Source organism: Callospermophilus lateralis, chromosome 16, assembly GCF_048772815.1.
Source record: "Callospermophilus lateralis isolate mCalLat2 chromosome 16, mCalLat2.hap1, whole genome shotgun sequence".
NCBI classification, from domain to species: Eukaryota; Metazoa; Chordata; class Mammalia; order Rodentia; family Sciuridae; genus Callospermophilus; species Callospermophilus lateralis.
Window position 1 is genome coordinate 16,445,178 of NC_135320.1, and position 144,179 is coordinate 16,589,356.

Here is a 144,179-nt window from a genome sequence, read left to right on the forward strand (position 1 = left end):
GAGGATCCAAGTTTGAGGCCAGCTTCAGCAACTGAGTGAGGCCCTAAGCAACTTACAAGACCCTGTCTCAAAATAAAAAATAAATGGGCTGGGGATGTGGCTCAGTGGTTAAGCAACCCTGGGTTGAATCCTGGGTACCAAAACATATAACCATCGAACAAAAACAAAACAAAGCAAAATAAAACAAAAGAATTCTGAAAAATATTAATATGAACAATGTCATAAGAAACCAAAGGGATGTGTAAGCTTAAGACTTTAGGGGCAAGTATGGATAGAAATAAATACAGCCAGACATTTATGGGGAAATGAACTATATAAATGGGTCTCAATAAACTAGACATAGCTACTAGAAGACTATATATATATATATAATTTTTTTTTGGTACTGAGAATTGAACCCAGGACTGCTTAACCACTGAGCCACATCCCCATCCCTTTTTAATTGTTCTCTTATTTTGAGACAGGGTCTAAGTTGCTTAAAACCTTGTCAAATTGCTGAGTCTGGCTTTGAACCTGTAATTCTCCTGTCTCTAACTCCCACGTCACTGGGAAGAAAGATTTTTTAATAGTATATAACATTTTTTTTCCCGTATTCTGGAGACTGAACTCAGGGATGCTTTACCAATGAGCAAAATCAGCCCCAACTGCATCCCTCGCACTGCCTGCAACCTTATTATTATTATTTTTAATTTCAAGACAGGGTCTTGCTAAGTTTCTTAGGCTGGCCTTAAAATTGTGGTCCTCTTTCCTCAATCTCCCAAGTTGCTGGAATTACAGGTGCCCAGTTAAAGTATACAACTTTTATATAAATAGAAATAAACCAGTGATTCAGGAGGCTGAGGAAAGAGGATTGCGAGTAAAAAGTGAGGCACTAAGCAACTCAGTGAGATCCTGTCTCTAAATAAAATACAAAATAGGTCTGGGGATATGGCTCAGTGGTCGAGTGCCCCTAAATTCAATCCCTGGTGTACCCCCCCCCGCCACACATACACACAAAAGAGGAAGCAGGATATAATTTTGCCAATATCAGGTGAGAGGATTAAGGAAAAATAACAATATTTATAGTAAATTCTTTAGAAGCATTCATCAATATAATTTCTACAAAGATAGTTAAAAGTCAGAGAAGGTAAAAATGGAGAAATCAAAAAAGCTATGCCAGGCAAATATAAACTGAAAGAAAGCAAGTATAGTAATTAAATATTAAATAATATATTTAAACACTTAAAGCAAAATATATTTTTAAACTCAAAAATATCTTACAAAGTGAATGTTGAATAGATTAAAGGGCAAATGTATCAAGAATATGTACAAATCATGAACACAGATTCATCTAATAATGTCTAAAAATACATAGAGCAATGTTAGGCAGAATTGTAATGAGATATGTGTAAATCCTTTTCATGAACTTAGGTGCATCAATCTTCTATATTAATTGATTTTTTACTGTCTAGCTTTAAGAATCTTTGCTTTTTCCAGGAAAAAAAAATGTTTTCTTCTAAAAGTTTTCTTTTGCCTTTCATTTTTAGTCCTATGGTCCATTTCATATACATTTGTATGTTATTCAAATAAATTTTGTGGATATTTAAAGTGCCTAGGTTCTTTTATTTTCTATCCAATACCTTTTTATTAAAAAGAACATCCTTTTCCTACTGAACTGCAGTTTCTTTTGCAGTAAATCAGGTGACCATACATACACGGATCTATTTGTAGACTGTTTTCCATTTTACCTTGTAAGCACAAACCAGGATTGGATTTGAAAGTCCAGAGACAGTAATTTCCTAAGATGCTATTTTTAGGTTGCTGCAAGAATTGTTTTGTCTTAATAGAGTTCTTTTGATTCTTTTCCCTGACTTAACTTTCCATCTCTTTATTAGGACAAAGATGGCCATGAGCTTGAGGACAGGCACTGGCAGTGGCATGGGGAATGACTACTGATGTTTCCTTTTTGTGTGACAAAAATGTTCAGGAATTGTGCTGATGGTTGTGCACCTCGGTGAACATACTAAGAACTATTGGATTATGTGCTTTTATAAATGGGTGAATCATGTGATATGTAATCTCAATAAAGCTGTTTAAAAATATTCAAAGTTACCATTTAATTAGGAAAGCACATTTTTAACTCTTGTGAAGGAAAACAGCTACAAGAAGAAATATTTACGTACACTTTGTGCGGTTCTCTTGAACCAAACGAATTGAGAAAAAATAAATAAATTTCATTTAAATATTAAGTCCCAGCTTCTCTGAAGCATTCAGTGGAACTATTACATCTAATTCAATTCTCTACAAGTAGCTGGTCACTGAACATTTAATACCTTCTGAAAATTCCAAGGCCCATCTCAGAATACACCTGGTTCTCATAAAGACAAACACATCAAGCAGTGTATGCAGCCACAGAAGTGAACTTAGGGTTTGCTCTTCTCTTCTTCCAGGATTCACTCTTGTATTCTCAAAATGTCAGGACCCCTTCTAATTTAACAAACATGATGAATGATAGCTGATAAAATGACAACTGTTTGATTCAGGTAAGAAAGTTTCTGTTAAGAAAACAGAGTAAGTGAACATTGTTCTACAGAAGCCAATTTGGGCTAATTATAAATCTGGAAAAATCTATGATTTGTTTACATTGATTATATATGCAAGGTAAAGACCAAAAAGTCTTTAGAGTGCCCCTGGTTGGGTTCAGTCCTCAGTACTGAAGGAGGCAAGGGGAAAGACTGGAAATTGAAATGTTTTATTTGTAAATACTTATCTTTGAAAACTGAACACAATCTTAATCCCAAGGAAAAACACAGGGAAGAGAGTGGAGATGCTTTTGAGTGCCTCTTTGTATCCTTAAGTACATGCATGTCATCTGTCACACATATCTGAAGGTGCTATGATTCAACTTTTGTGGAGTTAGGTGGTGGGGTAAGGTATACTGTTCCTAAAACTATTTTTAAACTGAATAAGAACAATATTGATCAGGAAGCCTAGGAAGAATACCCTGTAACTTCAATTAGTGTTTTAGAAGCATATAGAAACTTTTAGGAATCTTTTTAGAGACATGTAAAGATTCCTCCCCCTACCCCCAATACTGGGGATCTAACCCAAGGCCTCATGAATACTAGACAAGCACTTTACCACTGGCTACTTCCCCAGCTTCACTTTTTAATATGCATACAATTTTTACTTACTTTTTCTCACTGTGATCATCAAGGATTATTTCTGGAAGAAAACTCAGGTTAAAAAAGCTACATAAGTTAACCAGTCATTCCCTTTGTAGTCCATATTTCAACCTAGTTCTAGAAACTAAATGTTCTGTTCTCTGTCAGAATGTTACATTGTATCATACCTACATTTGTAGGTAGCAAGAGCTACATAAAACCTTGAGATTTTCCAGAGGAAATAAGTTCTGAATATACCTAAACTTTTAAAAAGAGAATTACCAAACAAGTAATGATAGCTATGTTCAACTCAAGTATTTTTAAGACTTATTATGGATATTGATGATGTGAGGCTATTGATAAACTTGGATGAGGATATCTACTGAAATCCTCTCAAGGACAGAAAAACTACAAGTGTGGGCCACAGACAGCTCCAATGCTGTCCTCAGAGTGCACAGCCAACTGATTTTCTAAGCTTCAAGTAGGAACAATGCTGTGGCTTACTTCTGGTTAACTGGTTACTTTTGGTTCCCATATTTCCTCAAGTGCAAGTATTTCCTTAGAGTAAAAGGTTTATTTCTTACCAAGTACACAGACTAGATTAAGATACAATGACAAAGATCATCAATGCAAACTCAGTTTCTTGGGTATTATCTTTAAAAACGTAGAGTATTTTTCATAGAAGTGACCTAGAAAGCAGAACAGAGGAGGTAGGATGTGATAGTGCATGAGCAGCACCGAGAAGTGTCAACACATCAGGTGATATACTGCAGTTGGACCACTACCTAATTCTTGCTCTGATTGCCAGCTAAGGCAACTTTTTGGTAATTCTGCTTTCCAACAAGGAGAAAGAATTCACTTATATCTCTTGGCAACTATATTATTTGCCACAAATGAATATCTCAGGGACTTGTTCCAGAAACATACCCTCTGTGATGTGGTCTGCATTTATGCAACACCATGGGAAAGTGAGTACTGCTAATTCATGAAACATATTTTAGGGAACAGTTTGAAGATATTTAGAAACCACAGTAGAACTGATATAAAAAAGGGAAGTGAACAGTATTTCAAATAATGACAATTTACATATGCTCTGAAAGCAGAGACATTTTTCCTTTTGGCATGCCAATTATATCCACAAGCCTCTATGATTTCAAGTAGGAATTGTTAGTTCATGGTGTGAGATTTCTGCTACCTCAATTTTAACAGTAAATGATCAGGTTGGTAATAAAAATTCAAATTCTACTGTTTGAAAAGCTCCTTTGTTTTTTTTTTTTTTTTTTTTTTTTTTTTTTTTGGTGGTGCTAGAAATCAAACCCAGGGCCTTGTACATGCAAGATAAGCACTCTACTAACTGACCTATATCCCAAGCCCACCTTCCCCATAAGTTTTAAGCATAAGTGCTCCTGGTCACCAATTACTGTGGAAGTCCACTGAGAAATATGAGATTCCAAAGTTGTAAAGTTATTGCTGTCTGCTACACCCTCCCTACAGAATTATCGAGGCAGGGATGATACCCCTACAGAGTACCTTTTCTTTTCTTTTGGCAGTACTGGGGACTGAACTCAGAGGTGTTCTACCACTGAGCTACAACTCCAGGCCCTTGTTAAATTTATTTTGAATGCACACTTCGTACACCAATTTTTACAAATGGGGAAAATATATCAAGAAAATATGAGTCATGGTCTTGCTAATTTGCAGGATATTCTTGAACTTGTGATATTCCTGCTTCAGGCTCCCAATTAAATGGAATTACAGGCATGAACCAGTGTTCCTAGTATCATTTTTGACTGCTCTTATTATTTAACAGATGATATTATTTGTAAGGCATCTCATATTTTAAATTATGCACAATTGCTTTTAGTGCTGATTATTTAGTAAGAGCTTTCTGTGAGGATTCTTTGACATTGTCAGTTGCTTGCCAAGGCTTCCTTGTATACTTTGACCTTACAGGCTAAATTTAAAGAATATTTATGAAAATGTATTGCTTTTACAAAGGATCTAATTATGTGGATGGTGGCATGAAGACAGAAAGAAAAATGTAATAGGTTTCTGTGAGCAAATGAACAGCCTGCTTTAAAGGTTATATGACATCTCCAGATGCCATACTTCTCAAACAGGTTGGGTGCAGACATAACTTCTAATATATGATGGCAGAAACTGCTGAGAATGTAGACATGGCTTATGCCTATAAGACTTTACACTTTTTGAGGAGTGAAGTTTAAGAACCCCTTTAAGAAACTAAGCATTCATGTTAGAAGCCTGAACTGGTTAAGGAAACACTGGCAGAACAGAATTCCAGAGAGATTACAAGTGACACCTACATTAACTTCTCAGTAATATTGCTACTATGAATGTTCAAGGAATTAAAAATTAAGACATTTCTAAAGCAGTGTAAAGGAAATTACAACATCAATTTGGAATTACACTGTCAGAATTCTTTGCCACTAGGTTTCACAAACCTGAACAAATAATTCTAAAACTGAACGTTTGTAAAAATAGCTAAAAGTGTTGGGAATTCCTAAAACTATCAACACTAAATGTTAGTTTAATATAGTTGGAAGGATTCCTGTTTCTGACAGGCCTAGCACCTAACCCTGAACGAAAAGAAAAGGTTGCCATCCATTAAAATGGTTTAAGAGCCGGGTGTGGTGGTGCACATCTGTAATCCCAGTGGCTCAGAGGCTGAGGCAGGATGATTCCAAGTTCAAAGCCAGTTTTAGCAACTTAATGAGACCTCTCTGAATATAAAAAATAAAAAGGGCTAGGGCTGGGGATGTGCTCCATAGTTAAGCACCTCTCGGTTTAATCCCCGGTTAAAAAAAAAAAAAAGTAGTATTTCATCCTAGGCAGACCTAGGGTGTATTCCTTAAAATAAATAAACAAACAGAATACTAGGTTTCATTGTGGCATACTAGTACATGCAAGTAACGTATTTAGATCATACTGAATCTCATTTCCCCCCCTTATGTTCCCCTCCCTCTTCTCCAATAGTCTTCCTAGTATTCTTACACATCTATTATTGCTTCTATTAAGGAGTACATGGAACACTAAACTTGCATTTTATCTTGAGGGTTGCTAACCTTTCCTTCTAACATTAGAACTGGTATTGCTTCTAAGCTTTATTTTAAATTGGGAATGAAACAAATAGGTAGAGCTTACTCAAATGGTTTCCAAGTCTGAGACACCTAAAAAGTATGTAAACCAAATAGCTTAAAGCTTACCATTCAGTCTCATTACCACTGTTAGGATTGTTTGAAAAAATTTCCATCTTACCATAAAGATTATAAATTATTCAAAATTTCTAAAAAATTTTTGACTAAGGACAACTTGTTTATGTCCTAAGAGTATGACACAAGAGCTATTAGTGGACAGAAGCAATTTTAACTGCTTCCTAGTAATCACTAATAACTGTCAAGATAAATTTGTGAAAATTTGATTTTCATTATCAAGTTTGGTTGACATTAGACATCCTTACACCAAATACTTTTTTTCTTTTAATCCCTGAGAACATCTATAAACCTGTATCTAAATCTTAAAGGATAATAGTTATTTTAGACCTTCATAAAGAAATGTGATAGTTTAAAAAAATGCCATCATATTCCCAGAATTTGAATCTGGCTTTTCTCTGTGATTTATTTTCACCAAAGCAAGGCAGAAGTGCTATGATTCCCAACCCCCTGATTTCTGTTGTCACTTTTTAGAATGCCCTTGCCATTGCATAAGAGTTTTTTGGTGGTACTAGAGATTAAGCCCAGGGGTGTTTTACCACTGAGCCACAATTTAGCAAAAATATGGGAGTCGAGACTGGTTGGTTGGATTGGGTCTCTCCATCAAACATATGGAATTGAATCGGGCCCCTAAAACAAAAACAACCTTGGAAAAGAACAAAGATGGAGGACTGTTACTCCCAGATTAATCATTATGAACAGATTTTAAAATTTATTACTAAACTCTAGTAATTAGGCACAGTACTGTCTTCAGGTGGCATTGAAATTACTGAATATTTGCATGCAAAAGAATATGGACCTGTACCTCAAACCATATTAAAAAGAATTTACTCAAAAGGAACAAGCTGAATGTGTGCATGTCACCCTGGTACATTCCTGTAATCACAGCTAGTTGGAGGGCAAGGGAGAAAGATCACAAGCTCAGTGCTAGACTACCTAGTATGACCCCATCTCTCAAAACAAAAGTGTCGCAGAAACTCCCAGAAAGACTGAAATACCAATTAAATAAAAAATAGGAGATAACACAAGAAATTCTAAAAGCTTGCACTTTTAACAAAATACCAATTAAATAAAAAATAGGAGATAACACAAGAAATTCTAAAAGCTTGCACTTTTAACAGAATTCTGAGTTTAAGAACAACAACAACAACAAAAAAGAAAACATGAAATAAAAATAAATTCCCTTTGTGTTACAGGATATGCATCCCTGGATAAAAAGATTTCACTGATCACCTAGAAGGTATGATTAGGGTTGGGAACTACAATGTGCTATCATGCAATTTCCTAGTACAGGGACTAAAAAGAAACTCCTAGAAATTGCTGGGGAGAAAAGAGGAGGGGTAGAAAACAGTATGTCAAACCATACAAATGGAATGGCATCAGATTTCTCAATAACCTGGATGACAGAAGACAATGGAGTGACAACAGAGAAATACCTGCAAAAAACTATATCCTGCTAATCAACCAATCAAGTAAAAGCCTATTGTAATTATAGATTCAGAAAATTCTTTTTACTGATTCTTTCCTAAGATAAGAGAGACCCCATGAAATTGTGTCTAACAAAAATTTAAGAAGGTCCTAAAATATAGGAAGCTACAAAGTGTTGGAAGTAGCTAGTATTTTTCTAAAATGAAGTTCTTAGAGAAAAATGTGAGTTGATAAAATGAGAAAGCATTTGAAAGTATTAAAGTTACAATAATTATAACAGCACAAGAAGGAAAAAGCAGAAAACTTCAAATAAAATTCATAAGCTGTACAAGAAAGGAAATGTATTCATAGTTTGGTATTTTGCAAGGAACATTCATCATAATGTCATTCTTAGTAAACTAACTAGAAAAATAACACACCATATACAAAAGGTAAAAGTGCAGAGAATTGAGGCTGATAGAATAAAATTCTCATTATCATGTAAGAGAGTAAATTAAAATATAAACTGTCTTATAGTAGTATAGCCATGTAATTTAGCATACCATATAAAAGTGGTCCCCCCAAACAAAATTACACTTTGGAAGCAAAACTAAGAAATAGGTTTTTTTCTGGTATATACATATGTATGTTTATATGTATACATATATATATATGTATATAGTTATATGTGCATGTTTTTACATGTACATTTTATACCTTGACAATTTTTTTCACATCAATAATATAAGTCTATATGCTTTTTGTCCACTATATTTAGAATACAATCTATATAATATACATACGCTTGAAAGTTTATTTGAAGTCAATGTGATTTAACATCAGTCATTTAATAAAGCTACACTTGGTGTATTAAGAATTATAGTGCAAAGAAATAAATTAAAAAAATATATAACCTCCCCCCCCAAAAAAAAACCAAAAAATAAAGCTACACTTGTATTTGAGACCAATTAGTGACTGTATTGTATAAATAGCCTACATGTTCTGAGTACTTAGTATATGCCTGAAACTGATCAAATTATTTAACATTTATAATTCTCATTGAATATGCAAAATGAACTCATGAAGTAGGTCCAATTATTACTTCCTTTTAAACATGAGACAAATGAGATTACAAAATTTATGCAACTCTGATTACACTACAATGCCTGTAATCCTAGTGACTTGAGAGGCTGAGGCAGGAGGATTGGAAGTTCAAGGCCAACACAAGTGACTCAGTGGGATGAATAAAATAAATTACATTTGAAACTCAGAGCCAGGCGTTTGGATGTCGAAGCTCAAGGGGTTGCTTTTAATTTCCCAAAACTAACAACTCAATTCATGAATTAGATTCCTGTCTTACTCTTTTTAAACTAGTAAAATCATTTCAGCTTTTTTTTTTTTTTGCAGGGGGGGTATATATAAACATTGATATTATGTAAAACAGGACATTAGAAAAACAAGTAACTTCTTTTCCTATCTTAATGCCTTTAATTTCTTTTGTCTAATTGCTCTGGCCAGTATTTCGAGAACAATATTGAATAGAAGTGGTGAGAGAGGGCATCCCTGTCTTGTTCCAGATTTTAGAGGGAATGCCTTCAGTTTTTCTCCATTTAGAATGATGCTAGCCTGAGGCTTAGCATATATAGCTTTTACAATGTTGAGGTAAGTTCCTGTTATCCCTAGTTTTTCTAGTGTTTTGAACATAAAGGGATGCTGTACTTTGTCGAATGCTTTTTCTGCGTCTATCGAGATGATCATATGGTTCTTATCTTTAGGTCTATTGATGTGGTGAATAACGTTTATTGATTTCCATATATTGAACCAGCCTTGCATCCCAGGGATGAATCCTACTTGATCATGGTGCACGATCTTTTTGATATATCTTTGTATCCAATTTGCCAGAATTTTATTGAGGATTTTTGCATCTAAATTCATTAGGGATATTGGTCTGTAATTTTCTTTCTTTGAGGTGTCTTTATTTGGTTTGGATCAGGGTGATATTGGCCTCATAGAATGAATTTGGAAGTTCTCCCTCTTTTTCTATCTCCTGAAATAGATTGTGGAGTATTGGTATTAGTTCTTCTTTAAAGTTCTTGTAAAACTCTGCTGTATATCCATCCGGTCCTGGGCTTTTCTTGGTTGGTAGTCTTTTGATGGCTTCTTCTATTTCCTCACTTGATATTGGTCTGTTTAGGTTGTTTATCCTGACTCAATCTGGGTAGTTCATATGTCTTAAGGAATTTATCGATGCCTTCACTATCTTCTATTTTATTAGAGTATAGGGTTTCAAAACAATTTCTAATTATCTTCTGTATTTCTGAATTGTCTGTTGTGATGTTGCCGTTTTCATCCCGTAAGCTAGTAATTTGGGTTCTCTCTCTTCTTTGTTAACGTGGCTAGTGGTCTATCAATCTTATTTATTTTTTCAAAGAACCAACTTTTAGTTTTTGTCAATTTTTTCAATTGTTTCTTTTGTTTCGATTTCATTGATTTTAGCTCTAATTTTAATTATTTCTTGCCTTCTACTATATTTGCTGCTGATTTGTTCTTCTTTTTCTAAGGCTTCGAAGTGTAGTGTGAGGTCATTTCTGATGTGATTCTGCAATCTGTATACGGGGTAAAAATGGGAGTTCATAACCCACTTGAATCAAATGTATGAAATATGATATGTCAAGAGCTTTGTAATGTTTTGAACAACCAATAAAAAAAAAAAAAGAAAAACAAGTAACAACATCCAACAATAATGGTATTGGAGGTTGAACCCTGAGGAGCTTAACAACTGAACCACATTTCCAGTCCTTTTTCAGGATCTAGATGAAGTGGTTAGGGCCTCACTAAGTTGCCGAGACTGGCTTTGAACTCATGATCCTCCTGCCTCAACCTCCCAAGCTGCTGGGATAACAGCTATGCACCATGACGCCTGGCAAAAGTATTACAATGACCTATTTTTACAGCATACCACAATGCTGCAGCACAATGGCGCACGTAAAAGAGGCCTACCTAGCAGATTCCAACCAAACCTGCTTCCAAACAAAAACCACTGTATACAAAGTAAATTTATTGCTTTAGTATTCTTCGCATAAAGATGTCATGGAAGGACTGAATAGAAACGTATGAAATCATTTGTTCATTTATTCATTAATATGTTGTCAAATTCAGTTTTCTATACACTATGATGTTTATTCCATTTTTTGTACTATTAGATATACATACTTAAAAAAATATTTAACTTAAAAATTAAATATTTTCTGAAAAAGAATCATTTTGTTACTGTTCTCTAGCAACAAACCTGAAACAACTCTCATTCAACTCAACTAACTCATTTAAATACCTTTACTCAATGGCAACTCCTCTGAAGGTCTAGTTTACACAGTTCTAGTCTACATAACACTGTTTTACCCTGTTACACAGTAAAGAACATTTTCATAATAAACATTTTCTCTTTGATATAATACAGAACAATTTTTCACACTTCCCAACAATCACTCAATATATTAAAAATGTATCCTTCTTTAAAAGGCACACACATTTACAGGTTCAAATCTTTATTGTTTTAAAATTGTACAGGTCTTTTACAATATGATATTTTGTTATTTAAATGACCTCTAAATGGTTAATGTACAATGAATATCTTTTTCTGAAACTCAACCATGAATTACGATTTCATCAATATGATTATTCCAAACAGTCCAAGACGTTGGGAAGGTTTGAGTGCTGCATTCAAAAATGTCAACGGCGCAGACCCCTCCCTTTAGAACCCAGATGACCTATCTGTTGAAAGTGCTTTTGAAGATTGCTGATTATTTACGGCTGATCTTAAAATCAGTCGAAATACAAAGTTCCTTTTTTGTTTTTGAAACATCAAAGGGCATTTAAAAAAATAAATGAAAGAATTTGCTTTAGTAATCTACTGAGGCAAACTCAAAATTATGATTATCTGCATGCAATAACACCCCTCTTTAAATAGTTTTTTAGAATTTATACATTTTATAAAGAATGTGTTAAAGAGTGCAAGTATTCTGATATTGATTTCACAAAAGGACAAATGCTGGTAATAATAACTAACATTTAACATCTAAGTTCAAGCTAATGTATATTTAACAGGCAATTAATATGGCTAATCATAAGCCACAATGCACAGGGTATGCCCTTTGAGAAAATGAACAGTTTGGTCCGCATTTCTAGAGTTATCTGGGTAAAAAACAAAAACCAAAACCATTTTAATTCAGCCAAGGGTTTTGATGAATTTATTGTTCCTAAAATGTAGCCAGTTAAAAAGTAAATGATGCACACCAATGAAGTATACTGTCATTATGACTTTTGTATCAAAAGATGACCTGCTGTTTCTGGAGTGATTAATGAGCACTGTAGGACAAATTAGAAATGACACAGAACGAAGTATTTCTTCCATAAGCTATACTTTCTTATTCCATGACACAGCTTTCACTCTGTAAAATTTTGTCCCCAAAGGAACTTTAAATCTGTTTTGTGCCTGCAAGGAAAAGAAAAAAGGAAATCACTTGAATAATTAAACCAAATTACACAAGTACCCCGACATGCCTAGCCATAGATCTATTTTTTAAGCCACCAAATACTTTACACTAGCTTTCCTCAATGGGAGTAGGGCATGAAAACAATTGAACATCAACTCCTATGTACAAACAGAATTCATGGTTGTCAACAGTTATACAATGAGTAGAAATAATATAGTGTAGAAGTAACATTAGTAATTTAATAGACACTATAGTAGTTTTCCTTTATAGGTTGGTAAGATTGTTGGTGGTTCTACCTTTACCTAAAGACCAATAAAATAAATACTTCTAAAATTGTTGTCTTAAGCTAAATCTAATTAAATTCAAGCTCTACTTGAAGTAAGTTAAAAGGTCAAGGACAGCACCATCAATAAATTTCTATATAAATAAAATTCCTAGTTTTATATTTTAGAATATAGTTTTTACCTTTTTGGCTTGACAGTATTCCTTTTCCATTACTTTTCCAAGTACCCAGGGTCTTCTAGATGCACCTGAAGCTAATGAATCAAATTGTTATTCTCTTTTTGAAAGTACAGTTATAATTATTCATGAAAATAGAAATGCCAGAATCAAAAGCCTAATGAAATTTGCATGACTAAAAGAATATGTAAGGTTTGAAAAGTACTGAAATCACTAAATGGTTAATAATTGATAAAACTGAATTCATGTTTCTTTTCAACCAGTGACACATAGCTTTTTCAACTCATTTCCTAAATGAACATTCATGGCACATCAAATCACATAACTCACATAGTTTGGGGAACTGATAAATCTTAAGTATGAATAACGAACAAATAAATCTAAGAACTCTAGGCTAACTCAACACTGCCACCTATCAAAAGAACAAAGATGATCGGATCTTTGATCTTTCTAAGATCAAAGCAAAGAACTGCTTTTGAGGAGTACTAATTTTAATGGCATTGGCAGAAAGGGCAGAAACTACACCTTTCTCACACCTATAGTCACAATGTCTGACACAGCAGTGTGACTATAGTTTTTGCTCAATAAACAACTGTTAAAAAACAAACTGAGTCTAGAAGGGTAGTTCTTGTATAAGGGGATAAGTCTAGAAGGGTATTTCTTGTATAAGGGGCTAAGTCTAGAAGGGTAGTTCTTGTGTAAGGGGAGACTGAAAATGGTGACAGGATGAGAAAGGTATTCCTCATTTAGATAATGCCAGAGAATCTAATTAATTTAATTCATTTCAAAAGTAGCTGTCACAGTAAAGTTGACTTTAAAGGTATTCAGACAATAAAATATTTTATTTATGTTAAAGTCCTGTGATCCCCATCAGAGGACATAACTGTTACTTATTCCATGAAAATAATTTGGCAACATATGCCTGAAAGATATCCTAAATAAATCATGAGAAATTGAACTATAAGGGTTCTATCACATGATAAGATGATAAAGTATCTGGAGAGCCGAATATGGAAAATATTTTGAAGAGTAAAATAGTGCTTCACGGGGCTGGAGCTGTAGCTCAGTGGTAGAGCGCTTGCCTGGCACGTGTGAGGCACTGGGTTCGATTCTCAGCACCACATATAAATAAATAAAATCAAGGTCCAAAAAAAAAAAAAAATAGTGCTTCACAACTAATTCATAGTGTCATAGAAAAGAAACATCTAAAACTAAATCCCTTTGTGCCAGAAGAGTAATGAGTGCCACTATCACAGACGCAAAAATATTCTGGTAATCCATGCTCCCCTTCCACTCTTTTGCCAACCACATAGGGATAGTATGACACCAATTGGCATTCTCTGTCATGTATTTCTCAAAGGAAAAAGATAGGGGGGCTGGGAATATAGTTTAGTTGGTAGAGGGCTTGCCTTCCAGCACAAGGCCCTGGGTTCAATCCCCAGTACCACAAAAGAATGTCGGAGGGGTGGGCTCATTATGACTTAATGTTGTTAAATTGTTTTCTGAAAGCCTTGTGAGAGTCTTTATAATATGGTAGTGTAAATTTTAAAAAAATGTAGTGTTTCCTAAATTTAAACACAGAAATGTTTAATGGCAAAGAACCATCATGTAGTAATGTATGGTTCTGGGAATGAAACAAATGAATGTACACATTTTTGTGTATTTGCTTATTTGTATATTTAGAAATACACAATGCAAATGGAGCAAAAATGTTAATATGTGAAATCTGGACAAATGCATACATGTTTGGCTATAACAAATTTTAGCAAATTTAAAATCACTTTCAAATACGAGGTTTAAACAAATGAAAAAGAAAAGAATAACAACCAAAAATCCCACACACTATATATAAAGAAAAATCCAACAAAATCATTATTTCAAAGTGAAAAAAAAATAGAAAAATTGTAAGGTTATCTTCTCATTTTTCATGGTACGTGACTATTTTAAGAGTGTACTATCAATAGCCATGATGGAGATGTCGATATTGGCTTAGTCCAGTGACTCAATTCACAGGTCTCTCCAAAGAGAAATACCAATTTACATGGGTACATTTTTGTTTTCTTTTCTAAATAATGCTTCTTTGACTAAGTGTACCAAGTTATCTATTTTCTTCTTTTTGAGTTTCTTTTTTTTTTTTTTGAGACAGAGAGAGAGAGAGAGAGAGAGAGAGAGAGAGAGAGAGAGAGAGAGAATTTTTAATATTTATTTTTTTAGTTTTCGGCAGACACAACATCTTTGTGTGTGGTGCTGAGGATTGAACCTGGGCCGCATGCATGCCAGGCGAGCGAGCTACTGCTTAAGCCACACACACCCCCAGCCCCTTTTTGAGTTCTTTAAAGATCAAATAGATGATGGACATTATTGTTTAGAATATCTTAACAAAGCTTAATGCCCTCTCCCCTTTCAAAAGTATTAACTACTATAATAAAAAAACAAGATAGAAAAACAATCAAATGTAGCAAAAATGTTAATATAAGTAATATTTTTTGCCAAAAATTGGTAATGTCTTTGTAAACAAATGAACATGCATCAGCAATATAATTCTGCAATTACTAGACTATGAAATGTGTGAATCCTCATATATTCTGATACTCCACAAGCTATATTGTAAAAATCTGGATACAGCAATTTTATAAAAAAAAACAAATGAGGTAGAGTTCCTCTAAGTGACAATTTTTATATGATTATACAATAGGGGAAAAATCTTTTAAAATTTATTTCCTCTACTATATACTATTATTCCAGTCATGGATGTGACACTTACCACCCTCACCTGGTTTGAGATCCAGGGCAGGCAAAGACTCTGAATGCAGAAAATATAAAGTAGGACTAACAGTAAATAATACATAATTGTCATGACGTTCATCTAGGATGATGAGTACCAAATCTCCCACCTGAAAACTAAATAAAGGAAAGTAATTTTACTGTCCCAAAGAGAGAGTTACCATCAAGCCTCCTATTTTGAATATTTCAGTATATACAATTAGACCTCTGCATTTGGGGGATTTTTACATCCACTGCAAATTCAACCAATCATGAACCAAAAATATTTGGTGAAAAAACTGCACACCTATTCAACATATATGGACTTTTTTCCTTTTCATTATTCCACAAACATCACAGTACATTTTTTTTTACAAAGTATTTACATTGTACTAAGTATTATAAGCAATCTACAGATGACATTTACACATTCTTTTGTATTTTGCTCAGCTCCAAAAGGGAGGGCTGGTCATCTACAGATGTTTAAACCATGATGCCAGCAACTATCAAAGACAGAAAATTTCCTTAATAAGAAAATAAACGCTCGGACAGGAGTACAAAAACACTCATTCACAGTTTATCCACTCATAGAAGGATTTTCCCCCTAATTATTTATTATATACCAAAAAACAAATTCAAAGAGAGAGATCTATTATAGTCAGTGTCAAAGAACTGATCCAATTTCCAAATGTAGTAGTCTCAATTACAAATAAAAAGAAATTGAGCTAAGCCCAGGTACTAGTTATTTCAGTCAAAATAAGTCAAGGGATATTACTTGGCTTGAGATATAGTCTGAAGAAATGGAACAAGGAAACAGCAAAAAAGTAAGTACAACTGCCTGTGTGCTTATTATGCGTCTGTCCCTTTAAAGCTTTTATAGATTTGCTGTTCAGAAACATCAATGTATTTTTTTTTCCTTAATTATTTTTGGAACCAGGGAATGAATCCAGGGGTGCTTAATCACTGAGCAATATTGCCAGACCTTTTAAATTTAGTTTTACTTTTTGGGTACCGGGAATTGAACTTAGGGGCACTCGACCACTGAGCCACATCTCCATCCCTATTTTGTATTTTATTTAGAGACAGGGTCTCATTGAGTTGCTTAGCACCTCGCTTTTGCTGAGGCTGGCTTTCAACTCGCAATCCTCCTGCACCGGCCTCCTGAGCAGCTGGGATTACAGTTTTACACCAGCACACCTGGCTTAGAGTTCTTTTTATTTTTATAACTAAGGCTTCACTAAATTCCTTAGGGTCTCCCTAAGTTGTTGAGGCTCACCTCAAACTTGCTATCCTTCTGTCTCAGCCTCCCAAACCACTGGGATTATAGGTATATACTACCACATCTGGTATAACAGGTTTTTTGTACAGCTCATCTCTCTCTAATCTTCAAAAGATCATAAATAAACAATCCATTGATTTGATAAATAGTGGATAAAGTCAGTTACCATTCTGCTGTTTCAAATCACATGAAAAAAAAAACCTCAAATGAGACATGAAATGTCAGAAACACAAATATCTGACAACCAAAAATTTAGTAAACAGTTTAAATAAAGGGTCTTTAAAAATATTTAATTCAGTATTTCTGCATTTATCCTATCAGCTATAAAAGACAGGTCATTATACATGTGTTGCTACTAATGCACAGCTCCTTTCATATAGCTCAAGTAAAAGAACAATTATTGGGCTGGGCTCAGTGGCAGAGTGCTTGCCTAGCATGTATGAGGCACTGGGTTCAATCCTCAGCATAATATAAAAATGAATAAATCAAATAAAGGTGCTGTGTCCATAAACTATTTCTCTGACTTATCTAGGAAAATTGTTACATTATTCAACTGAAATATTTTATAGTACATTATGAATTTGTAGCATATCAATAAAAATAAAAATGAGGAAAATCAAGCCTTTCCAATATAAAATTAAAAGGACATATAGGAGATTTAAGAAGTGTAACCAGCTAAACTGCTAACTATAGCCAAACAGGCTTCAAGAATATTTGTGTGATTGAGGATACCATAATAGCAATAATTTGGGATGTAATTCTAATGGTTCCAGGATAACAATTTAGAAAAACCTCGATTTCTAATTTTCTTTTACTACCTTCAAGTACAAAGCATTTGGCTCAAAGAGCATGAACTGGAGTAACCATTAGGACTAAAATAAAATATAAATTTTTTTCACAGAAAAAAACAACCCATGAAATAAAAATAAAATACTTACTCTCTAATTGCTATCTTTTCAGAGTGCCGTGAAGATACTGAAGACATGCTCTGTGACATCTAAAAAAATAATAGTTTATGAACCCTTTATATTTACAGCATCAAATGTGTTCATTGCAAAAATGTTTTCAACATTAATCATATTTAAGTCTGTATCCCAGCTTGAAAGAATCCAAACTAGCACAGTACTCATATTCAAAAACACAATTATTTTATTAGTTTTATTAGGCAAATTTACCTTCATTTTTTAACTTATGTAGTTATTTTTACAAATTTGGTTGAATTAAAAAACTGATACTAGAGTCACATATTTTTTACATTGGAGAGAGACAGTTTTTAAGTTTTACAATTCTATCATGTTAGTTTTTATTTTTATTTATTTATTTTTTCTTCATCTTTTTTTTTAAATTAATTTTTATTGTTGGTTGTTCAAAACATTACATAGTTCTTGATATATCATATTTCACACTTTGATTCAAGTGGGATATGAACTCCCATTTTTACCCTGTATACAGATTGCAGAATCACATCAGTTGCACAACCATTGATTTACATATTGCCATTCTGGTGTCTGTTGTATTCTGCTGCCTTTCCTATCCTCTACTATCCCCCCTCCCCGCTCCCCTCCCCTCTTCTCTCTCTACCCCCTCTACTGTAATTCATTTCTCCCCCTTATATTTTTCCCCCTTTCCCCTCACTTCCTCTTGTATGTAATTTTGTATACCCCTGAGGGTCTCCTTCCATTTACATGCAATTTCCCTTCTCTCTCCCTTTCCCTCCCACCTCTCATCCCTGTTTAATGTTAATCTTCTTCTCATGCTCTTCGTCCCTACTCTGTTCTTAGTTACTCTCCTTATAGCATGTTAGTTTTTAAATATTTCATTTTTGAAAAATCAAAATCCAAAATTATCTTTAAAAATATCTTACTCAAAATACTTAAACACATTTCTGATTGAAATGGGATGGGATGAGGAGGAACACAACATTCTAAGAGCTAGGAATTTCTCACATTTTTTGAGTCCTGAGATGCCTCAGTTTTTATTTTTTATTTTTTTAAAACCCAGAGGCCGGTGGGGAGAGATTGGGTCTTGCTAAGTTGCTGAGGCTAATCTTGAACTTGTGATGCTCTATCTCAGCCTCCTACTTGCTGGGATTACAGAAGTGCACCACTGTGCAGAACCAGATGACTAGTTTAAATAATCAACAAACAATGAAACAAGCGGTAGCAACTCATTTTTTTTTCTTCTTCTGATGAAATAGAAATGGTACTTCCTAACTGATCTGCAGATGCCATTAACTCAGCTGGGACTGTCCCACTCTTTAATTCATTTATTACATCATCTTGTGATAACCTGGGGCTTGAGTTCCAAGGTTTGTGGGCCTAAAGGAATTGCAAAAATGCCTCTCTTTTCTAAGCAAAGCAGGCCCAAAGCATAACCACAAAAACTAATTTTGATGCTATCACAATGGTATAAGAAAGAAAGCAGATATTTCGTTGTAAGATATTTAAAAAGCTTAATTTTGAAAAGTAACTCAAAACTTTTCAAAGTACTAAACCTAAGCCTTAAACTGTTTCTATATCCTTATAAAAATCATAATTACTAGAATTTGAAAAAATGAAGCAAGTTCCTTATTAATACAAGTGACTGGCTGTAAAATGGGCAGCTGGAGTAACTGGTTAAAAACAACAACAAAAATCACAGGTTAGAGAATAGCCAAGTTAGGTCAAAAGACCATACAGAGAATTTTGTCTTTTAGACATTTGTATTTACAAGATTCATGAAAAGATATAATGTATGAAAATTATGCACATCCGGGAAAATGGCATGTTAATTTTCAACAGGTTTATGAGGCATAGCTCTAATTTTTTACTTGCTGATTGAAATAAGAATCATTACTAAGATCCCAAACACAAATATTCATGAAATTCTAAAAAATTAGTTTTCTTAAGAGTCAAATACTTCTATTTTCAATTTTTTCAAAGTTATCTTAGGAAGGTAGTTCACTTGGTCAGTTCTAATCTTAATTTTCACCAATACATATGTGCCTTTAAGCCATGAAAAAGTATGAATCCACAGTTACAACTCTGACCTATTACTCTGAATCAATAGTAATCACTGACCAACATGGTTCATCAAATACTAATAGTAAAGTAAAGCATACATTCTTCACATGGTATGTTTTTGTAATGAAATATAATGTAAATAATTTTAAAATGTTAAGATCAAATCTTCTAGGAAAAAACTTACCAATCTTTGATTTAATCGCTTATTTTCTTCTTCCTTCAACTGCAGTGTCTACAGGTAGAAAAAAAAGAGACCTGTGGTTTACCCTTATACCTATTTAAATATAAACAGAATGACTGTCAAAAATCTCTTTTATTCAAACAAATGTATGGTCCTGGTACAAAAAGTTTTAATTTTATTTAGCACTTTAATGCAAATGAGAACAATTTTAGATACATTTACATAAGCCAAACACTATTCAACTTTATATGTATTAGGCTTGGAGTCTGGAAATAGGTAGTAATTGAGACCTATTCTCCAAAGAATTTGCTTAAGGTCTCATGTAAGTGGAGGAAATTGCATTTATGTTATGTCTTTAATAACAAAAGCATAGAAGCTGTATTTGAACAAAGTTGTATGATTTTGACAATGGATTTTTACCGAACAAGCTTGTTGTAAGCAAAAGATATTGTTGAAGATCTTAAAGGATTGGCCAAATGTGTTCAATTTTGTATACAACTGGAAGAAAACCCCTATTGCCAATTTTCTCCTGTTCATTTCAATTAATCTTTATTGAAAACATATTTCATTATCTTTCTTTATATTTTTGCAGATTTACAAAAATTATTTTTGAAATAAATGTGTATAACTCATATTTATGTTATTTTGCTGAATTCTGCACTGATGAGTAAAACCGTTATTTCATATATTTATTTTATTAAAACTATCTTTTTCTTTTATACAGAAAAAATTCTTTGGAAAACTATGAAAATGAAAGGTCTGAAATACTGACAATTTTTAGCCAGTAGGATCACAAATGACAGGACTTCTAAAAAAGAGGTAGTCTATAACCTATATTTCAAAATAAAGTTATTTAAATGCTTTCCCAAAGTGGACACATTCAACATGGTATTTCATGAAGAGAATTTTTACTTACTCGTTCTAAGAGCATTATCCTCTGTTTTTCTTCAGACAGCATAGGGACATTTTCTCTGTAAGTAAAAGAGTAATTTGTTATTAGTTGTAGCCTTCTGAAATTCTGAACTTCACATTCTTCAATAAGGTTTTGGAAATGTAAATATAAATGCAGACCATGTTTCAATATTGTCTATTCTGTGTATTAGACCTAGATCTATAAATTTTTTGAAATTATAAGCAAAACTTGTTATATATATCTACGGGCAATGTCTTCAAATTTCTATTTTCCCCAGATAATAAGAACTGCTCTTTCTCCTACAAGAGTGAATTCACTTTTGAAATAAATGTACTTGAGGCTATATATTTTTCCCACACCATCACTTGTCACATTTATGTTTTTGAAACTTTAGTTTGGAATAATTCAATACTAAAAAGAAATATCCATGTCTAGCCATTAGGTATTCAAATTTCCAAACATAAAGACTTTTACCTTATTGTTTCTTGTGAGAGAAGTACCCTAAACTGTCAATTTTGAAAGTTCACATTCTATTTTTAAACTATTTTTGGTTTGTAGGAGTTTATCAAAGACAACATTTAATGGCAGGTGTGGTGGAGCACACCTGTAACCCAGCGGCTTGGGAGGCTGAGACAGGAGAGTCTCGAGTTCAAAGCCAGTCTCAGCAACAGCGAGGTGCTAAGCAACTCAGTGAGACCCTGTCTCTAAATAAAATACAAAATAGGGCTGGGGATGTGGCTCAGTGGTTGAGTGTCCCCAAGTTCAATCCCTGGTACTGAAAAGGAAAAAAAAAAAAACTTTTAATTAACAACTAACCACATTTTAGTGAAACCTAGTCTTTAAAATCTCGTCCTTAGGTGCATGGGGGCAGGAAAAATGGTGGGATGAGATGGACATCATTATCCTAGGTACATGTATGACTGCACAAATGGTATGACACTACATCGTGTACAACCATAGAAATGTAAAGTTGTGCTACAGTTGTGTACAATCAATCAAAATAATTCTGCTGTCATATATACCTAATTAAAATAAGTAAATTTTAAAAAAAGTATAGTAATCAGCCACCCAGTTATTCAACAGGAAATAATAAAATCTCTTCCTTAGCTTTTTAAAGCATCTGTTTTTAAATTCTAAAATTTGTTTCCTTATCACTTTTTTAGATATTTTTCTATCACATTATACTCACCTTTCTTGTATCATTTTGCTTTAGCTGCCTCTCTTACACACAGAATGTAGCTATCTTATATTTTTGCCCTGAGAGGTTTTTTTTTAATACGATTTATTTCTGTCATTCATATAGTCTATTACAAGTTCTCCTGACATGTTTATGCTTTGCATTTTTTAATTACACTTTATACGGATTGTGAGCCATCAGTAAAGTTAAAAATACTCCCTTTCCAAGTTTTATAACTTACAAAATGGCACTACAAACTTAAAAAGCCTTAAAATAACACTGTATAAGACCATACTTACTGAACAGACATCATGCTTGTCTCCATTGCTGAATCCACTCTTCCTTCATCTGTTGTTTCCATGGCTGACCTTTCAGTTTCACCTGGGAGTTCAGGGGCACAAGCTCCATAAAGTTCTGGGGCTGTTGTTACATACGCTGAAGGAACAAAACTGCTACTACGCAACTTACTGACTTCTTCTTCAAGCTTTTTCTTTTCCTCAAGCAAACGAGCTCGATCTTCAGAAAGTGACTCTATCAAATCTGAAAGACCCCCAAATTGAAATAAGCATTGAGAAAATACTTCACGTGAATTTTCATTAAAAAAAATCATATTACAAAACAGTACTAACCTTTATCCCGTTCTTGTTGCTGCATTGTAGTTTTTAACTTATCACTAAGATCATTTATTATGTTTTCTTTTCTCAATTTTTCTCTTGTTAAAACAGTATTAAAGTTGGTCTGAAATGATGAAATAATAGCTATTTAAATTATCTGCATACACTTAGCAACTACAACTAAGAAACTAAACTTGCAAATATTTTTTCTATAACATCTGTATATGAAAAAGAACACGTAATTCACTATGTTTATTTTAAAATAAAATACAATGTAATCTGGTAAAAAATATATTTTCTTGGCCACAATTTAATAACTTGAAAGTGAATTCAATTACTTCATTATTGTCCATGTATTTACAATTAAAGGAAAAGCACTAGCAAATGATTTTTATATTTTGGAGAAAGAACATGATCTATAATAAGAGTGTTGTTACAATTTTTTTTTTTTTTTTGCTCTGAGTAATCTTCCTGCCTCTGAATCTTTTGTCTTTAGCTAAGTCTTGATTATTATACAAACCTTTGAGAGCTAACTTTATTCGGTTTTTCTTAGTTGGATATTTGTAATAAGCATGGGATCTGTTTATTGGCTAGATTAATCACTACCCAACACTTTCACACTTTCTTACTACAATATTCATATATCCAAGTGCTTTGGTGGATCACATAGGTGGCAATTTAAACTGCAGAATTTCTTCTAAAAGGACTGAATTTATTAAGAATTTCATCTACAAAATTTCAAATGTTCTTGAAGCACAATAGAAATAGATGACTGATGAAATGATCTAAAATAATTCTTTTCATCTGCCTAGCCTTTCCAGTTTCAAAAATCTAAGAGCTTTTTGTTTCTTGAATCAACAAATAATGATAATAATGTTGGCAGCAATAGGAAAATTTAACAGGAAAATAACTTGGTATTTTTAGATGAAGACCTGGTATAAACTCATTAATTAATTTATAACCAGTAAGCACACATGAGCTGTCAGAAAGGAATACTTATAAAACAGCTTTGTATGAAACCATTTATGTTTTTATTATTTACATATAGAAAAGTAGTATATATTTATAAAAGCAGTTAAATGATTTTATTTTATGCACTTTTAAAAGAAAATCATTAGGTACCTTAGAATTCATCTCTCAATGCTATTTCATAAATATTTAAAGAAGTTTTAAAATATGAAGAAGTCAATTAGATGGCTGTCAATTTTATACTTCTGATTTTTATCAGTTAATTCATTTAATTCATTTTAGAAATCCGAAATTGTATATGTACTCACAAAACAACTTGGAGAATACAAGAGAAAGCTCAACTGCATTTAGAATGAATCATAAAGGAATCTATAAAGAATAAATTCTTAAAAACAGGAGTTGTCACTCAAGTAATAATTCTTAAATAGAACTACTGGTTACTCATCTCCCTGAATACTTACTTTCCTTGGCTTTGTCATGGGACATATTACTGTTTAAAATTTTTAAATACATGCCCTGTTCATAACACTTATCTTTATATTTCATATAAATGTAATGAAGACAGGGGCACATACTTGTTGTTCAGCAATCAAAGATGTTCGAACATTTTGCATTTCTTCATTTTTTCTTTTTTCTTGCTCTTCAAGTTGTTCTAGAAACTTAGCTTTTTCAACCTGAAGCTTTTCTTGAAGTTCAGCAACTAAGCTTGAAGAATCCTCTCTGGTAGAATCAATAGCAGGACTTAAAAATTAAATATAGTATTAATTTTAAAAAACTATGCAATCACAAATATAACAAATATCATATTGAGGCTATTATTGACCATAAATGAATATAGCAAGAAAGATATCTGTATGAACTCTCTGCCTTTATGACTAAAAAGTTAATAAAAACTAGTAAGAGTTTAATATTGTCTGCTAGTAACATGACTGATTATATCAGATAAATTCAGCATGCTCTATCACTTTTATTGGAATATGTGAAATTCTATGAATTTCAAGGTCATCTTCAAATTTTAGTAGTCCTACAACTCTAATTTATGTGACAACTGAAGAAAAATTAAACACACACCTCAAGATTTCTTTTGTTGAAAAGCTCTAATATCCATTATGTAGATTTTAGTTAATTTTTCTAGGTGATAAATACTACAAAACTAAAATGGAACTTTGTGTTTTCACAAAGCAAGCCTACACATTATTGAACTCATTCAGGTTTGTCAGAATCTCTTAGCAGTTGCCAAGATTCAGAGAAAAGGGAAAAAAACACATTTTAGTGATGATTTTCTGGTATATGTTAATTATTATTATTTACTTTTAACCTAATAATCCTTTTCTTAAAAAAAAATCTGTCCAAGAAATAACAAATACCTTCAAAAGTGTTAAAATATGCTACATCAAAACAAAGGTGCTGCTGTGTTGTTAATTCCCTAGCTACTTTCATTACTAGTAACTTATTGTTTTCAATGTGCATTCACTTGGTTTTAAATGGTATTTTAATATTTTCAGAATCATGGTACATTTTATGATCAATGTATTTAAAATGTTTGTTTTTCCCCATGTAATCTTCTATCTAGTTACACAACAGAAATGTATAATCAGTAATGTTAACAACTGATAAATCACATTGAAAATGGAGATTCTTTTATTCGTAGTTCCAAATTTTCACCAAATCTACTAACTTGAATAAACTTGACACTCAATTTTTGATCCTGAGGGACAGATTTAAATGGCCAAAGACAGAATATGTAATTTGAAATGATACCCATTTTCAAAGTATGAGACTTCTGAATGACAAATAGGCTGGAACAGAAATTCCAATTCCATAACACAATTAAAAAGACAAGGTAAAAGATTTGTTTTCAAAGTTTCTCCTTTGAGGTATGGGAGAGGGAAATATCCAAGTTAAAAATCTATGGCAGGGCTAAAACATTGGCAGGCTACATAAATGGAAATGTTAATGAGAAATTAGAATTTCAAAAAGGGCTAGTACTACTAATACTTAAGTGTTCCAGGTTAGAGTAGGCTTAAAAGAATCCTGTTCAGCTAATGTCTTGAAGAATTATCCCTACAGGTAGAAAATAAACTGGAAGTGTTGTAAGCACAAGGCAATAACAAAAGCTGAGCACTGTAAGAAATCAGACTGCAGAATTAGGAGGAAGACAGACCACAAACAGTAAACATTTGGAATTTCATTGTAAATGTAATGTAAAGGCATTAAATATTTTCATCTAGAAAGAAGGAGTGTGAATTTAAGTTTTTATTTGGGAGTGGGAGCAGGGACTGAAATCAGAAGTGTTTAACCATTGAGCCACAGCCCCAGCCTTTTTTTTTTTTTTTTTCTTTTCTTTTTAAAATATATTATTTAGAGACAGGGCCTCGATAAGTTGCTGAAGCTGGCTTTGAACTCAAGATCCATTAGGCTCCCAAGCTGCCAAGAGGAAGGTGTGCATCACTGTGCCCAGTGAATTAGGTTTTGAAAAGATTATACTATAAGGATGGATACTGGTAAGAAATCAGAGCAAAGCAAACAAGGCTGAAGGAGAGAAGGATGATATTAGGTTTATATTACAATGAAATGGTTTCGTTCAAATTGTGGGAGTATATGAATGGGGAGATGTAACAAGATGGGCACTACCTATAATTTCTAGGAATCTTGCATCTTTGAATTGCCTAGTGCATGCACTCTATTCCAGGGTCAATGCTGTGCTGAGATGACATAGGTAGAAGAAATGGCTCCATGCACAGAAACAATTGTCTTCTTTGAAGACCCCATATCACTCCCACTCCAACAAGAATAAGCCACACTAAATGATTAAAATAAGGTATATTATATGATTACTGGTAAGACAGCAAACTTTTGATTGTAAGAAATGCAAAGAAGGAGGGCTTAACATGTGGAGAATCAGTAATCATCCACTGCTGGGGCCTGGAATTTCTTATTGGTTCTTCAATCTGGCAAAAAGTATATCTCATGGAATACTGTTTCAAGCCTTCATTAGAAAATGTTCAAAATGACTGTCACCTAAGAATTCTTCCTTATTTTACATTACGCTAGGACCTAAATGGCCTGGCTTCAGGATGAATTAACTCTAGCAATGAACAGCTAAAAATTGTGGTCTTTACTAGCACCACGGCCTAGCTGTCTTTGGGGATCTAAGGAGGTGTATTTTGGGGCCAAGAAAGGCATGAAGAAAAGATTATATTACAATTTAGTTGTAAAAATATTTTGATTCAAATACCACAGAAATCTAAGAAATTTATCTTAAAAGTTCCACCGACATCAATATACACATAATTCTTTTTTAATACATATATCCCCTAAACAAACCTTGAAATTAAAATCAAGGAAGAATAAACATTTGTTATCAGGAAGTGTAATACCTTTACACAGAAATTGAGAGTGGGTTAGACAGTTCCACCCACTATCACTAATTAAATTCTAGCCAAAACTTCTGTTGTTGTATGCAAATATTTCTAGTAAGCAGAAAATGTGCGTTGAATATGAACTAGTCTAGATGTTTGAACACTCTCTTAACATGGATTACTGATTATTTTAAATTCAGGCCTAGTAAATTTATTTACTATTATTTACTGGGTTTCTAAAAACCTTTGAGATTAAACAATGAAATTAAGACAAATTAAAATACTCCCACCCATACTCACTGATATCCACATCACTATTTCCTGGAAGCAAGATGATAAGCTGTGTAGTAGGTAGACTTCCAGACACAGCAAATTAACCTCACATGCACTAATTTCTTTTTCCATAGGTATGTGAAAGCCCTTTCTCTTATAGTCTCAAAAAGAATGTAAACTATTGATTTAATATTGCCCAATCTGATTTTAACTTTACATTTCCTCAATCCCAAGTAGACTGGACAGCTACTCCATTACTGATCATTTGATATTTCCTCTTCAGACTACCTATTCATGTCCTCTGGCCATTTTTCTCATGAACTATATGTACCCTTTTCTTATTGACTTGTAGAAGATCTTTGACATAACAGGTAAAAAATACCCTTATTTCTTGCAAATGTTTTCTCCATGGAGGTTAGTTACTCTGTGTTGTTTCTGGCATATCTAGCAATCAAGTAGCAGAAGGCTTGGGAGAGGTGCTGGATTGTGTGTCTTCACATTAGCATCATTTTACTTTTCAATGGATATTAATGTAAAGGTTATGAAAAAGAAATCCAAAATGCAAAAAAAAAAAAAAAAATCCACTGAGAGTTTCATATTCCACAAAAACTAACGCTTAAGGAATTACCACTTACAGAATTTTAATTTAGTAATAAAAAATATCCACAATTTTATGAAACAGCTATATAAATATTCATCTTTTCTCAATTATACATCACTGTAAAGTTAGATTTTTTTTCCCCTTATATTTCAATCAAAGAATGCTGTAATGGAGCAGACGCTGAGGTAAATAGGAAAACCCATAAGTCAAACACCAAAGTGATTTGCAAATATGTAAAATGTCACTCTTCTCACTAACTTTCATTTAGAAAATAGTTCAAAAATCTTAATTTATGTTAACATGCTACTATACTACCTTTTAAATTTGTTTCGACTTTTAGTACAGAAAATTCTGATAGATACAACCCATATAAATAAAATCACTTTTGAGTTCTCAATTCTGTGACAGTAAAAGGACTCTAAGACCAAAGTTAAGAGAACTAATGCTTCTGGTTTTCGCATACTCGGTTGAGGCAGGATGATTACCAAGTTCCAGGTCACCCGGGAAACTTATTAAAACCTTGTATCAAAAACAAAATGGGGGGTGGAGGTATATATTTAAACAAAAGTAACACACAGAATATAACTGAGAGTGCATATGTCCTGCAAATTGTAAAATACCACCAGGTCCTTAAGAAAAAAAGTTTTCCAACCCCTGATCAAAAGGCAGGCATCTAAAGGCTGGATTGGTAGAAAGGATATATCATATGCACCTTGAAAGTCCAGAATATATTCCTTCACCAATATTTTGAGAAAAACAAGTATAAATGGCTCTACAATGGTGCTCTACAGGACAGGGATAAATTCTGACATTCAATGAATGGGAATGACAGGATTGTACTATGGCAGAGGCCAATGGGTGACACAAAACCATTATAAACATGATGAAGCTCCATCATTGTAGGCAGGAGAGCCAGAGCAGTAAGCAGAAAATCTGTCCCATAAAAGTTTTCCCAAGTGGTTTTGTCCCTTAGGCTTTAATAAAATGGGCTGTTTAAAAGCTCATTAAGACTGTTAAAAAAAAAAAAAAACCCACAACTGACTCTAGTACTCAAAAAATGCTAACATAAGAGAATCTTCTAGCTCACTCTCCAAGGTCTGAGCCAGTAATCAACTATCTGTGAGAGGGATCTGTGGCCTTTTCCAGATGACCAGAGAACTACTTTGGCTCATCCTAAAGCCACTCAGACCACCAGGAGGAGGACAATATTAATACTCAGGTATGAGAGTCTGGGCCCTGTGGGTCTCTACAGGTATACCATTATGTCTAGAATCTGTAGTGCAATAAAAATAAAAGTAATCTGGCATAATCCCTACGTTGGGAACATAAAGAAACCCTTTACTAAAGGAACCTCAAGTAATGAGGACTACTACTGGTATAAAAGTTCAAGTAAAATCTCTAAATTTCATGAGAAAGGGGAGATTTCTATCAAATTCTCACTTAACCTACACAGGTCCTAGCCAGAAGATAAATGGAGACTAGTAATGAATCATCATAAATTTAATCAGGGACTGACTCCAATTAGACTACTGTTTCAAATATGATCTCTTGGCTTGATCCAAACAAGGCCCCCACTACCTGAGACACCTAGCTATTCATCTGGTAACCTACACCTCTACTGTAGGTCAAAATCCTATCATTATAGGAACAGGTGTCAACATTTTGTTTTAATGAGGCAGACAATAAAAATATTACCCAAATGATCTCTACTATAATTACTCAAATATCAACAAAGGCAAACACAGGCAGCAGATAATCAATAGACATGGCTTATAGTTTAATAAAACTTAACTGGGGGAAATTTCAAAACTTCTTGGTATATGCCTGAAACCAATACATACATACTCACCCACGACAAAGTTAAATGTATAAATTAGGCACAGTAAAGGGAACAATAAGATAATTAAAACAATAAAAAGGAACATGAGTGGGGTCTCAAAATATCCTACTGTAGTGTACTCACCCTTCTTGTGATGAGTGATGATAATGTCTACATGATGAGATGATGTGAGGTAAATGCAGTAGCCACTGTAATATAGCACCAAGTTACTAGTGACTTTGTGATGAAACATCATAGAGCCTTAACAATGCTGGCTGACTACAGGTTAACAGGTTAAGTAAAGTCATGGATAAGGGGAGGGAATGGGACTACTACATTTACAAATTGTCTTTACATATTAAGGATGGCCTTGTAAGGTAGTTAGCAGTTTAGACATAAGTCTGATTGACATGAACAAATTCAATGCTTATACCCATTTATCTTGGAATATCACTAAAATGAATGTGAGAAAGATATTCTTATTAAAATATAATTCTTCTGGGGAAAAAACTGATGTTGTGAATCCTCAGGTCATCATACTGATCTAACACATTTGATAGTGATGTGCTGCTCAGAACTAGTACAAAGGAACTAGTGAATACCTGAACTATGGGGCTACACGCATGCCAAGTGGGCAATGAAGCCCATGAAAATTCAGTCAGGAAACACATTAAAATTTCTAAGTGTCCAGTGGTCCAGAGCATGTGATGTCACCTCTAACATGAAGGAACAAGACTGCTGCTGGGTGATCCTCTCTGAATCAGCATACAGCACATTTGTGCATGCTATTCTAAGCCATTTACCAATAATTTTAATACTGCCTATCTGTGTAGGGCCCAGAATCAAGATGCCCTGAAACAGTCCCAGATAAACATGCTAGCTTCTCTAATTTCACAATTCCTAGTAGATGTTTAATGTGTTTGTAGCAGAAATGGATGGTATATAGATTCTTTTAACAGTTATAGGACAAATCACAATTAAGACCCCTAGGATTTTGGCGCAGATAACTATTTTTCTTTCATAAAATAGCTTTAGGCTTGTACTGGGTCCTTGTAGATACTGGAAAACAATGGGCTAAGTTACCATGAGACATTAGCTGCCCAATATAAAGTACTGTATCTACCCTATCAAGCCATGAAGATAGATGTGCATAGCACCACTGCTTTAGTAAGCAGATACGACATATATAAAACCTAGGTCAAACAAGTTGTGAAGGCTATAAGAAAGGTACAGGAGCTTCAGTGTCCTGCTACATTGCCTCTTTTATATATAACTATAGCACGCACTCTGAAGGGGAAAAAATGGCAGGCATAACTCCTGATGATTCTGCAATGCTAATATTCTTTAAAAGTGCAGGACAAGCCTTGGTGCCACAATGATGGGTACGCCCTGAAGAACAGGACTGAAGGGAAATCTTCCCAGGAGAACAGTGATAATATCTATATCTGAAATTGCCATAAAGAGAAACGGCCAGGGGTACAGTTCTACAATGATTCACAGAGACCAGGTAAAAGGCTTACTTGGGAACTGCAGAAATGAAAAGAAAATGAACTATTTAGTGAAGAAATTTGTGGGAAAGGAATATGGATGGACCTCTTAAAATAGGAATAAAATGTGAAGATCTTTGAGTCCTCTTGATAACATTATACCCACTACAAGAAACCCATGTTACTAATCACATGATGAGGACAAATGTTTCAGTGGCTACCAATTAACTTCTTCCTCTACTCACATCTCTTGCACAGACCAATGAAAAATGTCCACAGAAGCAAACATAAGTTTATGCATGGACTCAGTACCATGGGATTGCCCACAACAAACAACAAAACAAATTCCCCATATGCCAATATTCCCTAGGGAGACAGTCAGGCAGCCACTTGACAGCAGGCTGATTATATAGGACCGCAGGCTGTTTTCAAAAGATTAGTTTCTCTCTGTACGGAATGAAATGCCATGCTTCTAATATTTATGTCAAAACTATAATTCCAGAACTTAATGATGCAGTTACTAGAATTGCTTCTGAATAAGGTAGTTTACCATAAAAGATATAGAGCCATGATCTCATGCTCACAGAAGTCATCAGTTTTGCCACATATGCCACTGTCTACAGCAATTTGACCTGTTAAAGCTGTAGACCAATCTACTCAAGATACACAGTACCAGCTGTGACATTTCACACTCCAAAGTTAATGTCCGATGTAGTCCACACTCTGTAACACATTCGATAGTGATGTGCTGCTCAGAACTAGTACAAACTCTGAACCAGAGACTACTATGAAATATCAATTTTCCCACAGTCAGAAAGAAGCGGTTAGAGAAACAGAAAGGAAAATTGTAACAATCCAGTGACAGATAAGGGAAAATTTATGATTCTGGGTCATGTTGACTTAGATAATTTAAAGAAATTAACTAGGAGATAAAACCAGGGTCCCAATGAACTGGAAGAAGCTTACACTATTACTTGTCCACCTAGGGCTCCTCATGATATTGAACATGCAAAAAAACAAACAAAAAAAAGGCTGTCATTTTGATGACTGATCTTCATGATCAATGGAAATAAGTTATTCCTATACAATGAAGGCAGAGAAGAATATTAATGGAATCCTGCGGCATTTTCTTTGGGTGTTTCTTGGCACTACCATGCACTGAAAAGAAAAATAATGGAAAAACTACAGCAACTTTGTTATAGAAGTATCATTAATGGCAGTGTCTTCAGAAACAAAGATTGGAATCATACTCTTAGGTAAAGAACTAAGATCAGAGGAGGCAATAGCTAAGGTAATAAGTGAAGTATTAATGGAAGGAAATAGCAAATACCTACTAAAGTTACAAAACTGTTTAAAAATTTATAGCCTACACATATTAATCCAATTTTAATCTTTAACCCTTCTCCCACTTACTAATTTGTGAAATCAGGTTTGATGATGGTAGTTAATTTTATATGTCAGCATTTAACTGACAAAATACCAGACCTGTGACAAAGCAGAAAAGGAAATAAACATTAAGTGTTCATCCTAAAAGGGCTACAGTGACATCAGTTGGAATCTTACCTTTTCAAGAGAAGGTAATGATATGTTACAAGGACATAAGGTACATCATGTCAAACAAACAAGTTACTGAAGTGTCTTTATTTGGAAGTTCAATACTGGGCAAAAGAGATATATACCTAACTGTTTACTTTAAATAGGGTATACAGTGCTGGATTTTGGTGTCCCCTCAGCACTGCCCTTATCCCTTCTGTAATCTTTTAACATGCTACAAAGCACAGATTGTACATTTCCCAGAATCCCCTGTACAGTTCAAGTTTGCCATGGGAAAAAACACCCGCATGGTTTGGAAGGTGGAAGAAAAGCCCAGACTCATTTTCCAGAGGTGATTGTAGTTGTACTTTCATAGAAGGTTCCTGGCAAGTAACAGAAATGCCCAATTTATGCTGAAAATTGAACTGGACCGCCTGTGCTTTGAAGAGATTCTTGAACATTGCATCAGACTGTTAATGAGGCAGAAAGAACCAACCATCAGTTTTGCTGAGTGCTTCAGTTTTTGTTTTCTTGATACTTCCCTTAGAGCTTGATAAAAAGACTCTCAAGAGTAAATTTCAGCCAGGCTCTTCTAGGCCCTCTAGGGTTCAACTGTGGTTGGCAACTGTTCTTGTCTGGTCTGTGTTGTCCAGTCGTAACAAGAAGCTTGGTAGTCAGTTTAGAGAGAACTCCTCACCCTTAAGATCTATTTTTCCTCAATATCTAATCAAATTCCTAATTCCCTCAGCATCCTAGGCTGCCTTCAGTAAGAATCCTGTTAGGTCAGTTTGGCCAGAATCCCCAACTCCTGATTCCTTCTTTATGAAACTGTGGATTGAACAAGAAGCCTTGCACATACAAGGTAAGCACTTTACGACTGTATCACACCCCCAAACTTTTAAAATTTTATTTTAACACAGCATCTCACTAAGTTGTTGGCTTCAAACTTCTAATTCTCCTGCCTTAGCTTCCATAGTAGCTGGGATTACAGGGTGACACCATTGAGCCTTGACCTGATGTTTTCTCTTAGTAATTGTCTATTCACTAATTCCCAACCTACTCCTTGGCTGTAAGCTTCAACTTGTCCATGTTGTATTCAGAACTGTATCCATTTCTATTCTGAGATCTCTTTTCCCCTACTGCAATAGGTCTGAAATATAATCTGTTCTTACCACTTTAATTTCTGTCTAGCTCTGGTTCTTTTGACAAGCTTTCCCTAGTACTGACTCCATTGGCTTTTTTGCCCCCAGCTCTGTTAACATTCATGCAAGCCCTAATTCCTTTGTTAATCCTTCTGATCTCCCTAGACTACATGAAGAGGTCCATTTTCAAACCAGAGGGGAGATTTAATTGTACAACACTAAAGAAGTATTACAAAGAAGTCAATTAGAGGTTGTTCAAAAAGTGCTAAGGCAAGAAACAGAGGTTAAAATATAAAATATATATCAATATATTTACCTTGAGAATCAATGATGGAACTAATTGTTACATTGATTATATTCTAAAAACTCTTTATTGGGCCACAAAATTCTACCACAAATTCTCAAAAATACCAAAAACCATCCTCTGTGATCACAGGGCAGTTACAGATAGTAATACTAAGAAGAATGTAAAAACAAAAAACCAACCCACAACTATGGCATCAAATCTGAAATTTCAAAACATTATCTTTCCAACCAGAGAGAAAATAACATTGTAATATATCAAGAAATAACAACAAAAACATATTCAGTCTATGATTTAGCCTTTGCTAGACAATTCTCAGACAAAATTAATATTCTAATACATACTAAACATAAAGGGAGCCAAAATAAATAAAATGAAGAATTTAGTAAAAACCGAAAATAAAAATAAATAAAAAATGGTAAGGGAAGAGAAGCTCCTCAAAACATTTTCAAATTTTTAAGAAAGCATCTCTGAAAAATCTGAAATACTACTTTATTTTTTTAAAGCCACTAATGGATTTATATAGTCTGTTATGTATAATATTTGGAAGAAACCTATTTTTAAACTATAAAATTTTACTTCATAAAAATATCCCAATTGCTACATTTTACCTATGGTAACAGGTAAATCAAGGTACTATGATTACATGCACAATATCCGAATCACCGGTATTTTAATTTTATAATTACAGACTAAACTTAATTCTTACCTTTGTGCTATTTGATTCTCAAGATGTTTAACTTTTTCTAATAACTCTTTCTCAACAACTTCTCTCTCCAATTTAAATTCTTTCAGAGCAGCCTGAATAGCTTCATCTTTTTCACAATTAAGCTTCTGAATTAACTGTTCTCTGTCTTGATCGTGGCTCATAACCAATCTCTCTTTGTCTTTCTCAAGGTTCTGGATAATAGCTTCATATTTCTCTTCTTGTTGGGTGATTTTTTCTTCTTTTTGTTTTTCAAGAGCATTCAATTCTGAGTCCAATTTACTCTGTAGTTCAACTATTTGTTCTTTTAAGTTTTTTTCTATTTCGAATGCTTGGTGATGCAAAGATGTTATTTTGGCTAATTCGGCTTTCAGAATATTACATTCTTCTTCGTGTCTACTAATTAACTCTGAAATGCACTGATCTTTTTCAATTGTCATTAAAGTTCTTAGCTCAGCTAAGCCCACCTGATAATTTTCATTATTATCTTGAATCTTTTGGTTTAATTTACTTATTTCTGTTCTCAAATTTTCTGTCTCTTGTTCAAGGAGAGATTTCAAGGTCTCCTTCTGCTGTGTTCTGCTTTCTTCCAGCAAAATTTTTATCTCATCAGTTTCTGCTTCCTTCAATGCAAGTTCAACCTCTAACTTGCATCTCATGTCTGACAAATCAGAAACCTTGACTTTTAATTCCTGCAGTTGCTGTTCTTTTTCCTGGATAATCATGGCATGAGACTCTTGTATCTGAACAATTCTTTGTTGATTTTCTTCTTTCAATTTCTCCAAAGAAACTTGGTGGTCTGTCATAACTTTCTCAAACTCTTGTGTATGCCTGACATGCAGTGTGTCCTCTAATTCTTTCAGATGACTTTGTTCTAAGCACTGAAGTTCTGTCCTCAATAACTGTATCTTCTCATCATTTTCAACATGGAGCTTTTTTAAGTCTTCCAAAACTACCTCTCGTGATTGTTTCAGCTCTCTGATTTCACAATTTTGTGTGTGCATTATATTTTCCATCTCCAACAACTTCTGATCCTTTTCATTCTGTAAGCAAATAACAGCTTCTTTTTCATGTTTAACCAAAGCAAATTCATTGTCTTTATTTTGTAAAACTTCCTCAAGGCATACTAGGTCTCCTTTCAATTTTTTAATTTTGTTTTCATTTTCTTCACTTTCCTTTATTAGTGCATTGAGCTTACCTTCATATTCACTTTTTAAAGACTGTAGTTCTTTTTGATGTTTTTCTTTTAGTGTTATTTCCAGGGAACATTTTACTTTTTCAATAATGTTTCTTATTTCCAAAGCTGTACATTTTAAAGAATTTGAGAAGTCACACTGTTCTTTTTGTACAAATGTTCGGAAGTGGCAAAGGTCTTCCTTGATGGTTTGTATACTGCAGTGAGAGTCCTGGGCAACAACTCTACATTTTTCCAGTTGAACATTCAGAGAAGCATGATCTCCAAAATCCTCTTTACCACATGTGTTTGTACCCTGCATACGTCTACTATCTATTGCATTGATAACTGATGAATAAAGTGATTCCACCATCATCTCTGGACTCTGAGGATCACTTATAGGATTAGGAGAAGATAAATTTTCTTCTATCACAAACTCATTCACGGCAGACATAAAATCTGATTCAGGACTCTCTGCCAATGAATCCAAGTCTAAAGAAACTTGGTGTATAGTCTGTTCTATGTTTGGATGGGGGATAGTTTCAAAATCAAATGTATGTGCATCAATGCTATCTGGAGATAATTCTTCCAAGGGACATACTGCAGGACATAAGGGGTCCTGAACAGCAAGTGGAGGAGGAGTTCTCGGTGAGGTAGTAGTTGCAATTCCTGTTGCACTTTCTATCCGTGGGGAAGAAGTAGACTGTGGGGATGCCTGACTCACAGATGCCTGGAAGACAAAGAGAAAGGCTTAAAGAGCTATAGCAACACAAACATTTACACTAAGAGAAGTATTTGAAAGAACTTCTTTTGCCTTTTGTTCATTCAGTAGATCTGTAATGGTCTGTGACATTTCATCCAAACTTTGTGCTGCCTTTACCAAATTATGTAGGGCAAGTACATGCTGGTGTAGAGGTTCAAAGTCACAAAGTAAAGGGACCCTGAAACAGAATGCAAGAAAATTAGAGTTCTGATTTCTTAACCAAATGATGGGTGACTGCATACAATTTATTTCACTGTCAAAAAAAAAAACTATAACATAATCATTCCTTTTTAATCAATACCAGGAGAATTGGCAGAACCCTGAGTTATTATCAGTAAAATGGTAAGTTACAAACCCCCTAATGTTATATGACAAGTCAGAGTAACAGCAAGAAAGAAATAAACTGCATGTGAGAGGCAAAACTTTCATCTATTTTATCTTCATTTTCTGAATGTTTATATTTTCTCCCAGAAATTTCCTACAGCAGTCATAAGAGAACCAAACTATCATAAAACATCTATTCTGGCACCTTCTTAAGAATACTGGTGCTATTTTCAACATTTCTAAATCAATGAAAACATTTTAAGTTTATAATTGAATTTAAAAATAGTAATGACATTTACCTGAGGAATGGCTGAACTTCTGAGGGACAAAATGATTGAAGAAACTGTAAATCTTTTAATGAAATATCTGGAAGTTCACAGTCAAACTTTCGAGGCTTCTGAGTCTGCATTAAAAAAAAAAAAATTCTTTTTATCAAAAGTGGTTTCTTAGTGTATTTGAACTCAATAACAAACTGACCAAAAAAAAAAAAAAAAAAAAAAAGTATACTCATATCCACAATGAAGAGGATAAAATAAAAATAAAAGACCACAGAAGACATGGCACATTACTTTTAGGAACCTTTAATAGACTTGGCATACATATTAGCAATCAACTGATAAGGCCTATTCTTCCCATTTGCCTTAAATGTCAGTTTACAAGAATGCTAATACTCCAACCAATATTTTTTTTTTGGTATTTATCTTTTTAGGTGTAGATGGATACAACACAATGCCTTTATTTTTATGTGGTGCTGAGGATCGAACCCGGGTCCCACCTGTGCTAGGTGAGTGCTCTACCGCTGAGCCACAATCCCAGCCCCTCCAGCCAATATTAAAGGAAACCACTCCTAGTCATAGGCTATTCTCTACGTTTTACTAGAGCTCTAGTATGATCATGAAAGACCAACCTAGCCCTCTATCTATTCTTATTTCCTCTTATAATGCCTTTCTGCTATAATATAGTTTAAAAGTATTCTGTGTAATACCGCCTTGCTATTCCCTTGACCTTTCTATCACAATCTCTTTATAAACTCATGGTCAATTTCAACTTAAAATCAAAACAAAACTGGAAAACCTACCATTTCTTTCTTTACAATATAGGTAAGAATGGAGTGTTTTAAAATAACTAGAATTGTTTTTCTGTCACTATTCAAACAAACTTAGGGATTTTAAGATGTTCTTTATTAAAAAGTATTTTGGGATCAGTGAGTATGGCAATGCCTTCCTATTATTTCATCTATTTGTAGATATTTTAAAATATATACATTTTAAAGCTGAGTGGTGTGGTGCATGCCTATACTCTCAGCTACTTGAGAGGCTGACCCAGAAGGACTGCAAGTTCAAGGTCAAAACAGTGAGACCCTGTCACAAAATAAAAGGGGCTGAGGATATATAGCCCAATGGTAAAGCACCTTGGGTTCATTCCCCAGTACCACAAGAAAGTTTTTAAAGCCACAGGTATGTGCACTATAGAAACATGCTTAAAGCTAAGGGGTTAACATGGGAGTGGTGGGACCTAGCATCTTACAAATTTCATTGTTCAATCCAAATGTTCTTTTGTTTCATATTAAAAAAAAAAAAAAAAAGACCTATTCAGGGCTTGGGTGGTGGCTCAGTGGTAGAGTGATTCCCTAGCATTTGTGAGGCACTGGGTTCGGTTCTCAGCACGGCATATAAATAAAGGTCTATTAACAACTAAAAAAAAGTACATTAAAAAAAAAAAGAAAAAAACCTATGGAACATGGGCTTGCTTAGTAATATACCAAACTAATTTTTCATGGGTTATTTTTCAGGAATTACTGAAGAGACAGTCCCTGTCCCCCATTCTGATTTGTCAAGGCACTAAAAGGGAGGAACTACAGGGGGAGGAAGTAGACATCAGAAAAGGCAAAAAAAAAAGGGGGGGGGAAGAGGAGGGGAATGGAAGGGCAGAAGAAAGAAGGAAGACAAGGGGAGGGAAGAAAAGGAAGGAGAGAAAAAGTAACAATAATAAACAAGATTATTCTATTCCTACTAATTCTAACAGTATAATATGAGGTATCCTCCTATGTGATGAAGACTCTTAATCAAAATTATAAATATATCCTAAAGCTTTATGCTGACTTTCAAAGCCAAATACAATTTTACAATGATTATAAAAAAAACTGTAACAATTTCTGTTTCTGATAAGTTAAGTGCTGCTACTTCTAGGAAAAAAAGATTTTAGAATGTACAACTGTACTCACGGTTAGAAAATAAATACATACACAAAAGGAAGGAGGCCAGGAGTCTAGTCCCCGAAACAGACGGTTTCTTAAAAAAGACTTCCCTGTAATAAAGAAATTATACAATATGCTTATTTTGGAGCATTAACTTAAGGTTTAAAAAAAAATCTAGTTTTTAAAATGGTAAATTAAAAACTAGGTAATACTTCAGATTTAAAACTTTACAATGGATTCAACTCTACAAATAAAGGAGAATAATTCTCTAGATTTCAATAATATCACCTACATACAGGTCAATGCTACAGATATTATCTATGAAATAAATTAAGACTTCCTTTTTCCTTTAAAAAAGTAAATAAAGTTGTGAATGAAGAACACTTACTAAATAATTTCCCAAAGGATTCCCTTTTAGACTTCTCAGCTTCATACAATCGCTTTCCATCTTTGACTAAAGCACCAGCCCACTGCAAGAGGAAAGCTAATGTCAATAACACTAATGCTTAAATAATATTAAATACAATTAAAAAGAAATCAAATTGCATACCTCCCTGTAGTGTTTAATGAACATTTTTCTCCTCACAACCTCAACAACAGCTAAGCAGTACATCTGAGGAACTGTACTAAGAGCTTCAACAATTTTGACTCTTTCTAACAGCTCTATTACAAGACGGAGCAAAGCTTGCAATTTCTCTCCATCTTGATCAGCATGTAGCATCACAAAGCAACACCACCTAGAGAATAAAATCCATTATTGTCAACAGCCACAAAAGTTTGCTAAAAATAATGTCTTTTTGGATGGGCTAAGGAAATCATGACAATGCACTATAAAAACAGACTACCCCAAGGCTAACCAATATTCAAAAACAGTGGTAGGGAAATACTACTTTTATCTCTGGGGAGAAATACATTTCAACTCAAAAGATCCTAAATTAGTTATGACAGAATCACTTACTTTAGTCTGACATGTAGATTATTTGCTAGTTCTTGTTTGGCAGTGGTACACTTCTGTTTAATATCCAACAGTTTTCTATGATTTTGCAACATAATCATCAACTGATTTGCATGACTCAGGCACAAATCAGGTAATACAGATGCATCCTTCAAGTTTTCAGCTCTCATCTGATTAGCTAAAAATCCCTTTGAGAAAAGATATTTTAAAGGGCATTTTAATTTTGTTTCAAGAATGGTGTGAACATTCAGTTAAGAGAAAAATCTCTATTAAATAAGAATTGCTCTAACTTCAAACAAAGTATTTGTTTTGGTGGTGCTAGGAATTGAACCCAGGACCTCATGAATGCCAGCAAATGCTTTACCACTAAGCTATATTCAGTCCTCAAACAGGATTTTAAAAATCTGGCATTTTTCTGAATGTAATAAATGCATTCATAACAATACTTAGAATTAAGAAATTTTTGCCCAGTTAAGTTTGTTGCATTTTTCAAATCAGAAGAAAACAAGAAGATCCAGAAGATGTAACTTATCTAAGACATACTTAACAGCTGAATTGAAATACAACCCGGGGGTGCTGGGGATGTGGCTCAAGCAGTGACGCGCTCGCCTGGCATGCATGGGGTGCTAGGTTCGATCCTCAGCACCACATACAAATAAAAAAATAAAGATGTTGTGTTCACCGAAAACTAAATAATAAGTATTAAAAAATTCTCTCTTTAAAAAAAGAAAAGAAAAGAAAGAAAGAAATACAACCAGTACAATAGACAAAGGATTATCCAGATACGATAAAATTCATTTTTTTCCTTTTGTTTAAACTGAGAATTGAATTCAAGGGCATTCTATCCCAGAGCTATATCCCAGCCTGTTTTTAACTTTTCTTTTAAGAAAGGATCCATCCAGGCACCATGGCACATGCCTGTAATCACAGCACCTTGAGAAGCTGAGACAGGAGGATAGTGAGTTCAAAGCAAATCTCAGTAATTTAGTGAGGCCCTAAGCAACTCGGTGAGACCCTGTCCCTAAATAAAAATATTAAAAAGGGTTGGAGATATGGCTCAGTGGGTAAGCATCTCTGGGTTTAATCTCTGGTAGAGAGAGAGAGAGAGAGAGAGAGAGAGAGAGAGAGAGAGAGAGAAAAAGGATGGATGGATGGACAGATGGATCTCACTAAGCTGCCCAGGCTGGTCTTGAACTTGCAAGCCTCCTGAGTAGTTGGGATTATAGATAGGTGTGCACCACCATGCCTGGCTCAGTTATGATAAAGTCTTATAAAAGCATTAACATAAAACAAAGTTTGCAAATGGCAATTCAAAGAAAATACATTGATAAAGGAAAATTACTTTTATTATTTACTGAAAATGCTAACTAATTTTGGTTTTGCCTCTTTGCAAGGCATTACACATCATGAATATTTAAAAGGCACAAACACCTTAGTCTAGACATTTTGAGACTGTGACTGAAAAAAAATATTAGAATATGGACATAAAAATAGATATTGGAATATTTAAACAATATCTGTAATAAGAAAAATTTACATAGCCCAAATGATCAAAGGAAGAATGGTTAAATAATCATGACTGATTCTAGGCAGGGTTAAAAATGAATGATCCAGGAGAAACAGTAAAAGATCAGGAATATAAAGTTTTCTGTCCGGTAACAGTAGGCTGTGACTTTATGTATACAAGATCTAGGAGAACAAAAGATCATAATATTCTTTGGTTTTTCTTTAAAAAATAATCAAGAACATGAAAAGGCAAGACTCAGCAATCAAAACTAATAAACAAAAAACATAAACAGACACAGGTAATGAAGTTAACAGATAAAAAATTTTTTTTAAATACTGTGTGCTAAAATGTGATCATAGAGATAATGGATAAGACAGATTATTTTCAAAGAAAATTTGAACAATATACACCTGTAGAACTGGAAAATGAACAACAAAAATAAGACATTAACAAATGGTTAACCAAAGGTAGTCATCATTCCAACAAAAACTTATAACTGGAATCACCGAAGGAAAAGGCAAAGTGAGTAAGGCAAAAAGCTAGAAAAGCTGACTAGGAAATTTCCTAAATGACATAAGTCATTAAGCCAAAGGCAGATTAAAGAAGCTCTGCAAGCCCAATGCAGGATCAATAAGAAAAAAGCCACACCTTATTACATCATTGCAAAACTGCTAAAAACCAAATCAAATGCTGAGAAAGTCCCTATAACAAATAGTTAAACATCCTAGAATTCCATACCAAGTGAAACTATCCTTCAGAAATTAAGGTGACTTAGCCATATGTGGTGGCATATCCCTATAATCCCAGCTGCACAGGAAGCTAAGACAGATCCCAAGTTCCAGGCTGGCGTTGGCAGCTTAGTGAGATCCTGTCTCCAAAACAACAAACAAGTAAGCAAACAAACTGGGGTTGTAGCTCTGAGGCACTATGCTTCTGGTCTCAATTCCAAATAACCCCATAACCCCAGTCCTGGCCTATCAGCAAAAGGTAATTTAAGAGAGATTTGAAAAGGACAAAATTAAATCTGACACTAAAAACTAGTAAAGGACAATCTAATTTCTATCATACTGTACTACATCAGTATGTAGTACAAGTTTTACATTGGGGGAAAAAAAAAGGAAAAAGCTAACATGGGGGATTTTTTAATCAAAGAGAATATCCAGAAAATACTAGCAGAGGAAAGTTAAGGTAGAAAAGCAAGCATTAGAATCTGATTACAAAATGCAACTATTTGGCTTGGGGCTGTGCTTGCCATAGTACTTGCTGTATTGGAGGACAGGCGGCCAAAAATGAAATATTAACCAATTCTTCAAGATTTCTTACTTTTGTTCTGTTCTTTTAAGAATTTCATTTCTTGCCCTTTTATTTATTTTTTGTTTCTTTTTTTTTTGGAGGGTGGGGGAGCCAGAGATATTCAAATGTTTATAATACAATGACTATTTTTATTATATTAAAAAATGTTGAACTTCTCCCTTTCCTCCAGCTGTGATAAGTACATTCATGGTTTATATTTCAACTTTCAACTAAAGTACACTAAACTCAATTTACTTAATCAAAGATAGCCATTAGAAATATGCCTTGTTGTGTATTACATTGAAACAACAATAATACATTACCAATACTCCACGAAAGTGAAAATATGGTGCTCACCAAATTGATTCTATACAGAAACTAACTACAAAATCTTTTTCCCTAAGAAGTCAGAAGTAGGTACCTGAGCGAGCTCTTTCTGTTCATTCACCAGCCGGCCACAGCTAGCAATCATCTGGTCCAGGGCATATAGCCGATCTTCAAGACCTTTAATGGCTTTCATATTCTGATTATCAAGTTTGGCAATTGTTTGATGGCATTCAACTATAAATGGGCGAATAATCTTTGGATCAAGCTAAAGGACAAGGAAACATATGAATAAAAATTTTCAGCAAAAAACTTTAAATACATTTCTATTTTGATGTATAACCTCAGAGAAATAAAAGCAATACAGAAAGATAAAAGAAGAACAAAGCACTGGAAATCTAAGTTATTTATTCACAGAAATTCAACAGAATACATATAATCCAAAACAAGTGATAAGGAATATACTATCATACTTAACTAAGAAAATACAGTTCTAAAAGTCACATATTTCAATTCAGTGCCATAGTTCAATCAATTCTTAATATCTATAAGAAAATTTATTATTAAGCTTTTACAAGTATGGCAGGATTCAGGTCTCAAAAACTCATTGCTTGGTCAATAATAACCCATTCCAACTTCTCTCCAATATATATTAATTTATTTAGTTAGTGTTACCTCTCCATCTTAGAAACAAAGTAAAACTTTATTCTTCTCTATCTCCTCAAGGATTTGGTTTGATATACTATACTTTTTTACTTTTTAATTTCTCCTGTTTTCTGGCTTAATTCTATAAATTTGATGGAATTCATGGAACCTTAAAAAAAAAATCTTCCCTGTTCCCTTTCCCCGGAAAGATTATTTTACTCTGGTTACCTTTTTGTCTGGATTTTCTATTAAAACTACTTGGTCGAAGATCATCAAAAGACACTGCTTCTTTTGAGGCTCTTATATATTCAGCATAGCAGGCAAACTTTTTTAAACTCTGCAAGTTTGGGAATATTTCCTCCGGTGGCTCCTTAACAGCATCTTTCATTAGTTACTTTTTCTCTGTCTAATCATTATATATGGGAGATCCATCTGGACACAGTCTTTACTCATTTTAACCCTTCTATGATTTTAACAATAAGCATAACTACTAATGAAGATAACTCCTACAGCTATTTTAATCTCAACCTGGTCCATAAATTCTCAGATGACTTCTGAATGCCTACTAATATCTACATGTGGACATTAACCATGTTAATTCTATTACTGACTTACCATAGTTTTCTTCCAATATAAACCACAGTAAGCCTTTTTCTGCCCATAAATAACATGCAATAAATGTAGAATATAGTTAATGCTTCAGTGATCCGATAGTAGTAAATCTTCCTAGGCCTGTCACCATTTCAAACTAAATTACCTATTACTTCAAAAAACAAAACAAACAAAAAGCCTAGGCTTTTCTACCTCTGACCTTTCTTAATATCACTTATATTAGCTCACTGTTTTACCCTATCTCTCCCTGTGGAAAGATCCTAGTCAAATATCAGCATCTCCTTCATGCTGTCTTCTGAGCTCTACAGTCAAAAGAACTGACTTCACAAGGCTCTGGGTTCAATTCCCAGCACAATCAAAAAAAAAAAAAAGACTGACTTTATTTTATGTATAGCATGACCTATATACAAAGAGCAGACAAAAGTAGTTAAACGAACAATTATTTCATTATTATCATTATCAGTAATGCAGAATATTAATAAGGGACTGAACGGTCAATGGTGGTACTAGGGATTGAACCCATGGACAATCTACCACTAAGCTATATCCCCACCCCTTTTTATTTTTATTTATTTATTTTTGTTTTTGAGACAAATTATCAAGATTAGTCTGGAGCTTGTAATACATCTGTCCTAGTCACCAAGACACCAAGATTATTTGTGTTTGCTATTGTAGCCAGCAAAGAGATATATTTCTAATAACACTAAAAAGTTAACAGAACCATTGTTAATTAATACTGCACATTCACTTCAAAATACTAGTATTTGTTCATGTTTTCTCAAACTTGTGGTAATAACATCTTTTATTACTACATATATTTCCATGCTGTGATATTAGGAAGACCAAAGACCAGTTATAGATTATTAGGGAGAGAAAAGAACTGAATGATTAAATGAAAATATGATTAAATTTGGTTCAAATTTCAATTTGGACCAAATTATAGCTACAGGTAAATTATAATACCAAAAACTTCAGGAAGATAAAGTAACTCAAAACCCAAGGTTCCTCATGTTTCTATACTTCATAATTCACCTGAAAGTACAATATAACTACATTCAGAAATATGTAAGAGATTTACAGTTTATATAAAATAATTTTATTCCACTTGTTCATAGGTAATGATAATGAAAATAGTCTTTGGTGTACATTTAAACCACAGAATCATATTAATAATTAGCTAGCAAACTTTCAATATTTAACACTATTGCTACATTACACTGATTTTTACTCTTGGACTCTTTGACATCTACATCATACACACTCAACATCACTGCCTTAAAAAAATTGTAAAAAATGAAAGTTACTCTACCCTCCTGATCCTCCCCTGTACTAGGATTTGAACACTGAACCTCAGCACCTACCTTTAAAATTTTTTAAAATTTGTCCTATTTAGTTATACATGACAGTAGAATGGCAATTGACACATACATAGAGTATGACTTATAATTAGGATCCTATTCTTGGGGTCATACATGATGCAAAGTTACCCTAGTTGTGTATTTAAATACAAGGCTAGAAAAATGTCTGATTAATTCTACTGTCCTTCCTATTCCTCCTCCCCTAATTCCCTTCACTTCCTTTTGTCTAATGCAATGAATTTCTATTCTGCCCCGCTCCCCCCCCGTCCCTTGTTGTGGTTTGCCATTCATATATCAGAAAGAACATTCAGACTTTGCTTTTCTGGGATTGCCTTTTTTTATTTAGCGTGATATTCTCCAGTTCCACTTACTGTCAAATTTATTTATTTTGAGAGAAGGTCCCACTTGGCTGAGCAGGTATTTGTGGTCAGATCTTCCTGCCTCAGCTTCAAGTATTATAGGTGTGGGATTATATGTGTGCACCACAGAATCTAGCCAAATAAGACAGTTTCCTACCCACTCTTATTCTTAACTATCCTGCCTTCAAATCTGCCTCCTCCATGAGGGCAAATAAACATATTCCCGAAGAGCTGGGCATGGTGGCGAAAGCCTACAATCCCAGAAACTCAGGACTCTGAGGCAGGAGGATCGCAAGTTCAAAGCCAGCCTCAGCAATTTAGTGATATGCTGTCTCAAAATAAAAAAAGTTGGGCGGGGGTGAGGTGGGGATGTGGCTCAGTGGTTAAGTGCAAGCATAAGATCACAAGTTTGCAGAAAGAAAGAGGAGACATTAATGTGGGCTGCTTACAAACAAGTTATGTTCACAATACTCCCAGGGATTACTTTTCCTTTTATGATATAATATGAAACAAAACATCTAACAGTCATTCTACTGACAACACAGTCTAAGATAACATGGATCTACAAAATAAAGGAACAATTATAAAATATTACTGATAGATGAAAATTGTGGGACAAATTAATAATTCACAAAACTTGCATCCATCAATACACATAAATATAAAACTGGAAATTCAAATTGTTAAGTGACTTACAATGGACGACAGGAGTAATAAATGAGTGCCAGAGCTGGGATGGGAGCCTCTGTGAATTCAAATTCTAAATTCCAAAACATCTATGTCTCAACTAATTTTCTAGGAAAGGTATATGAATTTGACAACTGAAAGTATACATCAAAAATACAGTTACAAATACTGTTGCAAATGGGATTGGTCTCTGAAACTGAAGGCAGAATTCGCTTTTAGAGGAAGAACTTTTTTTCCTAAAATTACTTCAGTAGCACAGTACTAGTGCTGCCATATATATCAAGTTAGTTACTTTTTTTGAACAACTACTTTAAAAATGTGTATAAAATGGAAGCATCTCCAGTGAAGTGAAATCCTATATTCAGATCCATCTAATAGGAAAACATCATTGATGATATCATGAAATTACTAAGAGAAAAATATTAAGTAAATAAAAACACCATGGCAAAATGCCTTTTTTATGCAATACAGATCAGATGTTGTATAAAATACAAGAGATTATCATACAAAATGGGTTTTCACTGATTGAGAACAAAAATTATTTTTATCCTAAAATGCATTTTCGATTGAAGAGTGGTACACTATAGCAAACTCATGTTAAATAATTTTACAGAAAACAAGTATAATTAAATGAAAATTTACTATTGCTTTCACAGTAGTAAACTTTCATTTAATTATACTTAAAATTATAATTATAAAATATCACAAAGACTTCAGTTTACAAGTAAGCACTAACCTGAGAAGTCAATAAGGTAATCACTTTTTTGTTTATAACAGTATAGCTAAACTTCCCATTTTCTGTAGATATCAGTAGATGTAACATTAAGAAGACTATCATTCCTTTTCTCATACAAAGTAAATAAAATCTATGACTACTAGATTTTGCACTGAAACATGGAAACTCAAAAGCCATTTTCAGGTTTTTCTCAGAGTCTATAGCATTGTTTTGACTTCTGGCACAGTTGTTTGTTTGTTTGTTTTAAATATATATTTCTTAGTTGTAGGTAGACACAATACCTTTATTTTATTTTTATGTAGTGCTGAGGTTTGTGCCAGAGCCTCACACGTGCTAGGTGAGTGCTCTACTACTGAGCCACAATCCAGCCCCCTGGCACAGTTTTAATTATTAAAGAAAGGAAGAAAAAAGACTTCCAATTATCCAGATCACAATCACATGGTTGAGTGGTGGGGATGTGGTTCAGTGATAGAGTGCTTGCCCAGCATCCCCAGCACCATAGAACCAACCAAACAAAACCACAAAACAAAGAAAAACAATCAAAGGTTGATTATCCATAACCATAAATAGAATATTTAGTTTACTAAAATGTCAATAGTTAGAGCAGGAACATTAAATTAGCCTGTCCTTTGTTCATTTATGGCAGTAATCAATGCCAAATGTATTACAATACTGGCTGGATCATCTAACATCTTTTTTTTAAAATACTATTTTTTTTTTAGTTGTAGATAAACACAATGCCTTTATTTATTTATTTTATGTGGTGCTGAGGATTAAACCCAGTGCCTCATACATGTGAGGCAAGTACTCCACCACTGAGCCAAAACCCTAGCCCTCATCTAACATCTTAACTGACTGAAATACCTACCCTACTGCATGTCATCAAGGAAACAGATACTGAAAAGAATTAGGAAATTTAGATGTTTAAGTCTTCCATTGTACTATGTCTTATTATTTCAATAAAAAATGCACGTGCTATTTTCTAGGCAACCTAGTCAATAGAATAAAATTACAAGTGAAATAATTTTTTATTTAACCTAGGAAAATCCAATCTAAGGCACACTGTTTCTACTACAATACCCATTCTTCCATTACATAATAAGTAATATAAAGTTAATTGATATACAAAATGTCAAGCTAACATTACTTACCCTGCTCATAGAATCAAAGCACTTCCTGACCAAAGATTCCACATCGTTAGGTCTATCTTGAACATTAATCCAGTCTAACAAAGAAACATTAAAAAAAGGCAGATCACCGTCTTTAGTATCTACTGAAGTTTCATCTTGCTGGACAGTACTTTGACAAGATTCCCTAATTTCTTTGCCACTTTCATCGTCTGTGGTATCTGGGGCTACATGTTCCACTGACTTGTGAAATGAGGTTAACAAGGATGTGTTAGTTGTTCTAGGCATATCAGGAGAAAGCACCAGTTCAGTGGATCTTTTCATCTCAGCCTTTTCTGAGCCTTCATTTTCATTTAAAGAATCCAGTCTTCCCAAACATTCCCTGTAACTATGTCTGGTTAGGCACTCCAACAGTGGAATCTTGGCCATTACTGAAACCGCAGTTCCTAAACTTAAAATACAAAAGATCTGTCAGTAAAACAATTAGATTGCTCTGATTAGCATATTTGAACAAAATCACATTTATTATCACACACAAATCTCACTAACCCTTACATTATACATAAACTAATTATAAGCAATCTGTCCACAATAAGAAGCCTAGCAGAGAGGTTATTATTAATGCTAATATTCCAATCTAAAGTAAAACTACACTGAGTATACTTCAAGTAGACATTTGGCTTTTATCAAACCTGAGGCCTACAAATTCAAATTTAGAGATTTACCAGAGCAGTCCCTCAGAGTACAATAGTTTGTCTTTAAGTAAATCAGAAATATTTAAAATACTGAAAGCACAAACAAAAATTAACAAACTTAATCTCAAATTAACTCTTGCGTCACACGCCCAACAGACAGAGAGATTAATGCTATGGAAAGGAATGGGGAAAATGAAATCTTGATAACTTCAAGAAACCATATGTAAAATAGTGCTGGTTCCTACACTAAATTGATAGTTAATACAATTCTCCAAAAATATAATTACTTGAAAAGGTTATTATATAAGCTTTTAAAAGATCTTCTAGTATCTTCTAGTATTAATTTATTCATTCTCCTTCCACGATTTTCTTTCATTTCAAGTTAAGGCTGAAACCTGTCTAAAAACATTCATACCACAAAACAGAGACACCTAAGAGAAGGTAAGGCGAGAGGTAGAAAGCAAGTAAGAGGAACATGCATGCTACTTGCCTCTAATTCAAGGTCAAGGCAATATAAAAACTACCAGACCAACAGTAAAAATATGAACACAAAATCTTGAAAATGTACATATATGCCCCTGAACACAAGTGTTATATGTTTCATTATTGCTCTAGTTTTACATTAATTATAGACCTTTTTTTTTAAAATAAAAAAATCATACTGTATGTGCTTCTATGCAAAAAACAAGAAGGCTATCTAAATGAGAGTCAAAATAATGGCTTCTGTCTTAACTCTACACCAAGATGTCAATACTTAAAAAGGAACTTAACTTTTTCCTGGCTCCTTCATTTTCTACTAACTTTTGCATTTCTATTAGATGAACTACATCTTGACTTTTTTTATATTGGAAAGAAGAAATGAGCAAAGATTCTCAGCTTCACAAATGATTTCAAAAGTATTTTAAGCTTTTTAATAATTAAAATAACTCAATAAAAATATGGGAGAGTCTATATAGAGTAAAGGAAAATAAACCATAAATTTTAAATTACAAATTTATAAACCTATAAATCTATAAAAACTATAATGTATAAAGCATTATCCAAAAAGATTCAAAACAGGCAGGCACAGTGGCACATGCCTGAAATTACAGAAGCTCAGGAGGTTGAGGCAGGAGGATCATAAGTTCAAGGCCAACCTCAGCAACTTAGTGAGGTTCTAAGCAATTTGGTGAGACCCTGTCACTAAATGAAATGTAAAAAGGGTTCAGGATGTGGCTCAGTGGTTAAGTGCCCCCTGGGTTTAATCCCAGGTACCAAAAAACCCTCAAAACAATGAACTTCAAATATATGGCATACAGAAAACATACAGTAGTTAAATCTACTGATAAATTCTCAAAGCATTTTACACATTTTATTATCCATTTAATGGTAAACATACTGAGTAAGTTTTAACTTGATGTCTTCTATGGATTGCAGATAATTTGAATAAATACTTTCAAATTTGAAAAGTAGCTTTTGGTATGAATTTGAACAGTCCTCCAGATTGGCCATGATTGCAGCCCAGCCTTGGTGTTGAAGATGTTCATCATGGACAAGACCTTCGCAAAAAGAACAAAGTTTCTTGGCAACTTCATACATTTCCTATAATGAAGAAGAAAAAGAACACAATAAAAAAAGGTAATGGTTCACATGCACATATTTGCATGTCTATGAACACAGTTTCATGAATACATAAGCACATTTTAAAGAATTGTTTTAAAAAGCTGTTTTATTGTGTTTCTGAGCAGATATCCTAAGGAAAGAATTCCAGAAGATGTTGCTTCTGGAAAATAAAACACTGGGGGTCCCCAATAATTTGATAACTAATGTGTATCATCTCTAACCTTACTGTCATCTTTAAAGATGCATACTTCTTAAAAATATATTATCAACTTCTAGAATAATGTAACATATTGCATAATTTAATGGGATTCCTGAAACTATTTTATGTAAATAGTACAATTAAAGAAGTCCTCTGTCCCTGAAGATTTTAGCTTACTAGGAAACAAAAGTGGTGTTTTTTCTAAGAAGCCTGGTGACTTCTGTAAGAAGATATAGAAAAGTCAAGAGACACAGACAAATGAAGACATTCTGAAGATGAGAGCATTTTACGTAAGAATTGAGGTATGAAAAGAATATGAACAAAAGCAAGGAAAGACGAATTTCAAAACTGGAAGAGAACATAGGGGCTAAGTCAAGAAAATAAACCCTCGTGGACAGGAACAAATAGTGTGGATGAAAAGAAAATGGAGACACCAAAAGGTGAAACATTTAGAAATACTAAGGGAAGAATAGAGTTGAACTTTCCTGAGAAAACAAAAACCTTCTGAAGAGTTCTTTAACAGTGAAAAGCATACATAAAGACTCAAACCTGGTATGGTATACAGCTATGATCCTAATCATTCTGGAGGCTGAGGGAAGAGGATCACTAATTCAAGTCTAGCCTCACTTAGAGAGATGCTCATCAAGAGATGCTTTCTCAAAAAAAAAAAAAAAAAAGGCTGGGGATGCTGCTCAGTTGTAAAGTGCCCCTGGTTCAATTCCCAGTACTCCACCCGCCCCAAAAGACTGACAACTTGGGAAAAGCTTAAAAAGTAGAATGGGAAACAGATAAAGAATGGATATAAAATGGTAACTTCAAATTGTCACAGGCAAATTGCTATAAATGTAACCACAGTTCACTTGTATCAAAATAGACCAAAAAAATAACAATAATAATAATAATAATAATCTCTTAGAGAGTTTAGGATGTCAATAAAATGCTTTTGTGTCATGTCAGATGCCTAGCATAGTTTATAAATAAATAAATGTGCACTGAACAATGTACAAAGCATATTCACAGCAAATTCAGTCACAGAAGTCCCAAATTCAAAACAATCTCACTATTGAACAGTAGTTAAATAACTGTGAGGTGTCATTATTTGTATAATAGAATACTAGACAGCAATAAATATATACTTAATAGTATGAATGAATCTCAGGAAGATAATGTTGAATAAAAGAAATCAGACATTAAAAAATGAAAAATTTATAGGATTCCGGCCTGTTGCATTGGTGATACCTCTAATCTCAGCTACTTGAGAAGTTTCAGCAGGAGGATCACAAGTTTGAGGCCAGCCTGGACTATTAGAGAAACCCAATCTCAAAAACTAGAAAGGGCCAACGATGTAACTCAGTTGCAAAACACCCTGGGTTCAATCTGTAGTACTGTATTACCTCCCCAAAATAAATTATTCCATTTCTATAAAGTCCAATAAGACGCAACAAATAGTTTAAAAGGAGAGATTTGTTAAATATTTTATATTTCATGTTTAATATATAATTTATTGTTTCTATTATTTTATTTTAAATTTTGCTAGATTAATTAAATTGTTATTTCTAGTTCTTCTATCTTCTTTTACAAACCTCAAGAGAATTAGGTCTTCCTACCACTCTGATCCTTTACTCTTCCTACATCCATGCCCAGATGAAATCCTTTTCTTATTTTGGTACTGGATTGAACTCAGCAGCGCTTAACCACTTAGCCATATCCTTAGGCTTTTTATTTTTCATTTTGAGACAGGGTCTTGCTAAGTTACTTCAAGGCTCATTAAACTGCTGTATAAGTTACTTCAAGGCTCATTAAACTGCTGTATTCAGCTTTGAACTTTCTGTCCTCCTGCCTCAGCCTCCTGAGTCACTGGGATTACGGGCATGAACCACTGTGCCTGGGACAAATGAAATCTTTAGAATGCTTCTTTACATGCAACTCTGTACCAACAAATGTTGTCAGGAGATAGTTTATGTCTGTGTTTTGTACTGCCACAACTCTTCCATTTCAATAATTCTTTTTATGAAGTATCTTGCTATTCCCATTATTGTGTGTCCTGTGGAAAGGCTTTCATTAGACACTGATTTTTGGTACAAGATATCTCAGGTTTATCTTCTATTTTCCCTGCCCCAGATGTGCAATCAACTTCTTGAAGGAGTGATCTGTTGTAATTAGGAAATTGTATTTAGAATATGTGGCACTTGTACCACATGAATCTCAGATAGATAAGAAAGTATTTTAGTAGCAATGCCCCTCTTACTTGTCTTTTCTGTTTAATTTTTTCAGTTTAAAAATATCATGAATTGAGAAATCATGCCAGTTCCTATTTAAGGACTTCTGGATACATGAATATATTTCTGCCATTTTATCTTTTCTTTATGTAATATTTTCTGGCTATTTCATGCCCTTGTTGACTTAAATTTTATTTGCTTTTTTCTCTAATCATTTGACAATTATATATCCACCCATATTTCATACTACATATTTTCTAGCAGAATGCTGTATCCATATTTTTCAACCAAATAAGTCTAACGAATGCTACTGTCTAGCTAGGTGTGGTGGTGCACGCCTGTAATCCCAGCACCTTGGGAGGCTGAGACAAGAGGATTCAGTTCAAAGCTAGCCTCAGCAATTTAGCAAAGCCCTGAGAAACTCAGTGAGACCCAGTCTCTAAATAAAATACAAAAAAGGGCTGGGGATGTGGTTCAGTGGTTCAGAGCTTAAATGCCCCTGAGTTCAATCCCCAATACCAAAGGGGGGAAAAAAAAACCAGGATTCTAATGTATAAATTCAGTTTAGAGAATAGTTTTGTTTTTTTTTAAACATACTCCCCAAAGTACTTTTGGACTCTTGTTTATTTGAACATATTTCAGAAAGATGAGATTATATCCCTTTTTTATTGTACACTGTGTGGAAATGAGGTCATTTCACAAATGCATATACTACATTACAACAAGTTTCTATCAGTTTTACTAACTAAAGCAAACATCTAGTAAATGTTACCAGTTTATATTTACAAAAGGTAGTATTGTTATTTCATTGGTTTTAAGGCATTTTTTCATATCTGAAAGCAAAATATGACTAACAGTTTGGAATAAATAACTTCACTGAAGGTAAATATCAAATTAAACAGGAAAATCAATGACTGGTAAATACTCTTTAGAAACTTGCAAGTAGCAGTATAAAAGATATATAATGGAAAGAATATCATTTCTCTGGACACTAAACATGAAAAGTGAAAAAAGAATTATAATTTTATCAGACTATGCTGACACATGCCTGTAATCCAGCAACTTGAGAGGCCGAGGCAAAAGGATCACAAGTCCAAGGCAAGCCTCAGCAACTCAGTGAGACCCTGTCTCAAAATAAAATAAAAGGGCTGGGGATGTAGCTCAGCAGTAATGCATCCCTGGTTTTAAACCCCGTACATATCCCAAAACCCGAAAAAAGGAACAAAAATCATTGCATTTTTAGAATTATTTGATGAGTTCTTTTATGTCTATTCTAACATAGGTACTTTATCAATTAAAGAATGTTCAAAAGAGGAGCTGAGAATGTGGCTCAGTAGTAAAGTGCTTGCCTAACATGAACAAGGACCTAGGTTCAATCCTTAGTGCTCACTATCATCAAAAACAAAACAAACAAAATTAAACAAAGATAAATATTCAATAACAATTATCTGTATATCATTATTACCCAGGAGAGAAGTTGGTCAAATCAATTTCAGACAGCTTATACACTCATTCTCATGTACATTGACTAGTGACTGACTAGGGGCCTGAAAATTAACAAATAGATTACCACAAAATACGTTTTCATAAAACTTTGGTATTTTGCATGCTTGCCATCTAATTTAGACACTCTGTTCCTAAAAGCCTTCAAGTCTAAATAGCCATCAGTTAAATCTTCGTACTTGTTTTAAAAATCTTTGTACTTGTTTATATCTTACCACTGCAAGTTGTGTCCTTGAAGCAACAGTATGAAAAACTGCAGGCATCATAAGAGACTCTTCAACTTTTATTTCCATGTCATTTTCTGTTGAAAAGGTCGTTTTAGGAATAGCAGGTGCACGGTCACATAAGATCATTTCTTTGTTAAAAAGAAAAATTGGATTTGTGTCCTATGTTTAAAAAAATGCATAAAATGTTACATATATGGAACTTGCACACCACCCTCAATAAATGAAGCAGATAAACCTTACTTTTCAATAATGCGTCCCAGCTTCCTTTCTGATGTGAAGGTGGACTATCCTGGTACAAAAGGGCCTTGGATACCTACCGTCCCAGCGCTGTAGGTGCATACTCTTCGATCTGCAGCCATGCATTCTCCTCCATTGACCACAAGTACCTGATGCTGAATAGCAATCTTGTATTTGCTTTGAATGGCATGTTTAAGGTCTGCCACACTTGCATGAAAAAAAAAAAATTATATTTACTGAATGATTTTATCATTTAAGTATGACTTCATAAGTGAAGTCACACACACACACACACACACACACACACACACAAGATTAATGAATTTCATTTAAAAATTTTCCCCAAAAAACAGTAGTTAAAATTCATAAGTTTACCAATTTCTTGAACTGGACTCCAAAATCAATTGGCTGATGTTAAGTAAATAAATCATCCATTTTGTCTTAACAAAAAGTAAGTCTAAGAACTACAAGTAGTAACCACATTATTTTCTATAACAGGGAGCTGTATAAACATAGGAATATGCTCAAATTGGCATCAGTTCTATTAAATTCCTCTGAACCCAAGAGTTGTGTTAAAATTTTCATATTACATTACATAAACTAAATGAAGCCTAAACTATAAAAAAACTCCTTTCTTTCTTTCAAATACTTATTTTCTTTCAATTTCCTTTCTTTCAAATAATAATTAATAATTATTAAATACGGTACAGCCACATTTAATAAAAAGTCTTATTTATTTGAAAATAACATAAACCCATTAAAACTACTCTAAGATACCATCTCACTCCAATAAGAATGGCAGCCATTATGAAGTCAAACAACAATAAGTGCTGGCAAGGATTCGGGGGAAAAAGGTACACTCATACATTGCTGGTGGGACTGCAAATTGGTGCAGCCAATTTGGAAAGCAGTATGGAGATTCCTTGGAAAGCTGGGAATGGAACCACCATTTGACCCAGCTATTCCCCTTCTCGGACTATACCCAAAAGACCTAAAAAGAACATACTACAGGGACACAGCCACATCAATATTTATAGCAGCACAATTTACAATAGCTAGAATGTGGAACCAACCTAGATGCCCTTCAATAGATGAATGGATTAAAAAATGTGGCATTTATACACAATGGAATATTACTCAGCACCAAAAAATAACAAAATCATGGCATTTGCAGGGAAATGGATGGCATTAGAGCAGATTATGCTAAGTGAAGTTAGCTAATCCATAAAAAACAAATGCCGAATGTCTTCTCTGATATAAGGGGGGTGACTCAAAATGGGATAGGGAGGAAAAGCATGAGAAGAAGACTACCACTAAATAGGGAAGAGAGGTGGGAGGGAAAAAGAGGGAGAAGGGGAGTTGCACAGAAGATGGAAGGAGAGCCTCATTGTTATACAGAATATATATATGATGTTGTGGAAAAAAAAACTGTCACATTAGATTGGATACAGAGAAATGATGGGAGAGGAGGGGAGCAGTAGGGGGGATAGGAAGGGCAGCAGAATAGACATTATGATTGATGTATGTACATTCCATGTATGTATTATATGTCAAAATACATTCTGTCACATATGACTAAAAAAAATAAAATAAATCGTATGGCAAAAAAAAAGAAAGAAAATAACATAAACCCTATATATAACCTTATATAAAGCAAAGATTATTATTGATCAAACAACTTATAATGATTTCTGTATCAGTCATGTATGGGCAGTTTGTAGTCTCAGCAACTTGGTAGGCTGGGACTAGAAGACTGCATGTGCCCAGGAGTTCGAGGCAAGCTTGGACAGCACACTGAGTGTGACCCGGGCTCAAAAGAAAGAAAGAAAAACAAGCAATTTCAGTGCCAGATTCATTTATTCTTCATTGCAATCAAGTCTTTGCTATTATGGCCCTTACAGAAATATAAGCAGGTTTGGAAATCTTTACTACTTCTGTTTCCTTCCTGATTTGGCCTCAGAATATATTCTTCCTGCTCCGAAAACTCTCCCCATTTTTTTGTAAGCACAGGAGGGCATTCAGTCAAATATCTGAAACCGCTGCAAAGTTGGAAAATGATTACACAGGAACCACACTGATTTGACAACAAATTTTAAAACTTACTTTATTCTCTCTAAAACAAACCTATCAACTTTATTCACACAGGGGAATAAAAACCAATGACCTTTTTGTTCTTTCACACTGACACAAAATCCTTTACAAAGCTAACAATAATTCTCTTTAATGTCCTGTGAAACTGGTTAAAAGTACTTATAAAGATAGCATCAGTTTGAAATCAGATTGGTTGTGGTCAAGTTTGTTTATTGTGAATAATATATTCATGCAAATAGAACAAAATGTGATTTAAAATTTATCTTTAGCATTTCAGAGAATGACAATTCTATATATATAATACGTTCAGGTAAAAGATTTCATAAGACTTACTATCTTGCTACTTATTTAAAAAAATGGATTTCTCAAAATGAAAAGTTTTTAACTATTTGCATACAAACCAAAATGCAAAACTGAAAAGAATAAATGAAATAGAACTCACGTTTGTACTGTGAGTTCAGTATCAAATGTTAGAGTAGTTCCAGTATTAACCAGAAACACATATAACTTCATGATGATTTCTCCGGATTCTGTGAGCTTGCGCCTCACCCTCTGATATGGTTTCTAAAAGAAACAAAGAATAGTGATCCATTTTACAAACACAAGTACAAATACTTTAATCATTAAGAAACAGCCTAGTCTTACTACTTAAATAAAAATCAAAATATGTTTTCACGTCTACAATGATTACTTGGACAATTCAGTAAATTCTATGCTTAAAAATAAACAATGTGAGATTAGTGAAAAGGAAAGTATAACTGTTCTACCTTGAAAAAGCTTGTTTTGGGGAAAAGTTAGAAAAACGTTGACGTATACATTTTACACTGTTCTCTACATTAAGAATAAGATATTCACCCAAGCAGGGTGGTGCACACTTATAATTCCAGCCACTCCAGGGGCTTACGGCTGGTGTATCTCAAGTTACAGGCTAGCCTGGGCAAATTAAGCCAGACCCTGTATCAAAATAAAAATAGATGAGGCTGGGGATGTTAGAACACTTGCCTACCATGTATGAGGACTTGGGTTAAATTGCCAGGAAGGAAAGGAGAAAAGGAGGGGAGGGGAGAGAAGGAGAAGGGAGAAGACAAAGAAAATATCTAGACAAACATCCCCAAAAATCCTTCTCCCACTAGTACTTCTCCCTTAAAACAATTAAAAATAGATTAGACTTTAGGTTAAAGTTAATAATGAACAGGAATAGCCATTACTAGCAGGTTAGGGAAAATCAGTCCCTATTCTGTCCACCAGCTGCCTCTTAATCTGTGTTCCACCTTCATACCGAACTGAAAATACTCCAAGAAATTCTGGACCCCAAAAACTAAAAATGAAAAACCAAAACCAAACCAAACAAAAAACCCTCTGGCCTTAACCATTATGTCATTTTGTGCAACAGTACAAAGAGCACAGGTCTGGAAACCACAATACTTAAAAAACTCTGACATTAACTTGTCCAAGTTATCTCATTTATAAAATAAAGCTTCCCCATGTATAAAAGAAACAGATTTCAAGATCTAGTAGTTTTATCAAATGGGAGGGAATAATACTGATGTTTAAATACAACTATAAATAATTTTCAGAAATATGCAGTCACTCCCCCGTCCCAAACAGGCTCTTTCTGCCAGAACATTAGAGTAAAATTATCAGCAGAAAAAAAGCAAATAAGGCTTAAACTAGGGTTTCCAAAATCATTGTTTTAAATATATAAAAAACTGAGTTATGAAGGTAAGAACAGCGACTTACCAACAGGCACTAGGAAAAGTACTACCACTCTTCTTAAGCAGATTAAAACTGGCTTATGTTTCCTTTGCTTGATATTGGCAACTGAATGGCATTACTGGTTAAACTCAGAGAACTGGAAAAGAAAAAATTGAGTTAATATAGAAACAAGTCAATATATAACAACATATGGTCCTTTTCTCTTTTTCCCTTTAAAAATTATCTTTTATTAAAAGTATTCTCTATTTAGTCCTTTTTCCTACCTGCATATTCACTGAAACCATGACCATGATGTACATCACTCCATTCAAAGACAAACAAGTCAGCAATGAATTCTTCCAAATTGTTGTTTCTACAGTAATTTCTCAGTCATAAAAATATAATAGTAGAGTGTCCAGGCTGTGGAGTCAGACAACTTGAGTTTGGGCCTGGATCTGCAACCAGGTCAAGTTACTTAACTGTTTTCAGTTTCCTCTTTTATAAAAAGGAATCAAAATACCTATCACAGACAACCTTTCAAGACAGCACCAATTATCTGTGCCACTTACACTTACTTCCTGGTATCTACTAGAGTAAAATTTCTTCCTGACCAAGTGTAGGCTGCACCTCTAATCTAGTTCTAATCAATAAAAACAGCAAAAGTGATAGGATGTCATGTCTGTCTGTGACTGTTACTTAAGATTATAACTTCCATTTTATCAGTTGGCTCTCTCCTTGCCAGCTTCGTTAAGTAAGTGGCCACATGGACAGTTACTCTTGGTAAGAAACTCAAGGTGACCTCTGCTCAACAGCCAGCAAGAAGCTAAGAACCTCAGTCTGACAATCCTCAAGGAATTGATCTTGACAAAACTACAAGAGCCTGTAAGCAGATCCTTTCCAGGTTCAACCTCACAAGACAGCAGACCTGGATAGAACCTTGATGACAGTTCTGTGAGAGACCTTGAAGCAGATGATCCAATCACACCATGCCCAGGATCTGTGCAATAACACATTCATGTTGTTTTAAAGAGCCAGGGTATGATAATTTCTTACTTAGAAGACTATATGATTTCTTAAAGGAAATGTTTTCACTTGATCCTCACAATAAAAAACGTCCTGTAATATAGATAAGCATCATCATTTTATGCTAAGGAAACTAAGAATTAAGGAGTTAGTGTCACTGGTTATGACTCTTGTTATTATTCAAATTTGGGCAAACTGCTGTTTCTTGCCTTTAACCATTAGGATTACATCCAAGCCAACAAACAACATGGCTTCTTACTCCGCCCCCCCCCCACAATTTCCCACCCTCTTCCTTCCATCATTTCCCAACTTTTTCAATCCTAAACACCAGACTGGTTAAAACCCCATAATAAAACAGTTGCTAAAAGTCTGAGCCTTTTTGAGGGCATTACTACTTCCTGCTTAGAATTCTCCCTCCCCTGTTATCATCCTTTCTTCCAATCCTACCCTCACTCAATTTTCTTTCATATGGAACTAATCACTTCATTAGCGGTGCTAGGTACTCTATATGTGTGTCTATGCTTGCATACACATCAAAAAACTATGCATTCCTTGGTACTGGCTCTTATACTTTATAATAAAGTAAATGAATAATCCAACACTAGCAAAGACTTATTCTACATCCCTAGTAAGCATGTGTGTGACATCGACTCCAGGATTTCTTCAGTTTGTTTTTTAAGGAAAATCTTTAGATTTCAGAATATCATCATTTCTATGACAACAGTAAGGCTCTATATCTCATCCATCACCATGACATGTTGTCCGCCATTACTATTTATGGGTAATGTAGGGACTCTACAAATACAGCCCCCAGGGTTTGGGCTGACATAAACACATAATACAGTTCTACCTAAGAGAGACTAAAATTTATTTTCTATCATAATATAGAGTCGTACCAAATCTTTTAATAAAAGAAAGAATGTAACTAGGAAATCAAGAAATTAAATTGACAAGTGGTTGGCAGAGCTTTCAAGTACAGAGCTGGGTTCCTGAGTTTAAGATGAACACGGTTCTGTAGTAATTCCTATAGACCATTATGTGTGTGAAAGAAAAACACTTTAAATTGCTAAAATTCCAGGCATAGTGGCAGATTCCTATAATCCAAATTACTTGGGAGGCAGAAGAAGGAAGATTCCAAGTCAGCCTAAGCAATTTAGCAAGACCTGTCTCAGGGGGAAAAAAAAAAACACAGGGCTGGGCATTAGCTCAGAGGTTTGCTTGGCATGTGTAAGGTTTGATCCCTGTACAACAACCATAACAAAAATTTTAAAAATTTTCAGGACTTCACACTGCAGTATTATTATGTTTATTCTGGCTCATGTAATTACTTTTTCTTCATTTAATCGTGTTTTGCATTATTACAAATGCTTCATAATCATCAACATTAATAAAGGCTGAAAAAGCATTTCGACTTGTGAATTCACCATAGCTTATTTTCTCACTTGCTCCCTGGTTTTAGTCTGGTTGCATACAAAAATCATTCTAATATTTCAAAATCATTCCAATATTTCAATTTTGTATTCTACTAAAGTGCTTCTCTTTAACAATTTGTACTCCTCACCCAATATACCAGTAAACCAGAAACAAGGCCACTATATCCTTGCTAGTGCTGTATTATTATTATTCATAGTAGTAGTAATATGTAGTACTAGTGCTAATTCTGGTACTGGTGATTGAACCCAGGAGTGCTTAATCATTGAGCCACATCCCCAGCCCTTTTTATTTTTGAGTTTGAGAAGCGTCCTGCTAAGTTTCTGAGGCTGGCATTGAATGTATGATCCTTCTGCCTCAGCCTACCAAGTTATGGGATTATAGGCATGAGCCACCATGCCCAGCCCAGCACTGTATTTTTTAAATGCTTGCCAAGAATACTTCACAATTTTATAACTGCATGATATCTTTGACTAGTAATGAATTTGTTGTTCATTTACAGATCATTATGTGCCAGACACTAGCTAGACATGAAATGTAGCAGTGAACAAGATAACACAGTCCCTAAACTACTATAAACCTCAATCACTAGAATAACACCATCTTATAGGGCCAGCTTAAAGATTAGGCAAGATTATGTATGCACAAACACATGTAAGACATATAATGCCTAAGAAAAACTCAACTAATGTACTTAGATTTTATATACACAAGTGCCAGGCATTTGTCCTTCAGCTCATTTCTTACAGATCCTGAGAGATTTTAACAATAGTATCACTGCAACTCCTGACCTACTCTGATACAAAATCCCATGTATTTATCCATTGTTTACAGCCTATAAAATCTGGCAGCTTTAATCAGAAGCTTCCATGTAAATCTTCACTTTTACATACTCATTAACTGCTAGCTACCATCAAAGACCTCACAAGAAAAGCACAAGAAAAACAGAAGTACATGGTAAGATCAGGTACCACTTCTCCAAGGGTCTACCTGCACTGTAATTCTGTGAGTCAATGTAAGATTCATGATTTTCACATCCACAAATGCTCTTTATTTATTCCACATATCTAAGTACATAACACATAAAATTAATAATCATTGTTAGCACTTGTTATTCATTATATACCAGTCACTACAATGAATAGTTTTATATGCATTACCTCATATACACAAGACATTATTTCTGTTTCCATTTGCAGATGAGGAAAAAGATTCAGAAGTTATTCAACCTGACTAAGGGCAGAAACTTAGTAAATAAAAAATCTAGGGGCTTGAACTCAGGAGAGTTTGCTATATTCGTTCAATAAAAACAACACTTGAGAACCTAGTATGCAGTAGGCATTTTTTAGTTTTGTAAACATTAACTTTCTACTTTTGTAAAGTCTAATAGTTAGAAACATAAAAATTTTCCGTGTATACACACATAAACATCTACTCTCAGAAAACGTTATTTAAAAACATTTATTTTGAAGTACAAAAAAAATTAAAGTCCAAAATATGTACCTTCTACTTTACTTTTTTTCTTTAGACATAATGATATTGCTGGCATAGCAATAGCTACCACAAATTAGAACCGTGAAGGAAAGACTACATGGAGTATATGGCTGCTTCACAACTATTGCTATGAGAACGATTAGTCTTATTCATTATTCAAAAGACAAAACTGCAGCTCAAAGAAATTCAGTTATTTCTCCAAAGTCACATAGTAAGAACTATGGGCCAAAATCCATTGGCTAGATCAAGATGAAGAAAACAACATAAATGTACTATATTATAATCCCTTATACACGATGTATTACATTCTATGCCTTAGCAATTTTCTGTTCCTTTAGAAATCCTTTTTGTCTCCAATTTTATCCCTCAATCATTTTTAAATACCAATTTTTTCTAAAGCAAAATTAAAAAACCTTCTAATATTAAGTAGGAGTGGGATGGCATGACACTTGGAAATATGACAAGGTACAGTCTGACTGTAAGTCATCATCAAGAAATGAAATGGACCCGAGTTCTGAAAAAATAAGATTTCCATGGGTCCATAATTAAGAAGTGATTCTTGGCATGAGAGACTTAAATTATTATTAATTGGTTGTCCTGAAAATGTGAAATTCTGGGAGATTCTCTAGAATGTGTATACTAAGCCATCATTATCAAAAGAAATAAAAGAGGGATTGGAATACAGCTCAATGATAGAGTACTTTACCTGGCATGCATAAGACCCTGGGTTTGATGCCCAGTATCACACAAAAAAATTAAAAAAAAAAAAAAGGAAGAAAAGAAAAGAAAAAGAAGAATAAAGAAATATACAAGGACTGGGATGTGGCTCAGAGGTAGAATGACTGTCTACCATGTAATGGACACCCTAGATTCAAACCCTAGCACTTCAATAATAATGATAACAATAATAAGGAACCCTAGAGAATGGGATTGAGGGTGAAACTGACCAAGGGTCTCCCCTTTGCATCCTACTCCCAGTGCTACCTACTGCTCTCCAGGGCATACACTGACACCACCTACACATAAGTGACTCCACTGCTACTGTCAGCAACTGAAAGGTAGCAAAGACTAGAATCTGAGCCCCCAAGTGGAAGACCCAATAGGCCACCTGGCCTCACACCAGGCTTTTCGGAAGAAGAGAATGGTGATTCCGTATCTGAAAGCCTCTGGGCAGAAAGTAAAACAGTAGTCCATTTTCTGTTACTATAATGAAATACTTGAGGCTGGGTACTTTACAAAGAAGAGGGCATGACACTGGCATCAGCTTGGCTCTGCTAAAGGCCTCATGGTGGCTGGCACACAATGTGACAGGAGAGATTAAACAGAAGGACAGGAAGCCAGAGCAAGGGGAGGAGTCACATTTATTATATCTCAAGACAATAGTAAGAACTATCTTAATCTTTCCCAGGGGTAGCATCCCCAATTGCCTATCGCTAGTCCACAACTTAAAGGTTCCATCTCCTTAAACACACCATACTGAGGACCAAGCCTCCAACACTTGAGCTTTTTTTTGGGGAGATACACTCAAAATCATACCAAACTGCAGCATCCTAGAATCACAGATTGCCAGGTCCATCCTCCTCAGGGAAAAGTCTCCAATTACCGACAACTGAGCACAAAGCATGGACCATCCCAAACAAACGGGACAGAGCAGGTTTTTTCCCCTCATTATTCAGCCTCAGTTTTGCCTGTTGGCCAGCAAAGCCTAAAATACTTATCTGGTCCTTCACAGAGAAAGTATGCAAACTCCTGCTCTAAAACTTGAGCCATTCACAAGAGCTGCACAAGTATCAGTTACTACCAGGCATCTCACAGTCAAGAACTGAAGGTCCCGTAAACCCAACACATCTGCAACAATAATGGCAAATGCAAGTGACAGCAACAATAGCAACAGGACCAATTTCCTTTTTTTTTTTTTTTTTTTTAAAAACAGATGGTAATCTGCTGCCTTTCCTAAGGCAGCAGAATACAACAGACACTAGTATGGCAATATATAAATCAATGGAAGTGTAACTGATGTGATTCTGCAATTTGTATACGGGGTAAAAATGGGAGTTCATAACCCACTTGAATCAAAGTGTGAAATATGATATATCAAGAACTATGTAATGTTTTGAACAACCAACAATAAAAAAAAAAAAGAAATGTAAAACAGATGGTAAGAGTGATCACAGAAATAACTGGTTTTTACTTGTATGGAAAGGGGAAAGGAAAGAGAACAATAAAGGGAAGTCATTTCTATTGGCCATTCCTATCTCCTCAAAACTGATAATCATTTATGATAACATAGTCATATCTCATTAAGTATTGTAAGTCCTCCCACCCTTTATTTGGTGCTGAGGATTGAACAGGGATGGTTAACACTGAGCTACATACCCAGTCTTTTATTATTATTATTATTTATTTTTTAGTTGGACACAATATCTTTATTTATTTATTTTTATGTAGTGCTGAGGATCGAACCCAGGGCCTCATATGTGCTAGGCGAGGGCTCTACCGCTGAGCCACAACCCCAGCACCCCCGTCTTTCATTATTTATTATTTAAAAACAGTGTCTTCCTACATTGCTTACAGTCTTGTTAATTGCTGAAGCTGGCCTTGAACTTGTGAATCTTCTTGCTTTAACTTTTGAGCTGCTGGGATTTACAGGCATGTGCTATCATGCCCAGTTCTAATGAATTAGTAAGACTGTCACGAAGCACCAAAAGAGTGGTTTGGGTGGCCTTGTATGGTCATGGAGTTGTGTGCTGCCTGGCAACAAGGGTGTCATTCCATAGACTATGGAGTGAGTGCCATTCTTTAGAACTGGACAGTGCACAGTCCACATGGTACATGTGACAGGCTCAAGAGTAGCATTATTCCAGTTTTGGTACACCCACACATTGACCTGATTTTTTTTTTTTATATACACACACACACACACACACAATAATAAAGATTAAAAACTGTAAAATACTTTGGAAATATTAGTATAAGCAAAGAGTTTCTCCTTTCATAATATATATTTTCCATTAGTCCACTTGGAGGGGGGACAACTATTGAGCTAAAAAATATCCACAGAATTCAGTATAAGTAAGATTTAACCTTACCCTAAACAGAATATATCCTTTGCCCTTTGTAACAGTGAGGTAATCTCTAGGTCCTTGGTATGTCCTGTCTGATAGGATTCCTTGTTTGCCTGGGGGCTTCAAGCTACCCAACAGTACAACAATGTAATTTATAATGGTGCTTTCTGACTACCATAGGAACTGGAGACTGAAGACATTAGTTGGAAGTCCAGACGGGGGTAGAAGTTCAGGCGAGTATACTAAGCCTGAATAAAAACTCTGGACAAAGACCCAGGTGAAATTTTTGTAATTAGCACAGTGTCACACACTAGGGCAAGGAGGTTACACTATTTGTGACTCCAACAAAAAAGATAACCAGAAGGTCTCAGTTTGGACTCCTTCCAGATTCTGCCCTCTGCGTATCTTATTTCACCTGTCTTTAACTTCTACTCTTTTGTTATAATAATTTGTGGGGGGAAGGTTATTGGGGATTGAATCACTGGTTACTGGGTGCTTAATCACTGAGTCACATCCCCACCCCTTTTTATGTTTGATTTTGAGACAGGGTCTTGCTAAATTGCTTAGGACCTTGCTAAATTGCTGAGGCTGGCCTTGAAACTGCAATCCTCCTGCCTTAGCCTCCTGAGCTATTGGGATTATAGGTGTGTGCCATCACACCTGGCAAAACTTTTAATTTTAAGTAGTGTTTTCCTAAATTCTGTGAGCTGTTTCTTATTAACCGTAATTCTCCAACCTGAGGAATTCTCCCACATGAGGCTGGTCATGAGGACCTAGCTTGTCTAAATGAGGGTAGTCTTGTGGAGACTATCAAATCACTGAATACCCATATTGTGGTTTCTAAAAGGAACCTTTGGAACAATTACAAATAACTGAATAGCATCCTAGCTTCCGATGATAAAAATTCATGTGTTCATAATAGTACTCAAAACAACAACAACAAAAAAAACGCCTCAGTGAGCTAGGTTTAGAATCTATTATAAAACCTGGGGAAAAAGGCAAGAAACTAAGCACTTATTTTGTCTTCCTTACAGGGAAATGTACTTCAGGATAACCAAATCATTGAGAAAAAGTACATTTATATTTGAAAAATTCCAGCTAACAGTTTAGATGAAATACAGAAGATGATCATTTGCAATGAAATAATGGATCTAGGCATTAGTAAATGTTAAAAGATTTAGGAGAAAGATACCAGATACATTTATAACAAATAAATTAGGCTAACATGTGCACAAACTGATCACTTGTCTCCACTCTAAGTAAGGCACTCTGACAATTATCTCCTTAAGTGATTCAACTGGACATAGTCCATCTGCTCCCCTCCACCCCAATTATTCAAACCTCTAAATTTATCCAAAGTTTCCAGTTTACAGAAAATTTAGAGTACAGAGGAAAACTTATCAATATTATAAGAAAAAAAATTAGTGCCAGATGTGGTGGCAGACGCCTATAATTCCAGCAACTCCAGAGGCTGAGGCAAAAGAATCACCAAATTCAAGGCCACCTCAGCTACTTAGCTAGGCTCTAAGCAACTTAGTAAGACCTTATCCCAAAACGGGCTGGAGATGTGGCTCAGTAGATAAGCACTCCTGGGTTTAATCCTTGGTCCAAAAAAAAAAGCAAAATAGGGAATTATGAGCAATGGACAGAATAATGACCTGGTTTATTAAACATATACATGTCTTCAAAGCTACTACAAAAAACACAGAAATAAATGTGATAATCCTAATATGAACTAAATTTTAAGTTATAACGAATTATTTTTGTTTGGGTCTAATGTGTAAAATGATGCCTGGTACTTGTTTTAAATTAGCCCAAGAAAAACAACTAAAAAAGGAAGACTGGAGGGAAGAATAAAATAAATTGGGTGATAGATAATATAATCAGCAGGATCCATGCAATGGTGAAAACTTGCAATCCCAGTGCCTCGCCGGTAATCCCAGTGGTTCGTGAGGCTGAAGCAGGAGGACTGCAAGTTTGAGGCCATCCTCAAGTTTGAGATACTGAGACCCTATCTCAAAACAAGAAATAAAAAGTGCCTGGGATGTAGTTCAGTGGTAGAGAGCCCCCTGGGCTCAATCCCTGAAATGGAGAAGGGGCAGGATCTACAAAATGTTGAACTATACTCCATGGCAAGTGAAGATGGGTTTATTAGTTTGTTTTAATATTCCCTCTACTTTATGTCTATAAATTTCCATAACAGAAAAATATAAAAATCCTCATATTATTTTAATAATATTCAACATACTTCTTTTAGGTGAGAATGTGCTATAAATAATTAAGACTTTTCTAGAAAGCAAAGAGTATTCATGGTGATAGGTAAGCAAAGGTTTTACAAATTCACATCTCCAGTAATCCAAGAACTATACCATAAAAACCCACCATAATTATTTTGAAACACAGTTAAAATATACAGAAGATACTTCACTACATGTTTATATATATATATATTGGGGGAATCTGGGGATTGAATCCAGGGGTGTTTACCCACTGAGCTATATATCTCCAGCCCCTTTCATTTTCACCTAGGGCCACCCCTTAAGTTGCTGAGTTTGGTCTCAAACTTGTAATGCTCTTGACTTAACCTCCAGAGTCACTGGGATTACAGGCATGGGTCACTGAGCCCAATTTACTAATTAATTTTTGACTATTCATTCTTTTATTCATACTGAAAAACTGGATTTTAAACATTATGGAAGGGCATGGGAAGAATGGAGGAACTTTAGATTGGGCAAAAGGAAGGGTGGGAAGGGTTATGGGGGTAGGAAAGAAGGTGGAATGAGATGGACATCATTACCCTAGGTCCGACTGCATGAATGGTGTCTCTCTACAACATGTAAACTAGAGAACTGAAATGTTGCTCTCCATTTGTGTACAATGAATGGAAATGCATTTCTGCTGTCATGTACAACTAAGTAAAACACATAATAAAAACCCCACTATGGAACCATTTTTAATAAGGAATACAATGCTAAGTAAGAATAATACATACAATATGATCACAAATGTGTAAAAAGAGTGTGGAGAAAAATGATTAGAGGAAAAATATGCAGAAATGTTCATAAGTACCTCTCAGTACTGGGTTAGTAATAATTTAGGAAAACATTGAGCTACTGCCAGAATACAACACTTCCTTGGGTTATAATCTGTCTTAAACAGAAGTAAAAACAATTGACTTTAAATTAAGCTTAAAATATCTGGTTCACTTTGAATTCCAAGGAAACCCAGGTAGTATTCTTAGCCTGGGTACTTGACCATCCTTTGCCTGCAAAAAAGTAACATGAGGGCAATTTCTAAGCACAGGGAAAACTGCATAATGTTTAACTCCACACGGACTCCATCTCTAGCCCAGCCCCCAGCATTGTCTCTCTATAAATATTAACACCACATACCAAGGTGTGGTTCTCTCCCCCTGGGGGGGGGGGGAGCTATATTCTCCCTTGAGGTATATTCCTAGCTTTACCCCCTCACTCAAGACAGCAGGCATTCTCCCCTGAATGTGTGTTTCTGACTTTTCCCCAAGAGACGTTTTTCCCTTGAGATAGCCCAAATTTTCTCTAGAAAGTATTCTCTCCCTGAATACTTTACTAAATAAATCTGTCTCTGGGAAGTGGGGGAAAAAAAGATCTGGCTGAAGTCCTTATTCTGCCTCTTAGCAGCTGGTGATTTGAGAAAAGAAACATTCTTAAAATCAACCTTCTTCTCAAAAGTAGAAATAACATTTTCTTTACAAAGCTATTGCAGGGATATCTAGCCTCAAAATTTACACGACAAATCAGGCAAAGTAGTCCACGCCTGTAATCCCAGTGACTGAGGGGTTAAGATAGAAGGATTGCAAATTCAAGGCCAGTCTCAGCAAATTAGCTAGACTCTGTCTCAAAAAATAAAAAGAACTGGGTGGGGTCAGGTTTGGTGGGTGCATGCCTATAATTCCCGCAACTCAGGAGGATGAGGCAAGAGGATCACAAGTTTGAGTCCAGCCTCAGCAATTTAGTGATAACCTAAGCAACTTGTGGAGATCCTGCCTCAAAAAATAAAAAAGGGCTGGAGATGTAGCTCAATGGGAAAGTGCTTGCCTGAAATAGGCAAGGCACTGATTTCAATCCCCATTACCAGTACTAACAACAAAACATTATAGAACCAAAATAATAAAAGAAAGGGAGGTGATTGGAAATATAGTTAAAAGAAGACTGAATCTAGCATGCTACATACCTGTTATCCCAGCTACCTGGGAGGCTGAGGCAGGAGAATCTTGCTTAAGGCCAGCTTTGGCAACTTAGCAAGAACCTGTCTTAAATAAAAAATAAAAAGGATTGGAGATGTAGTAGATGTAGATGAAGAGCCCCCCTGAGTTAAACCTCCACTAAAGTAAAACAAATGAATGAAGGAATGAATTAATAAATAAGACTGCCATGAGGTAACTACTAAAACAAAATCATAGGTTCATGACTCATTTTTCTCTTGCCCATTTTTAGTGTCTATAGGAAGAAATAATTATAAAAATATAAAAACAAAACTTAAAGAACAATTCCAGAGGTTCCCCACACTTAGGGGACAAAGTCATATCAAGGTTTGATCAATAAACTGACTTTTCAGATTGCTTGACAATGCCAAAGAAGCTATTTCACAAAAGGGAGTCCATTTTATAAAAGACTGTTATAAAAAAGTGCATCTACTGATACCTACCCTACTAGCACTGTACCTAGTCAAGAACAAAAACATAAATAATGTATAGCCCCCTTCCATTATTCATACTGGACAAAAATTGAATTTCCCCCCCAAACCTATAGATTATCCTTTCTCATGTTAATGGATAGAATACTCTAAAAGTAGTCTTTCATGTCTGTAAGACCAGGTTATAAAATTCCTTGCCATAATATCTCAAAAACAATCATTAACATGCACTAAGCATATCATATCATTTCTCACCATGCTATTTGCCCCCAAATCATGAATGAGAATATGCAAAAAATGATAATACTGCATGATGTACATGACCACCCTGTTTTCATTGCAAGGCAAAAATACTAAATATACTTTACTAAATAAAGATGAATAAATGAACATCAATATTTGAAAATATAATATAGTAAGGCACAGTGGTACACACTTGTCATCCCTCAGGAGGCTGAGGCAGAAGAATCATAAATTTGAGACCAACCTCAGCAACTGATCAAGACCCTTATCAAATCAGTGAGACCCTAACTGAAAATAAATAGACAAGTAAATAGGCTGGGGATGGAGATCAGTTGGTAAAGTATCTTCAATCTCCAGTATCAAAAAAGAATAAAACAAAAGAAAAAGAAAAAGAAAAAGAAAAGGAAGTATGAAAACATATATTTAAAAATCACAGCTTTCTAAAAGTAAGCATATACAGAAATATATAGATCACAACTTCCATTGTGTTCCAATACCTAACCAATATAAAGGATATTCGAGATTCTAATTTTCAGACTAACCATTCAGCCTTATTGTTCAACAAAAACTCTTAAAATTAATGAAAAAAATGAAATATTTACCTAAGTTTCCCTGGACCAATCCTCGCATTAAGAGGATAGCTGACTGAGATGATACACAATGGGCCTACATACTTTAGATTCTATAAGGTAAACTGTATATATAAGGCACTCCAGCCACATATTTACAGAAACACAAAACTCATTCTCTGTGTTGAAGATCTGTATTTTATTTTTTAACAGTACTAAGGATTGAACCCACTAGATTATACATACTTAGTTCCCTGTACAATCTTATTTAGCCCACCTTCTGCTCCCATAGACACCACTTTTCCATCACCTGAATGTCTTCATAAAGCTGCCTAACTGCAATGCAAGTACTCTCTTTACCTTAGCTCTCAGACTCCTACAGTCTTCTTTACAAAAACTATTTCTGGGCTGGGATGTAGTTCAGTGGTAGAGAGCTTTGTTATCATATGCAAGGCCCTGGGTTCAACCCCCAACACCAAAAAACACAAAAGAAGACAAAACGAAAACTATCTCAACCTGTTATTTCACTCCAAAATACTAATTTTTAGGTAGTCACACCATAGCTTAGAAGCAAGGTTTTATGAGTTGTTTTTTCATATTTCACAGATTATATGCAATAAAGGAAGGGGAATGGAAATATAAATTTTGTGTATGTAAAATAAAAACCTACAGGTTTCACTGAATACGTTTATCCATGCTGATTTAAATTCTCCTACTAAAAGAAATGTTGGGTTGGGGATGTGGCCCAATGTCAGAGTGCTTGCTGAGCATGAGCAATACCTTGGATTCCATCCTTATAACCAAACACACACCAAAAAAAATCATAAGACCTTCATAAAGGCCAATTCTGTATAATCTAAGTCAAAGCTATAAAATTTATTGATCTTCACCTTCCTCAGCTAGTCCATAACTTACTTGACTTTATTATTTGGAGAAAGGGGATGACAACCTTCCTCATTAGTACATACTGATTTAAATTTCTATTCCTTAATCTATAAATGGGAATGCTATAAAACCTACCTCATATAAGTAATGTAGAAAACAAGTAAAGTATTTCATGTAATAGAGATTATTTAGCACAAACCAAACTTTTCTGTAAATAATCCAAAAATGTTTAGGGACAGGAAGTTAACTGTCACATAATACCAAGTTCTCAAAAGCATCTGTTGAATGAATAGACAACTGCACTCTTGGATAGTATTAGCAATCTCTACATAAAAAAAAAAAAAAGCTGAGTTTAAAAAAAAAAAAGGTAAGTGGGGTACAACACTTATTTGCCTACCATATGGGAGGCCATGAATTCAATGCCAAGCACTGCAAAAAAATAACTGAGAAAGATCCATTTAATTAGCTAATCTCTGGCAGTTTATTTATTAGACAATGTGGTCCCCCAGGATCTTACATTAAAAAAAAAAAAGTAACCTACTTGGCTTAATATCGTTATATGAATAAATTCTGCTTGGTTCCACCACTAACGATCCTGAATTTTATGAACCCTCTATTATACTTTATTACCATGAAGTTATCAAGTCATTGCTTAGTACTACATACCTGGGAGTTCTGACAATTACCTGAGCTGCTTCTACTTGCAGACCCCATTTGACATCCATCTAGAGGACAACACCAACAAAACAAACTTAGGTCCTATTTGGATGCCCCTTCACTTCTCCCCAAACTAAAGTGCTTCAGAACATCTATTCAAACACTCTTTAGACTGACATTCCACCATTACCTTTTTATGGCTCATTACATGGAGCACCACACCATTTAAAATGATCTCTTGACATGAGAAGAATAAACCTTGATTTTCCATGCCTTTACTCATGTCATTCCACATCTTTCACAGTCCCCTGGCTGTGAATGGTCTGTTCCTTAGGCACTTAAAGCCCAGCTTCAAATTCTAACATAAATGATGGCCCTGCAACACCTTTTGTGCCACTAGCCTAATACCTTATAACGTCCAAGCTGATTGTAAATGGTTGCAGGAAACACGGTCATACCTTACACCTTTCTTTAAATATCACAGTATATAACATAATACCTAGAAATGGTGGAAAATAAATAAATGTTTGAGGCAAACACTATGGATAAGAACTAAAACAAGAATCCAAACAGAAATTAGAAAGCCAGTGGATCAAAGAGAATCCACAGTAGTTATTAAAAGATGATCCAACAAAGCTGAATTCCCTCCTTTTTAGAGGGAATTTAACTGTTAATGGCTCAGCAAAATAGAATATATATAACCAAGCACATATCTGGTTACCCTAAAATAAAAGATACTCAGGCAGAAGGGTTTGGGTCCTGGTTTAAGAGCTTTACTCCCATGACCCTGACGGCAAATAACTTGATTTCTCCATATCTGTTTCTCCATCCAAAAAAGGCATGAGGTGAACTAGATGAGTCCTCCAATGTTCCAAAAATGCCATACAATAAGATTATACGCTAAACCAGTACTAATGTATAGTCACCTTCCAAAATCTCATTGCAAAAAATGAACACCATAACATAGTGTAATATTAAATATTATGAAGGACGGTATACCAAAGTTTTATTAAGAAGGAATGGCCAGGCCGGTGGTGCACATCTGTCATCCCAGCAGCTTGGGAGGCTGAGTCAGGAGGACTGCAAGTTCAAAGCCAGCCTCAGCAAAAAAGTGAGGCGCTAAGCAACTCAATAAGACCCTCTCTCTAAATAAAATAGAAAATAGGGCTGGGGATGTAGCTCAGTGGTCAAGTGCCCCTGAGTTCAATCCCTGGTACCTACCCACCCCCGAAAAAGAAGGAATGGACAAAAATTTAAATAAAGAAGGTAACATTTAAAAAAAAAGGGATTTGTGAAATCAAGATCCAATTAGAAAAACAATTTTCCCTCACTAATCATCACACATCACTAAAACTTAAGAGGATAAGTTTAAACCACTGGCTTCTTGACCCCACCCCCCCCAAACTGGCTTCTTTTTAAGAAAACACTGATTAAAAAGTTAATCCTCTTATAAACTTGTAACTTTGGGATTGTTCATTATGCACATTTTCATTAAGTAAAATCCATTAAATTCCATAAGTGGGTTAAATCTACATGATCTAGAAGTAATTTACTGTACATAATTATCAGGTATTAGCATAAAATCAACTTTAGATGAAGGAATAAAAAAATTAAAACTCAAAAATATACAAAACTAGTAGTTAAGTATTATATATTCAGTCATCCGATATTCCACAGGAGCTAGTCTCAGGATTCTCCAGATACCAAAATCCGCAGAAAGTCCCTTACAAAAAAAAAAAAAGGGGGAGGAGGTGTAATATTTCATGTAATGTACACACAGCTTCCTAAAAACTTTATCTCTAGATTATGATACTTACCACAGTGTAAATAGTTGTTACACTGAATTGTTGATGGCTAGAAAAGTTTGCACGTTTAGTACAAACAATATTTTTTAAGTATTTTCAATCCAAGGTTAGTTAAATCTGTCGATTTCAAACCCATGGGTATGGAGGGTCAGCTGAATTACTTTTCACCAACACTTCCCAAAATCTGAAATCATGCTGATTTTATATAAAATTTTTTTCTAATTTTTATAAAATTAAATCACATAATACTTGGCCTGCTGCCCACTGTCCTTAGTGTCTGTTCATTTAGGAACAATTATATTAAGTGTCTACTATATAAACTGTATTGGGACATCACAAGAGAGAACTGTCAAAATACATCTATTATATTCTTAAACTCACAGCAATTAACTTTGTGAGATTGTGATAGATAACATACCAAACAGAACAGATCCAGTTAAATGTTTAGATGCACACACAGAAATATACAATAAAGGTAAAATTTTCAAAAGAGTAAAAGAGTGAATTTTTCAAGCAATAGTATTATGACCAGTGGCTACTCATAACATGGGGAAAAATATACTGTACATGCTTACTTAAAAATGAGAATAAAGTTACACAGTATACCATTTTTTATCCTTTGTAATATCAATATTGATTAAAATGCTACTAAGTGTTGACAAGATAACAGTGACAGAACACGTGCACATCTCTGACAAGAATATAAATCTGTGTAACTTCTGAGGAAATCTAATCAGCAATGTGTATCAAAAATGTACAAACTGGAAATTCTGTGTAAATACACTGGAAGTAAATAAGACAAGTGTACAAAGGTATATAAACCCATCGGTTTTCTTACACCATTATTATCAACAATAAAAAATTAGGAAACGGACTACCATTAAAGCGTGGTTTACATAAATTATGACTCATCACATGATTTCAGATTGTGAATTTTATTTTTATTTTATAATTAATGCAAAGGAGTGTGTGTGTGTTTGTATACAGCATTAAAAAAGTCTGCAACTAGCCTGGTGCAGTGGTACATGCCTGTAGTCCCATAGAAAGCTGAGATGGAAGGATCACAGTTCAAAGCCAGACTCGGCCTCAGCGAGGCACTAAACAAGTCACTGAGCCCCTGTCTCTAAATAAAATACAAAATAGGTCTGGGAATGTGTATAGTGGTCGAGTGTCCCCGAGTTCAATCCCCAGTACCAACCCCACACACCAAAAAGTCTGCAACTATTTAGCCAGGTGTAGTAGCACACACCAGTAATCCCAACTCCGGAGGCTGAGGCAGAAGAATTGTGAATTCAAAGTCTTAGCAATTTAGGGAGGCTCTAAGCAACTCAATGAGATACTGTCTCTAAATAAAATGCAGAAAAGGGTTGGGGGTGTGGCTCAGTGATTGGGTGTCCCTTGGTTCATTCCCCAGTACCAAAAAAAAAAAAAAAAAAAAAAAAACAGGGGCAGGGTGCTGGGGATGTGGCTCAGTGTTTAAATGCCCTGCACCTTGGGTTCAATTCCTGGACACACACCTCCAAAAAAAAAAAAAAACTGGAACTATTTACCACAAATCTTTTCAACACTGGCTATATCTCTAGGCCTTTCTCCAATTTCTTTCTTTCTTTCTTTTTATGAAAAAAAAAATCACATTTATAATCAATAGAATAAAACTTATTTCTATTTTTAAAAAGAAAAAGAATACTCTATGCATTACACAGTAACCTTCACTTTTTGTCCTAGAACTAAGAGTGCAAGACAAAGTTCCCAACCAGTTTTCCTCATTTCAGCATTCAATGCGAGATCCCAGTGGAGTTCTGCCCCACACCATTCTAAATTCTTGATCATTCCACTAATTATATAAAAAGAGAGAGACTAGAATTGTGAAAAGAATTGAGATGTGGCATCACAAGACCTACACTGAAGTAGTACTCCTACTAATTATGTACCTTTGATTGAATCCATCTAACAAGTTTTTATTTAATTACAAAAAGAAAGAAATGACTTATCTTAGAGGGCAGGGTGCACAAACCTGTAATTCCAGGGGCTGAAAAGGCTGAGGCAGGATGATCAGGTTCAAGGCCAGAAACTTAGTGAGGCCCTAAGCAACTTGGCAAGACTATTTCCAAAAGGGCTGGAGATGTGGCTCAATGGTTAAATGGCCATGGGTTCAACCCCTGAGGACATGCTTCCCTCCCCCGCAAAAATTACTTATCTTAGGATGATTTTTGAGGCTTTAAGGAATAATGTTCACATATATGAGTTGGGCAAATTATAATGTGTAATACAAGCATCAGCTAATGTCATTAATGAATCCAGAATTCTTGTCACGAGGTCAGGACTAGCACTACCTGATGTGAAATATTTCCAATTATAAATCCTATAACTAACTCTAACAATGTATCTAAACTTATGCCACACCTTGATGCTGAACTGAACACAGCATGCTAAGTAGAAGCTATACTCCCAACCCAACATGCCTAGATTTCAATTCAGTGCTTTTTGTTTAAAATTATTCCCGAACTTCATTGTACACAAAACTATCATTCTGCTACCCTCAACTTTTTCTGTCTAAATCCTATGTATTTTTTCCTTTATAACTAAACCCTTGTTTTCCCATGTCATACCCTTAACTAAAGTAGTAAGCCTGCAAATTCTGTCTGCCTTTTAAATCCCTATCCTCAGGGCTGGGGATGTAGCTCAGTAGTAAGAGCATCCCTGGATTCAATTTTCAGCACTGAAGGAGAAAAATAATAATGTTGAAAGTGAAACTGAAATCAAGCCAGGGACAAACCAGTGATCCCAATGTCTTAGGAGGTGTCTCTGGAAGCTCAGGCATTATGATTGCAAGTTCAAGGCCAACCTGGGCAACTTAGAAGATCTCGAACATAGCTCGGTGGTAAAGCACCACTGGGGGTTCAATCCACAGTACTACAATCAATCATATAAATCTATTATAGTCAGGCTGCTTCCCTCCTCAGCTGTCTTCCCTAGAGAGCCTTCCAACTGCCTACAGAAAGGTACAAATGGCCCAACATGCTGTGGTTTATTTGCAGCTACCTTTCCTGTGACCTCTGGCTCAGTACCCAGATGATTTCATTTAATTTCATTATCTGCCAACCCCTTTAAGTATGTGAAAATATCAACTCTGATATAGGCTTAAGTAACTTACAAATGGTAGTAGTCTTTGGAATAAAATTTATCTGTATTTAAATCAATCCATCCAGTGTCTGCATATCAATATGATCTATAAACTAAAAGCATACCTTTTATAGATTAGGTGAGATAGGAATAATGTACTTCAGACTCAGTGCCAGGAAAATACTAAAAATTTCAAAAATAATGGCAATTATGGGTCTAGTTAAACTTCAGCATTCAATAGCTTCCTAATTACCCATCTCTCTACAAGTAGTCTGTACATGAAACCTATTTTCACTCTACATATTCCTCCAGGTAAAATTCCCATATCTGTTTTTCTAAAATTTAAAGTTCTATTACAATTTCTGGTGTTACCTGGTCACAAGTGACTCAAGGTGTTATTTTTCCCTCTTCTCAATTTACAGAGCTCCTAACTAGGTATATATAATGTAGTATGAATTATGTAGGTTTAAAAAAAAAATCACATCATGAAAGGACAATTTGTTCTTCTGAAATCCTTCCCCTTGGCTCTAAGTAAGAGGAAAAAGGGAAGGGATATTTAAAAAAGTATGGGCTCTACTACATTTATTTCCAGATGTGTCAGAGTAACAACTGAACTTATATGCCCATACATAAAAGAAGCAGAAGGCATCTCATAAAACACTGTCCATCCAATTTAACAACTGGAGATTAATATTTTGAGATTACAACCATGATGACTAGCCAATTATTCAAGCCCACTGCAAGTTTAATGTAGTCAAAACTTAGAATTAGCACCTTTATATGAAGAGATGAAAAGGAGAAAACTGTGAAGATGAATTCTGACCTTCAATACTAAACATTCATTCATTATTCACCCAATAATTTGGGAGTTTCTAAGTATGCCAGATATTGTACCAGGGGCTAGGACTAAAAATACTTTAAAGCTGCTTTCAAGCTGAATAGAACACATGAGATGTGGATGTTATCAGATAAGGCAAACTAAATGCTTTATAAAGAAAAGATAAATCAGAATAATTTTGCCAGTGTCCTAACTCTGCGAACTGCAATTCTTAGCAATTCGATGTAACTGAGGGTTTACCAGTTACAGAAGCAATGAAAATAATGTTTCTACAAATGGAGTGACTAGGTTGCCCAAGGACTGAAAACTGGGCACTAGCCTCTCCAAAAAAGATGTATTCCCATCTGATACTATCTTTTCTCTGCCAAGGGGAAAAGAGGAGAAAAAAGGCAAGAAGAATAAATCATACATCTTCCTCACATTCTCCAAAAGAAAACTATCTTCATAAAGGTCTAGGGTCTCCCAAATGTATGTCTGCAAGTAGCCAAGCTGCCTCATGTAAGGAAAGCACCAAATTAGAAGGTAGCATTTGAAAGTTAGTGCCCAAAGACAGCAAACAGGAAAGCAAAAATGGCAGACCAAAAATGTATTTAACAACAAAAATGAAAAAGTTTAGAGTTTATATCCCAGACTTATTCCCTAAGTATATAGGAGACATAGAGATACAGATTTATTTGGTTTTATAAAAATGAGATGGTGCTATACATGAATCAATGTACCATGCTTGAATCATATAAATCTATCTGCATCAGTACAAACACATCATCCATTTGTGTCCTATCATTCATTAAAAAAAAAAAAGATAAAATGCATGACTTGAGTGAAAATAATCTGGTTGCATGTTTTTTAATATATATTTTAAAAGTAAAAGTTTTTTACATTACCTATGACAAATATTAAAATTAGCTTGTATTAAACCGAGACTACCTGTAAACAGCAATATCAAAAAAGCATGTGCTACTGGGTGCAGTGGTGCACACCTGTAATCTCAGCAACTCAGGAGGCTGAGGCAGGAGGATTCCAAGTTCAAGACCAGCCTCAGCAACTTATTGAGACCCTTAGAAACCTAGTGATATCCTGTTTTGAAACAAATAAAAAGGGCTGGAGATGTGGCTCAGGGGTTGAGTGCCCCTGGGTTAAATCCCCAGCATCACCCCCACTCTGCAAAAAAGAAGCATATGCAAATCTGTCATCTTCAGTAAAACAGTTACCAAAGGCCATGGAGATAAGTAGTATGGTACTGAATTAAACTTTCAACAGATGTGCTGGACAGTTACTGACCAACTGTTAGGTGTAGAATATGAAGAGAAAGACTATCTGGATAATTGAGTCAGTAACAAAACAAATAGATCAATTATTTCCATATCAGCATAATTATAAACCAATAAAGCATAAAAATTTGAAAAGCAAAATCATGGATGAAGGGAAAAATTGTTATTCCACAATCCTTAGGGCACTCACTGAATAGCTGTGAAAGCAAACACTAACCAATAAAAGAAAGGATGCTGTTAACACTCAAGTACTCATGTACTTGCAAAAACTAATTTATCAGAACCTTAATTTTACAGAGAGATGGAAAGAAAGGCCATGGTCTCAGGGCCATGGACAATGGAGGTTCAATTTATAGGCAAATCAGGTTTCCTAAGTCCAATACGAAGAATCAAAAAAATGTAATAACCTTTACATTCTTTTATCTGATAGTGAGTACACACTTTTCAACCTAGAACTCCACAATCTGCTAGTCTTCTATCCATCCTACCACCTCAAAGCAATCTACATCTGTCATTTTACACAAATTTCCAATGATTCACTATTTCCTATAAATACACATACACAACTAGTCCCTCTAGTCCACTGGCACATTACTGGAGCTGTGTGTTGCAGGAATTTTCAGGAAGGAATGAATTTGATTCTAACTGCTTTCCAAATCTTGCTGGGTTTCCTGGAACCCACCTCTGTGCCTTTATACATACAGCCTGTAGAGTATATTACAGTTTCCTTACTGTGACTTAATTATTTGTACAATCCCATTTTTCTACTCTTGTCCCTCACTCATGCCAGTCCATCTTCAGAAACCTCTTCATTTTTCCTTATATATACCTTGAATCTCCTGAGCCTTCACACTTACAATTCCTTGTGTCAAAAATATTCCTTTCCCCAGATGGACAAGCATCTAACCCCCCCTTAATTCTCTTGGGTCTTTAGTCAAAAGCCCGTCACCCAGGCCTTCACAGGCCATAGTATCTAAAGTTTCAAATCCATTCCTCAATCCTCCCATCCCTGCCTTTTCTCCTTAGCAATTATGTACTGTCCATTTTATTTTTAATGAAGACAGAATTTGGGTTTGTTCACTGCTGCATCCCCATCTTCTGGAGCAGTACCTAGTGGGTACACAATAAGTGTAAGTCACAACTCTAAAATAGCTAGGAATTTTTAAATAGAGACAAAGAGACTTATCCATGTTACCTTATGCTTTTTCCTCCCCCAAATCTCCTCCTAAACCCTACAGAAGCTCAAATTCCTTGATGTTCCAATAATGCCCATAGTTGTTTTTATACATGACTCCAATTTTACTTTTCAAAGGAACAACGTCTAAAAAACTCTTCTTCTTGTTTCAGTGCTGCAGTTTCATAGCCCATAAAAAATTCTAACATTCCAGAGTTAATAATTGAGTCTCTTCACTGTGGTAAGTAAATAACAAAAAGGATCATGAGTGTTTGTGAAGATCATGAATACTGGTAAAAAGGAATTGCTAGATTTTCATTTATGCTTCCTCAGCCAGTATTTCTGACAAAACAGTGTAATTGGGGCAAGAGAATATTATTACCTGAATGAAAAAAATTTTACTAGCTTTCTTCTAGAAACTAAAATAATCCCAGCAACTCAGACAGCTGACAGGAGGATCACAAGTTTGAGACCAGCCCCTCTAATTCAGCAAGGCTCTTGGTGTATCCCTACCCCCCCCTCTCTCACCATATATATATATTAGTATTAAAAGGGTGGGGACACTGTGGATGTAGTAAATAAAGTGCCTCTGGGTTCAACCCCCAGTACCAAAAAAATAATCAAGTAATATACGTGTACCAAGTAAAGCATACAGTCCTCAAATACATGCTAAATGTAAATAAAAATTTAAAGAGAATTCCTAAATTATAAGCCAAATAAAAAAATCTTTAAACTTAAATTACATGTAAATTTAACACTATGGCATTTAAAAGAGGTCTTGGGGCTGGGATGTGGCTCAGTGGTAAAGTGCATGCCTAGCATGTGAGAGGCCCTGGGTTGGATCCCCTTTGCTCAAAAAAAAAGCAAAACAAAACATAAGTCTTGTGTCCTCTGCCTTTTTGGCCTTCATGAATTTAATTTGTAAAGTCAATCTGCTATGCATTCTGACCTGCTGTTTGTCAGCAAGGCCCAGAAAAACTTTTAAAGCCAAGAGTACTGTTTCACTGTCTTCACTGACATCCTGATCAGGCCCAAAAACACTATTCAATTTGATTAACATTAAAGATTTAAAACAAGACTAAATGATTTTAAAACACAGCCTGAAGCCAGGTGCAGTGCCTCAAGCCTAAAATCATCTTCAGCAACTTAGTGAGACCTTGTTTCAAAATAAAAAGAAAAAGGGCTTGGGATGTAGCTCAGTAATAAAGCACACCTGGATTTAATCCCCAGTACCTAAATAAATAAACAAAGACACAGCCCGAAAAAAAAATAAATAAAACATGGCCTAAGCCCATATCAAATATCCATCATAGATTTATCAACAAACATACCTAAAGCATCCATTAAATAAAACTATCTAGTGTTTTGTAGACAATCATTAACGTTAAAAAAAGACAGGCATATTACTGTGAAAATACGTTTATTCAAGCCACGTTGTTAACAACACTAAATACAAAAAGTATTTCACACTTGTAGTTATGGTCCTCTTACAGATCCAATAACCCAAATAATAAAATCAGCCAACTTCCTTCAGAATTCCCTTTCACTTCTCATCTGACCACAAGTGCAAGGACTATCTTTTTATCAACTATCAAAGTACAGTAACATTCTTGATTGAACACTCAAGTCTTTTTAAAACTGCTAACTTTCCAAGCCTTCACGTAAATGACACAAACCCCATCAATACAAAAACTTCTAAACTACACTTAAAAAAAGGTTAGTAAAACGGGTGCTTTTTAATGTTCATAGCAGACGAGAACATTACCATGTCCCGTAGTGACTTTTTCAATGGTAAGCACATTAGTGTTCCTTGGCATCCAGGCCTACCTATACCACTTCATGATATGACCACACTTAGGAGTCACATCGGAGAAGCCTAGATTACGAAACCATAAACAGAAAACACAGCACATCCACTGGCCGGCGGAAGAAACTATTGCCACTCCACTCAGAAGCTGCCACTTCTCTTGTTAGTAAATGTATTTTTGTTTCTACCAAAGAAGTTGTGAAATCCGAACACACACCCCATCCCAAATCTATCAGTGAGGCGGGCGGAGGCTGAGTCATTCCTAGGAGTAACTTTACACCGATCCTCGCACTCCAGGGGGTCGGACAAAGACCTCATCTCTAGGTTCCTCCCTTTCTGCGCCTCGACCCAATCCCACTCTCCGGTTTCTTTAGCCCAACACACCTCTAGAGCTGAGCACAGGCTACGGTGACCAGGGTGAGGCTGCATCCCGGTGGGTTCGGGCTTCTCTTGCCCTCGACCACTCCCGTAATTTCACCAGGTGTTGAACAGCAGCGCTCTCGAGAAGTGGCCCTGGGGACCTTAGCTGAGGAAGACCCAGGCAGCCCCATACACCCCGCGGCCCCGTGGAGCATCGACTCGAACCGCTTTTGTCTCCGAGAGCTGACGCGCTCGGAAGGCGGCCTCTGTGCAACACCTGCGGGGGCCGGACTCCGGGCACCGTGGCGAACACACCTGCGCGGGGGGACGGCCGAGACCCAGCGCCCCCGACCCACACTGCCAAGGACTGCCGAGCGGCAGTGGTGTCCAGATGGGGGAAGGGGACGCGGGCGGCGGCGACACTTACCCGGCAGCGCCTTCTCCTCCGCCGGCGACAGCAGAGCCGGCGGCCCCCGGCACCATCTTCCGCCACCGCCTAGTCCTCAGCGGCGGCTACCAACCGCCCATTCGGCACTGCCAACCGACACAACCGCCGGTGTCCCGGGCGCCCGCCCGCCCGCCCGCCGCCGCCGCCGCCGCCGCGGCCCCGAACTACTGGTAGAAGGGAGGGGTCAGGGCGGAAAAGGACGCAGTCAGGCCCCTCGGCTCTGGTTAGAGGACCGGGAATCAGCGGGACCGCGGCCAGTCAGAGCCGAGGGGCCCGGGCAACCGGAGGACCCCGAAACAGTGCCGAGGGCTTGGCAGGGCCGCGGACACGGCCGCGGCTGGGTTTGTTATTGTCGACTCCGACTCTTCCTCCGCGGAGCACGCCGGGAAACGGCCAGCTGCGGGGGAGGGGCGCACCGGGAGGCGTAGGTTATCGTTTGCGCAGGACCGGAAGTCTGTAGGCTGCCGGGAAAGGGGCGGCTCCGCCTCCGGTGGCGTTGGGCTTGCCTGGCAACTTGGCTGTCCTGCCCTGACCTGGGAAGATTTTGCTGGTGTGTGCTAGTCGCCGTCCTGGCGCGGACTTCCCCAAGGTGAGTTTGACCTTCCTTTGGTACAGCGAGTAGGCCCGAGCTAGGGCAGACCCCCGCTGAATTTTGGATCAGTCCCAGCTAAAAAAAGTTATTTCCCTCACCTATGGTGGGCAGGGAGCGAGACCACCCAGAGTTTGGGGGCCCCCATAGTCTTGTTTCCAGGATAGCCCTAGGGTAGGATAAAGGCGACAATATGAGTTACCTGGAGGTCTGTGCCCTTGTGGAGTAATTCTGCCACCAGGGCCCCCAACCGCTGGAACTGTGCCTTAGTGTCTTCTCAAGGGTCCGGTGGCATCCTTTTGTTCAGACCTGAAAGAAAACGTCCCAGAGGGAATTAACGCTAGGTCGATTGGAATGGAATTGTAAGCGCTACCACTACCGGTTTTCAGCTTTGTAAGTACTGAGTACTTAAGTAGGTTAGTGGTTAACGAGAACGCTCAAGGACGGGAGAGAGTTTCAGGGGAATCCTGGCTCTGTGAACATAATCAGTCCCAAGCAGTGACTGGAAGCCACCCACAGAGCTCGCTTTTAAAATCTGAAGAGTGAATGTTAAGCGTAGAATAATTATATAATACTTTTACAATTCCTGTAATATCCAGGAATATCTGGTTAATGTAAAAAAGTTCAGAGGTCAGACCTTTATGTCACCAGAACTTACGAGTTGTCTAGCAGTAAAAGGACACCAAACTAAGCAAGGTTTGCCGTCTTTTACATTTATGGTGGATAGTGAGACCCTCTGACTGGTAAGCATTAGTGATTCCCAGTTCCCACCACACTGACCAGGTGTCTGAAAGTTAATAAAGCTAGGCTGTGTTTACCACTGTGTTTTTAAATTTGCAGTACTACATATAAAAATGTTGTCTGCAGACAAATCTCTGTATGATCTTTGGCGTGTCATGTTGCTTGTTCAGTTTTTTAAAGCTGGAATTGTATCTCACCACTCCAGCAAAATAGAGCAGCAGTGAAAATTAAGCATTAAATTGCTATTATGCCTTAGGGAAAGGTGTAAACTGGCAAGTCTGATGAAATCAGTCACAGCATAGTAATTAGCACATAGAAAATACTCCATAAGGATGATTTGGGCCATATATCAACCATGGGAAAACAACAATGTAAAACTTCTAAAGAACATATTGGTACTTGTTCTTCCTCTTAGTTTATCAGTGACATTCCTCATTACAAATACAATCGAACTTAAGATGTGAAAATTTTACTTACACCCATGACAATCTATTAAATAAAATACCAGAAATGACTGATTCACACCTTATTTTACACCTCCATTGTAAATGTTTAGGTTGTATATGTCGGAAATTCTTTCCTAGAGATAAAATGTGTTAATATTGATTCTTTTATATAAGTGTAAATATCTTAAGGAAATGTTGTTGTTGTTTTATTTGTTTTGATACTAGGGAGTGAATCCAGGGGCACTCAACCACTGAACCACATCCCCAGCCCTTTTTTGTATTTTATTTAGAGACAGGGTCTCCCTGAGTTACTTAGTGCCTCATTAAGTTGCTGAGGCTGGCTTTGAACTCACAATCCTTCTGCCTCAGCCTCCCTAGCTGCTGGGATTACAGACGTGTGCCTCCACACCAGGCTAGAAATATGTTATTAATAGTGAGTACATGTGTCCATAGTATAAATCCATGTTTATTTTCCTTCATACCAAGCCTGCTGAATGCCCTCTGTCCTCTCCCTCAATAAACAAGGAAGGGAGCATCACATAACTAAATGAAGAGTGCTGAAACTGTTTTGAATTTTCTAAGTCATTTGCCATTATATCAGTCTCATATCTCCCCCTTCCCTTCGAAGCTGTATCTCCTTTTGTTCTATATCCCTTTTGGGTGCTCCTATGTCCTTGTCCATTTATTTGGTTCTCTTCCAAGTTCTTAGGTAATTGTAACACACTGAGAATAATGCAAAGATAAGGTGCTGGGTGAGATGAGAAAAAAGACACTTGGCATCTTTGCATAAGTGTTCTTCTAATTAGTCATTTTAGATATTTTGGTATAATTTTAGTAAGAGCAAAAGAAGCAATTTCTTTAAGAGGATTCTGGAAGGATTATATAGGGCCCACTGATAAATACCCGAAGTACTTCAAATCAATTCAAATCTTTAAAATCCTATTTTTTCTTTACGTCTCAATTTCAGTGTTGAATTGTCTTTCCCTGACATGCCTGCAATCTTTTGAGTGCCTGAACTGCTGACTATAAGCTATTTTTAAAAGATGAACTGTTTCTGCAATACCTGGTTCTACAGTGGTGTACATTCTATTAATAAGCATTTGTTGGCAGTGCCCCACGTCTTATTCAGGTCCTCAATTTGTACCTGTACTGACCCCCTATTAGTCTCCATTATTTACTCCATCCAAGACTACTGTAACCCTGCCTCTTTCCTTCTTAACAGTCTTCACTTCCTTTTGGGTACTAGATACAATTTAAACCTCTTAGTGGTACAGAAAATTTCCATAATTAGGCCCTAGCCCATTTCTACAATTTTATCTCCTGGTATCTCTCTTCTTTATACATGCCTTATGTAAATTTGCCTGCCTGGAAATGTTCTTGCCCACTTACTTTCTAAGTCATCCTTTAAAACAGCTTGGGCATTGGCAGCTTCCAACTTCTAAACAGACTGGTAATCATTAATCCTACTGTTCCATATCACACAACTGTAAAATTTTTATCTCCCTTAAATTCAAGAGAATTTAAGATTAGTAATTCCCCCACACCCAATATTGGTGATAGAACTCAGGCATGTGCCAGGTAAGCACAATACCACTGAACTACATCACCAGCCCTTTTTGTTTTGATTTTGAGACAAGGTAAGTTCTTGCTAACTTGCCTAGGCAGCCATGAAGTACTCCTGCCTCAGCCTCCCCAGGTAACTAGGATTATAGGCATGTGCCACCACATTGATGAAATGATTCATTATTAACTTAAATTCCTAGAACATTTTGGGGAGCTTGCTACAGTTGACAGAAGTATTTGTTGAGCCCAGCATGGTGCCACACGCTTATAATCCCAGTGGCTTGAGAGGCTGAGACAGGAGGATCACAGGTTCAAAGCCAGCTTCAGCAACATTGGGAGGCTCTAAACAACATGATGAGACTCTTTCATAAAATAAAAAAAGAAAAAGGGCTGGGGATGTGTCAAGCACCCACGGCTTCAATCCCTGGTTACTGTCCCCCACAAAATTCTAGAATGTAATAAGTACTGCAAATATTTATATTGAAGGCCACTAAATAAGTTACTGTGGAAAATTCTTGCCTTCAAATACCGTAAAGGCTAGTACAGGGACCATTCAACAAAATTTAGAGGCAGGTTTATGTGGCATTAATCCTTTACCAAAATACATTCAGGATATTAGGAAGATTGTAATACACCTCTTAAATTTTGCCAACTGTTCGATTTTTTTTTTTATTTCACTTAGCATATGCGTTAGATATTTCTCTAACAACTTGGTGTCATTACACTCATTTTCTTTCAGGTTATATTCAAAGCAGCAATCACAAGTCATGTAATTTTGCTTTATTCAAAGTATGAATCATAATTATTATGCATTTTAAAGGATTAACAAGATGTACTGTTTCAGACTTTGTTTGTAAAATCAGAACTAATTTGGTGTACATGATCATGTGCTATTTAGAGGCTGTGAGCTCTATGATTATTAAGTTAATATTTTCAGTACTATTTACAGTACCTTAAAGCTGCCCTACGCAGTTGGTCTGTTGGTACTCATACATATTAAGGATAATGATGATAGTTAATTTATACATGACTGTTTTAAAAGCTAGTGAGCAACACTGTTTCAAATGCTACAAGAAAATGTTTCAAAAAATTTAATGCAATAGGTTGAGACAAAACATTTACAAACATTTTACACGTTGAAAGAGATATCTCCTTAGCATGATTTTATTAGGTTCCTATTTTTCATTATTTAAGAGTTTAGCAAAGTGTCCCACAGTAAGCTGGACATGGTGTTGAAAACCTGTAATCCCAGAACTCACTAGGCTGAAGCAGGAGAATGACAAGCTCCAAGGCCAGCCTGAGCAACTTAGCAAGACCCTCAGTAACTCGGTTACTGCACCCAGCTCTGACCTTAGTTCTTTATGACTTCTTTAAGGAAATATTGCTGATCATTCTTTGAATGTATTTTGCTTTTATTTTCTTTTAATGTTTGTACAAGAGCAGTATGATAAAAATGTATGAATGGGGGGCTGGAGTTGTGGCTCAGTGGTAGAGCACTTGCCCAGCATGTGTGAGGTCCTGGGTTTGATTCTCAGCACCCATATAAATAAATGAATAAAATAAATATCCATCAACATCTAAAAAATATTTTTAAAAAATGAATGAATGAAGCCTACCAATTTAGCAAGAGCCTCAGTTACAGCTTGTCTCAAAAGTAAAAAAGGATTAGAGAGATGTAACTCAGTGGGAGAAAGTCCCTGGGTTCAATCCCCAGATCCATCCCCCAAAACAATTTTTTTCCCAAAGTAGAGCTGACACTATTTCTCTTAAGGAGAAATACAGATACAGATGTCCAACTGACATCGAGGTGCTTGCTGGACTACAAACTTCTTTGAAGTCTACATTACAAAATACTTTTAGCATTTAATCAAGTACACACAGACAGGCCTCTATAGTAATGAAACATACCAGAAGAAAAATAACTTGCTGCTTGCAGCTGATTTTTTTCCATTCTCCCCGCCCCACCCCTGCCCCCTTACTAGTCTTGACCCACTGTTAATTTTACTGCCAACTAATAATTCAAAAGATATTTGATTTAATGACACAGGGCCCAGATCTTGAGATTCTTTGCTATTGTTTTTTCAAAATAACAAATAATTTGTTATTTTGATTGCATCTCAATAGTGGAGGGTGTAGTTATTAAAAACAAAAACAAAAAACAATACTACCTTACTGAAGCTTATAAAACACTTTTCATGGTGTCTTACATGCCTGATGTGGGCTTTAGAGTGATAAACCTGTTTTGCTATCCTAACAACCCTACTCAGTTTCTGTAAGCCTCTTCCAGTTTTACAGGTGAAGAACTGAGGTATGGAGAGGTTATTACTAATTTATTGTATTTCCTTTAAGCTAATATTTTGTTGTTGTCTTTGGTACCAGGGATTGATTGAACCCATGGATGCTGAACCACTGAGCTACACCCTAACCCTTTTTATTTTATCTTTTTGAGACAGGATCTCACTAAGTTGCTTAGGGCCTTGCTGAGTTGCTGAGCTGGCCTCAAACTTGGGATCCTCCTGCCTTGGCCTCACAAGTCACTGAGATTACAAGCATGCACCACTGCACCCAGCTCTGACCGTGGTTCTTTATGACTTCTTCAAGGAAATACTTGCTGATCATTCTTTGAATGTATATTGCTTTTATTTTCCTTTTAATGTTTGTACAAGAGCAATATGATAAAAATGTATGAATGAAGCCTACCAAAGCTTTTTAAATACATACAAAATAAAAAGTTATGTGATTTTTTTTTCCTTTGTGTGTACATTGTCTGCATTTTTACCACTACATCTTTGAAAATGTATCATCACATCATTTGTAACTTAAAATGGCTTCTGTTATTTATCGTACACAATTAAAGATTCTTACCCAATTTGCTGTTTATTTTAGTAGCATCAGTTTTTACTTTGCTTCCCTTTGTTTTAGTCTATCCTACCTGATGTCCATGCGTATGATATTCTTTTCCCAGTAGTCATTTTTCCTCCCAGTACTGGAGATTGGATTCACAGCCCTCTGCATGCTAGGCCAGTCCTCTACCACTGAGCTACATTCCTAGCCCTTTTTGATTTTTGAGACAGGGACTTGCTAAGTTGCCCAGGCTACCCTCCAACTTGTGATTGTTCTATCTCAGCTTTCCAAAGAGCTAAGATTAAAGATGTGCACTGTGCCTGTGATTCATTGTTAATATGGTTTATTTAAAGTGGCACTAACAGTGCTTGGTGGCTCACACTTGTAATCCCAGTGACCCAAAGATACAAGAGCAGGAAGATTGCAAGTTCAAGGCTAACCTCTGCAACTTAGGAAAATCCTGTGTAAAATTTTTTAAGGGCTGAAGAGGTAGCTCAGTATTAGAACATCCTTGAGTTCAATCCCCACTACTGCAAAAACTACAAAAACCACGGATTTGAATGTCTGGAAACCTGGATTCTAATCCTACGTCAGCATTTTGTGTTGTTTCCTTAGTAGTCCATTCTTTCAACCTCTTTCCCATCAAACTGCACTATTCTCAAATCTCTACACTTCCCAATTCTCTCCTTGGTAAGTAATCTCACTTCCGACATCACTGAGAAAATAGAATTTTCTTACTCTTACTTAGTAAGAACTCTTACTTTCTGCTGTGCAATCTATAACTCGACCTAAATCTATTCTCCCACCAGTCCCTATTCTGTCCCTGTACTTAAGGTATTCGTGAGCTTTTGACACATTTTGCCATCTCATTTTGCCATTTTCTGGAACAATTTGGTAAGTGTAAGATTTAGTTCACATGTATGAAATGTGTTACAAAATGTAAATATCTTTAAAAGTGAAAGCTGCACATGCCCCATATCTGATTTTGGGGAGGTTGCGATTGCAGGATTCCCAACAGACCAGATTTGGCCACCTGCTACCTCAAGAAGCCAGAGGGATGAGTGGTCGTAAAGTAGGAAAGGAATTATTTCAGTGTGGCTGTTCCAAAGAGTATTGTATATTGTCTCATATGTGACAGCTAAAAAAAGAAAAAAAAAAAAAAAGACTGGAGCCATGCACAGTAGCAAAGGCCTGTAATTCCAGCAATTTTGGAAACTAAGGCAGGAGGATTGCAAGTTCAAGGCCATCCTTAGCAATTAGCAGAGCCCTGTCTGAAAACAAAAAGTAAAAAATAGGAATGTAGCTTAGTGTCCTAAATCCTGTCTTTGAAGGTACTGACAAGAGCTCCAGGTTTATATAGAGGAAAGAGACAGTAGTGCTGGAAGGGGATAAGAATTATGCATAGTCAGCAATCTTGGTCAAACTGACCTCTGGTTGATCATTACCTCAGGTCAGCTCTGGGGATATGCTGCCTGTGAAATTGTAACTGCTTGAGGGGATAGTTGGGGTCCCATCATGAGATGATCTGCCTGCAAGGCTCAGTGTTCCTGGAACTTGAGATAAACTGGAGAAATAATCCAGAACAAGGCAGAGGGGCAAAACAGAATCAGTCCTGGGTTCTCTTTTAAATCTCCCATTTTAAAGAGTCCATGTTACAATAGGACCACCCAAAGCACAGGAAACAAGCAAAAATTGATAAGTGGGATTACATTCAACAAAAAGCTGCACACCAAGAAAAGCAATCACAGTGAAGAGACAATGTATAGAATGGATGAAAATACTTGCCAACTACTCTGGGTTAATACCCAGAATATATGAAGACCTCAAAAAATCCAAGTAATCCCATTTAAAAAATGAGCAAATGATCTGAATAGGCACTTTTTAACTTTTTAGAGATAGGGTCTCACTGAGTTGCTTAGGGTCTTGCTGTTGCTGAGGCTGGCTTGGGATTACAGGTGTGTGCCACCACTCCTGGCTGAATAGGCACTTCTTAAAAGAAGAAATACAAATGGCCAACATATACTTGAAAAATGAGAAATATTATTGCTACCAGGGAAATGTAAATCAACTCTAGTGAGATACAACCTCACGCCATTTAAAATGGCTATTATAAAAAAATAAATGTTAGTGAGGATGTAGAGAAAAAGAACTCTTAAACACTCTAGGTGAGGGGCTGGGGATGTGGCTCAGGCGATAGCGCACTCACTCGCCTGGCATGCATGCGGCCCGGGTTCGATCCTCAGCACCACATACAAAGATGTTGTGTCCACCAAAAACTAAGAAAAAATAAATATTAAAAAAAACTCTCTAGGTGAGATGTAAAAGTCATTATGGAAAACAGTATGGAAGTTTTTCAAAAAGCTGACAATTGATCTGCCACATGATCTAGCTTTCCCACTTTGGGGAATATACCAAAGGAAATGGCATGGGTAAAACAGATAGCTGCACACCCATGCTTATTTTATTATTCACAATAGTCCCTTATGGGCAGGTATATGGTAAAATAAAATGTGGTATGTATAAATAGTAGAGTAGTTATAAAGAATGATATGCTGTCATTTGCAACAAAATGGATAGAACTGGAGGACATGCCAAGTGAAGTAAACCAGACAGTCTCATATGGGGCAGCTAAAAAAAAGTGAACTTGAGACTAGTGCAGTAGCAAAAGTCTGAAATCCCAGCAACTTAGGTGGCTAAGGCAGCTCAGCCATAAGTTTAAGGCCAGCCTCAGCAATTTAGCAAGCCCTCAGCAATTTAGCAGGACTGTGATTCAAAACAAATAAAAGAACTAGGGATGTAGTTCAGTGATAAAGAACCCCTGGATTTAATCACTAGTACACCACTTCCAAAAGTGCACCCAAATAGAATTGTGATTAATAGTGATTGGGGAAGTTGTGGGAAGGTGGAGAGGGTCGATAAAGGGATGTTGGATTTGATCAGTACATAGTTGTGTGTATGTGTGAAAACATCATACTGAACCCCATTTATATGTACAATTAACATGTCAATCAGAAATAATTTTTAAGAAATTACTACTAAAAGAAAAATCTGCACTCAGTGTCCAATATGCTAGAACACCACTGATTCAGGAAAAGAAGATAAAATACACTAAGATGGGAAAGAAGAGAAATAGGAGGTGGCATGATAGAAGCTCAGGAATTTGAAATGAGATAGGGAAATTAGAGAGTGGGGCCAGAAGGGAAAACTGCCAACCTCTGGAACAAGATTAATTAGTTATATTTGTCACATTCTGCTTTTATTTCCTTGGTGTGTGTTTTGTATTAGGCTAAGATTTAGAAATTTATTACTTGTTCTTACCACACATTTGAAAGAAGTTGCCAAGTAATGACTATTCTTTATTTGTCTATTGGTACTATGGATTGAATCCCAGGATACTTTACCATTGAGCTACATCCTCAGTCCTTTTTATTCTTTATTATTAGACAGGGTCTCACTGTGTTGTTGAGGTTGCCCTTAAACTTGTGATCCTCCTACCTGAGCCTCCCTAGTCACTGTGATCAGGCGCATGGTCCACCAGACAGGAATTTTAAATTCTTCAAATGCTCCATAGCTTCAGCTGTGCCTTGTTCTTATCCCCACGGACACAGAGCAACCTATTCTTCAGTGCCTTTTATACCTTATTTATCTATCACAACAAATTGCCATTTTACATGAGAAAGCTGAAGCTCAGGCTTGTTTTGTTTCGTTTTGGTTTTTGTTTGTTTATTTGTTTGAGATATGGTCTTACTGGGTTTCCCAGGCTGGTTTTGAACTTGTGGGTTTGAGTGCTCCTCTTGTTTCAGTCTCTCCAATAGCTAGTTCTTTTCTTTGTTAAACTCTCAAATTTTAAAATTCTCAGTGGTACAATGAAAAAAGATAAGAACCTCTCCCATCAAAGTAAAATTCTCAGTAGCACAGATAATTTTTACTGCTCTCAAAACCCAAACCCCCAGTGTGATGGCACGAACCTGTAATGCCTGTAATCCCAGAAGAGGCTTAGGAGGCTGAGGCAGGAGGATCTCAAGTTCAAGGCAGCCTTAGCAATCTAGCAAAACCTTCAGCAACTTAGAAAGCCCCTGTCTCAAAATAAAAAAAGGGTCTGGGGAGGTAGCTTAGTGGTAGACAACACCCCCCCACACACCCTGGGTTCAATCCCTAGTAGACTGCCTCTTTGTTATAATATATGAACTTGAAATTGAGCCTTAAATTATTGGTATTTTAACAAAACAGCCTGGCCAAATTTATTCTCAACTCAGTGTAAATATTAGATGGGGTGTGGTGGCCTTTAACTAGATGAAGCATCTCTGCAATTGAAAAGATGACTGTGCAGGTACTGTTTACATTTCTAAGTAGAAACATCAGCCTTGATATATACTGTTCCTTCAACTAGTGATCAAGGCTCTAAATTATGAAAAAATAGCCAGAATTTAAAAGCAGTGAAAGACTATTCTTTCCAACTAATCCATTTACCTCTCAGTTCTTGAAATGACAGCCAAGATAGGGGTTAGATTTCTCCTTGTATAACAACTCCATCTTTCCCAAAACACTTCAGTTAGTAGTAAGCATATTAACTACAGTACACACCCAGGTATTTGGCATGCCTTGCAGTCAGTGTCCTACTCATTGATTTGCTAGTTTATTTACTCTGCAAACATCTACCATGAATCAGGCACTCTGACAAGGTTGTTTGTCTATTATCCCCTATTGTGCTCACACCTAATTATATTATATACATGTAGTATCCTTTCTCACATAGCCCATAATCCCTTTATGCTAGTCTCAAACATATCATAACTCTTGAATAGAGAACATACCTAGTTCATCTCTGTAAACCAGGGCCTGACCTCAAGCTTTTAAAATAGTATTGCTGGGAACAATGGCACACAAATATGATCTTGAGTGGCTCTGGAGACTGAAGCAGGAGGATTTTAAGTTCAAGGCCAGTCTGGGCAATGTAGGGATACCCTATCTCAAAAAAAAATGAATAAAAATCTGGGATGTAGCAAAGTGGTACCACAGCCCAGTGTTCAATTCCCAGTAACCACTCCCCCGAAAAAAGTGTCAGTGTCAAAGACAAGCTTTATTGTCCATCAGTAGGTGTGTAGATAAGTATGATAATTTACACAATTCAGTGGCATGCAGTAATTTTTAAAAGAAATCTATGAACTAGAACCACATGTGTTAACAGATATTTAAGCAGCATAGTATTTTAAAAATCTAGACATTTCATGATATGCAGAATCAGAGTGTGAGAAAAGAGCCATGGAGCTGGGGATCAGCTCAGCTGGTAGAGTGCTTGCCTACCACCATGCACAAGGACCTGGGTTCAATCCCCAGCACCACCAAAAAAAAAAAAAAAAAAAGACCAAGAGAGCCGTGTGTGTGTGTGTGTGTGTGTGTGTGTGTGTGTGTGTGTGTGTAATTTACTTATTTAATTTTGGTACTGAGAATTGAAATTAGGGGCACTCTACCACTGAGATATATCCCCAGCCCTTTGTATTTTTTATTTTGAGACAAGGTCTCCCTAAATTGCCCAGGCTGTCCTTAGTATTGTGAATCTTCTGCCTCGGCCTTCTGGGTAGCTGGGATGGTAAGCATGCACCACTACACTGGGCACACGCTCTCCATTCTGGCTGGTCCATGAGCTGTATTCATCTCCTTATCACTGCTGGGCTTATGTAAGGTTTATCCCAAGCTACCTACATGGTAGTGGTCTACTTTACAGTTATATACAACCTGTCAGTTCCTCAGGCATGCTCTCAGTTCATATCAAATTAATGCAAAACCTGATTAGAGAAGAAACTCCAGTTCAAAATGCTACCTCATCCACCTGATTCTTAACACATTGGTAAGGAAACAGACAAAAAAATAAAAAGCTCTGGGACTGTAGCTTAGTAGCAGAGCACCCTTTGAGTTTAATTTCTAGTTCAAGAGAGAGAGAGAGAGAAACAGAGATGAATTAGCATGCTGTATGTTTTTCAGAATAACACCAGGGGTCACTGTAACCTAGAAACCTTCAAACACATTTTAAAATGTTCAGTTTAAATATCAGTCACAAGATTTATTTCAATACTTGTTTAGTGGTAAGATTATTTTTAAAAACCGTAGTTTTCTAATAGCCATACTGCCTTTAATTGTTTATATTTTCCAATTTTAATTCAATTAAAAAATACAATTCTTCATTTAGCATTTTAAGCACTGTCTCAGACAAAGTGGTATACTTTCAGGTATCTTTGGGAATTCCTGTTTCCAGCAAAAATTAGACCATATTTCACATTTCAGTAGATGAAACCAGACTTGAAATCCTAGAAGATGAATTCTTGAGTTTGCTGCATGTAATTTGATCTTTCTGCCTGGGTTCAATCCCCAGCACCACCAAAAAAAAAAAAAAAAAAGACCAAGAGAGCCATTTTTGTTTACAGATGGGTCTTGAGAGAAGCCTGAGCTAGATCTAGGACTATTAGAGATACAAATCTTGGGTTGCAAGACCACAGAGGATGAAACTAAGCTCTTTCCTTGAAAAAAGCCAAATCTAATAGCCTTGTCTAATGCATCCCTTAAGACATACTTTGCACTGGTTCCTCAGTGGCCACTTATTTCTATATAACATAACTCCTTCTCATAGTGAGATCATGCTTCCCCCTCCCCACAAAGCTCCCTCAGACACACCCAAAGACAAACAACTGAACTCAATGAACCATTTCTCCCTTTCAACCTTGTCCTCACACTCTTCCAACCTTAAATATTTGCTGAAGCCAGTCCCACTCCCCAGACTGCTCACCTTTTATACATTACTAAATTACTTTTCTTTTCATATTGGATTGTCGCCTCCTCAGGAAGCAGTGGTTCATCCCTCCACATCCTATTCCCAAGGCATTCCCATGTTGTGTGAAAACTCATAGTACTTACTATAGCACCATTGAGTCAGTGCTGCTTATCTTCCCACTCATTCCTTGGAATGCAGCAGTAATATGCAAGATTATCTCTGTTCAGTAAATTTTTTCCCCCTTTTTTTGGCACAGGGGAACAAACTCAGTGGTGCTTAACCACTGAGCCACATCTCCAGCACTTTTTAATATTTTATTTAGAGACAGGGTATTACTGAGTTGCTTAGGGTCTTCCAAAGTTGCTGATGCTGGCTTTGAACTCCCAGTCCTCCTGCCTCAGCCTCCAGAGCCACTGGGATTACAGAGGTACCCGCAGCTCTTGGCTCCAATAAATTCTTTAAACTTTCATGAAAGGGAATCAAATTGCATACTACAGTGGAGTCCCTCATTCAGCACCCTAGCCTAGAATTTTCAGTGGATCAGTACTGACACTGGAAGACAGAATATTCTGTATTGATCTCATAGGATTCCTCTGTCACTGAATGTATTCATGTCAGCACTTCCTATATTTTTTCACCACATCTGATAACCTCAGTGCAACTTATTCAAGCTATTTATTTCTATGGTGTTAATCTCATAAATCCAACAGTTCCCAATTTTATGGATGTTTAATGACCTTATTAAGTAAACAGAAAGTCTGTGCCTTGCCATACACTGGACTCTTATATACAGTGTTTATTCATAGAGAATCACTGTCAGTTTTATAATGAAGATTTCTTCTTAGTTTAAAAAAATGTACTGGGGGCCCAGCACCATGGCACATGCCTATAATCCCAGAATCTTAGGAAGCTGAGGAAGGAGGATCACAAGTTGAGGACAGCAACTTAAAAAGACCCAGTCTCAAAATTTAAAAAAAAAAAAAAAAAAAAAAAATTTTTTAGTTATTTTTTATATTTATTTTTCAGTTGTAGTTGAACACAATACCTTTATTTTTATTTATTTTTATGTGGTCCTGAAGATCGAACCCAGGGCTCTACACTTGCTAGGCCAGCGCTCTACGGCTGAGCTACAACCCCAGCCCTCAAAATGAAAACATTAAGGAAAAAAAAAAAAGACTGGGAATGTGGCTCAGTTGTTAAAAGTTCTCTAATTGCTAATAAATAGAATTTTTTACATGATTTTATTACATGAAAGACGTAAAGAAACTACTGTTTGACTGTTTAATGTTAAATATTTGTTTGTGCTGAAATAAGATCAGTTTTTCCTGAAGCCTTGTAGCCTATTGGCAAATTAGCTTGGAGACCACATTTATAAGCAAGTCAGTATAGGAGCTTATATATATGGGGAAAAAAGTGTCTCTTTCTGAATCTATATTAATTTTCATGCTTCACTGACTCATATTGTGACTTTGATAGGGAAAGCCATTTTACTCATTTTCAATTTATACAAAGTAGCTGTGATACAATAAGACAGCAAAAAATAAATAAATAAAGAGAGAGAAAGAGAAGATATTGTTATGTAAAACTTACATGAGGACATTATTTTGGACTAAGTTTCTGCACTTGGCCCCAAAAGACCCAACTAAAAACCAAAATGGAATCACTCATGTTAATGTTCCATGTCACCAGGTAAGACTAAATGAATATTTGTCCCTAAGTGAAAGGAAAGTGATCATGACACTTGGAGCAACCAAGAGATCTTTATTGCGGTGTTGTCTGATTGACAAGGAAGGAAGAGAAAAAAGAGAAAGAAAGCAAAAGAGTGGGGAAAGAGGGAGAGAGCAAAGCAAGAGGGAGAGAGAAAGCAAAAGGCGGGAGGGCAAAGAGAGAGCAAAAGCGAGAGGGCAAAGAAAGCGGGGAGGGAGAGCAAAGTGCAAGAGAGAGAGAAGAGAGAGAGTTCTGGCAGGAGAGAGTTTTTATAGCCAAAATCTAATGGGGCCTCTGGATCTGCAAGCTGCCTTGTTGGAGTACAGTGATTGGGTGAAACAGTAGTTGCTAAGGGTGTCATCTTCTGCCCTCAGGCAGACCAGGCAGGGGCCAGATGTGGGTTTCCGTTGCACCAAATGGATGGGGGTTGAGTGTTCAGCCTTGAGGCAAACAAACAATAAGGAACCAGAAGTTGGGGGTTCAGTGTTTAGCCCACCCTGCAGCTAACATTTATTCAGCCTGCCCTACAGCTAACACTAAGAAATCAGGAGAAATAATAGCCATATTTCCCAATCACAAGTTTCATTGGCATGATAAATTTCCTCTCTTTTAATTCTTCAACAAAATAACTGAAGGTTAGGGCTGGGGCTGTAGCTCAGTGGTAGAGTGCTTGGTTAGCATGGTCTGAGGCACTGGGTTCAATCCTCAGTACCACCTTAAAAAAAATAAAGTTATAAAATTTTATATATATTTTTTTTAAAAAACTAAGGTTAAGCAACCAATTATTTTTCAATTCTGTCATCCTATTTCCACCTTTTTAGGAAAGTAAACTTAAAAGAACCATTCTGCTTTTTGTTGTTTGTTTCTGCTTTCTTTGGCCCTTCTGTCTATAAATCCAACCTCCTTTGCTCAGCCCATCAGAATATTTATTCTATCTTATGGGATGAGCTGTTACCTGATTCCAGAATTGCCAAAAAAAAAAAAAAAAGAAAAGCTAATTAAGGTTTTCTTTATATTTTCTATCATGTCAAGGATTGAATTCAGGGCCGCTCTACCACTCAGCTACACCTCTCCCCCCTTTTATTTTATTTTGAGGCAGGTTCTCACTAACTTGCTCAAGCTGACCTTGAGTTTGAGATCCTCTTGCCTTAACCAGAGTAGCTGGGATTATGGGTGTGCATCACCGCATTCCACTTCAATTAAGATCTTTAAATTTTTGTTAATTGTGTCTTTAGATGGGAGAAAAAAATATTCAAGCTGGGCATGGTGGCATACACCTATAAACCCTGCTCCCCAGGAGGTTGAAGGAGGAGGATCACAAATTGGAGGCCAGCTGAAGCCATTTAGCAAGACTCTGGAAGAAAGGGAAAGGAGGGGGATAAGGGAGTAGGTAGAAGAGGAAAAATAAAAAAGGGCTGGGAACATAGCTTAGTGACAGAGCACTCACTTGGCCTAGAATGAGAGACACTGGGTTGAATCCCCAGCATCACACACAATGCCAACATAGACCGATATACACTTAAAAGTGATTAGTGATAGGCAAGGTGGCACATGTTTCTAATCCCAGCTAGTTAGGGGACTGAAAAGAGGATGCAAATTGTCTCAAAATTTAAAAGGGCTGGGGATGGGGAACAGCATCTAGAGGCACTCAGAATGGTCCAGCATTTGATATACCTTCATAGGCTATCTTACAATTCAACATTTAACAAAACTAGGTCGTCCCTAACCACTGGTAATAGTGTCATTTACATTTATGCAAAAAGTTTGGGAAAGCACCAAAATCTGCATTTGGTGTGTACCCAGGCAGAATTCAAGGGGTTCATGCTGTGAGACCTTAAGTCATTATAAGATTGTCTAAAATGAAAAACCATGTCAGCAGGGCCTATGGTGATTCCATGTGTGCCTAATGTGTCCAGGACAGGATCAAACATGCTTTCCTTTTTGAGGAACAGAAAATCATTGTGCAAATGTGGAAGGCACAATCAGAGTCAGAAAGTTAAACTAAAAAAAAAAAAGAAAAAGAAAAAGAAGGACTAGAGATTTAACTCAGTGGTAGAGGCCTTGCCTAGCATGTGTAAAGCTCAACTCAATTTATTTATTTATTTATTGGTACTGGGGATTGAACCTAGGGGTGCTTAACTACTGAGACACATCTCCAGCTTTTTGTATTTTTAATTTGGAGTCAGGTCTTGCTAAATTACTGAGACTGGCCTCAAACTTGCAATTCTCCTGCCTCAGCCTCCGGAGTCCCTGGGATACAAGTATTCACTACCAAGCCTGGCCCTTATTATTGAATTTAAACATGTTAAATATTAACTAAACAACTGGGAAATAATGCAAAGAAAAATAGACAAACACTACTTATTATTTGCCAGTCTCTATAATAGCTTATCAAAAATTCTCATCATAAACCAGGCACAATGGCATCCGTCTGCCTGCTATCTCAGCCACATGGGTTCAATCCCCAGTATGGAAAAAAAAATTCTCATTGAGACAACTATGTTAATCCTTTTTTCTCAAAGGAACTCAAAGGAACAGAAAAGAATACCTAAGATTACTTGTTAAAACATGGCAAAAAATGGATTTCCAGCTAAAGTTTGGCTCTGATCCATTTTTCCATATTGTTACCTGCATTGTATTTGTCATTATTTTTTATTTTAATCATTCTTGTAGGAATGCACTGATATTTGATTTTACCTTAATTTGCATTTCCATAATGACTAATGTAATGGAACATTTTCTCCGGTGGCATATTTTCTGTCATCTGTGTATGCTGTCATATTCTTTGTTTTTTTTTTTTCTAATTTGAATTTCGGTTGTTTAATGTTGGGTTGAGAGTTCTTTTTATTTATTTATTGCTTGCTTACAGTATAGGGTATAGAACCCAGAGGTTCTTTATCAGTGAGCTACATTCCTACATCTCCCATCCTTCTATTTTTTATCTTGCTAAATTGCTGAAGCTGGCTCTGAATTTTCAAGCTTCCCACCTCAGCCTCCCAAGTTGCTGGGGTTCAGGTGTGCACCACCAAACCCAATTGGAGAGTTCTTTATATAATCCAGATAGTAGTCCTTTTGTTGAATATATGAATCACAAGTATTTTCTCAACGCTTTCTTTTGAAGTTTTTTGTTGTTGTTGTTTTAACAGTACTTGTGGTTGAACCCAGGAGCACAGTGCCATATAGCTACATCCCCAATCCTATTTATTTATTTATTTTTGTAGTACTGGTAATTCAACCCAGGAGTACTCCATTGAACTACATCCCCATTCCTTTTTATCTTTTATTTAGAGACAGGTTGCTAAGCTGCCCACACTGGTCAAACTTGCCCATCCTCCTGCCTGAGACTCCCAAGGAAATAGTATTAGAGGAGTGCACATCTGTGATTGCTTTTTACATTTTCAGTATATTTCACTAAATGTGGTGGTATGCCTCTGTAGTGCCAGCTACTGAGGAGGCTAAAGCAGGAGAATCCTTGAATCCAGGAGTTAGAGGGCAGCAGCCTAGGCAACATAGACCCCCACATTAAAAAAAAAAAAAGTACACTTCATATGCTCAAAAAGGTTAGAGAAAAACATAGGTATTATGATAAAAGAATTAGGAAATGTAAAAAAACAGCCAAATCAAACTTCTTGAGATTAAAAAAATATATACAGTGTCTTAGATGAAAAACGCATAGGATGAGACAAACAGGCAAGGCAGAGTACAGACTTGTGCAGTTGAAGACAAAGCAATGGAAACGCCAAAATGAAACTCAGAAAAGATCTGGAAATTTTATGGAGCAACTAAGTAGCCTAAATAACATATAAAGTAGAGTCTCAGGAGGGGGTAAGGATTCAGACCAAAAATATTTAGTGAAATAATGACTATTTATGAAATATGAAGAAAATTGTAAACCATCTGATCAAAGAAACAACAAATTCCAAATAAAATAATCACAACCTAGCATATCATACTTAGAAGTAGATGACAAATTAGTATATTAAAAGATGTTCATGATTAGTCAGCAGGGGAATGCAAATTAAAATAACATAAATGCTAAACAAAGATACAAAGCAACTATAATTCTCATATGTGTCTGGTATGAAATTCAAAATGGTACAGCCACTTAGGAGTACAACAGCCTTTGAAGAAGTTAAATTCTTATCATGCATTTCAGCAGTTCTAGTCTTCTATTTTGTCAAAGAATAAATTCATGTCCTTACAGACTAGTACAGAAGATCTCTAAAGCAGCTTTACTCATAGCTGAAATCCAGCAACAACCCAATGCCCATAAATAACACAGGCTAGTAAATATATGCCAGCATAGCCATTTAATGGATTTGGTATTATCAAAGTACCAAACTACAGATTCAGATAAAATCACATGTTTTCAAAGTGGTATGGCCATAGACCCAAAGTACATATTCAAGTAGAAGTTCAGGACTATCCCAAAAGCATTATGTTGAGTGAAAGAAAATCAAACGTTAAGTGTTCCCCTCACCCCACTCCCATTTCTGCATAAAAGATTACATACTGATCCAGGCATGGTGGTACATGCTTATAATCCCAGCAGCTCAGGAGGCTGAGGCAATAGGATTGCAAGTTCAAAATCAGCCTCAGCAACTTAGTGAGGCCCTAGGTAATTTAGCAAGAACTTTTCTCAAATAAAAAAATAAAAAGGACTGGGGGTGTGGCTCAGTGTTTGAGCACCCCTCGGGTCAGTCCTGGGGGTGAGTGGAATAATTACATACTGTATGATTCCACTTACATAGAATTCTAGAAAAACAAAGGCCAAGGTAATAGAAAGCATATAAGTGGGTTCTAGGGATTGGAAAGGTACTAACTTCAAAGGGAGCATGATGCAACTTTTTGGATTAATGGTAATACTTTTATTTATTCATTTATTTATTTATTGGCACTTACCCCACTGAGCAACATCCCCCCAGCCTTTTTTTTTTTTTTTTTGAGACAAGTTCTTGCCATGTTGCTAAGGCTGGCCTTAAACTTTCAGGCCTCCTGCCTCAGCCTACCGAGTTCCTGGGATTACAAATATGGACTACATCCACCTTAAAATTTTATATCTTGTAAATTGTGGCTGGGCTGACCAAAGAGAATGAGAAAGGATATTCTGGAAACTATGATCTGAGCAGTAATATAGAGAAAGCCAATCGAGGAGCCTGAGATCTATGGTAAGAACTGCTCAGAGATGAACAGTGAGTCACTTTGACTCAAAATGAGATAATGAGGGAGGGATTGTTAAATTTGAGGTTGTAAATTTGCTTTCAAGGGTGGCAGGGTGGAGTTTGTTTTTTTCTACCCAAGATTAGCAGAGTTCCTTAATTCATCAAGAGATAAAAGAACTGTTAGAACTGTAAGTAGATGATGACAATAAAGCTAATTTTTATAAAGAAAAAGCAGATACAAAAAGCTGAAATTCTATAATGTGAAGCAGTACATACTTGGACTGCTAGGTTATGGCACATTTCCTCCACCCTCACGCTTATAAGTATTCACAATCATTTGAACCAAAATATTCAGATTAAAACTTTGAAAATAATGTTTGAATAAACAAACCACCTTGCTTAAGACAGTAGGGAGTTAGTAATTTCAGCGTTTATTTAATATGTTATTTATAGAAAATTAGAATTTCTTTTAAGAACCGTGAATAACTAAGAATTCTAAGGTTAACTGCTTTTGGCAAATTGGAAATGTAACAACAGGAATAGCTCCCTTTCATACAACTCTCCTAAGTGTTGATTTTTGCAAACAACTTTCCTAATCAGATAATGATTATTTCTACCCAGACACAATAAGAGTAGGAAATCAAACTGCCCTGGACAATGAAAGCAACTTGAGAACACTTGAAGTATTAAAACTATGAACTCCAATCACAAAATTTTTTTAAATTGTCAGAAATTTTCATTTCTTGGCTGGAGATATATGTAGTTTCATGACAATATCTGCCTAGCATGGGCAAGACATAGGGTTCCATACCCAGCACTGCAAAAAAAAAAAAAAAAAAGGAAAAAACTGTTCACTTTATAAAGGAAAATTTAACTTTGCTTTACTTTCAGTGTTTCTGCCCCCCTCCCTTTATGTGTGTGTGTGTGGGGGGGGGGGGGCGGTACTAGGGATTGAACCCAGGACACTCTACCTCTGAACTAGATCCCCAACACTTGTTATTTGCCCAGGCAGACCTCAAACTTTGATGGTCCTGCCTCAGGCTCTCCAGTAGCTGGAATTACAGGTGTGCAACTCGGAGCCTGGTTTCTTCAGGTTTATACAAAGATGTTACAAGTTAACTTTAGTGTTACAGCACTTTTGGTTCCACTGTGCTTTAATCCAAGGCTTAGTTGAAGGGGAATAAGGCTTAGCTTTCATATTAAACAAGTTTTTTTGAAGGTGATCTTAATAGAAAGAAAGTTCATTGAGAAATAACTCAAGATATCAACAGCTTATTATGGTTTAAAATTCCCCTCAAATTGGATCCTCACATTTATTCTACATGTGAATTAGGTTGTTGTTTCAAAAATAAAGATTTGATTTTGTCACACACACACACACACACACACACACAAAGTTGTATTTGAAAATTATCTTAATTCTTGCCAGAAAGGTGATGCCCATCTGTAATGCCACCAATTTGGAAGGCTGAGGCAGGAGTATCGCAAGTTTAAGGTCAGTCTCAGCAATTTAGTAGTTTAGACCTTGTCTCAAAAAACAAAAAGGTATGGGGATATAGTCCAATGATAGAGCACTCCTGGGTTCAATCCCCAGGAACCATTCCCTCCACAAAAAAAAAAAAAAAAAAAAAAAAGAAAGAAAAAGAAATCACTTCAATTAAAAAGAACAATTTACAAGGCAAATGTTTTAAAAGACATTTTAAAAACTCATTTGCTGTAATAGTAAATTTAAATGCTCAAACAATACCAAACCATTTTTTGTATTTTATTAGTTGTTGACGAATTTTTTAATTTATTTATTTATTGATATGTGGTGCTGAGAATCATTCCCAGTGCCTCTCACATACTAGGCAAGTGCTCTACCACTGAGCCACAATCCCAGCCCGATAACCAAACCATTTTTACTATTTTATGTTGGCAAGAAATAAATTTCATACTTTCCATTTACATATGAAATATGTGGCAGTTGGTGAAAATGTCTAGTTACACTGTAAAAGTCTAATTCTTACTCACCCTCTCTCAGTTAAGATGTTAAGCGGCAGAGGAAATCCACTGGCTGTATTAGTTCTAAATTCAAAGAATTTCTTTGAGTCTTCTTTTGGCTATTTATACTAACAGCCCTCCTCTCATCGTCTGATTTAAATTTAAAAGATAAAAGATCCTTTCCAAGCTCTACTTCTTCAGGTGGAAGTTACTTCTGCCCCTGAAAAAATGGGAGATAGATTTAATCCAGGAGTTTAACCTACCAGGTGACACTTGTTTAAGGGTTTCATTAAACTGTATGCTGAGTTAAATCAAGGCATATTAAATCATTCAGCAAATAGTTGTTGAGTCCCTCCTGTGCTCCAGGCAATATTAGACACTAGATAATGTTAAAGGGGAAAAATCCAATCAGACTGTCACTGGAGAAGACATCTCTGAAGTAGGTTTCAAGGAGTTCCCTTTCGGGAAGAGAAAATACAACTCAGGACCAGGGGGTTTCTTGCATATGTGATGGAAAAGAATTACAGCATGTGCCAGTCAAAGGCATAGAGAGAGGTTTATTTAGGAAAGTAGATACAATATTCAAGGAAAAATGGGGGCAATCTCAAGAGAGATGCCTCTGGGGTAAAGCAAAGATCACGCGTTCACGAGAAAAGGCAGGCTGGCTCCAGAGAGAGAGACAGCAACCTCTCTGGTGTGGGGTGTTACTATTTATAGAAGGACAGTTGCTAAGGCTGGCTGGAGGTGGAGCTACACAATTTTGTCAGTTTTTCCTGTGCTTGAGCACTGCCCTCAGGTTACAAGGGCATGGGTTAAGGGGGAGGGCTCAGTACTTATAATTTTAGTGGGTGTTTCCTGCATTTCAATGAATTCCGGGCAATTCCTTTGAGACACAGTATCTTTCTTTTTATTTCCAAATTCCTATCTTAGAAGATAAGACAATCTTATGGAGGAGAGAATGCTAACCTGGAGGTCAACTAAGTGATTACAAATCAGTATAAGCATGATAGCCCTGGAGAGCTATATGATCTTAGGAGGGACATCCACATGCTCTTTTTTATTTTTATTTTTTGGGAGGAGTACCATGGATTGAACTCAGGGGCACTCAACCACTGAGCCTCAACCCCAACCCTATTTTGTATTTTATGTAGAGATAGGGTCTCACTGAGTTGCTTATTGCCTAACTTTTGGCTGAGGCTGGCTTTGAACTCACGGTCCTCCCTAGTCACTGGGATTGCAGGCATGGGCCACTGTGCCAGGCTTCCACATGTTCTTTAAGGTTTGAAAAAAAAAAAAAATAGGGAGGTGCAAAGTGGATAAGGGGTTTGGAGAATGTGTGCTGCAGAGTCCTGTAAATAAACTGAAAGATAAGTCAGAGAATCTGGCTTAGATAGAGGAAAGGCCCTTTCTTCTTTCCCCTCTCCTCTCCAGTTTCCAAGAGCCGGTGTTTGTAAAAGCCCAAGGCCAGCAAGTAATATAATGTTACCATTGGAATTGAAAGTTCTGTACCTAGAGGATATGGTATTGTGACTATCCTAGATCCTAATACAAATTTCTAATTTTAATAATTGATCATTTAGTTAAGATTAATTAAGATTTTCATTGTTGGGCTGGGGTATAGTTCATTGGTAGAGTACTTGTGTGTATGAGACCTGGGGTCCATTTCTGACAACAACAAAAATACTTTCACTGGTTTTATGTAAGTGTTGACTTTCTTATCCTCAGGGACATTCTTACCACTGAATTATACCCCTCAGTTCAGCTTATTTTATTTTATGTTTTGGAAGTGGGGGTTTAACCCAAAGCTGCATCACCACTGAGCTATATCCCAACCTTTTTAAATTTTATTATTTTTGAGACAGGGTCTTGCTAAATTGTTTAGGGCCTCACTAAATTGCTGAGGTCAGCCTCAAAGTTGCTGAGGCTGGCTTTGGACTTCTTTTTCTTTTTTCTCAAAACCGTGTCCTCATTATTGGATTGGCATTGGGGACCAGGACTGAGCCTTCAGTAACAGGATTACAAGCATGTGCCATCACACCTGCCACATTTCTTTCTTGAAAACTAGCCGGATGTGGTGGGCACATGCCTATAGTCCTAGTGGTTCAGGAGGCTGAGGCAGGAAGATCCAAATTCAAAGACAGCCTCAGCAATTTAATGAGGCCCTAAACAACTCAGCAAGACTCTGCCTCTACATAAATATTTTTTAAAACAAGGGATGGGGATGTGGCTCAGTGGTTAAGTGCTCCTGGGTTCAATCCCTGATACAAAAAAAAAAAAAAAAAATCCAAACATGAATCTGATGGAAGTCATAGAAATTCTAATCTTCAGGACTGGAGACACAGCTCAGTGGAGCTTGCCACAAAGAAATTATCTGACTGGCATTTTCATAAGATTCCCACCATTTCAGAGGGAATGCCCTAAACATATACCCATACCTCTATTGCACAGAGAGGTCAAAGGAAACCTGGACAGGCCTTATTGGAATTCCCTACTCAGTCTATTAGATGTTATACCCAAACACAATCCACAGGATTGTTTATGCTTCATTCAGTCATGTCTATGAAAAGAAGTCTCTATAATACCCCAAAAGGGCTTGGTGCTGTGGCACACACCTGTATTCCCAGCAGCTTGAGAGGCTGAAGCAGGAGGAACCCAAGTTCAAAGCTAGCTTCAGCTACTTAAGGAGTCCCTAAGCAACTTGGTAAGACCCTGTCTCAAAATAAAAAGGGCTGGGGATATGGCTTGGTGGTTAAATGTCTCTGGGTTCAATCCCTGGTACCAAAAATAAATAAACAAATAAATAATGATAATAAAAATAAAACCCAAAAGGTCAGAGTTTGGAGAGCTTCCAGGAAGTTGGAACACATGGAAGTTCTTGAGTGTGGCATGCCCAAAATGGGAATGGTCACTTGCACCTTCTTTTCACAGACCCATGCATCTCTCTGTTTCCTTTGTAATATTCTTTCAATAAACCATTAAATTAAGTGTTTCTCTGGGTTCTGTGAGCTTCTGTGCAATCTAATGGAACTTGAATGGGTTGTGAGAACCCTGACTTTTAGCTGGTCATTAGGAAGCACAGGTAAAACAACCTGGGGTTTGTGATAGGCATTTAAAGGGTGACCCAGTCTTGGGAACTGAGCCCTCAAGCTATAGATCTGATGCTGTCTCCAGATAGATAGTGCCAGAATTTGATTGGATTAGGGGATGCCCAGCTGGTGCCCACTGCTACAATGTTGCTTGCTTGATAAATGGGAAGAAAATCCAAACAGGTCAGAAGCCTACCATGGGAATAGTAGAAGCTGAATTTGAGTTTGTCCCCCCACCCTATATCTACACAATGTGCTTCAAAGTCTGTTTATTCCTTTTCCTTTTCCTTTTCTTTCTTCTAATTTTTTTTTTTTTTTTTTTTTTTTTTGGTAGAACCCAGGGAAACTCCACCACTGAGCCACATCCTCAGCCTGTTTTACTTTTTGAGACAGGGTCTTGCTAGGTTGCTTAGGACCTCTTAAAACTGGCCTCCAATTTGTCATCTGGTGGAGGCGATCCCCCACTCACTGTCTTGACAGGGTCACAGTGAGAAAAAGTGTTGGCAAAGCCGCTCTCCCACTGTCTTGACAGGGTCACAGTGAGGATGAATGCTGGCAAAGCCACGCTGGTTGGTGGGTAACCGAAACCATGAGACCCTTTTTTATGTAATTGGGACTTTGCATTTTCATGCTTATGTTTCTCACAGGAGGCATAAGTATGTTAAATGCCAAACAAATTAAATTTCAGATGGCTAGAACAGAACAGGTAGTTCATGCCTTGGAGGCCGTTCTACCCACCCCTCAGCATATCAAGGACAAAGTAAAAGGCTATTCTTCTATCTTAGTACATTGTGGACAAACCTAATAATGGACAACAATCATCCTCTGAAAAACAAACTCTTTGAGAACTAGTGCACCTTAACTGAGAAACAAATTCTTTGAGAACTAGTGTACCTTGACTGAGAAACAAAGAAACTCTTCGAGAAAGCAGCTCAACAAGTTTTATGAGAATAAATGTAGGAATCAATTAAAATAGGTTTATAAGACACAGTTTTAGAATAATGTTAGAAATATTATTTTATTTAGATTCTTAAGTTTAGAAATTCTTAAGTCTTTAAGTTGTATGGGTTTCTGATATGTTTTAAGGATGATTCATAAACTTTAGGATATTTTAAATATAAGATTTAAAGGGACTTTTTTAGATGGAAATTTTAGATTAAAAATAAAGTACAAGTGTACTTTAGGTTAATGATTGGCTAGGAGACTTAGAGTCTGGTTACGTAGTTTGGCATTAGTTAATAAGTAAATAACATATCTTGGGAAAAATAGTAAATCTTGGGAAAATCTGAAGGATGTTAATTGGTGACATGTTTTATTGATGATTTTGTACTTTGATGATTGTATGGCTGGGGGTCATATCCTGGAAGAATGTAGATCGGTGTGCTCTCAATCATGGTTAAGGAAATGTCATGTCTTGGCAAAGTTTTAAATTATATAATCAATGACGTATTGTGAATCTATAATGATGAGAAAAATTGTAATAAAAAGGGGACCCAGAGAAAGCTGCTTTAGCTCTCTCTCTGGAGATTGCTCAAACGGAACGACTCCTGTCTCATCATTTCGCCGACGCCACTCCTCCTTCAGGACTCCCTGGACCCCGCTGGGGCTGGACCCCGGCAGTCATCCTTCTGCCTCAGCCTCCCAAGCTACTGAAATTATAGACATGTACCATTGCACATGGCAGGGAAGGAAACCCTTTGAAGTAAAGACCAAGAACAGCTTTTTTAGCCACCTGTACACCTTATTGCTACTGTAGACAGGATAGCAGTTTGGGACTGGGGGGTTATTGAAGAAGATGGTTGGCAGTGCGACTTATTCTTTTACTATATCAGTAAGCAAAGTGAGTCATTGACCGGCCTAGGCAACGGTCCAAACTTAGAATGTGGGGTCCTAGCGGCAACTCCAGAGCAACCACAGCATACATGCCTATTAAAATAGTGAGCTTTATAGTGATTTCTGTTCTGGGTCTGTGTTGCTGAAGCCTCCACATGGCACAATAGGAGGAATGTGCTTAGATGTGAGCCTCAGCCTGCATTTTCAGTTGAAAAATAAATGTGCATGGAGCTGAGTATCTACATCAAATCCTGTCTAAGACAACATAATACATGCATGATTCATTATATATCCACACTTATTTTCCCTGTATGTGCCTAAATTGATGGAAAAGAGACAAAAATTATTATGGCTAATTTCGCTCCCTTCTCCTTTGTCAATACCAAGTAATTACACAGAAACCACAATACAAATAAACACGAGTACTCCTGTACATAAGTATAATCATTTTCCTGACTGTTTAACTTTATTTATACCATATACATGATAATTCTAAAAATATTTTCTCTGGCATTCACAAAGCTTAGAGTTTGTCTTCCAAGGGATTAGCCAATTATTCTGCAGTGAGCAGATGAGAAAAAGTCAAATAGACTCCAGTCTACTGTAGGCTTTGTGACTGACCCCTGGACAGACATGGAGTTAAGGTTGTTGGGATGCAGAGCCTTGTGCTTCCTTAGCTGCACAGAGAGAAGTGGACAAGGTTTCTTTGTCAGCATAATTGCTCAATGAGAAATTACTTTCCTCTTTTTTGATACTGGGGATTGAACCCAGAGGTAATTTACTACTGAACTACAAACCCAGCCCTTTTTATTTTTTTATTTAGGATCTCGCTGAGTTCTTTAGGGCCTCACTAAATTGCTAAGGCTGGTCTGGAACTTGTGATCCTCCTGCTTCAGTCTCCCTTCTTCCCTCCTTCCCTCTCTCCCTTTCCTCTCCCTGTCTTTCTTTCTTAATACTGAGGATTAAACCCATGAGCCCATCCACAGTCCTTTTTATTTTTATTTTGAGACAGGGTCTCAATAAATTGCTCAGGATCCTTATAAATAGCTGAGGCTGGTCTCTGATTTGCAATTGTCCTGTTGCAGTCTCCTGAGTCACTGGGATTAAAGGCATGCACCACAGTACCAAGCTATCTTAACCTCTTAATTCATTGTCTGTACATGTGTAAATTGACCCAGTCAGAAAACAAAAAATTTTTACATAGGTGATTAATTTTTAAAAGTCACTTCTATAGGTAGACACAGTGGCTCACACTGTAATCCCCATGAGTCTGGAGGCAAGAGGATAGCAAGTTTGAGGCTAGCCTCTGCAATTTAGTGAGACCTTGTCTCAAAAAGCATGGGAGGGATGGGGACGTAGCTCAGTGGTAAAGCACCCTGGAGTTTAATCCCCAGTACTGCAGAGGATAAATAAATAAGTACCACTTTTATTAACAACTGTAAAAAACAAATAGGTTGCGGAATGCAGCACAGTAGTAGAGCACTTCACTGGCTTGTGCAAGGTCTTGGGTTCCATCCCCAGAACACCAAAACAAAGAACACAAATAGTTTGAAAGTAACTTTTGCTTACTAGAAAGCTTAGTCTCAAATTATTAAGAGTTTTTGCTTTAATCACCTTTTTTTCTTTTTCTTTGCAGTTCAGAGGATGGAACCCAAGGCCTCAAGCATGCAAGGGAAGAGCTCTACTACTGTTCTACATCCCCAGACCTTTAAAAATTGTTTTGAAACAGGATCTCACTAAACTACTCAGACTGACTTTGAATTTTGGAATCCTGCCTCAACTCTTGAATAACTGGGATTATATAGGTGCCACCACACCTGGCTCCTTCTTTGTTTTCTTTTGTTTTAAATTTTGTTTGTTTCGTTACTGGGGATGTTATAGTCTAGGGGTGTTGGGTTCCTTGTCTCCATTCAGCAAAGAATTGAAGAACACAAAGATAGCAAGCAAGCAGCAGGTTTATTGCAAAAGTGACAGAATTCTCCTAAGAGATGGGGTCCTTGAGCTGGGAGTTCAGTGGGAGTTCAAAGTTTTGATCTGTTCTTTTTATGGTTATCTTCCTTTTCTTGTCTCCTCCCCTATCCATGCTCTCCCCACATCCCTCGGGGTCAAAGTCTATTTTATTTTTTTTACTGGATCTCCCTCTTAGGGCTATGAGTACGAAAGTGTCTGTTTGATTGGGTCCCTCCACTGTGTCCAGTAGTGCTTTCTCCCAGCAGAAAGTTGACCACATCAGAAGACCCTCTCCATGTTCCTTTGTTCTGCCCTACTTGGGACTTCCTCAATCCCCACCTTGCCCTGACTTGCCCTTTTACATCTCTCTTAGGGATTGTATCCAAAGATATTTAACCACTGAGTAACATCACCAACCCTTTTTATTTTTTTATTTTGAGACAGGGTCTTGATAAGTTGATTAGGGTCTCATTAAATTGCAGGGTGCAGACCTCAAACTTGTGATCCTCCTGCCTCAGACTCCCAAGTTGCTGGAATTACAGCTGTGTGCCACTGTGCCCAGCTTCTTATTTGTTTGTTTGTTTGTTTTTGTACCAGATTGAACCCAGGGGTGCCTAACCACTGAGCCACATCCTGAGCCCATTTTACTTTTATTTTGGGAGACAGGGTCTTGCTAAGTTGCTCAAGGCCTTGCCAAATTGCTGAGGCTGACCTTGAATTTAAGATCCTCCTGCCTCAGCCTCCTGAACTGCTGGGATTACAAGCCTGTGCCAATGCACTGAGTTTTCTTTCTTGGTTTTGATGACCTTAAAAGTTTTTGAGGAATCCTGATCAAGTATTTTGAAGAATGTTTCTCTCTCTCTCTCTCTCTCTCTCTCTGTCTCTCTCTTTTTCCTAGAATATGTCTTAATTAGAATTTGTTGTTTTTCTGATATTCTTCTTTTTTTTTTGGTACTGGGGATTGAACCCTGGGGCTTTATACCACTGACCTACATCCCCAGCCCTTTCTATTTTTTATTTTGATACAGGGTTCCACCAAACTGTTGAGGATCTTGCTAAAGTGTTGAGGATGGCCTCAAACTTGCAATTCTCCTTCCTCAGTCTACCAAATTCTTTGGATTACAGGTGTGCACCTCAATGCCCAGCTGATATATATATTTTATTAGACTTATTTATTATTAGCTGATATATATTTTATATACATATATTTTATTAGACTGGATTATATGTTTGGAGGAGAAAGACCACAAAAGAACAGTATTATTTTTATCATATAATTTTGTATCATGGGGCTGGGGATGTGGCTCAAGCGGTAGCGCGCTTGCCTGGCATGCGTGTGGCCCGGGTTCAATCCTCAGCACCACATACAAACAAAGATGTTGCGTACGCTGATAACTAAAAAATAAATATTAAAAAGTTCTCTCTCTCTTAAAAAAAAAAAAATTTGTATCATGGAGTGTAGAGTCTGGTGAATTATTTGTCTTGTGAATTCAAAGAATGAGATTCACAGATAGGAGAGGATATAAAATGTATATATTTTACATATTTATTTATGTATTTTATATATTTATAAAGCAAAGTATAAGATTTTATTAAAGCAAAGTGTAGCAAATCTCTGGCACCTGGGAGGGGATCCCAGAGGATTACATTGTCTAGAGCAGCTATTGTCTAGAGGTTTGTATGGACCTATAGCTTTAAGGAAGTCAGTCCTGGCCCAATCCTGAGTAGGATATTCAATGTCCAGAAGGCATTCATGTTGCCTTTAGTTCAGTCAAAATATTGATCCGGCATTTTTTCTTCTTTTTGAAACTGTGGACTCCAGGTCACTTATGTTCCATTTTTCCATGGACTCTAGGTCACATGTGTCCTGATTTTAAAATAAACTTTTTGCAACTGTGGACTCCAGGTCACTTATGTTCCATTTTTCCATGGACTCTAGGTCACATGTGTCCTGATTTTAAAATAACCTTTTTGCAAGTTTCTCAGCAAAAGCCTGCAGCTGCTGTTTGTGCTCTGCTGCTCAGGAAGTCAACAAGGGCTTATTTCCCTATCTGCTTAACTTTATCTCTTCCTCCTGACCTCAATATCATAGGTGCATAGCAACAGGATTTATCACTATCAATGATGACCTTTATCAATTAACAGAATTTATAAGGTTTTTGTTTTGTTTTGTTTTGTTTTATGGTGGTGATTGAACCAAGAGGCACTTCACCACTGAGCTACCTCCCCAGCCCTTTTGATTTTTTATTTTGAGACAGGGTCTTATTAAGTTGCTTAGGACCTCCCTAAGTTGCTGAGGATGGCTTCGAACTTGGGATCCTCCTGCCTCAGTCTCCCGAGTTGCTGGAATTACGGGCATGCAACATCATTCTCTGCTGTAAAATTTGCTGTTCCCCACCTTTCATTACTTTATATTTTTGTAAATCTGTATGAACAGCCAACACTTAAAGAATGGGGGAGTTAGCCAGGCACAGTGGCACACACACCATTTTCCCAGCAGCTCAGTAGACTGAGGCAGGAAGATAGTGAATTCAAAGCCAGCCTCAGCAATTTAGCGAGGCCCTATGCAACTCAGTGAGACCCTGTCTCTAAATAAAATACAAAAAAAAGAGCTGGGGATGTGGCTTTTTGGTTGAGGCCCCTGAGTTCAATACCTGGTATCAAACAAACAAAGAATGGGAAGTGGAGTTAAACTAGGTGTGGTGGTGCAGGCCTATAATCCCAGTGACTCAGAAGAATAGGGAGTTAATACTTCACTTCCTTGACAGCAGATATCAGATTGTTACAGGAAGGTGTGTGTGGGGGGGAGGGGGGCAGCTTAAAGCCAAACCTTTGTTTTTGAGTTCCAGTGAAAGAAAATTATTTAACTTCAGACACCAAAAGCTATGCAAGAAAACTTTTTTTTTATAGGTCAAAGTGAAGTAAAAGCAAAGCAAAGCTTAAGCAGAGAGCACTTTCAAGAGAGAGTGGGCCATCTCAAGAACAACAAAGGAAACAATCCTGTCTCCAAATTTGATTAGTGTATGAGGCTTACCAGAACTGGGGACCACCTTCTGTACTCTTTGCCAATCAGGTGTTCAACTCCTCCTTCACATTGGGTGGTGAAATTTTTGACCTTAGTTGGTCCTCTCCAGAACTGTCATGGTGGCCATCCTATTTAGGAGGGCTTCATCTACAAGTCAATTGCATGTTCATGTGGGCACTGGGCCAATGGCTGGTCAGAAGTTACCTTAGTATGCCTGCATTATTAAAGGAATTTCCTTCCCAGACAATTGGAGACATTTATAGCTATAATTCCTAGTTTTACATCAACACCAATGGACCCTGTCAAGAGTTAGTACTATTAATCTTTTTCTCTTGATGTGATTTCCAACTAGCTCCCCTGCTTCTGTTTATTATATTACTAATTAACTACCAACTTTGCTTTCTCATCAACCTTGGAAGTTATTTAAAGAAGACCCTAAAGTAATTTAAAGAACACTTGTGACTTTGCCTGCATTTCACTACTCATTGCTATGAAATCCTATGTTAATGTGGGCACCGGGTTCAATAACTGGTCAAAAGTATCTTATTGCACTTGCTCTTTTAAAAGAATCTACCTTCCCAAACAAATGGAGGCACTATAGCCATAATTCCTAGTTTCACATCAACCTCAGTGGACCTGTCAAGAGTTAGTCCCATTATTCCTTTTGTCATTAGATTTTTTGTTTCTGTTTCCTACTAATTAACTACCACTCTTTGCTTTCTCATCCTCCTTTAAGGTACTGTTAAAAGAAGACTCTAACTTAACACTTGTTATCTTGCCATACATTCAACTGGTCATTGCTAGCTACTACCTAACAAGTTATCTGCATAAATTATTTGTAATTCTTCACAAGAGACTTCTGATTGTGTCCAGTTTTCAAATTAATTTTGTTATTTATTCATTTACTTTTTAATTTATTTGGTACCAGGGATTGAACTCAGGGGCACTTGACCACCAAGCCACATCCCCAGCCCTATTTTGTAATTTACTTAGAGACAGGGTCTCACTGAGTTGCTTATTGCCTCGACATTGCTGAGGCTAGCTTTGAACTCACAATCCCCCTGTCTCAGCCTCCCAAGCCACTGATGATTACAGGTGTGTGCCAAAGTGCCTGGCTCATTTTGTCATTTGAAGGTGGCATGAACTCATACATATTTTGTTTTTTCTTTGGGTCATGGTTTAATACTCCTTTATTTTGTTGGTTGAATTATTCCTGCTTTGAAAAAAGCTAATTATTTCAATGTTGACCACAATATTAGTTGATTCCTGTGTCACCTTGATATACTTCATTTATGTGTGTGAGGATATGTTTTGTGTTTTAAGCACTTTCTCAATTTATGGGACTCAAGATAATCTTTTTAAAAGTTTAATCTCCTATCTTATCTCAGATATCTCCTGCCCCAACCCCATAACCAGCCATTTCTCCAAGGATTCCTGGTTGTTTTATTGGAGAGTGGTATTAGAAACTAAGATCTGGGCGCTAGACTTGCTTGTTGCTACTAGGATGTTGTTGGTTCTAAGTTTTTTAAGTTGACAGGGCAAGAAGACATATGTATAGATACTAACCTATGTACATGCATATCTACAAGTATTTCCATATGCAAGCATCTCTATATTATATTAAACTATCAATGAGTTCATACTGATGCCTTCAACAGGGGTCATATTAGCTTCCTTTCCTTATTTATCTGTAATCTCCATCCAACAGTAAGAACCAGGCTCCTACTGTTGGAAATACTGAGGTGCCACAAGAAATCAAACATAGGTTTGAAAGTCCATGGGCCAGTCAATCTTCTACGTCTGACAGAAGGGCATGCTAACAGACTGGGCTAACAAGCATACTGGGTGGCAGACTGTCGGTTTATATATCTAATGCAGTGCTACCCTTCACCCTAATTGGAAGACTCTGGTTCAATCTATGCAACTGACTAACTTTAAAATTTGAGTGGGCAAAGGGAAGGGTTATGGGATTTTTTGTTTGCTTGTTTTGTTTTGTTTTTCCTGGTACTGGGGATTGAACCCAGGAGTGCCTAACCACTAAGCTACATTCCCAGGCCTTTAAAAAAAGTATTTTTATTTAGAGACACAGTCTCCCTGAATTTCTTAGGGCCTAGCTAACTTAGCTAGTTGCTAAGGCTGGCTTTGAACTTGCTGTCCTCCTGCCTCAGCTTCCCAAGCCACTGGGATAAATAAATGAAGTTCTTATTTGGCATTGACTTATCTGTGTCATCACTCATCACCTCCCTAAATTAACATCCTGTAAGTACAAATGAGATAGATGTGTGTTTGAGAAATCTATAATATTCTGGCATATAGATAGTAGTTCTGTCTATCTATGTATATCTATCTGGACTGGAGACAGAGAGTGAGAAAAAGAGAGATAGCAAGAGAAAATATGAGTATAAGGCTATGAGGCTGAATTTATCCTTATTTTCAAGTTTGGAAGAATTTAGCTATATTATCAAAGAAAGAAAAAGTGGGGCTGGGGATGTGGCTCAAGCGGTAGCACGCTTGCCTGGCATGCGTGCGGCCCGGGTTCGATCCTCAGCACCACATACAGACAAAGATGTTGTGTCCGCCGAAAACTGAAAAATAAATATTAAAATTCTCTCTCTCTACCTCTCTCTTTAAAAAAAAAAAAAAGAAAAAGTGCCCACCCAAAATTTTGATATGTAAACTTAGTATTTTTGTGTAACCCAATAGGAAAAAGAGACCATTAAAACAGACCTTTATTGTTTTCTAGGCTACTGCTTAAAAGACAGAAGAAACTCAATGTTAATGGTAAAGGTTAAATCTAGAATAGAAAGTATAAAGAAAGAAAATGTGTTTGTGTGTGTGTATGTGTATTTTATTTTAGAAAGGCTTATTTTCAAAGAACTGCAAATGAATCATAATTATACTTTTTTTTTTTAAATAAAGCAGTCATAGGGATTAAACCAAGGGCTGCTCTATCATTGAACCACATTCTCAGCCCTTTTTATTTTTTATTTTGAGACAGGATCTCACTAAGTTGCTGAGGCTGGCCTCAAACTTTCCACTTCCTGTCTCAGCCTCTGGAGCCACTGAGTTTACAGGTGTGCTGCACCACCTAGACATAGTGCTCACCACTCTATCTTTGATGTGGTGGTATGATAGTGCCTAACCGCTGGAGTTTAGTTTGCAGTTGAAAATTTTACAGATTATCTACTATGATTATTTGTCATGGAATATGTTTTCATAAGACATTTTAAATTTAACATCTTTTCTTTTCCTCCCTCTCTCCCTCCCTCCCTTCTTTCCTTCCTTCTGTTATGCTTGAATTCAGGACCCCCAAAAGACCACCAGAGACCCAAGATCGATGTAAGCAGCAAAGAGATGTTTATTGCGAGCTAGCTCCGTCCTCCGCACACACACAGCAACAGGTGGCGCTAAGAGGCCCTGAGCCCAGGTTTTGCAGCAGTTTTATACATTTTTTGGAGAAGGCAGGGACCTCCACATACACCATAGCATCTCCTAGCAAATCATCACACACCGTGGGAAAATCAAATAACAATTCTAAAACATGATTAGCACATTCACTGGCGGGAACAAGTTGGGTAGGAGGGATTGGTCACTACAAGAGGGGGATTCATTTAAACTGATTGGTTTAAACCGTGAGGATGTCGCAAGGGGAGTACGTGCCAAACTGCAGGGCTTCTAGTTTAGATATTGGTCACCACACCTAGGTGGAAGCCATCTGGAATTTTCAGATATATGGTTATCTTGGCCTATCTGCGGCTTTTCCGAGAACTGAACTGTTTCCACAGAGCTTTTCTGTAGATTTTTTTCTTGACTTTAGGATTACAATAAGCCAGAGGTTAAGTTTCAGAGCAAAATAAGATCCCAAGCAGAATGAAATTGCTTAGGTCTTTCACTTCCTTTCATTCTTTTGCTCTTTTACTGGGTATTGAACCCAGAAGCACTTTACCACGGAGTTATAAACCCTAATCCTTTGTATATATTTTTTGAGACAGGATCTTGCCAAGTTTCTTTTTTTTTTTTTAAAGAGAGAGAGAGAGAGAGAGAATTTTATTATGTATTTTTTAGTTTTCGGCGGACACAACATCTTTGTTTGTATGTGGTGCTGAGGATCGAACCCGGGCCGCATGCATGCCAGGCGAGCGCACTACCGCTTGAGCCACATCCCCAGCCCCTTGCCAAGTTTCTGAGGCTGGTCTGGAATTTGTGGTCCTCCTGCCTCAACCTTCCAAGTTGCTGAAATTATCTTGCCTAATTATTAATATCACTTCCTTTCACTCTCAAAAGTGTGCCAATTAGGATAGAAAATGATAACAACTTGCACATTCACCTCACTTCTCATAGGACAGATTGTTTTTATTATTATTATTATTATTATTATTATTATTATTATCATCATTATTTTGATATCAGAGTTGAACCCAAGAGCCCTTTACCACTGAGTGCTACAACCTGCACAGTGGTTAGTTTAGAATCTGGGTGACAGGTAATGGGGGATTAGAAAAGACAAAAAAGACACACATAGAAAGAAAGCTGAGGCCAGATGGGACATTACACCCTGATGGAGATGTAATGACCCTGAACTAGCTTAGCATGTTATATAGGTTTTAACATCAAAAGGGTTTTGTGTGAGAAACTGCTGGATTTCAGTTCTCGCGACTAAAAGGCTCAGGGGTTACTCTAGTTAAATTGGGCTGACTGGACTACACAAAATAACCACACAAGAGACACAAATACCTTTTTCTTTGGGGTTGCTGTGACGGCTCCTCTGACCTAAAGGGTCCACAGAAAGAGAGAGAGCTAGAGCACGTGCTGACACCTTTATTGAGGAGAAGCTATTCAAATGAGGCAAGGGGTCAGGTTTCAGGGGGCTGAGTCTATCTTCATGATGTCCACTGTCAGCAGGTTGACTGACACCTGGGTAGGCCACACCCAAGGGCACAGTAAGAAAAGTGGACACATACAAGGCACTTCCATGGAAGATTCTATCCTAAACAGGGCAAGGGGTTATATTACAAAGGAACAGGTGAGCATAGCTTCACCCCTGGGGCTATAGCAAGAGACACCCATGCACAAGAGACACCGACCCTGGAACCCAAGAAGGATGGAGAAAGCTCTGCCACATTTCTGTGACTGAGCGCCTCAACAACCAGCTGGGGAGTGTGACCCAGTCACATGCAAAGTTGGTCTCCCACACGAAAGTTTCTTCAAAGGATACAGAACCAAGGTCAAAGTTCTGAGAAGCCAATTATTATTATCTTTTTTGTGCTGATAATAATTCTCTACCCATGGTAGCTGATGTCTGAATTTAAGGTCAAGTTTGACAGTGCTGTGGCAAGTAGAGAATCTCCTCTGAACAGGGTGTCACCATAGCAACTGGGCAGTCTCAACTGCACCTTTGTACCAGGAGTTCCTAGTTCAGGCATGTTCCTGTCATGGGAGAGTTCAAAGATGGTTGGTCATTCAAATTACCACTCCTGGGCTGGGGATGTGGCTCAAGCGGTAGCGCGCTTGCCTGGCATCCGTGTGGCCCAGGTTCGATCCTCAGCACCACATACAAACAAATTTACCACTCCTGACAACTGAGCCACATCCCCAGCTTTTTTTTTTTTTTTTTTTAATGTTTTATTTTGAGGCAGGGTCTTGCTAAATCCTTAGGGCCTCACTAAGTTTCTGAAGTTGATCTCAAACATGTGATGCTCCTTCCTCAGTCTCTTGAGTGCTGGAATTATAGGTGCTCACCACTGTGCCCAGCCAGAATTGTTTTAGTACATGATTAGTAGACATGAACAGAAAGAATATTGATATATAATGTATATAATGTTTGCTCTGAAAGATTTATGGTAAGTCTTATTTTAATCAGTGTAATCAGTGGGTTTTTTTGTTCGTTTGTTTGTTTGTTTTGCTGCTGTGACCAAAAGACCTGACAAGAACAAATTTTGAGGAGGAAAAGTTTATTTGTAGAATCACAGTTTCCTGTCACATAATCAAGGTTTATTTTTCTTGTTTATTTTTTGTTTTTATAATACTGGGGCTTGAATCCTGGAGTGCTCTGTAAGTGAGCCACATCCCCATCCCTTTTTATTTTACATTTTGAGACAGGCTTTTACTTAGTTGCTGGGAATGGCCTTGAACTTATGGTTTGCATTGTTCTCTCTCTCTCTTTTTTTTTTTTTTTTTTGGTATTGGGGATTGAACCCAGGAGTGCTTATTAGTGAGCCACATCCCAGCCCTTTCATTTTTTATTTTGACACAGGGTCTTGCTAAATTGCTGAGGCTGGGCTAAAACTTACAATCCTCCTATTTCAGCCTCCTGAGTCATTGGGATTACAGGCTTTCTCCACCATGCCCAGCAAGAAATGTACACTTTTTTCTCTCCCAAGCCCTCTTTGGTACCAGGCACTGAATCCAGGGGCACTTAATCACTGAGCCACATCCCCAGCTCCTTTTTGTGGGGAGTGGGGGTTGGGTACTGGGGATTGAACTCAGGAGCACTGAACTACTGAGCCACATCCCCAGCCCTATTTTGTATTTTATTTAGAGACAGGGTCTCACTGAGTTGCTTAGCACCTCGCTTTTGTTGAGGCTGGCTTTGAACCCTGGATGCTTCTGTCTCAGCCTCTCAAGCTGGCATTACAGGTGTGCACCGCCACGCCCGGCTCTAGCCCTTTTTTATATTTTATTTTGAGACAGGTCTTGCTAAGTTGCTTAGGGCCTTGTTAAGTTGTTGATGCTGGCTTTTGAACTTGTGAGCCTCCTGCCTCAACCGCCCTAGCCACTGGAATTACAGACGTGTGCCACCATGCCCCCCAAAATGTGCCTTTTTTGAAAGCTTGACCTTCCTGCAGCCATCTTGAGTTGAAACTGCCATGACTGTCCCTGATTAACCATAATCTGTTTTCCCCACATAGTTTCCCAGCAAATTATAAATAAGCACAACCATAAGAGTGGTATGTGCATCTTTACAATTGCCTGAGGACTTGATATTAGCTAGAGCTAAACATGTACATTCTGGCTGGGATAAAATCACTTTTGTCCTGATCACTATATATTCCCCTCCTTCTGATCAAATTGCAAAGAATTCACTGGTCTTGCTGCTATCTAGGATAATGCTTCTGTAAGCAAGTCCACCAATAAACTACACTCAATATTTCTGCCTCTTTTTGGGGGGGGGTTGGGGGAGTACCAGGGATTGAATCCAGGGCTGCTTAATCACCGAGTTACTTCCCCAGCCCTTTCAAAAATATTTTATTAGAGACAGAATCTCACTGAGTAGCTTAGGGCTTCACTAAATTGCTGAGGCTGTCTTTGAACTTGCAATCCCCCTGCCTCAGCCCCCTGAGCTGCTGGGATTATAGGCACACACCACGAAGCCTGGCTTGGTGCAATGCAACCTTTATTTTATTTATATATGGTGTTGAAAATTGAACCCAGTCACTCACACATGCCAGGCAAGTGCTCTACCACTGAGCCACAAACCCAGCCCCATTTCTGCCTCTTTCTTCCATCTCACAGCACCTGGGGGCTTGTTCTCCTACAGAGGGACCAGATTGTTCTGGAGCACCATCCACATAGTAAGAAGCCAAGATGAAAGAACTAGTCTTTGGACTTAAAGCTCCATATTCCTTTCCCTACATTTTAATTCTTACATTAAATTTCTGTATTCAAACTGTGTTCTTGTTCACAAGGTTAGTAGATTCTGGCAATGAAATAGAGAAAGGAAAGTGTATGCTGTGTGTGAATTCTAACAGATAATTATTGGAAATATGGCAGGGAAACCATTTTTTTTGGGGGGGGTACTGGGTGCTCAACCATTGAGCCCCATCCCAGCCCTTTTATTTATTTATTTATTTTGAGGCAGGGTCTTGCTAAGTTGTTAGGTCCATGCTAAATTGCTGAGGCTAGCTTTGAACTTGCAATCCCTCTGCCTCAGCCTCCGAGTTGCTGGGATTATAGGTACGTGCTACTGCATCCAGTAAGGACACAATTTCTAAGGTTAAAAGTGAACATTATCACCAGGTCTGGTGGTACACACCAGTAACTCAGAAGGCTAGGCAAGGGTTTCACAAGTTGGAAGCCAGCCTCAGTAACTTAGACCCTCAGCAATTCAACAAGGCCCTGTCTAAAAATAAAAAGAACTGGGGCTGTAGCTCAGCGGTTAAATATCTCTGGGTTCAATCCCCAGTATAAAAACAAACAAAACAAAACAAAAACATGAAAATAAGAGATGGCCTGAGATCACAAGTGTGTTGAAAACTATATTTTAACTAAGGTTGCAGTTGAAAGAAAAAAGAAACAAAGATAAAGATAGTGGTGAGATTATTCATTCTTGAGAATTGACTTGAAAAAAGTATCAAAAGAACCACAGGTGTGTTGCAGGCTCTCTAGCAAAGACTTGGCTAGGTGCTATTATTCTAGTTACTGTCACTTGGTTGGAGGATCCTGGGCTGTCAATAACATGTTGGCACTATTGGCAGACAGGGCTCTGAATTCTCATTCAAAAATATCTTTGAAAGATCAGAAGGAGGTAGAAGTTTTGGATCTTTTGAGATGTGCTAGTTTTTAGTAAGATAATATTTTAACATTATAGAATTATAGAAAATATTATTACTGAATTGAAAAGATCACAGTAGTAATTTAATTCTCTTTTGTTATTCTACTCTCTCCTATTCTCCTATCTGAGTCATTATCTATACCCATAACTATTCATCTAAGAGTCCTTGATGGTATCTGGCAGTTGGCATTCAGATTATTTGGTTCCTTCAAATGATAGCCTTAGAGGGCTGATAGATACCCAGGCTTCTACACAAGTCCTGCTGTGTCTTATAAGATGATTAAGTGAATATATTCCTGTAAAACATTATTTCTCCAAATGACCATCGAAATAATATTAGTATTGTCTAAATGAGTCACTTTAAGGCAAACTCTCCTAATCCATACACTTTTTCTTTCTAAAATGAGATTTAACATAACTGAAATCAGTGGGGATTAACTGGAAAGGATTTAGTGAAATCAGAAGACCTAAATTTCTCTCCTGGTTTTACCTCTGACTAATTGTGATTCCAGAAGCAAACCATACAATAGTCTCATTAGAAGACTCTGTTGAGAAGAACAGGAGCTGGGAGCCATCTGGTATATAAGGTGCCTGCTGGTTGAAAAAGTTATGGGGCTAAAAATAATCTCCATATGATGGCTGTAGAAATTAGGCACCAGGGCAAATAAACTGGCTATTGACCAACCTACAAGGCTGCTCATTTTCTTATCCTTTTCCAGGGATCAGAGATAAATAGCCTTGGAAAAACCACCGCCCTGGTTTGGTTGTGAGGGTGGAGGTTGAGAAGCATGTAGTTTCAAAAAGATCATAAAGATAGAAGCATCATCAAAAATTACCATGATGCCTCTCCACAGGTTTGAATATAGTATAATGTACATGGAAGGCGATAAAATATGTAAACATGAAGAGGTGTAGCTGGCTAGAAGCATGATTGGCAATGCCAAAAATACCCAAGGATGTGTACATAGATTTAACATGTAGACATTCCCAGACAAATGCAAAAAACATTGCCAGGCATGGTGGTGCACACCTGTAATCTCAGCAATTTGGAAGGATCACAACTTTGAGGCCAGCCTTGGCAATTTAGTGAGTCCCTCAGTAACTTAGCAAAACCTTGTCTCAAAATAAAAAAATAATAAAAGAGCTGGGGAAGTGGCCCAGTGGTTAAGTGTCCTGGGGTTCAATTTCTGGTACCCCCAAAATTCTGATAATGTTAATATAGTGCTATATTATTTCTAAATTTAAAGAAGTATATAAGACTCAGGAAATTGAAAAAGGAGGATGGCAAGTTTAAGGTCAGCCTGGGCAACTCATCAAGATCTTGTATAAAAATCAAAATAAAAAGGGCTGGATATGTAACTCAGTAATAGATTGCCCCTCCATTCAATCTCTAGTGCCCAAAGGGAGTGAGAAGCATATAAAAATAATTCATGTTCACTTTTTCCATATTATGAAAAATTTTAAACATAAAGTTGAAAGAATTTTACTTGTATGCTCATGACCTAGATTTCACCATTACATTTTGTCATAGTTGCCTTATTGAATATCTTGTCACTATCTATCCCCTATCATCCATCCATATCTTGTTTGTTTATTTTTGAGGCAGTGGGGATTGAACCCAGAGGCACTCTACTACTGAGCTACCCTAGTCCTTTTTATTTTATTTTTAGACAGGGTCTCTCTGAATTACCCAGTTTGGCCTCAAACTTGGGTTGCTCTTGTTATGCTTTTCAAAGTAAGCTATCGATATTAGTATACTTATCCTTAAACTTAATATTATTTGTACTTTTCAATTTTTGTTTTTTTTAAATACTGGGAATTGAAAGGCAAGTGACTCACCTGAGATGGAGATTCAACCAAGAGTTTTACTGGGGGGGCTGCCTGAAGGGGAAGAAAAGGAGAGGAGAGAGCAGAGACAGGAGAGGAGGAGGCAAGGGAGCGGAGAGAAAGAGAGTAGAGAGATGAGAGAAAGAAGAGGAAGAGAGCAGACAGGAAGAGGGCAGAGAGCATGAGCTTGCAAGCTTTGGCTTAAGAGGGGTTGCGTAGGCAATATGGCGGGTGCTGATTGGAAGGGTGACTCAGGAATGGCAAGCGGATACTGTGTCCCACGGGGATTGGTCGAGAAAACTTTTGAATTTGGTGGTCTTCAGCTTGGCGCCCTTTGGAGAGGAGGGGGAGCGGTAAGGGATTAGTGTTGTTCTCCTAAGACTGAAACTTAACTTCAGTGAGGACTCTCTCACACACCCAACAGGGATGACATTCAGGCCTCCTGCATGCTAGGCAACTTTTCTACTCCTAAGCTACTTTCCCAGTCCTGCAGTTTTTAATTTTAATATAACATTTAAAATCAAACTGATGAATCTAATATTCCGTGAGGGTTTGTGTGTGTGTAGTAGTGGGGATAAAACCCAAGGGTGCTTTACAACTGATATACATCTCTAGTTCTTTTAATTTTTTTTTTTTTTTCCTTTTTAAGATAAATTATCACTAAATTGCTGGTCTTGAACTTGTGATCCTTCTGACCCAGGCTTCCCAGTAGCTGAGATTACAGGTGTGCTCCATGATGTCAAGTTGTTTCCATGAGTTTTGACAAATGCATACACCGGTGTTTCCTAACCCTCTATCAAGATTTAAAACATCTTTATCTCATAAAGATCTCTGAAGCTCATTTGCAGACAGAGGAGTCTCTCTGTGCATTTCTACCTCAAGTGAGTTTTTCCTGTTTCAAAACTTCATAGAGGTAGAGTCACACAACATGTACACTTTTGTTTGTTGGACTTTGGACTGTTACTCAGCATAATGCTTTTCATTTTTTATTTTTTCTGCTGCTAGGGATTAAACCCAAAGTGTCATGCATGCTAAAATGAACTTTGCCTCTGAGCTACCACCCCAGCCCAGCATGATGTTTTTTAGATTGCCCTGAATTTATTTTGTGTATTAGCATTCATTTTTTAAAAAATGAATTTTGATGCCAAAGGCTGGATCCTTTTTCCTTTTGGAATTGTGGAACAAATAAGACTGAGCACCAATTGAGCAGTGAAAACTTTAATTCTTGTACAACAATAGAAGTGGGAAATAAACTAACAAAACACTTTCTGCCTCTTGGGGGAGTCAGGATTTATATATATAGGGCAAAAGAAATAAGAGGATGGGATAGGGTAATGAAAGGGAGAAGTCTACAAGTACTTTAATACAGTGAAGGTAGAGGTTGTCAGCTGTCACTCTGGTGGCCACGTTAGATGGAAGAGGTTTTGAGTGTGTGTGTTTGCTAGGGATTGAACCCAGGGGTGCTTAACCACTGAGACACATCCCAGTCCTTTTTTTAATATTTTATTTAGAAACAGGGTCTCATTGAGTTGCTTTGGGCTTTGCTAAGTTGCTGAACCTGGCTTTGAATTTGAGTTCCTCCAGCCTCAGCCTTCCAAATCCTGAGATTACAGCATGCACCATGCTGAGCTGGAACCAATTTTGACTAGCTCAACTGAAGAGGAATATCTGGCCTGTAGGCATTTTGTCCTCAAAGACAAGTAAGAATGGGGTGGGACAAAATTCAGCTGGGCCATCTAGGCAGTATAAGACCAGGGAGGGGTAATGATTTCTTCATTTTTATATATGTATGTATATATGTATTTTGTGCAGAACTGGGTATTGGATTCAGGGGCTCTCCACCACTGAACTATATCTCCAGCCATTTTAAAAGAAATGTTTTATTTTTTTGAATTAGATCTCCATAAATTGCCCAGGCTGGTCTCAAACTTGAGATCTTCCTATTTCAGCCTCCCAAGCCACTGGGATATTTACTTGTTTGTTAAAGTTTCTTTTTCCTTTATTCTTTAAAAATATATATATTTTTTAAAAATTGTTGGTTAGTGTTCTATTTCATGAATATACTACAACTTGTTTACACATTTTATGAATGGGTAATGGACTGTTTCCAGCTTTTTTTTTTTCCATCAGGAATAAGCTGTTATGAACTTTTAAAATTTATTTTTCTACTTTTATTGGTACATTAAAATTATACATAATATTGGGATTATACATAAATGAGATTACATATTCATTCATGCACACAACATAACTATATAAATTAGCCAATATCAATCTTCAGTACTTCCTTCCTCTTCTCTCTTGACACCTTTCCTCTAATATTATGAACATTATTTTGGCCTTGTTTGTTTGTTTTGTTTTGCAGTGCTGAGGATTGAACCCAGGGCTTCACACATGCCAAACAAATATTCTACTGTAACAGTGGTCTACATTATGCTTTAAACACTACTAATGTGTCATATCCCTTGCACATTATGAACATTTTTATAGAAATATTTGGAGACTTGCATTTTCATTGGGAAATATGTGGAAGTAGAAATGCTGAAGTAGGTGTACATGTTAACTTTAAAAGAAACTGTGAAGTCATTTTACAAAGTGGTTGTGTTGCTTAAACTTTGGTCCTTGTCCCTGATGTCAATCCACTAATAAGGACACAGTTTTGAGAAAAAGGAAAATGAAGGCTTATTGTTTTGCTAGCAAAGGAGAAACACAGGGGACTCCTGTACCAAAGGCTATGATTCTCCCCATCAGCAGGAACAGGAGGTTTTTAAAGAGTGACTCAAAGGCTACATTCCATGTGTTCTCTGTTGGAGTTGTAATTCACTTGTTAATTTGGGAGATAGTCATTTCTGAGATCTGGTACCATCCCCAAAGTCTGGATTACTTTGTTTCTATGTGGGTTTGTACTCAGGTATAGATATTTCTGCCTGGGATAGGGAAGAAAGTTAATCCTATTTTATTAAGGCTGGGGAGAGATTAGGAAGGAGTTGGGAGAGAAGAAGAGAATGAAAACATGTCCATTTTAAAAATCAGTTGCAGTGGCAGAACAACAAAGGTTATATTCTTTTATTTATTTTTTTTTAAAGAGAGGTGAGAGAATTTTTGATATTTATTTTTTAGTTTTTGGCAGACATAACATCTTTGTTTGTATGTGGTGCTGAGGATCGAACCCGGGCCGCACGCATGCCAGGCAAGTGGGCTACCTCTTGAGCCACATCCCCAGCCCCATAAGGTTATATTCAAAGCATAAAGTGGGCCATGGTTTGTTGAGGGCCACAGACAAGTCAAGATGGCGCCTGGCACTTTGCCAGGAGGAGTGGTTTGAGAAGTAACGCCAGCCAGCCATTAAGATGATGGAGATTCCTTAATGACTGACTGCTGTATCTAGATGATGTTAATTGTTAAGCTGTGTGTAATTAAGATGATGAGGATTCCTTAATGACTAATTGATGTATCTAGTTGATGTTAATTGAAACAAGCTGTGTATAATGAGTTAGGTATAAGTACTTCTGCTGTCCTACAATAAAGGGGCTCCCGCTGTTTCAGTCTTCACAAGTTGCTTGTCACCCTCCGGTTATTTTGCCCAGCAATGGTTACTTTTTTCCACTGTCATTTTTTTCCTACATCCCATTGCTATGGGAAAGTGAGTGATGCCATCTCCAAACAGCTTCCTGCTGAAAGGGATTGAAGTTGGGGGAAGTAAACCAAAGTCCTTGTTCTCTGTCAGGTGGAACATGAACAGTTAAGGGCAGTCAGCATCAGAGCAGTTCATAGAGCCACAGTGGCACATGACAGGTTACTGGACAAGGCACACATAGAGCAGAGATCATGCTAAGGCAACAATAAAGTCAGCAAAGCAATACTTTTTTGTAAATACTTAGCAGAAAAATAATTAATATTTCAGCCAGTTTCAGAAAACCATGAGGACAGTAACTCATAATTTTATCAATAAAAAACAGATCAAGTTAATCAATTTAGGCCTATAAAATCAGACTCAAATTAATTCAGGACAAATTGTGACTCTTGTAGTCATTATTATTAGGCATTCTCACACAAGAACATTTTCTTTATAATCTCCAGTTTTACTTACTTTTGGTAGGTCTGACACAATGTACATCTCTCTCTCTCTCTCTCTCTCTCTCTCTCTCTCTCTCTGTATTTTTAGTTGTAGGTGGACTCACAATATCTTTATTTCATTTTTATGTGGTGCTGAGCATCGAACCCAGTGCCTCACACATGCTAGGTGAGCACTCTAACACTGAGCCCCAGCCCCAGTCCCCACAAGTGCACATCTTAAATTACATTAAAAAAATATTATTTTTCCTTTCAAATGTCCATGTAGGACTGAACTTTTAGGCTATACTCTCCTGTCAGGTGTTCAAGGCCAAGTTGGTCAAAACAAGTGCTCCACCACTTAGTTACATCTCAAGCCCCATTTTTTGTTTTGTTTTTGAGGCAAGGTCTTGCTCTTTAACCTGTGATCCTCATGCCTCATTTCTGGAGTAGTTGGATTTACAGGTGTGTGCCACCATGTCCTGGAAGAGTGTATCTTTAAAAAACGTTTTTGGTACTGGGGATCTAACCCAAGGGCACCTTACTAATGAGGTACAACCCCAGCTCTTTTTATTTTAACACATGGTCATAGGTTTATGAGGGTCTCACTTAATTTCTGAGGACCTTGAACTTGGGATCTTCCTGCCTCAGACTCCCAAGTTGCTGGGTTTACAGGTGTGCACCACTGCCCCTGGCTAGGTCCAATATATCTTGAAGTTTGGTAGTCTGATTTCGCCAACTTTAGCCTTCTTCAAGATTTATTTGCATAATCTTTTTGCTTTGTTTTTCTTTTAAGAATCAGATGATGGATTCCTATAAAAAAAAAGAGTGCTGGGATTATAATTGGATTTGCAATGAATCTCATTTATTTTTGAATACAGAAAATGGTGGACTAAAGTATTTTTATTTTTTTTTGACCATTATTTTAAGAGAAACAAAATAAAATAAAAGGAAATAAGATAAAGGAGTATCAAAATGACTAAGTGGCTTTAAACTAGGAGCAAGTGCAAGGTGGTAAGAATGACTGGGATTGTTTCAAAGTGAGGCATTCCCCACCCCCTAAATTTCCTAGTATTTTATTTATTGCTTGGTGATTCTTATGTGTATTATATATGGCGTAAAACCACATAGCTCATTCTGACTTTGTGTCTTAAATCATTTACCAATTCCACTAGGAATTGGTTCTTACACTAGGAATGATAATAGAAGGTGTAGCTACCTGATTTAAACATAAACAGGAAATTCTACCCTGGGTTGAAGTTTAACCTCAAGATTTTTATCCCAGTGCTGGATGCTGTGGCGCACACCTATAATTCCAGCTACTCAGGATACTGATGCAGGAAGATTGCAAATTTGAGGCCAGCCTCTGCAATATAGTGAGACTTTCAAAGTAAAAAATAAAAAGGGCTGGGGATATAGCTCAGTGGTAGAGCACCCCTGGGTTCAATGCCCAGTACTGCAAAACAACACAAAGCAAAACAACTAAAACAAAACAACTCTACCCTCTCCTTGATTGTCAACTTTCCTGAGTAAATGTGAGAAATTTCTTCTATTTTTATATGTCTTTCTCTTCTGTTATTTTGGGGTTTTTTTTGGTTGGAGGAGGGGTACCGGGGTTTGAACTCAGGGGCACTCAACCACTGAGTAACATTCCAAGCCCTATTTTGTATTTTATTTAGAGACAGGGTATCACTTAATTGCTTAGCACCTCACCTTTGCTGAGGCTGGCTTTGAACTCATGATCTGATCCTCCTGCCTCATCCTCTTGAGCCTCTGGGATTACAGGTGTGGGCCACCATGTATCCAAGCTCTCTTCTGTTTTTGTTCTTGCCCCTCAGTTCAGGAATATAGGACATTGTCTTCATGACTTAATTTTAGAATGCAAATAGAAGGATATGATAAGCCATGGAAGGGAATTAGTTTACTTCTTTAATTCCATTTTGATGCAGCTTTTATAAAATAAGAAACCTCTAAATCAGGAAATATTTGTATTCAAATTATGCAAACTACAGGGATATATACAAGACAGGAATTGATTTTCCCTAGACTAGTAGAGCAGTTAGCTACAGTTCTATCTATCTATCTATCTATCTATTTATTTATTTATTTTTGTGGTGCTAGGGATTAAACCTAGAGCCTTGTGCATGTTGGGCAATATCTTTACCACTGAGCTATAGCTCAGCCTGACTACAGAAAGCTAATTCGCTTTACAGAAAACATTCCCTTAGTGTGTTCAAATGAAGTACTATTTGAAAGGAGATATGTGTATTAAGCATTTTGTGAAAGATAAGTGGCTTAAAGTTTGCTACCTTCCCTTCTATTTGTTTGCCTTGTCCGCTGGGGACAAAATCCTGTGTCACCAATATTCCCATAAAAGAGGTCATCACTGGGTTTTCTCTGCTTAGGGACAGAATAAGGAATCAGGGAGGGACAACTTGGCCAACGATTAGTAAATGGAAACAGTTTACTGTCTGATATGTAGAATCATCTTCCCTTTGTGTCCACTCATCTGTGTTTTCTTACTCTCTACCTTGGTGTCCAGATCATTATTAAGTAATTGTTAAATTGCTGTGCATCTCTAGGTTCTTTCCTGTTTGGGCTGAAATACAAGGAAATTCGTTGATGACCATTCTAGATTCTTGTGTAGCTCACCATTCTGATTTTAACATTCATCTCAATTCCCTAATAGTTGATCTCTCCCCACTTTTCTTTTTTGAAACCAGAGATTGAACCCAGGGCTTTGTGCAGGAAAGGCAAACGCTTTATCCCAGCCCATGAATACATGAGCCTGCCTGCCTAGAGGGTCCTCTTCGTGCAGTTCACACTTCTGTGCCAAAGTGCTCTGTGCATATGGAATTGACTACTACTACTACTAATGCTTCAAGGCTGGGTCATGGGAGGAGTCTTGGTGGTGATCACATGGAGGCAAGTGTAGAGTGGAAAGTAGAAGCTTTATTAAAGGACAGCAGAAAAGAATTCTCCCAGAGGAAGAAGGGGACCTAAAAGGTGGAATCCATGGAAGCGGGAGGTCTTCCCTTGTAAGGGTAAAAGAAATTGAAGTTAAAGTGTAGAAGTTAAAGTGTAAAAGACCGGGCCTTGTAAAGTTTCTAAGCTGCAAAGCCTGAGTTAAAAAGTAAAAGACCAGGTATTGTTAAGTTCCTCTGCTACCCCCAAAACCAGAAATTCCTGTAGCTGTTAGGACAATACCCGAACTGCCCAGTGAATATTCCCACTGACTCTCTGGTTGTTTAATAACCTGGGACCCTGTGTAGCTTGTCACGTAGGTATTTAGGCCCTAAAACCAATCAGTTTGAATGTGTACCTTGCTTAGGAGTGACCAATCACCCCTGCCCAATCTCTTCCCGCCAATGAATGTACTAATCATGTCTAAGGATTATTGTTCAATTTTCCCGCGCCTCATGATAATTTGTTCTGATGTATGCATAGCCCCCGCCCTCCTCAAAAAGTGTACTTAAGCACTGCTTAACCTCAGCTCTGGGCTCTTGGCTGCTCTCCCTTCTTGAGTGAGCCGGGAGCCCCAGCGCGCTGGAATGGAATGGATCCCCAATAAAAACCCCTTTTGCTATTGCATGAGTTGGTCACTTGGTGGTCTCTTTCTCCGACGTTTCGCTGGACCCTTACACCCTCTTTTATAGCTAAGGTCTTCTCTTTTAGTTTTCCCACATTCATGTCTTCCTCTTTTTTTCTTTCCCTTTATCTTGCAGTGATAGAATGCAGGTGGGAAGGTCCAAAAGGTGGGAGATGGGTGGGCTGAAGGAATAATCTGGGCAGGAAGGGCCTGGGGCAGCTTTTGATTAGCACTTCCTCTTTTGCTGGGAGCTGCTTCATTAACAGTTCCTTAGGATGGGTTCTGAGCCTAGGGGACATTAACATTTCAATTTCCCCAAGTGCTGCTCTACTTTCCTGGACTCCATTCTCTATAATGGCCTCCATTTTCTTTATTTTACTCGATATTAGACCCGATTTACCTAACTACACTAACTACCTATCTTTAAATATGGCTTCATCGTATCATTTAGGGGAGGTAGATAACCATATCCTTCTGGGATGCAACCCAGGAGTGCTCCACCGCTGAGATATATTTCCAGTCCTTTTTGTAAAAAAAAAAAAAAATTATTTTTTTATTTTGAGGCTCTCACTAAGTTACTGAGCCTGGCCTCAAGCTTGGGATCCTCCTGAGTCTCCAGGATTAGAGACTTGCTCCACTGCACCTGGCCCAGGGATTTTCATATATATTTGCTTCATTTGATCTCCAGAGCAACATGCTGCAGACTGTATGCTTATAATATCCATTTTCCATACAAATAGGAAAGAAAGAAATGAAATGAAATTTCAAAGAAATGAAATGATCTACTCTTGGAATTTTAATCTGAACCTGTTTGACTTCAAAGCCCTACTAATCTCCATGTTGTTACCCAATCCAGAGGGGTTATGTTCACAAAATGTCCTTATTTCACAATATTATAGGAAGCATTCTTAGCCTGGTTTCTTCCAAGTTTCCAGAGCTCCAGATTTACTTTCAGTGCTCAAAGCAAGAGGCAACTCCCTTCAGAGATTTCAAAAGAGTTAAATGATAATTTCTCCTGCTTCTCATCACAGCATCCTTTTTCTTTTTAAACTGCCTGCATCGGGGCTTAGTGACAATAGATGAAAAATGAAAAAGGATGCCAGACAATGGCAACCTTCAGGGTAGCAAGAATGCCTTTTTTAGTAGGCAGCTTCTAGGTCTCAGTGCAATGAGTGCTGTTGGCCTGGATCACCCAGTCAGGAGGGTAAATTGGCAGTGCAATTTCTGCCTCCTGCCCAGAGGCGCCTATTGTCTTCACACTGGTCCTTGGCACCCTAGGGCATCCCTCATCCCTGCACTGTGGTGTCCCAATTAGGCTTACTCAGTGTGGCTGGCACCCATCAACCAAAATTATTCCTCTCTGTTCAGCTACAGAATTGTCATTTCTATTTCCAACTGGCAACAGCTTGTCACCCATCTGAGATATATTTCCATCTAAACAAAGCTCTATGCCAGCCCTTTGCATAAAAATGTTCAGTGTTTTCCCATTGTAGCCAGAATAAAACCCAAACTCCTTGCCTTGGCCTCTGAGGCCTTCTATGGTCTGGCCCAGTCTAACACATCCTGCGCTATGACTTCCCTTCTTACTAATGGGACAACCCAGTTATATTCCTTCATTTTTCACAAACAAGCCAAAATCGTTTTCATTTTCTTTTTCTGTGATCTGGCTCCTTCTCCCCACGCAGGGCTCACCTGTGTTGAAAACTAGAGAGCCTTTACTCACCCATCAACCTTCTACTTCTTCCTCCTCACTCACTTGACTTTGCTTTATTCATTTTCTATTTTTGATACTGGGGGTCAAATCCAGAGACTTGCATATCCAGGCAGCAGCTGTAGGATCCTCAGAGCTGCATCCCCAGCCTGACCTCACTTTAATCACCTCACCCTATTTTTTTGGTACTGGAGACTGAACTCAGTGGCACTTAACCACTGAACCACATCCCCAACCCTTTTTGTATTTTATTTAGAAACATGGTCTCACTGCGTTGCTTAGGGTCTCACTAATTTGCTGAAGCTGGCTTTGACCTTGAGATCTTCCTGCCTCAGCCTCCTTGCATGTGCCATTATGCCCGGCTCTCTTTTTTTTTTTTTTAAAGAAAAAAAAATTTAAAAATAAAGTTTCAGCCATGGTGGTGCAAATCTATAATTCCAGCTACTAGGGAGACTGAGGCAGGAGGATCACAAGTTTGAAGCCAACTTCAACACTTAGTGAGACCCTCACCAAAATAAAAAAATGAAAAGGACTGGGGATGTAACTTAGTGGTAAAGTTCCCCTGGGTTGAATCCCTAGTACTCTACCCCACCTTACCCTACCACCCCTCCTTAAAAAAAAAAAGAAAGAAAAAAGAAATTGTTTATTGTCAGAGTTATATTTTAGATTTATGTGTTAATTTTGTTTTGTGACTCTCTCCATTGCTAGAACCTAATGTCTGTTTGTCAGGGGGCCATCTCTATCTGTTTTATGCATAGAACCAAACATACTTGGTAAATATTGATCAAATGAGAGCAATATATTCATATTGATGAATGGCTGACCATCAATATGAATATATTGGAATTCCAACTACTGTGATAATCAGAAAAAAAGAAAAATTTTGCATAGAAACTGGTGGTGGGGGCAAGTGATAGTGGTGAAGAGATGGAGGGTGGGGGAGATGAGTAGGAGGTGGGAATCAGGTCCTACTGTATCCCTAAGATTCCTCATAATTATTAGCATATATGTTATAAACAAACATAAGTCATTGTTCTACATTGTTCCAATATCACAAATTTCAGTTACCATAGTTTAGTTTAATAAGTAAGTCCTGCAACAACATAGTTAAATTTTCTATTACCCACGGCTGCATTAACTGTAATTGAGTAAAGTTCAGACATTACTACCAGTTCTAGTCCACCAATAACTACGGGAATAACAGATGCACATCTAGAACACTGACCAATCACATCATTTCTTTCAAAGTCTGTGTGCACTTGTTTTGCCTCCTTGTACCTCAGTGTTGAACTCTTTTTTTCTTTTGTTACTAGGGATTAAACCCTGGGGCTTTTGGGCTGGGGATGTGGCTCAAGCAGTAACGCGTTCCCCTGGCATGTGTGAGGCCCAGGTTTGATCCTCAGCACCACATACAAACAAAGATGTTGTGTCCCTGAAAACTGAAAAATAAATATTAAAAAATTCTCTCTCTCTTTCTTAAAAAACAAAACAAAACAAAATTAAAAAAAAAAAAAAAAACCCTGAGGCTTTTAAACATTGAACTACACCCACAGCCCTTTTTATTTTTTATTTTGAGATACAGTCTTACCAAGTTGTTTAGGGCCTCACTACATTGCTGAGGCTGGCTTTGAACTCCAGATCCTCCTGCCTCAGCCTCCCGAGCCACTGGGATTACAGAAGTGCACCACTCTGCCCATTTTAGTGATGATTTCTTTTAATATTTTGAGAAAATAAGTAAAGAGAGTTGACCAACAGAGATAAAAGTGCAGCAAAGAGCTTGGTGCCGAGGTGCACGCCTGTTAATCCCAGTGGCTCCACTGGCTGAGGCAGGAGGACCGTGAGTTCAAAACCAGCCTCAGCAAAAGTGAAGCTCTAAGCGACTCAGTGAGACCCTGTCTCTAAATAGGAAGAAAAAAAAAAAAAATACAAAATAGGGCTAGGGATGTAGTTTACTGGTTGACTGCCCCTGAGTTCAATGTAGGTACATCGTATCCGGCACTTTCCTCCCCAAAAATGTGCAGCAAAGAACTAGGTATAGTGGTGTACCTGTAACACCAGTCACTTAGAAAGCTAAAGCAGGAGGAGCACAAGTTCAAGTTCATCCCGGGCAACTTGGAAAAGTTTTGTCTCAAAAAAATAAAATAAAATAAAATAAAAAGGACTGGGGATATAGATCAGAGGTAGACCACCCTGGGTTCAAGCCCCAGTACTGGAAAAAAAAAAATTGGAATCATAGGTAAATGGAATTGTAGAAGAACTACTACTTAATCTGTAATCACATTTAGGAAAACATTTTAAAACAATTTATATCCCAACAAAATTGCTGTGCCATCCATAATTTATCATAATTATAATTCATAATTTACCTTGCAAACTTTCTTTAATTTTTTTCTTTTTTTTTGGTGATGGTTTCTTCTCTCTATGTTGCCCAGGCTGGCGTGGAACTCCTGGGCTCAAGTGGCCCTCTTGCCTCAGCCTCCCAAGTGCTGGGCCTGCAGACATGCACCCCCATGCTTGGCACAATCTCATTTTTTGACCATTTCTCTTATGTGAGTATCAACACAACCAGAGCCCATGCTTTTCATTTACCGGCCTCAAGGCATTCAATTGCTTGCTAAATGTTTCTTTTTCCTTCTAATCTTGCCCCCAAAGCAAATGAACACCTGGCATCTTGGATATTTATTTGAGATCTCAGCCACACAACTGTCCCAAGCACTGTCTTTTCAAAGAAGCCGTGTGTCAGAACAAGAGCACACTTTTGCCACTGACCTCAGCTCTGGGCTCCAACCTGGCAGGAGTTCCATTTCAGGGCTTCTCACAGGTAGGGGCTATTGCAGTGGCTTATGCAAAATAGGCATTTAAAGCCTGGAGTTCACACTCACAGAGCAGGACGGAACTCCTTGCTGTGACTGTGATGAACACCTAATGTGAGCACCAGGAGGCCACATCTGTGAGTCTCTAATTGGTCCCCCCTGCAGGTTCCCCTACCAGGGTAATAGGAGGGCACCATAACCACACCTGGCAGAGATGCTCAATTCTAACCCTATGAGCCTTGGTTACCACCTCAAATGTGAACTCTGCTATGCTATTTATTCCACCTTTGCCTTGATACTTCTTGCTGCTGGGTTCCTGGTAAATCCTAAAACCCTATCTGGTGGAATGGCTGCCCCATTGTAAATAATGCCCCTGTACCCATGGACTGTTTCCAGAATATGTGCTCCTCACCTCTTTGCCATGGCTGCAGTTACCCCATGATTGAATCTTTTCACCCATTTCCTGTTCTGTTTATGATGGAATCTGAACCCCTATGAGTGCCTGGTCTGGTGAACTGCCTTTTAATCCTTATAAATTATTTTACAAAATGCTAGAAATAGTTTAAAAATGATAGGCCCAGTGGTGGTTTATTTTTGCTAATAAGTATTTTCTGAAAACTAACGAGAATTCAAAAGCCAACATGTTCTTTCTTCAGATTTTTATGACACTAGAATGCTGATTTCCATTTTTGTCATATATTGTTTCCTTGATCCTATTTTATGCAGAAAGTAAAGGTGTAGAAACCATGCATCTGTGTTTTGTTATTTTTTCTGGAAGGCAAAATACCTTCCTCTAACCCTTGCCTTTCACCTGTAATGAGTTTTGTGTTTCATTTTGATTTGATTTTCTTTCAGTTATGCTACATCAATAGACAAAGCTTGAAATATTATATTTCAGATCCATTTTGCTGGAAGAGCAAACTAAACATTTCATTTAGTGCTATAGCCCCTGGAGGCCCCACGAGGACAATGTCACTATTTTCATGCTTGGGATAGTTGAGAACAATCATTTCTTGTTATTACTAAATCTTCTGAATTAACTGGTTCTGGGGAAGAAGAGCAAAGCATAAATATTTGAGTATTTCCTGCCTGTATCAATCCAATGGGTCACATCAGTCCAGGACCTATATGAGTTAGTCTATTTGCATGAGGAATAGGTGTCCCAGAAATAAAGCTATGAGTAATGTCAGGCTTGAGTGTAAGAATGATATTCTGAGATTTAAAAATGTATATAAGAATGGAGTTCACTCACACATAACCTCAAAGATTGCTCTGAATGAAAATAGTGTTATTATGCTGGTATAGAATTATAGAGATTTAAACTGGGAGCTCTATTTTTATTCTCTCATTTTAGGCATGAAGAAATGGAGGCCGAGGAAGGCCAAGAGACTGTCAAAGTTCAGGCAGCTAGTGGCAAAAGAAATGCACAAATATAGACTATGAGAACTATGGCCTAGCTTTCCTCAAATTAAGGATGGCTTTTCATGATTGTTGATTATCAGCTTAGGGATTACTCAGGGCTGCTGCTTTTCATCCTTAGATTGCTCCTGCCTCTATTTTAAAACATTTTTCTGATTGTAAATCCTCAGTCAGCCAATTTTGTATTCTGTAGAAGATTTAATGGGAATGAGTATTTTTTAAAAGATAAAAATAAGGGGTTGGGTATGTAATCAGTGGTAGGGCACTTACTTGCCTAGCATGTGTAAGGAATTGGGTTTAATCCCCCAACACCACACACACACACACACACACACACACACACACACACAAAAGGGTAAACACGAACTTTTATAAGCTTCTCTTATTTTCATCTATGGCTCCAAGTTAATTAAAAATATTTTAATGCATATGTATCTCTTCTTTATTATCAACAAAGATTCATATCATTATGTTACAAAAAATGTTATTCCAGATAATGCTACCTATTAATGTACTTCATCCCATGGCATTAGAAAATAGTTTGCAATTTGATTGGGTAGTCATACTTGGACTTCAATAAATAAGGTATATTAGGTATTGGAATAAATACTACATTATTTGTAATGGAATCAGAAGAAAGTTGAATTTGTTGATGGGTTAGGAATCATTGTGGATTGTGGCAAAGGTTAGACTAATGCAGGAGAGAAGTTCCAAATACAATGTGAAAATTTTTCTGTTGAGTGAAATTGTTTGAGTTTTATCATATGTTGTACAGTAGAGGCAACTACAAAATCTTTTTCCAGTTTTACATTCACATCTTTTATTTTTATTTTTTATGATGTTTGCTACATTCCCAGCCCTTTTTGTTTTTTGAGACAGGGTCTTGCTAATTTGTCCAGGAGGGCCTTATGCTTGGGATCCTCCTGCATCAGTCTCCAGAGTCTCTGAGATTACAGAAGTGTATCACCACACCTGGCCCAAAATTATTCTTATGTATTTATTTATTTAGTATTGGGGATTAAACCCAGGGGTGCTCTACCTCTACATTACACTCCAAGCCTTTTTATTTAAAAAATATTTCACTTTGAGAGAGGTTTTTACTAAGTTGCCCAGGCTGGTTTCACACTTGTCATCCTCTTGACAGCCTTCCTGAGTCACTGGGATTATAGGCATGTGACACTACATCTGGCACCAACATTATTCTTGATTCCTTCCAAGTCACCTCATTTTCCAAATTCAATCATTAGAAAGTCCTCTTGGCTCTACTTTCAAAATATTCTGAATCTATACTTGGCACCACTGTGGATTGGATATGGTTTGATTGTGTCCTCCAAAGGCTCATGTACTGGAAAAGCTTGGCCTCAGTGTGGCAGGTTCAAGCTGGTGGGAACTTTCAGAGGTGGGATGTAGTGGAAAATAATAAGGTTATGGCATAGCTGGTCTCATGGATTAAGTTTCCTAAAGAATGGATTGTTAAAGTCAGGCATAGGGAGGGGATCCAAGATGGTGGGCCAGAGGGAGGCAGCATCCTGTGTCACTCCATGACGGGGTCTCAACTAGTGTGAATACTGCTTTGCTTAGAGTGATAGAGGACCCCTCCATAGCTGATCCCGCGCAGGCCCCTGGCCTCAGTGTTAGAAAAGGACTCTCGGTGTACTTGCCCATGCAGGTCTCAAGGGTGCCTTAGTGGGACCACTGGCATTAGGACTGGTGTAGAATTCCCAGATGCCACTCCCATGAAGGACACTCAGCTGCTACCCACCCACAGGAACCCTGGCTGGCACTCCTGTGTGGACCTCCAACTACCAATGTAGGGCTCCTCTGGTTGCCTCTATCTTGGGACTCCACAGCTACTACAATAGTCCCCTATTTGCAGTAGCCTGCCAGCACCTGGGGACATCACAGGCTCTGAAGAAAACCAACAGCCACAACACGGCAGTGCTCATCTCTGAACGCATCCCACAACACCATCACCTGGCTCCTGTCACCCAACCTGACACTCCATTATTGAAAGTAGCTGCCTCCATCTTGGAGTCACCTCCATCACCATCTTTAGTGGGGGGAACTACCAGTTTGGAATGCTGGATAGTCAGGTACCCCTAGTTTTCTAATTCCCCCCAATCCCCAGCAGCCACTAACTCGGCAGAGTGACTGCCCAATTCAAAACAGCCCTCCATGACAGTTGCGCAGCCACCAGAATGCAACACACAAGACCCCTAGAGAGAAAGGTTCCTGATTAGGAAGTAGAAAAGGAGAGGGTGAGGACATACACTTTAGGGACTAATTTGCAGGAACTGTAAGGTCTTCAGGTGAGATGAGGAGATAAGACCAGGAACCCACATCACAGGAGCAGACCCCAAAGATGATTCTTGTAGTGCAGTCTCCCAACGGGACCTGCAGGTGCCAAACTCCACTTCCAGGTGCCCAGTGCCCAAGACCAACCCTCACACTCTGGTAACTCCCACCATCCTGAGGGCGGAGTTACCAACTAAGAACAGACAACCCCACCAATTGGGTTAGAAGGGAATCGGGAAAGATACTGATCTCCACCCAAAACAATCCTTGTTTCTTCTTTGAGATTTTTTTTTTCTTTTTTTCTCGCTCTTTATTCTCCCACCCTCACACCCCAACATAGGTGAAACCAAGTTCTTTGCATGAATTAGGATATTGAGGACTGAGACGACTGAATTGTATATTATAGTAGTGTTGTATATTCTACTTTTTTTCTTTTTTGTTTTTTTTCTCTCCCATTTTTACTATTTTAACATTTTTTATTCTTCTTAATATATATGTGTGTTTGTCTTATCTACTCTACTGTCTTCCCCCTTACTTGTCTACCCAAAATTACTACCTCTCTATTCTCCTGATACTAACCTTCTTCTTTAAATTTCTCTTTCACACTTTCTAAGATATAATAACTTTATATCCTCATGTACTGGAAAAGCTTGGCCTCAGTGATAAAACTGTAAACATCTTGGTAACAACTATTTGTTTTTAGGTGGTATTTTGTTTATATTGGAATTTGTTAACATTGTCCTTCCCCTCAAAGGGGAGGTATTGGAACCCTACAGAGGCACTATAAGTCTATAGGGCAAAAATAATAATGCCTCGAATCCACAGAGCTAGAAAGGAAGACACACGAGCAACATGAAAAGACAAGGGAAGAATGTGCCCCAAACAAATCAAGATACCACATTAAGAGAATCCATGGCCAGCAAAGGAGATGAAATTACAGAGAAGGAGTTCAGGATGTACATAATTAAAATGTTCTGTGAATTAAAGAATGATATAAGAGAGCAGATATAGGCAACAAAAGATCATTTTGACAAAGAGCTACATAAGCAAATACAGGAAGCAAGAGATTACTTCAATAGGAAGATAGAGGTTCTAAAGAAAAAGAGAACAGAAATCCTTGAAATGAAAGAAACAATAAACCAAATTAAAAGCTGAATACAAAGCATCACCAACAGATGAGGCTACCTGGAAGACAGGACCTCAGACAATGAAGACAAAATACATAATCTTGAAAAGAATGTAGATAACACAGTGAAAATGGTAAGAAACCATGAGAATATTCAAGAAATATGGGATAGCATAAAAAGACCAAATTTAAGAGTTATTGGGATAGAGAAAGGCATAGAGTATCAAACCAAAGGAATGCACAATCTATTCAACAAAATAATATCAGAAAATTTTCCAAACATGAAGAAGGAATTGGAAAACCAAATTCAAGAGACTTATAGGACACAAAATGTACAAATCACAACAGATTCACCCCAATTCATATTATAATGAAAATGCCTAATGTACAGAATAAGGAGAGAATATTAAAAGCCACAAGAGAAAAGAATCAGGTTATGTAAAGGGGGAAACCAATTAGGTTATGGGCAGGTTTTTCAATCCAGACCCTAAAAGCTAGAGATCCTGGAAAAACATATATCAAGCTCTGAAAGAAAATGGATGCCAACCAAGAATTTTGTGTCCAGAAAAATTAAGCTTTAGATTTGATGATGAAATAAAAACCCTTCCACGAGAAACACAAGTTAAAAGAATTTATAGCTAGAAAACCTGCACTACAGAACATCCTTGGCAAAATATTCTAAGAAGAGGAAATGAAAAACAACAATGAAAATCATCAGAGGAAGGTATTACACTAAAGGAAAAGCTAATCAAAGGAGAAACCAGGTCAAGTTAAATAACAAAATAAACAAAAATGGCTGGGAATACAAATCATGTCTCAATAATAACCTTGAATGTTAATGGCCTAA

General features: G+C 36.9%; 1 protein-coding gene, 1 long non-coding RNA gene and 1 pseudogene across 7 annotated transcripts; 2 read left to right on the plus strand and 1 right to left on the minus strand.

Moving 5' to 3' along the window:
- Window positions 1-10,894: 10,894 nt before the first annotated feature.
- Window positions 10,895-85,067, minus strand: Rb1cc1 (RB1 inducible coiled-coil 1). Of its 6 annotated transcripts, none has more exons than XM_076836236.1 (24): window positions 85,045-85,067; window positions 59,432-59,543; window positions 58,134-58,255; window positions 55,681-55,807; window positions 55,352-55,522; window positions 50,992-51,194; window positions 48,943-49,369; window positions 43,492-43,662; window positions 40,274-40,458; window positions 39,866-40,052; window positions 39,704-39,785; window positions 39,364-39,425; window positions 37,418-37,521; window positions 36,846-36,972; window positions 34,861-36,761; window positions 24,206-24,371; window positions 22,677-22,785; window positions 22,347-22,587; window positions 20,874-20,928; window positions 19,961-20,008; window positions 17,713-17,771; window positions 15,497-15,633; window positions 12,739-12,809; window positions 10,895-12,272 (listed from the first exon to the last, which is right to left on the minus strand). In XM_076836236.1, the coding sequence occupies exons 3-24, from the start codon at window positions 58,202-58,204 to the stop codon at window positions 12,195-12,197; spliced, it is 4,782 nt and encodes a 1,593-aa protein (XP_076692351.1). In that variant the 5' UTR covers window positions 58,205-58,255; window positions 59,432-59,543; window positions 85,045-85,067; the 3' UTR covers window positions 10,895-12,194. The 6 variants fall into 6 exon arrangements, with proteins under 6 accessions (XP_076692351.1, XP_076692352.1, XP_076692348.1 ...); XM_076836237.1 differs by lacking the exon at window positions 85,045-85,067 and adding an exon at window positions 84,233-84,394 and having other exon boundaries at window positions 15,506-15,633; XM_076836233.1 differs by lacking the exon at window positions 85,045-85,067 and adding an exon at window positions 84,233-84,394.
- On the plus strand, window positions 84,688-90,342 carry LOC143382225 (uncharacterized). Its single transcript, XR_013088942.1, has 2 exons — window positions 84,688-84,842; window positions 90,046-90,342. It is a non-coding gene; the product is annotated as an uncharacterized LOC143382225 (long non-coding RNA).
- A 10,220-nt stretch (window positions 90,343-100,562) lies between these two features.
- LOC143382361 (large ribosomal subunit protein eL34 pseudogene) lies at window positions 100,563-100,909 on the plus strand (annotated as a pseudogene).
- The last annotated feature ends 43,270 nt before the right edge of the window (window positions 100,910-144,179 follow it).

Excerpts from the sequence above, each read along its gene's own strand:
- Rb1cc1 (XM_076836236.1), bottom strand. The coding sequence starts at position 58,204 with ATGAAGTTATATGTGTTTCTGGTTAATACTGGAACTACTCTAACATTT. Across the intron at positions 15,634-17,712 it reads GAAAAGATAGCAATTAGAGA|TTTTCAGGTGGGAGATTTGG; the intron begins GTAAGTATTTTA and ends TCCTTTATTTAG. Across the intron at positions 12,810-15,496 it reads TCTCAAACCAGGTGAGGGTG|CTTCAGGTGCATCTAGAAGA; the intron begins GTAAGTGTCACA and ends TTGATTCATTAG.